This window comes from Phoca vitulina, unplaced genomic scaffold (genome assembly GCF_004348235.1).
Source record: "Phoca vitulina isolate PV1807 unplaced genomic scaffold, GSC_HSeal_1.0 scaffold32, whole genome shotgun sequence".
NCBI lineage: Eukaryota > Metazoa > Chordata > Mammalia > Carnivora > Phocidae > Phoca > Phoca vitulina.
In genome coordinates, this window is record NW_022589735.1 from 5,294,813 (window position 1) to 5,409,573 (window position 114,761).

At 42.2% G+C, this 114,761-nt stretch overlaps 3 protein-coding genes across 3 annotated transcripts in view; all 3 read right to left on the bottom strand.

Annotated features, from left to right (window-relative positions):
* The window catches only part of CATSPER3 (cation channel sperm associated 3), a 34,877-nt gene extending 12,249 nt beyond the window's left edge, over positions 1–22,628 (bottom strand). Inside the window, exons 1-2 of the mRNA XM_032425215.1 lie at positions 22,147–22,628; positions 19,273–19,426 (exon numbers count right to left, since the gene is read on the bottom strand). Coding sequence (XP_032281106.1) covers positions 19,273–19,426; positions 22,147–22,247 — 255 coding nt within the window. The 5' untranslated portion in view covers positions 22,248–22,628. The remainder of the gene's footprint in view (positions 1–19,272; positions 19,427–22,146) is intronic.
* Positions 22,629–27,593: 4,965 nt separating this feature from the next.
* On the bottom strand, positions 27,594–76,896 carry PCBD2 (pterin-4 alpha-carbinolamine dehydratase 2). The gene is made up of 4 exons (XM_032425217.1): positions 76,804–76,896; positions 73,418–73,549; positions 29,775–29,855; positions 27,594–28,526 (listed from the first exon to the last, which is right to left on the bottom strand). Exons 1-4 carry the CDS (start codon positions 76,885–76,887, stop codon positions 28,431–28,433), a joined length of 393 nt encoding a protein of 130 aa, XP_032281108.1. The 5' UTR covers positions 76,888–76,896; the 3' UTR covers positions 27,594–28,430.
* Positions 76,897–81,016: 4,120 nt separating this feature from the next.
* Positions 81,017–95,848, bottom strand: TXNDC15 (thioredoxin domain containing 15). The gene is made up of 5 exons (XM_032425346.1): positions 94,987–95,848; positions 87,356–87,843; positions 85,671–85,834; positions 83,234–83,364; positions 81,017–81,727 (listed from the first exon to the last, which is right to left on the bottom strand). Exons 1-5 carry the CDS (start codon positions 95,051–95,053, stop codon positions 81,531–81,533), a joined length of 1,047 nt encoding a protein of 348 aa, XP_032281237.1. The 5' UTR covers positions 95,054–95,848; the 3' UTR covers positions 81,017–81,530.
* Between the last annotated feature and the right edge of the window lie 18,913 nt (positions 95,849–114,761).

The window sequence follows — 114,761 nt, forward strand, 5'->3', positions numbered from 1 at the left end:
AGGGGGGCGGGGGCAAGGGAGAAGCAGGCTTCCCGCTGAGCAGGGAGCCCTATGCTGGGCTCAATCCCAGGAACCCCAGATCATGACCTGAGCTGGAGGCAGATGCTTAACCAACTGAGCCACCCAGGCACCCCTAAATGGATAAATACCTCTAAAAATAAATAAAACTATGAGATTCATCAATGTTGATATGTGTAAACCTAGTTTATAGTTTTACTATGTAGCAATACCACTCATGAAAATACTGTAATTCATTTATCTAGTTACCCATTGGGTGATATTTGGCTTGTTGGTAATTTTTACTATTACAAACAGCGTAACAGGACAAAAAGGGTGAGTAATTGGTGTACAGTTTATCATATCCACGTGTAAAGCTTCCCTCGGTTACAGACCTAGAAGTGGAATTAGCGAGTTGTAGGATATGAGCACCTTCAACTTCACTGGATAGTGAGATGTGTTTTCTGAAGCTATTGTACCAATTTAATACCACAATGTTTCTACTGCTTTAAGAGCTTACCAACACTTCCCTCTGTTGAACTTCTCCATTTTTGTCAGTCTGATGAATATGTAATGGTATCTTACTTTTTATTTTATTTGTCATTTCTCTAATTAATGAAGCTGGACATCTTTTTATATGTTTAAATTGTAAACTGCCTGTTTCTTATCTTTGGCCAAATTCTCTGCTGGATTTTTTTTCTTATTGGCCTGCACAACAATCAATTTTTCAGATATTTTGAATCCTGATCCTTTACCTGTTATATGTGTTGCAAATACCTTCTCTGATGCTGACTTATGTTTTCACTTTTTCAATGATCTTTTGATGAACAGAAGTTTAAAATCTTAATGGAATCAAATGAACCAAACCATTTTTTCATGACATATATTTTGTATTTTAAGAAACCTTCCCCTCCTGAGATCATACAAGTATTCTGTATTTTCTTCTAAACATTTTGAAGTGTCACTTCCACGTCGGGTCTTTGACCCAGTTGTGTCTGCTGTGAGGCCAAGTTCCAGTGACACGCTTTCTCCATATGCACAACGAAGGGTCCCAGTACTGTTTCCTGCAGAAGGCACCCCTTGGCTACTCGCCCACAGCGCCCCCTGACAGGTACGCTGTCTCAGTATGGACCAGGGTCTGTTTCCCAGCACTCTTCCCTGTTGCACTGGCCTCTCTGTCTACTGCCTCCTCACCCTGCCTTCATTGCGAAAGCTCTACACAAAGTCTGGTTATCTGGTAAGTCTAGCCTTCTCTCCCCTTTTAACTTTCAAAGTCATCTTGTTTGCTTTTACTCTTTCATTTTGTTCTCTTAATTTCAGCATCAGCTTTTGGCAACCCATAAAAAACACTCTGCCTTTATTTCTTATTGGAATTGCATTGATTTTATGGACTAATTTGGGGAGACTGCACCTCTAAGAAACTGAGCCTTTCTATCCATGGTCTGATAGATCTTTCCATTTCTTTGTCTTCTTTAAACAACCTTCATATATTTGAATTGTTTTCTCCTTAAAGATCACACAAATCTGGGGCACCTGGGTGGCTCAGTTGGTTAAGTGTCTGCCTTTAGGGGTGCCTGGGTGGCTCAGTCGTTAAGCATCTGCCTCAGTTCAGGTCATGATCCCGGGGTCCTGGGTTCGAGCCCCGCATCGGGCTCCCTGCTCAGCAGGAAGCCTGCTTCTCCCTCTCCCACTCCCCCTGCTTGTGTTCCCTCTCTCGCTGTCTCTCTCTGTCAAATAAGTAAAATCTTAAAAAAAAAAAAAAAAGTGTCTGCCTTTAGCTTGGGTTATGATCCTGGGGTCCTGGGATCAAGCCCCATGCTGAGCTCCCTGCTTAGCAGGGTACCTGCTTCTCCCTCTGTCCTTCCCCCCTCTTGTGCTCTTGCTCTCTTTTTCTCAGATAAAATTTTTTAAAAATCACACACCTTTTGAGATTTATTAGATTTTATTAAATCTTTTGTCTAAGTACTTTTCATATTTTGTTATTAGAAGTGCTGTTTTATAGCTGATATATTAAATGTAATTAATTTTATTTATTAATCATATATCCAGCAAATTTGCTGGACTTTATAATTATTAGCTTTATTATTTAGTATTAACTTTATTAATTAACAATTTTTTTCCAGATTCTTTTGGGAGTTCTATGCAGAAATGACAGTATTTTTCTAAACCTTGAAAGAGAATACTGCTAAAGTTTCATCACTGTGTGTGAACTTTGATACAAGTTTTACATAGGTACCCTTAATTGGGTTAAAAATAAGTCCTTTCTATTCCTAGTTTGCTAAGCTTTTATCTCTTTTTTTTTAGATTTTTAAAAAATTTATTTATTAGAGAGAGAGCACGAGCGGGGGAAGAGGGAGAGGAAGACACAGACTCCCCACTGAGCAGGGAGCCTGACATGGGGCTCAATCCCAGGACCCTGAGATCATGACCTGAGCCAAAGGCAGATCCTTAACCAACTGAGCCACCCAGGTGCCCCGCTAAGTTTTTATATTGAAGGATATTTATGATAAACTTTTTCTGCTTCTTTTGAAATTATCTTATGGGGTTGTTTTCTCCTTTAATGTTTTAAGCTGGTTAATAAAATATGTAGGTTTTTCTAATACTTGAATTCTTGAAAAAAAAATTTGGCAATGATATATACTCTTTTTCATCCATTTTCTAATTCAGTTTCCTAATGTTCTGTTTGGGATTTTTGTGTTAATGTTCATATAATTGGGTATAATTTTTCTTTCTCATACTATCCTTGTCTAGTTTGGCATGATGGTTTTACTAGCCTCACAAGATGAACTGTCTGTGGGCAGGGCAGATATACTCATTTATCTAATCACTGCAAGCATTTTATATGTTTGGAATTGTATTTCCATGAATGTAAAACCATCTAGTCCAGGTTAGTTTGTGGTTTCAGGGATAAAGTTTTAACTACTAATTCAATGCTTTGTAGCTATTAAAAGAAATATAAAGACATATAAAGATTATTTCAGGTTTTTGCTTTTTTATTGAAAATCAGTTTTATAAATTTTTTCTAGAATATCTTATTTCAGCTAGGTTTTCAAATTCATTGGCATAAAATTATTAGATTACTGATATCTACTGTATCTGTAATTTTCCTTTTAAATCCCTAATATAAGGCACATGGGTGACTCCATCGATCAGGCATCTGCCTTCGGCTCAGGTCATGATCGCGGGGTCCTGGGATCGAGCCCCACATAGGGCTCACTGCACAGCGAGGAGCCTGCTTCTCCCTCTGCCGCTCCCCCCTGCTTATACTCTTGCCTTCTCTCTCTCTCAAATGAATAAATAAAAAATCTTAAACAAAAAAAACCCCTAACATGATTCAGGGCTTCCATTTGTCTTGTCTCATGAACAAAGTTATTTTAAAATTGTTTTCTAAGGTCTAACTTTGGCTTTGTTGATACTTGCCATTGAATCTTTGCTTTCTATTTCATTAATTTTTGCTCTTATCTTTATTATTTCCTTTTTTCTACTTTCCTTTTTTTCTTCTACTTTTCCTTCCTTTTTCCTTCTTTTTGATCTTATTCTGTTGCTCTTTTCCAAAAGGTCAGCTCATTAATTTTTAAAATTGAGGTATAATTCATGTACCATAAAATTCATCATTTTAAAATGGAAAATTCAATGAAAAGGGGGTTAGTTTTGAGTATTCATAACCTTTGTTCTTTATTATGATAAAATATATACATAACATGAAAATTACCATATTTAACCAATTTTATGTGTACAATCAATTCAGTGGAATTAAGTGCATTCACAATATTGTGCAACCATCACCACCATCTGTTTCCAGAACTATTTCATCCTCCCAAGGAGAAGCCCTGTACCAATAAACAGTAATTTCACATTCCCCTCTCCCCCAGCCCCCCAGGAAACTCCATTCTATTTTCTGTCTGAATTTTCCTGTTCTAGGTACTTCGTATAGATGAAACCATACAATGTTTGCCCTTTTATACCTGTTTTATTTCACTTAGCATAATGCATTCAAGGTTTATCCACACTGTAGCATGTATCACAATTTCATTCTTTTTTAAGGCTGAATAATATTCCATTTTATGTATAGACACATTTTCTTTATCCATTCATCAGCCAACGAACATGTGATTTGCTTCCACCTTTTGGCTACTGTGAACAATGGTGCCATGAACACTGGTGTACAAGAATCTGAGTCCCTGTTTCCGATTCTTTTGCGTATATACTTGGAAGTGGAATTGCTGGATCATATGGCAATTCTATGTTTAACTTTTTGAGATGTTTTCTAGAGCAGCTACATGATTTTACATTCACACCAGCAATGCACAAGGGTTCTAACTTCTTCATGTCCACATCACCAACACTTGCTCTTTTCCATTTCACAGTTTCTGATTTTATAACAGCTGTAATAACTAGGGTGTGGAGTTGTATCTTATTATGATTTTGATTTACATTTCCCATTCTAATGACTAGTGATTTTGAACATCTTTTAATGTGCTTATTGGTCATTTGCATATCTTCCTTAGAGAAATGTCTACTCAAGTTCTTTGGATATTTTTAAATTGGGTTGTTTATTTTGTGGTTGATGTTATTACTGTTGAGTTGTGGGAGCTCTTTATATAGTCTGCATGTTAACCGTTTATCAGATTCATGATGTGCAAATATTTTCTCCCTTTCTGTGGCTTATCTATTCACTCTCTTGAGAGTTCCCTGAGACTCACAAATGTTTTTATTTAATGAGGTCTAATTTATCTGTTTTCCCTTTAACAAAAGCATGTGCTTTTGGCATCATACCTAAGCATCTATTGCCAAATTCAAGGTCATGAACATTTACCCCTGTTTCTTCTAAGAATTCTAGCTTTTATATTTAGGACGTTGACCCATTTTGAGTTAAATTTTGAATACGGTGTAAGGTAGGGGACCAAGTTTATTCTTTGCATGTGGATATCAAGTTGTCCTAGAACCATATGATGAAGAGACTATTCCTGCCCCAACTAAATGGTCTTGGCATTCTTGTCGAAAATCAATTAACCATACCTAATTTGGTTTTATCCCTAGAATTTCAATTGTATTCCAAAGGTCTATGTTTATTCTTATGACAGTACCACACTGTTTTGATTACAGTATCTCTGTAGTAAGTTTTGAAGTCAGAAAGTGCAAGTCCTCCAAGTCTGTTCTTCATATGCAATATTGTTTTGGCTACTCAAGGAGCTTTGCACATTCATATGAATTTGAGAATTTATTTTTTAGTTTCTTTTTTTAAAAAAGGTCTTGAAATTTTGATAGGGATTGCATTGAATTTGTAGGTCTCTCTGGGTAGTCTTTGTAACAAGTCTTTGTTTTTTTTTTAAGATTTTATCTACCCATTTGAGAGAGAGAGTATAAGCAGGGGGAGGGGCAGAGGGACAAGCAGACTCCCCACTGAGTGAAAAGCCTGATTCAGGGTCCAATCTCAGGACCCCAATATCATAACTTGAGCCGAAGTCAGTCGCTTAACCAACTGAGCCATCAAGGTACCCCTGTAACAAGTCTTAACAAGTCTTCTAATCCATGAATACAGGATGTCTTTCCATTATTGTTGGTCTTATTTCTTTCATCAATGTTCTGTAGTTTTCAGGACACACATCTCTCATCTCCTTGATGAAATCTAGTCCTAGGTATTTTATTATTTTGGATGCTTTTGTAAGTTGAATTTTCTTAATTTATTTTTCAGATTGTTCATTGTTCATATATAGAAATATGTCTGATTATTGTTGTTGACCTTGTGTCCTACAACTTTGCTCAGTTTAATAGTCCTAATAGGGGTGTGTGTATTCTTTGGGATTCTCTATACATAATATCAAGGCACATGCAAACAAAGATAATCAAAATTTTTCCTTTCCAATTTGAATACATCTTATTACTTTTTCTTAATTGCTTTGGCTAGGACTTCCAGCATAATTTTTAAAAATGGAGAAAGCAGGCATCTTTGTCTTTTTTCTGATCTTATTTAGATTAGAAAGATTTCCAATCTTTCACCCCTGAGTATGATGTTAACTGGATTTTTTCATAAATACCCATTATCAGGTTAAGGAATTTCCCTTCTATTTCTAGTTTGTTAAGTTTTGTTTGGTTTGTTGTTTGTTTGTTTTTAAATCATGAAAGGGTATTGGATTTTGTCAAATTCTTATTCAGTAAGAACTGATGCAAACATGGATTTTCTTTCCTTCATTCTACTGGTGTATTACACTGACTGACTTTCATATGTTGAAGGCATTCCAGGGATAAATCTAGTAATGAATCATGGTGTCATGATCATGGTGTATAATCCTTTAAAGTATGCTGTTGGATTCAGTTTGTTAGTATCTCCATGAGGATTTTTGCATCTGTATTCATACGGAATATCTGTCTATGGTTTTCTTTCCTTGTGATGTCTTTGGCTTTGGTATCAGGGTAATGCTCGACTGATGTAATGAATTCAAAAGTGTTCTATCCTCTTCTATTTTTTGGAAGTTTCAAAAGCATTAGTATTCATTCTTCTTTAAATGCAGGGGAAAGGGAAGCCTGGGTGGCTCAGTCAGTTAAGCATCTGCCTTTGGCTCAGGTCATGATTCCAGGGGTCTGGGATCGAGCCCTGAGTTGGACTCCCTGCTCAGCAGAGAATCTGCTTCTCCCTCTCCCTCTGCCCTTCCTCCTGCCTGTGGTCTCTCTGTCTCTCATAAATAAATAAATAAATAAATGCAGGAGAAAATTAACTAGTGAAGCCCTCTGGTCCTGGGCATTTCTTTGTTGGGAGATTTTTGATTAGCGATTTAACCTCTTTACTTATTATAGGTCTGTTCCAATGTCAGTTTTCTATTTTTTTCTTCAGTCAGTTTTGCAGTTAGTATGTTTCTAGGATTTGTCCATTTCATCTAGGTTGTCTAATTTGTTGGCATCCAATTGTTTATAGTATTCTCCTATAACCCTTTTTATTTCTATTAGTTCAGTAGTAATGTCCCAACTGTCATTTCTATTATTAGTAATTAGAGTCTTCTCTCATTTTCTTTAGTCAATCTAAGTTGTCGATTTTGTCGATCTCTTCAAAAAATGAAATTTTGAATTTGTTAATTTCGTCTCTTCTCTATTATGTTTATCTCACTCTAATCTTTTTTATTTTCTTCTTTCTGCTAGCTTTTGGTTTGGTTTGCTCTTCTTTTTCTAGTTCCTTAAGGTCTAAAGTTAGGTTATTAATGTAAGATCTTTTCTCTTTCCTAATGCAGGCATCTACAGGTATGTATTTCCCTCTGAGCACTGCTTTTGCTGCATCCTGTTTTATTATGTTTAAGTTCAAGTATATTGACATACAATATTATATTAGTTTCAGGTGTACAACAGTGATTTGACATTTATATACATTATGAAATGCTCACCATAGTAAGTGTAGTTACCATTTGTCATCATACAAAGTTATTACAGTATTATTGACTATATTCCTTATGTGTTAGGTTGTGTGTTCATTTTCATTTACCTTAAAGTACTTTCTAATCTCCCTTGTGATTTCTTCTTTGACCTATTGGCTATTTAAGAGTGTTTCCATATATCTGAAAAATTTCCAGTTTTCCTGCTGTTACTCATTTCCAGTTTCATTCCATTGTTGTCAGAAAAATACTTTGTATGATTTAAATGTTTTTAAATTTATTGCATCTTGTTTTATGGCCTAACATATGGTCTATCCTGGAGAATGCTCCATGTACATTTGAGAAAAATCATTGTATTTTCTTGGTGAATTGACCTTTTTGTCAATATATAATGCCCTTGTCTCTCAGTTTTTGCCTTAATATCTATTTTGTCTGATATTCATATAGCCAACCCAGCTCTCTTTTCATTCCTAGTTGCATGGAATATCTTTCTCCATTCTTTTACTTTCAACCTATTTGTATCTTTGGATCTCAAATAAATCTTTTGTAGACAACATATATTTGGATTTTAAAAAAATAACCCATTCTGTCCTAGTTAGAGAGCTCAATTCCTCTACATTAAAGTAATTACTGATAAAGAAGAAATACCTCTGCCATTTTGTGATTTGTTGTATATATGTCACATCTTTTTTGTTCCTTCATTCCTCCATTACAGCTTTCTTTTGTGCTTGATTCTTTTGTAGTATACCACTTGGATTCCTTTCTCATTCTTCTTCTGTATATTTTTTTGTTATTTTCTTGGTGGTTACTCTCATGATTACAATTAAGCTCTTAAACTTGTAACAATCTATTTTTAATTAATACAACCTTAGCTTCAATAGTATATAATAATTCTGTTTCCTTAGAGCTCCATCCCCACCTCTTACATTTTTGTTGTCACAAAATACATTTTTATACATTGTGCACCCATTAACTGTAATTATTGTTTTATGCATTTGTATTTTAAACCATATATATATATGCATATATATATGTGGTTTATATATATAAATATATATATGGTGTGTGTATGTATATGTATTACAGTTACAAACCAAAAATATAATACTGGCCTTTTAAATATTTACCTATGTAGTTTCTTCTGTCAGTGGCTTCAAGTTACTGTCTAGTTTCATTTCCACCTAAAAGACTATCTTCAGCATTTCTTGTAGAGCTTCTAGCAGCAAACTCCCTCAGCTTTTGTGTATCTGGAAATGTCTTAATTTCTCCTTTTTTTTTCCCCAGTACACTCCATGGTGGGCATGGAGCCCAATGTAGGGCTTGAACTCATGACCCTGAGATCAAGACCTGAGCTGAAATCAAGAGTCAGACGCTTAACTGGCTGAGCCACCCAGGCACCCCACTCCTTCATTTTTTGAAAGACAGTTTTGCTGGATATAGAATTTTTGGTCAACAATATTTCTCTCGCAGTACTTGAAATATGTTCTGTCACTTACTTCTGTCTTCCATAGTTTCTGAGGAGAAACCAGCTGCTAATCTTACTAAGAATTCCTTGTATGTGACAAGTTTCTCCTCTCTTGGTGCTTTCAAGATTCTCTTTGTCTTTGGCTTTTGACAGCTCAGTTACGTGTCTCAGTGTAGATCTCTATGTGTTTGTCCTTGGAATTTACAGAGATTCTTGGATGTGTATATCCTTTATCAAATCTGGGAAATTTTTAGCTATTATTTTTTCAAATATTCTTTCTGCCTCTTTCCCTCTCTTTCCTCTCCTTCTGGAACTTCCAATAGGTATATGTTGATATGTTTGATTGTGTCCCACAGGTCTCTTAAACTCTGTTCATTTATCTTCATTCTCTATTCTTTCTGTTCCTCAGATTAAGTCCAATAGATTTGTCTATTTCACTGATTATTTCTTCCACCTGCTCAAATCTGCTCTTGAACCCTCCAGTGAATTTTTCAGTTATTGTACTTTTCAGCTCCAGAATTTGTTTGATTCTGGTTGGTTATAATTTCTATCTCTTTATTGATATTCTCTCATTCTTGACACATTGTTCTCCTGGTTACCTTTAGCTCTTCGCCATGATTTCTTTTAGCTCCCTGAGCATATTTTACACAGTGGACTTACTGAAGTCTTTGTCTAGTAATTCCAATGTCTATGCTTTCTCAGGGACAGTTTCTTTTTTTTTTTTAAGATTATTTATTTTATTAATGCAATATATGTTAAGAAAGAAAAAAAGAAGAAGAAGAATGTAGCAGGAGGGGAAGAATGAAGGGGGGGAAATCGGAGGGGGAGAAGAACCATGAGAGACAATGGACTCTGAAAAACAAACTGAGGGTTCTAGAGGGGAGGGGGTTGGGAGGATGGGTTAGCCTGGTGATGGGTATTGAGGAGGGCATGTTCTGCATGGAGCACTGGGTGTTATGCACAAACAATGAATCATGGAACACTATATCTAAAACTAATGATGTAATGTATGGGGATTAACATAACAATAAAAAAAATTTTAAAAAAAAAGATTATTTATTTTATTTATTTGACAGAGAGAGTGAGCACAAGCAGGTGGAGCAGCAGGCAGAGGGAGAGGGAGAAGCAGGCTTCCTGCTGAGCAAGGAGCCCGATGCGGGGCTCGATCCCAGGACCCTGGGATCACGACCTGAGCTGAAGGCAGTTGCTTAACGACTGAGCCACCCAGGCGCCCCTCAGGGACAGTTTCTATTCAATTCTTCTGTATAAAAGCCATATCTACTTGGTTTTTTTGCATGCTTAAATTTTTAGAACTAGACATTTATTTTTTTTAGAGATTTTATTTATTTGACACAGAGAGCGAGAGAACACAAGCAGGGGGAACAACAGAGGGGGAGGCAGAAGCAGGCTCCCCACCAAGCAGGGAGCCCAATGCAGGGCTCGATCCCAGGACTCTGGGATCATGACCTGAGCCAAAGGCAGATGCTTAACCATCTGAGCCAACCAGGTGCCCCTGAAACTAGACATTTTAAATATTACGATGTAATAACTCTTTTTTAAAAGATTTTATTTATTTGAGAGCGAGAGAACGAGCAGGGGGAGGGGCAGAGGGAGAGAGAGAAGCAGACTCCCTGCTGAGGGGGGAGCCCCACATGGGGCTTGATCCCAGAACCCTAAGATCATGACCTGAGCCAAAGGCAGAAGCCCAACCAACTGAGCCACCCAGGCACTACTACAGTGTAGTAACTCTAAAAATTCAGATTCTTCCCTTTCCTCAGAGTTTGTTGCTTTTTGTGGGTAGCAGTTGTTTGTTTAGTGGCCTGTCTAAACAGTTTTGTTAAAACTGTATTCTTGGGACACCTGGGTGGTTAAGTCAGTTAAGCGTCTGCCTTCGGCGCAGGTCATGATTCCAGGGTCCTGGGATTGAGCCCCGCATCAGGATCCTTGCTCAGCAGGGAACCTGCTTCTCCCTCTGCCTGCCGCTACCCCTGCTTGTGCTCTCTCTCTCTCTCTCTCACAAATAAAATCTTTAAAGTGAATAAAATTAAATCAATCAATCAATCAATCAATCTGTACTCTTTGCAGGGAGCCTGCTGGCTCAGTTGGTAAAGCATGTGACTCTCGATCTCAGGGTTGTGGATTCAAGCCCCACATTGAGTGTAGAGATTACTTAAAAGTAAAATCCTAAAATATTTTTTTAAACTATATTCTTTGTCATGTATGGTCTTCGAAGTGTCTTCCTTTAGCTAGTGCTTAAGGAGAGATCTTCTTAAATGCCTCAAGCAAAAAGAAGAAAAGGAGGAAGGGAGGAAGGAACAAGAGAGAAAGAGAGGAAAGGGGAAGGGAGGGAGGGAGGGAAAGAAAAAAGAAACCCTCGTAGTCTTTGCAGAATGGCTCTGTGTTGGGGGACTCCTCTAATGCTTAGCCAAGTCATTTATAACTCTACCTTAGCCTTCACTCCCTACTTGCACTGAGCCTAAAGATCAGCCAGAGGTGAAAACTTAGGGTCTTCTCAGGTCTCTTCTAAGAGTGTGTCCTGCCCTGGGCATTTATGGCTCTCTAAACTCTCCCATATATATGGGAGCTTGTTAATGCCTTCATTTTCCAAAAACTCTCTCTCCTGGATTTTCTTCTCAGGTTTTCAGCATGTCCTTTGTTTATATCAACTGGTTTGTTGTTGTTGTTGTTTTGCCCCAGATGGCGGTGGGTTATTCATTTGCCGCTCATTGCTTTTGAGAAATGCTCTCTACAGAGTTACCTTTCCGCACTGAGAAAGTTCCAAGTTAGGCAAAACAAAGGTAATAGCCTTGCATCAGTCCTTCAGGTAGCCCTGAAGGTCAAAATAGACAATACAACTCTTTAAGAACAAGGTCTGCAGAAAAAACAAAAAACAAACAAACAAAAAACAAACAAACAAAAAAAACAAGGTCTGCTCTGCTGCTTCTGGACCCAAAGAGACCAGAGTCCTACAATGAGAACTTAGGCTGCCATCTTGAGGGCAATCACCATGCTGAGGAGGGGAGTGGGTCAGGGACAAATTAAAATGTTGCAAAGTTTTCTTATCTTTTAAGTTTACTCTTTCTTGGGACGCCTGGGTGGTGCAGTTGGTTAAGCACCCAACTCTTGGTTTCAGCTCAGGTCATGATCTCAGTCATGAGATGGAGCCCTGTGACAAGCCCCAGGTTGGGCTCCAAGCTCAGCAGGGAGTCTGCTTCGGATTCTCTCTCCTTCTCCCTCTGCCCCTCCCCCCTCCACTCGCTCACACTCGCTCTCTAAAATAAATAATCTTTGGGATGCCTGGGTGGCTCAGTCAGTTAAACATATGCCTTCAGCTCAGGTCATGATCCTGGGGTCCTGGGATCGAGTCCCACATCGGGCTCCCTGCTCAGCGGGGAGCCTGCTTCTCCGTCTGCCCCTCCCCCTGCTTATGCATGCACTCTCTCTCTGACAAATAAATAAATAAAATCTTTTTTAAAAAAAATAAAATAATCTTTTTAAAAAAACAGAAAAAAGTTGGCTTTCTTGATTCACTGTTCAGTCATTTACTATAAACCTTTGACTGTTTTCCAGAGTTCTGACAGTTTTTGCCCCTTTTCCGGTATTTCTATGGACAGATGGACCCTTAGAGCTACCTACTCTTACCATTTTCACTGACATCACTCATCTTTATTTTTGAAGGATGGGTTTTCTGGATGTAGAATTCTTGGCTGACAGTCTTTTCCTTTCAGCACTTTGAATACAATATCCCACTGCCTTCTGGCCACTGTAGTTTCCAGTGATAAATCAGCATTAATTTTATTGAGGATCCTTTGTATGTGATGAATCACTTCTCCACTGGTACTCTCAAATTCTCTTTCAACAGTTTGTTTATGATGTGTCTAGATGAATTTCTGAGTCTATTCTTAGAGTTTGCTGATATTTTTGGATGTGTGGATTAATGTTTTTCATCAAATTTAGGGAATTTTTGGCCATTATTCCTTTGTATTTTTTTTTCTGCCCTTTCTCTTGTCTCCTGGGACACCTTTTTTATTTAATGGTGTTCCACATGTCTCTGCTCACTTTTATTCCTTCATTTTTCTTTCTGTTCCTCACACTGGAGAATCTCAATTGACCTATCTGTTTTTCAATTCCTTCCTCCACTAGCTCAAATCTGCTACTGAATTCCTCTAGTGAATTTTTCATTTCAATTATTGTACTTCTCAACTAAAGAATTTCTATTTTGCTCTTTTTAACAATTTCTCTCTTTATTCATATTCTCTATTTGGTGAGACATTCCTCTCATACTTTCCTTTAGTTCTTTAGATAGAATTATTTTTCTTGAGTCCTTTGAACATATTTACAAGCTCTAATTTAAAAATCTTTGCTTAGTAAGCCTAAGAAAGGGGCTTCCTCAGGGACAGTTTCTGCTGACTGTACTTTTATTTGCTTTTGTAGGGGCCAAACATGCATGTTTCAAGATTTTTTGTTGTTGTTAGAAAGTGGATATTTTAAATTATATAAAATTGGAACCCTGGACATCAGATGATCCCCTCTCCCTAGAATTTTGTTATTGTTGCCATTTTTTTTTAAGGGACTTTCCAGAAGTATTTCTGCAAAGTCTGTATTCTTTGTTATGTGTGGCCAAAGACCCACTCAGCTAACTTAATGGTCTGCTAATGAATGCACAGATATTTCTGTAAATGCCTGGACCCACTAAGTCTCCCAGCCTTTGCCATGAGGTTGAGTGTTGGGGCATACATTTAATAGTCCAGCAGTTTACACCTCTGCCTTAGCCTTCATTTCCTGCTGGCAGAGTCTCAAGACTTTCCAGAGGTGACAGGGTCTTCTCAGGACCTTCCTGATACTTTCATTGAGATCCTCCTGGATCTCAGGTCCAGGACCTTCCTGATACTTTCATTGAGATCCTCCAAAATGGTAATAATTTCTCAGAGTTTCATAGTTAATCAAGGGTTTTCATACATGTTATCCAATGATCTCAGCCATCCTGTGTGCATTAATAACATCACTTTACAAATGTTGAGCTGAACAATTTTGAGATTAAGTAACTTGCCAAAAGCCCCAATTTCTGTAACACTGAAATCTGCATCCCTTCCACAGCACAGAACGTCCCCCAGGCTTGCAAACCAGGGTCCGTATGTTTTGTGACCCACATGGCCTCTGGAGGGCAATCAAAGATTCAGATTCCTCAACTCGGCTCTTCCCCTGACTCCTATCGAGTGCCATACCTACCATGATGTTCTACGGTCCATTACCAAACACTGCAGAATGCTGGGGTAGATGCACTGCCATACCAACAGGTTCACAGAAGTGGTGCCAAATGGACACTGACCCTCACATCACCACCTCCATGACCTCTGACCCCACATTGTGTTGATGCTGACCATTTTTACCACCAAGAAAGAAATTTGTTATTTACTATAAATGAAGATAGAGTACATTTTTAACCACTTTATTATACAGCAAAACATACATAGAGAACCACACAAACAAATATATAGCCTAATGGACTGTTACAAGGCCAACACCCCTGTAACTACCACCTGGGTCAAGAAATACAACTTTGTTCACCAGCTATCCCAAAAGTCCTCCACGTGCACCATCCCAGTTACAACCTCCTCCCTTTCCCCCACATTAACCACTATCCTGATTTTCACAGTAATCACTCTCTTGCATTTCTCTATAGATAGGAACCCATGTATACATCCCTGGAACTAATACTTTAGTCTTGCCCTTTAAGTTTTTTTTTTTTAATTTGATGTCTTTCAAGTCTTCCATTCCTTTTTTCCTTTCAATTTACCTGTTGATGAATCCAGGCAGTTTGACTGGTAGAATTTCCCAGTCTGGCTTTTGCTGACTACACACTCATGGTGCAGCTCAGCATGCTCCCCTGTCCTCTATTTTCCAGAAACAGGTAGTTGGATCCAAAGACTAGATCAGATTCAGGTTTCATCTCTTTGGCAAGATTATAGGTTCTGTTCTTTCATAGCAGGCATATATCTGCTTGCCTCCCCTTTTATGATGGTAGCAGCCACTCATGCTCATTGCCTAGATCCATTTCTTCGCTGGGGGTTGAAAATAGTGATACTCTACTTCTATCATTTCCCTTTTCATTTATTTTTTTTAAGATTTTATTTATTTGACAGAGAGAGACACAACGAGAGAGAGGGAACACAAGCAGGGGGAGCGGGAGAGGGAGAAGCAGGCTTCCCGCTGAGCAGGGAGCCCAATGCGGGGCTCGATCCCAGGACCCTGGGATCATGACCTGAGCCAAAGGCAGACGCTTAACGACTGAGCCACCCAGGCACCCCTCCCTTTTCATTTATTAACTGGGATATTTCTATAGAGTTTCCCTTACTGACTGTATGGTTACTCAGTAATATGGTTCATATAAGGTCAGTAATCCTTGACTCTTTCTCTTAATAGTTTTAAAGATAAAAATTAGTTCCTTATTACCCTTCAAAAGTGACCAGTTAGTTTTGGGTATCATTATAAACTTATGGACTGTTTGAGGCATTCCAATCCATTTTAATTATCATCCTTATTGAAGCCCAAAGTGTCCCATCTTTGGCGCGTAGCAGCCTCTTCAAGTTGTCTCCTGAGTCCTTTTGACATGACCCCAGTAATCTTTGACAGCTTCCTTGCTATGTGTATGACAAGATATTCCTGACTCATCTGGTATGTTTTTTACCTTGACTTATGGTCAATCATTTCTCTAAAAATCCCTAGTTTGTTTTTAGTGAGAAATGGTATTTCAACATCACATGAATTGTGAGCACTATGGCTGCATAATTGCTGAGTGGTCAGTGTTATAGGTCTTTCATGGTTAAGGATAAAATACTTTATTTATCCTGATGCTTCCAACTTAAATGTCAAACTAGAGGGTTTTTACTTAGCTTTGTCTGTATTACCTCTGTTTCTCCTTTCTTCCATGAGTATACTGGTTCTCAAGAACAAAGAGGGTAACAGAACTAAACTGTCCCATATTTGCCCATCTGCTTTATCCCATATTACACACACAACAGTCTCAAAATGGCACTACTAATAGTATCTCCACTAAGTTGACTTCTAAAAATGGTTTAAAATTTTTTTGGCATTAACTCTCCCCACTCTCCTCCATTTTTGAGTTGTACTGTGTCTTCACTGTCAGAGGATAGATTCATTATATGTTGTATTCTCTCCTTGTTAGCCCACAATTATGATTAATTCTACCAATAACTGCATTTAATGCTCATCACTCATCGTAATGTTGATGCATCTCTAGTCATTTTGGTTGGCTGCAACTTATTCTTTACCAAAGGAAGGGCTCAAGGGAACACTATCACCCAAGTGTTTTCATGATTGATGACAGTCTCTCTGTGTGTGTTATACTTGAAAGTCAATTAAAATGGATCTAGAGGGGCGCCTGGGTGGCTCAGTCGGTTAAGCCTCTGCCTTCGGCTCAGGTCATGGTCCCAGGGTCCTGGGATGGAGCCCCGCATTGGGCTCCCTGCTCAGCGGGAAGCCTACTTCTCCCTCTCCCACTCCCCCTGCTTGTGTTCCCTCTCTCGCTGTGTGTCTCTCTGTCAAATAAATAAATAAATAAATAAAATCTTTAAAATAAATAAAATAAAATAAAATGGATCTAGAATTCTTGGTTCACATTTTCTTCCCTGAAGTATCTTAAATGTTTTCCTTTAGCATAAAGCGTTACCATAGCAAAGTCTGCCAATACTTTCCCTTTCCTTAGCAGCCTCTTTGCCCAGATGCTCAGTTTCTTCCACCCCCCTTTCATTTAGAGTCCAATAATTTTACTAGAATGTTTCAGTGATTGTTGTTCTAAATCCATATTCTCAGGTGTGTAACATGTGCTCTTTCAATACTGAATTTCAATTCTTTTATTTCAGGTAACATTTCTGAGATTATAGATTTGTGTTTGTTCCATCCCTTTACTTTGTTGGTGTTTCAAATCAGGGACTCCTATTATCCTTATGTTGGATCTTTTCTTCCTCCCCACCCCCCACTGTCTTTTCTTTTTTAACTTTTTTTCTTTTTACTTTTTTTTTTAATTTTATTTTTAAGTAACCTACACCCAACGTGGGGCTCAAACTCACAACCCCAAGATCAAGAGCCGCATGTTCCACCAACTGAGACAGCCAGGCACCCCTTCCCCCATTCTCAATATTCATTATTTTCTCTTGAATCCTTTTTATTTCTTCACTTATGATTGATTTTTAAAAATCTCTTCCTTGGGCATCTGGGTGACTCAGTCGGTTGAGCATCTGCCTTCAGCTCTGGTCACGATCCCAGGGTCCTGGGATCAAGTCCTACATCAGGCTCCCTGCTCAGCAGGGAATCTGCTTCTCCCTCTGCCCCTCCCCTGGCTTGTGTGCTCTCTCACTCTCTCTCTCTCAAAAAAAATAAAATTAAATAAATAAATAAATAAATTTTTTAAAAAAATTAAAATCTCTTTCATTAATCCAGTATTTCTCTTAAGCTATTACCTGTTGTGTTTATTGCTCTTAGCTGCATCTTCATTTTTGAAATGACTTTTATTTCTAACTCTTTCCTGAGTTTTGTCACTTTGCCTCTGTTCTTTCCTATTTCGTATCATTTTATTAAACATTTACCTTGTTTTGAAATAAGATGCTACAGGGGCGTCTGGGTGGGTCAGTTGTTAAGCGTCTGCCTACGGCTCAGGTCATGATCCCAGCGTCCTGGGATGGAGCCCTGAATCGGCTCCCTACTCAGCAGGAAGCCTGCTTCTCCTTCTCCCACTCCCCCTGCTTGTGTTCCCTCTCTCGCTGTGTCTCTCTCTCTCAAATAAATAAATAAAATCTTTAAAAAAAAAAAAGAAAGATGCTACAGTTTTTATCTGTTTTGTGGACATGTCTTTGTGGTGGGCTTCTACTATCTACAGGGATATTATTCTCCAATTTATTCTCTTTTCTCATTTCATAATAATTCTGTGTGGGATTTTACCTCCATCTCTTTATAATATACTTTTTCCTATGACATTACTTTTCCTGAACTTTTAAAATGTGTGGTTCTAACTTTACGTAACTCCCTCTTCTGTTTTAAAGATGTGCTAGCTTGATTTTTAAGGTTTCTTCGTTCCATTCCCCTCCTCCAATTTTATCTGGACCTTCTCTTTCTTCATCTCTGGGTCTCTACCCTGCTCAATTTTTATTCCACTCCCATTATTTCTTCTAAGTGGATGGGGAGCAGGGGCGGGGAGGGGAGGGGAATGTCCCTGAAGGGAGCTTTGGCTGGTCACTCTTCAGAGTTCACAAGGTCCAGACTGTTCTACACCCTTCAGAAATTACCAGGAACCTCTTGCACTAACCCAGTACTGGATTGAACAACACCCTTCCCAATATCAAATACCGTTCACCGACAGATGAATGGATAAAGAAGATGTGGTATATATATACAATGAAATATTACTCAGCCATTAAAAAGAATGAAATCTTGCCATTTGTAACAATGTAGATGGAACTACATTGAAATAAGTCAGTCAATGAAAGGCAAATACCATATCATTTCACTCACATGTGGAATTTAAGAAACAAAACAGATGAACATAGGGGAAAGGAAGGAAAAATAAAATAAGATAAAAAGAGGGAGGGAGACAAACCATAAGAGACTCTGAACTATAGGAAACAAACTGAGGGTCGCTGAAGGGGAGGTGGGTGGGGGATGGGGTAATAGGGTGACGGGCATTAAGGAGGGCCCTTGAGGTAATGAGCACTGGGTGTTATATGCAACTGATGCATCACTAAATGCTACCTTAAATTAAGTAATTTGAGATTGCTTAAATTCTACCTTATATACTAATAATACAGTATATGCTAATTAAAAAATGCTGTTCTCACATCAGCCCATATTTTCCAATTAGTATTTATTGAACGTCCTCTGCTTCCTCTCCCTCAGAGGCTAATACTGTGCAGTTGTGGCTCATAGTAGGGATACCTTTTTAACTAGTTTTGATTTCAGTCTTGCCCATGGGTTTTGGTTTTGCTCCCAAGTTGCTCCATTTTGTTTTTTTCAAGATTGATTTATTTATTTTTAGAGCGAGAGAAAGAGCGCACGCACGCGGGGGAAGGAAAGAGGGAGAGAATCCCAAGCAGATTCCCTGCTGAGTGCGGAGCCTGACACGGGGCTCAACCTCACAACCCTGAGGTCATGACCTGAGCCAAAACCGAGAGCTGAATGCTTAACTGGACTGAGCCACCCAGGTGTGCTCCAGGTTGTTTTTCTTTTTTTTTTTAGGAGGAAATTCGGAGAGATTAAAAAACCATGTCACCACTGCTACTATTGCTCCCATCTTTCCAGATTTTAGAGTCTATTTTTGAAGTCCTTAGAGCTTTTCTATGGGAAATTTTCTTGAACAAAATGCCTTAAAAATCTTATAACATTTTCACAAATAAAAAGGATGAAACAGAAGAAACTTTACCCATTTTGTCTGCTTACCTCAAAAAGTCTGAACAAGTTGTATTTTGTATTATAATCAGTCCACAAGACCACAAAAAAGGCATTCAATGAGACGATGCTAATCATAATCATCTTAAAAAGACGACTCATTATGACTCTCTTCACAAATGCCTGACACTGAGAATCTCTCCTCCTGTCAAAAAGTTGAATAAGAGGTATGATTATCTTACAACAGAACTAGATCCCAAACATTACATACTTTTTGTAGAGATGAGGTTCTGCTTTCTCCCCTCTGTGAATATAAATTTAAATATACTTTTAAATTGCAACACAGAGGCGCCTGGGTGGCTCAGATGGTTAAGCGTCTGCCTTCGGCTCAGGTCATGATCCCAGGGTCCTGGGATCGAGTCCCACATCCGAGCTCCCTGCTCAGTGCACCAGCCTGCTTCTCCCTCTCCCTCTGCCATTCTCTCCGCTTGTGCTCTCTGGCTCTGTCTATCTCTCTGTCAAATAAATAAATAAAAACTTTAAAAATAAATTTATAATAAAATAAATTAAAATTAAAATAAATTAAAATTAAAAATTAATAAAAATTTAAAAATAAACAATAAAAAAAAATAATAAATAAATAAATAATTGCAACACAATGCAGGACACCTGGCTAGCTCAGTCAGTAGAACAAGCGATTCTGAGTTTGAGCCCCACATTGGGTGTAGAGATTACTTAAATAAATGTGTGGCTTTTTTAATTGCAACACAATGCTGACTGAATGACGACTAAAATATGTATGATGAGGGGCGCCTGGGTGGCTCAGTCGTTAAGCATCTGCCTTCGGCTCAGGTCATGACCCCAGGGTCCCAGGATCAAGCCCCGCATCAGGCTCCCTGCTCCGAGGGAAGCCTGCTTCTCCCTCTCCCACTCCCCGTGCTTGTGTTCCCTCTCTCGCTGTGTCTCTCTCTGTCAAATAAATAAATAAAATCTTGAAAATAAATAAATAAATAAATCATAATAAAAAATAAATAAAATATGTATGATGACCCCTGAGTTGATCTGTCCCCACTCAGTTACTTAGTTCCTTCTTTTAGACCTCTGGGGGGAAAAAAAATGATTACTAGTCCTTCTCAAGCAAAACAAAGCATTATCTTCATTTACTCCTTCAATAAATTTTTACTGAGTGATTACTAATGCCAGGCAAGAGAGCAGACAGCAGACACTGTGGACATAAGGAGAACAAAACTAAATATTGTCAGTCTAGTAGGAAAAACTGGTAATAATCAAATCATCACCCATACAAGTGTTCACAAATCAATGATAAAAAAACAAACTGGACACCCTAAGAAAAAATGGGCAAACACACAGTCAATTCATGAAATAAGTTCAAATGGTAATGAACCTCCCCAAAATGTTCAGTAGCACAACTAACAGGGCAGGGGGGATGCAAATTAGGGACAGCCATTATTTTTGTTTACAAAATTAGCAAAGATTTAAATGTAATAGTATCTAATGCTGGCAACAGTGTGGTGTGATGAGGCAGTCTCATAAACTGCCAGGGGGCGTGTAAATCGTCCAACTCCTCTGAAAAGCCTTAGAACTACTTTTAACCTCCAATCCAAGGAACCTACCCCAAGAGAATGCAATCTGGAATGAAGTGGCTCTGGCCAAACATGTTCATCCCAGCATTACTTACAGTAGCAAGAACTTGGAAACAGTTTAATTTAAAAGTCTAACAAGAAAGACTGGTTAAGTACATGATGGCATATCCATCTCATGGAATATTATATAGATACTAAAATATGCCTGTGCATTTTTCATGGCTTAAAAAAATGTTTATGATCCACTGGATAGCAAAACACAAAAACAAGACAAGATATAAAATTCTCTACTCGGTATTATTTCAACTGTGCAAAAACAGGTAGAAAAAACTGAGCAAGACACCTGCCAAAATGTTGAGTGTCTGCCTATGGATGGTAAGCTTACAGTAATTCTTTTTTTTTTTTTTTTTTTAAAGATTTTTTTATTTATTTATTTGAGAGAGAGAGAATGAGAGAGCAAGCACATGAGAGGAGGGAGGGTCAGAGGGAGAAGCAGACTCCCTGCCGAGCAGGGAGCCCGATGCGGGACTCGATCCAGGGACTCCAGGATCATGACCTGAGCCGAAGGCAGTCGCTTAACCAACTGAGCCACCCAGGCGCCCACAGTAATTCTTTTTATATTATATTTATATATGCTTATTTTATATTATATTATATTTATCTATGCTTTCCAATTTTTCTCAAAAAGTCTGTATTATTTTTTCCCATTATATGTAACAAATGAACACACTCTCCTAACAGTAAATACAGAATGTATGTACTTTCATAATCTATAAAAACAAGATGTATAATTTTCATTGTCTGTTTTGAGATCAGGTCTATTACCTCCAAAAAACCTTCAAATTTTCTAACACAGCAGTTAATAAAAGCAAAGTAAAAAGGACAAAAAGATAAAAGGACTAAACAGAGTCAAATTCAGTGTATGGGTCAAGTAAGAGCATGACCGAATGCTGACTTAACTAGCCAGTCGTGATATTAAAGCCAAAGAAACAAAATGTTTGTCTGAGCCTTCACGAACCTCACCAGTTGAGAGAAGGCAGACCGTCAAGGGCATGCACCTCGCTTTGGGCAGCCAAATATCCCCAAGCTGCCATTTGCACATTTTTTAACAAGCAATAGAAATAAAGAACATTTGGGGTACCTGGGTGGCTCAGTTAAGCATCTACCTTCGGATCAGGTCATGATCCCAGGCTCTTGGGATCAAGTCCCGCACCGGGCTCCCTGTTCTGCAGGGAGCCTCTTTCTCCCTCTGCCTCTGCCTCTCTCTCTGTGTCTCTCATGAATAAATTTAAAAAAAAAAAAAGAAAGAAAGAATATTTACTGAAATTTCCCGAATCTCGCACAGAATGCCACTGATGGATTATCCAAGAGCGAGCTAGAAGTGACTCTTCTATTGTTCTGGTAATGAAACTGTTGAGACATTTTCCAAATTCTCAATTTTTATTCCTTGCTTTGATCATCCAACAGAAAATCTCTGCTTAGGGATTTCCTTGGCATCTAGATTCCAAGAGGCCACAGAGCAGGGCCCACAAAAGGAACTCTTGCTTTATGATGTCGTTCTTGGGCATTCTAATATATTACTAGCCTGCAGGCCCCCAGAGTCAAATACTCCCTAGCTGATCTATGCTGAGATCCTGTCTTCCCAGGGAGACTAAGCACCTCAGTTCAGTGAAAGGGATACAAGTACACAGGAACTGTGAAACTCCAGGCTAAATCTGAGAGATACCAGAGCTAGAGCAGACAAAAGCCCTTCCTTTCTCTGGGGGCACCTGGGTGGCTCAGTTGGTTAGGCATCTGCCTTCGGCTCAGGTAATGATCTCCGGGTCCTGGGATCAAGCCCCACATTGGGCTTCCTGCTTAGTAAGGAGTCTATTTCTCTCTCTCTCCCTCTCTGCCCCTCCCCACTGCTCATTCTCTCTCTCTCTCAGATAAAAAATAAAATCTTAAAAAAAAAGAAGTATCCACATCTGATAGACAAAATCCCTTAATAATGTGTTAAGACTAAGTTAAGGGTCATATAAGAGGGAAAAGCAAAGTTCTCTGGGGTTCTAAGAGCCAAGAGCATACATCCAGGGCACAGGACTGGAAACATCAGGACGGACAGAAAAGATTTTGATGGGTTGGGGCTAGAACACAAGAAAAAGGAGGAACACAGAAGGTCAGCCATGCCCAGCACTAGCTTACGGGGGGGCCTGTAACATGCATATACGACCCTCCTAAAGCACAGGGGATGAGCCTGTGGGGCTGAGATATTTTAAGTACAAGAGCCATAGGGTTTTTGCTCTATTCAATTCTTGGGATTGATATATTCTCCTTGCTTTCCTTTCCTAATCCCTTTGGCTTCCAAGGCAAATCTAGACAGAGGGATCTGGGTAGCCCTCTGTTGTACTAAACCTTTAGTGGTTAAACTGGTCACATTCCTGGGAACATAAATTCTTGAGCCATAAGAAAAGCAAGTAATCACTGCAATAGTTCTGTAGTCCCAGGCATTCTAAAACAAATGTATATGACTGTTCCTGGTAGGAAAACACTCTTGTAGGCAACCAATACACTGAACTGGGAAATAACATCTTATTTACTCAATTTCTGCATTTAAAATCATCAACAGTGAAGTGCTAAGAATCACTTCAACTCATGTCCCCAAGATTCAAACTTTAGCCTCATCTTCCCACTCTACATTCTCTTCCTCGGGGATCAGCTCCTCCTATACCTCCTACTGCCTCCTTTGGTCATATGGCCCCTAATGCATTCTGGGCTCATGCCCAATATCCCCACAGTGGCCACCTGGAGCAGCTGCTGGGAGAAAGCCTGAATTAGTTCTCCACCTGAATCTGTTTCCACCTGCCCCAATACATCAATGTGTCTACTCAAGTTGGGGGACATAGAAGGCCCTTGGTAGCTGTATGCTGTAGGAATATACAAATGAACGGCATCAGGGATCCTTACGCTCGCTCAAACAGCTGAGCATGGTGGAAGTCCATCTCCAGGAACCCCAATGGTATACTTCCATGCCTTCCCTCTTGAAGCATCAAAGCACACTTTGGGGGAGAAATGGAGAGGAGATTAAGGATGTGAAGAATTCTTTCACGATGCTTGGAGGGGTGAGGAAAGATGGCCAGCTGGAAGCAGCAGAGAGAAGTCCAGTTGTTGTTAGAATGCCCCATCAGCACAGCCAAGCACAGCTGAATGTGGTTTCTGAAGTCACTGATGAACACATCTAGTCTGGGAATGGAACTCCAGCTGGTGGGCACAATCAGACGTGACAAGCTTCTCCAGGGCCTACTGAAATCATCCATATTTTCTCACGGGCAGGTGGGCATGACAGGCACCCTGGGATAAGAAGCCAAAGGGGCACCTCCTCGGCCCTTTTGGCAGCAACTCACACTGTGCCCAACGTGGGCGCCACCCCCCCAACCACACACAGCTGGGGACGTAAGCAGTCAGCAGGCATGGCAGCTTGGTGACTCAAGTCTTCTGGCCAAGAGTCACTCCTTTACCTGTCCCAAGAACTGGCACTGAAAAAAAAGCTCACATATTATAGCCAAACCCTCTTACAGCTCTTGGTGTTTTGCAGGAAATTCCACAAAATTGAAAGTTAGAGTTCAACCAGTCTATTTTTGAACACTGGATGAGAGAGCATGTAGACTGCTCCGTACTTACACTAGTCCTGCAGGACATTAATGGGAGTCAGGTTTGGGTCCAAACACAATATACACGCTGCTTTCTGTCTAGAGCAAAAACATAAAGAACCATGCTCGTTCTGTTTATCCAAAGATTTCCTAACTCCTACCAATGCCAGAAAGTAACCATTATTTTCACAACGTTAACTTCAATTTAGAAAAGGGAACTGTCAAACGTGCCGGCACCTGGTTTGTTACCTATGGAGGTCATCCAAAGGGTCACCGTTCATGTCTATGGAACTCCTCTCTACTCCAGAGATCATTTGGAAAGAAAATGGGAGGGAAACCAAAGCTTAGTACATCAGAAAAGCCACTGCCATCGCACAAAGATTTGGAATAGAAGGGAACCTGGGAGCCTCCAACGTTGACTGTGCCTTTTGAGGCTGAAATGGCAGTTACTTGAACAGTCTGGAGATTCATTCTGTTGGAATTTACCCTGGTGAGTACTTCCACAGCCTTCTACTGTGGGCTCTCTGCAGTCAAGCCTGTGAGTTCCAGCAGATGCAACAACCCCTAACAAGGACCTGATGTCAAACCCTCATGTAACTGCTAAATTAGCAGATGCATTCTCGGGTCTTCACCACTGCAATAAGCCAAATCCTGCTCTCTCCGCTGTGCTAATATGTGGTATATATGTTACCAGCCAACAAGCTGAGCCTCTCACGCTTACATTCAAAATAAGGGGAAAGGTTTCAGGGTACAGTGAAACAAGTTAAATGACACCAAAGGGAACAAACAAATCCAGAAGGTGGGATACGCCACAGGACACCTGATCCCATTTTTACAGTAAGTCAATGACATGGGGAAAGGGGAGGGGGGGGCAGGGAGGAGAAGGGGAGCTTGCTCACTCTAGATTAAAAGAATAAAGAGACCAGATGTGATGGGTGGACTTCATGTGGATCCTGATTAAAACAAAATTACTGTCCAAGGGCCTGCCTGACCTTCAGGGAAATCTGATTTTGCCTGGGTGTTAGGTGATACCAAGGAATCACGGTTTATTTTGTTAGGTGAAATAATAGCATTATGGTTTATACAAGAAAACGACCATATTTTCTAGAGATATTTACTGAAGGATGTAGGGGTAAAAGGACATGCTGTCTGGGATTTTAAATTTTAAAGCTTTTAAATGCTTTAGCAAAGAAAAGAGAAATGGAGAATTATATGAAGTAACTGATGTAAAATCTTGATAATTGTTAAATCTGAGTGCATAAGGGTTCAATGTACTATTCACTTTATTTTTAGATATGCTTAAATTTGTTCATGTTCAAAAATTCATGTGAGGGGCGCCTGGGTGGCTCAGCTGGTTAAGCGGCTGCCTTCGGCTCAGGTCATGATCTCAGGGTCCTAGGATCGAGTCCCACATCGGGCTCCCTCCTCAGCGGGGAGCCTGCTTCTCCCTCTTCCTCTGGCCCTCCTCATAGCTCATGCTCGTGCTCTCTCTCTCTAATAAGTAAATAAAATCTTTAAAAAATTAAATCAAAAAATCAAAAAATAAAAATTCATGTGAAAAAATTGAAGCACTGAGCTAAAAATCTCTGGTAATAAAATGTCTAAAAGTTCCCAAATCTATAATATAGGAAAGAGTTATAAAAACACAATGCAGGGGCGCCTGGCTGGCTCAGATGGCTAAGCGTCTGCCTTCAGCTCAGGTCATGATCCTGGGGTCCTGGGATCGAGCCCTGCATCGGGCTCCCTGCTCGGCGGGGAGTCTGCTTCTCCCCCTCCCTGTGCTTCTCCCCCTGCTCATTCTCTCTCTCTCTCTCTGTCTCTATCTCTGTGTCTCGAATGAATAAATAAAAAAATCTTAAAAAAAAACACAATGCAGGGCGCCTGGCTGGCTCAGGTGGAAGAACATGCAACTCTTGATCTCAGGGTTTTGAGTTTGAGCCCCAGGTTCGGTGTGGAGATTACTTAAAAAATAAAATCTTTAAAAAAAAAGGGGGGGGGTTTTGCCTTTTCCTCCAAAAAAATTTCTAAGAAGTACCAATTCTGCATCTCCCAGCAGCCACAGAATCTGGGCGGCTCTTGTCTCTCTTCATACGGAGGGTGTACTTCATATCCACAGGGCAAACTGGCAGTACCGGTCTCTCCCCAGCCGACAGATCCAGCCAAGAACTGGCTTCAGAGAGCTCAGCCTCCTTGTCCTGTTTCCATATGGTTTTTCTGATTGGGGCCAGGGTTGGGTGGGGAGGGAAAGTTTGCTTGTTGTAACATACAGATTTTTCTGGTCTCTGAAACGAGGTGGGTTACAAAGATGAGCCCTGTTAAATCCTGCCACCATAATGCTTCAAGGGATTAACACACCTTCCTTGGACAGATATATATTTATATATATTCTTTAAATCTATATTCTAATCTTATTAATAAGTACATTCCATGGGGCGCCTGGGTGGCTCAGTTAGTTAAGCATCTGCCTCCGGCTCAGGTCATGATCTCAGGGTCCTGGGATCCAGCCCCGCTTCAGGCTCCCTGCTGGGCAGGGATCTGCCTCTCCCTCTCCCTCTGCCCCTCCCCCTGCTCATGCCCTCCCTCTCTCTCTCTCTGTCTCAAATAAATAAATAAAATCTTTAAAAAATTAAATTAAGCTCTCAAATAAATAAATCTTTTTAAAAGTAAAATAAGTTAAAAAAAAATACATTCCTGGGGCGCCTGGTGGCTCAGTCATTGGGCGTCTGCCTTTGGCTCGGGTCATGATCCCAGGGTCCTGGGATCGAGCCCTACATCGGGCTCTCTGCTTGGTGGGAAGCCTGCTTCTCCCTCTCCCACTCCCCCTGCTTGTGTTCCCTCTCTCGCTGTGTCTCTCTCTGTCAAATAAATAAATAAAATCTTAAAAAAAAAAATACATTCCTGAGGCGCCTGGGGGACTCAGTGGGCTGAGTGTCTGACTCTTGGTTCCGGCTCAGATCATGATCTCATGGTCGTGCGATCGAGCCCCACATCAGGCTCTGCACTCAGTGCAGAGTCTGCTTCAGATTCTGTCTCCCTCTCCCTCTCTAAAATAAATAAATAAAATCTTTAAAAAATAATAATAAGTACATTCCTGAGTTCCTTCAAAGAACACTGGTATTGTAATTTTTAAGTAATAGATTACTTTATATTCCATTTTACCCCTATCGGTGACACACAGAATAAATAGAGCTCATTATGGGATAAAAACTCAGTAGCTTCTAACTTAGTGGCTACAGACCCTCAGTTCAGGAGTCACAAACTGCAAATGATTTTAAAGAATGACCCTTAATTCCTCCTTAACGCAGAAAGTCAAATAATTATCTGGCAAGTTGGTCACTGTGACAGTGAAACCTTATATTGCCCTAAGGTGCCAGAGGCCATTGTTAAGACACTTGTCCTCTCCTTCAATCCCTCTCTGAAGAGGATAAAACAAGACAGCTTACCCATTTTCGGTGACTTTTGCCATCTAACTACTTAGCTAAAATAGCAGCTACAATCCAAATCAACTTCAGCATCGTAAGAATTATTATAGATGGTTAAAACCATTTACCTACAGAGTTCACCATTCTTCTTCTACCTTCTAATTATTCTCCAACACAATGCATTGATTGGTAAAGTCACCATCATCACTTGAATTTCTGGGTTATAAAATGTGTGCATACTCCCCCATCCCAATTTCTGGGCTTTAAGAATGCTATTTCTCTCTTTGAATATCATTAATATAATTCCCTGAGTTGGTTTACTTTATGTAAAAAAAAAATACAGGAAGAATTTTTTTCATTAGAAATAATGAAAAATCCTCAGGCTCAAGTTTAAATCATTTTGTAATTAAGCACTAATTGTACAAAAGACTGTTCAAAAGGGGAGCTTAAATTGACAACTGAATTTGTTCATGTGAACTGCCTTCCACATACATGATGGCAAGATGTGCATCGGGTTTGACGTGCATCGGGTTTGACATCCATTTTGGAAGCAATCACACAGAAGCAGCTGCTTTTTCAATAAACTTGGCCAGTTTCACATCTCTCTTGGTCAGTCCACCACAGTCGTGTGACGTTAGGGTTATCTGCACCTAAGAAACACAGAAGCGGTTTTTCAAACCTGGAGCTGCAATTCATGGTTCTCATCTTGGGTGGTTTGGAAATCAATCTATTATTCAACATTCACATTTCAGAATTGGGGAGATTAAATGATTTACAAAATACTACATTATGAATAAGCACAGCATTTCCAAAACTGAATAAACTCCGGGGGCACAGTCTGCTTCGGGCTGGGCCCAGCAGCCGCCCAGGGATAAAAAGGTCCTCTCATGTGAAGGGCAATTCAGCTGCCAGAATCTGAAATCTTTTCTCTCAAAAAAAAAAAAAAAAAAGAGAGCCCAAGAGAGACTAAGGTTCCATTTTAACTCCCATTACTTTAATTACACGACTATTTTCAGGCCACTGAGAAAGACCAAGCTATCAAATGTAGTATCTTAGCAACTACGTTCAGAAAAGCCCATTTCCAAATTAGAGAAGTGGGACAGGGGTGGGGTGGGGTGGAGGAACAGACTGTGGCTTCTTGAAAAATCAATTAAAAAGTACAAGCAAAATTATGAACAAAGAGAGGCAAGTAGGAAGGAAAAGTTTATCATGGTACCTGCATATTCTGAATTATTCCAATAAATCACAAGTACATCAAGAAATGTTCTCTTTTTTCAAAGAGAATTTTTAAAAAGAAAACAGAACCACATAGAAATCTAGATGATATTTCAAATGGCATGACCATAAAGGCAAGGACATTTGGGATGGAGCGGGGAGACCATGATTCTTCTTACTGAGCCCCCTTAAAAACTACTTAAAATCTTTTTAGCCTGCCCTTTGTCTTAAGAAGGCCAGTTCCCACTTAGAATGTAGAATTTAATAAACAGTTATTTTTAAAGCACAGTTCTTGAGCATAATTATTTCAGTAAGTTAAATAAGGCCATCTCTCTCTTATTTGCTACCATTACTTTCAAAAATTTATCTTAGGAGGGTATAAAATTTATCTGCATGGCTCATTTTCAAGTTTAATTCAGGAGCTTAATTTGGCCCAACTAGCTCATATTAGTTTCAGTAGAAGACAAGCATGAAAATAAAGAATTTGGTCACTGCTGTCTTGAGCGGATTGGAAAATTTGTTACTAATTTGCAGTAATACCCAGGAATCCTCAGTGAAAGAATAAGAGAATGCTTTCCTAAGCACAATGACACTTGACACATCCCTGCATAGGATAACAAGGAAGAATGGAGTTTCTTAAACTCCATAGCTAAGGTGATCCCCAAATAAGGCAATTTAGTTACCTTGTTGTACACATTGAACCATTCCGGGTGATGATTCATCTTCTCTGCTTGCAGGGCGACTCGGGACATAAAGCCAAATGCCTGCATAAGATGAAGCTGAAACTGATTAGTGGCATTGCCATCTACTCTGGACCTGGGGGGCGGGGGGGGGGGGGGGGGGGGAGAGAGAGACCAGAACAATCCAGCCAGATAAAGACAAGGCTAGGATCCTTAGGGAAACCTGGAGAAATCAAATATGAAAAGGATTGCTCTCCACAGAGCTGGGGTAACAGTGTAGCAGGACCGTGACCTGCTGCTCAATGGTGAAAAACAATCAGGCTCAAATAAACAAACCAGGAAATTGGTCTCACCCAGTGACCTGTCTGGACTGTTTAATTGTCCTCAGGACAAGACTCGCCAAAATAGCACAGGAGTAATTTCCCTCCAACCAAGTGCCCTGGATCTCACTACCTGGCCCCAAATCTTAGGGGCTACTTTTCTTGCATCACCACCCCTTTTGTGTTTGGTCGCTGGGTTGCTAACTAAGTCATCAATCCCAAGACTATGGAAAAATATCTTACTGAACAACTTCCCCATCCTAGCTCCCAGACAGGACAGGAGGGGATAAAAGACTTTTTTGACATCTAGAGTGAAACAGGGACGTCTGGGTTGCCTGCTCTGGGTCTCCTTGCTATTGCCCAGCAATGCCACGTGGAACAGAAAGCGCTCCTCCCCCAGGCAGGGGGTGGCGGACTCAGGCACACGCGTAAGTGCGGACCTGTAGGGCTCAGTCTTCATTCCATAGGGAAAGTGCAAACCTAATTTTGCTAAGCAGAGGCAAACTTATCCTGAGAGGATGAAAAGCTTTTTTTCTTTTGCTTGCTTTCCAATTTTTATGAAGGTAATTGCAAACAATAGGAGGGTCTGTCTCTAATGTGTCCAGAAGACAGAAATACTTGGTAAGACTCTAAGGTAATGGTACATTAACTACAAATTTACAGTGGAATTCACAGGCCAGTACCCACTGTAGCCATATAAATAAATATTTAACTTCATTACCCCCATCCAGAAAAACCAATGTGATGGTAGTTGAGCTATGTTTTTTGGATCACCAAATTAGAGCACATTTCCAAGTTAAGAGTGAGAAGTAGGGAAGATGCCATTTTAAACCATTCTATGTTATTCATAATGGTTTTTATGTCAGAATGATTTTATTCAGGATAAAAACTCCCATTTTGGTCTTTAATTAAAGGCCTGAAGGTTTTTCCCTGTCAGGAAAAGGAGGAACATTCAAGCAAAATCCATTTAACCATGTATGGAATTATCAGTGGAAAACAATATTCACTCTCCCCTTCCTCTTCTCATCTCATAATCTGATTCTCTAGATTGTGTCAAATGTGAAATTCAGAGTTAAACTGCATTAAATGATGTATAATGAGAATTTTTTAGTCTATTTTGCCTATAATGCCTTATTCTTGTTTAGCTTCAAGACTACCAAAAAAGTTAATCACAATCCCTGAGAAATAGTAATACAGTCATTAAGGGCATAGGCTTTTGAGCCAGGGAGGCCTGAATTCAAATTCCCAACGTACAACCTGTCATGCGAGCCTCAGTTCTCTGATCAGTAAGCTGAGGATAATAATAAAAAGTTCATGTAGTCATCCTAATAAAAAATGAGATAGGGATATAAAAGCACTTAGCACAGCACTTGGCACTGGGTAAGAGATCAGTAATGGCCGATACAACGACCACATACTGCTCTGGCGAGACTGCATATGATAACCCTCACAGAATGTAAGATAGGTGAAAAGCCCTCCCACAGCCTTAAGAATCTAAGATCCCAGTAGCTGTCTCCCAGAAGAATGGTGCTTTCCTATTCCGCATGCCATAAACAGAGACTCAAACCCACACACCAGACAAACAGATCACATACTGCAGGGTAACACCCTGATGCACACTGCCTAGGGAAAACACAATAATGACAAGATATTAGGTGGGCAAAGTCAGTCCCTACCCAAGTTCTTAAGCCCTGTGGCCACAATTTCTTTGAACTATGCTATCCTAAAGGTCCAAAGTGATGCTTAGCATCCCTTACTATTTCCCAAGAACCGAGTGGATCAAGGGGATGATTTGAACACAGTCAGAAGTACTCCTCAAATCTTTGATTACCAGCATGCTATCAGCATGGTAGGAAAATCTACTCCATCACAGATACGGCTTAAAAGAAAACACCCCTTGGGGTGCCTGGGTGGCTCAGTCGATTAAGCATCCAACTCTTGATCTCAGCTCAGGTCTCAATCTCTCAGTCCTGAGTTCAAGCCCTGCAATGGGCTCCACACTGGGCATGGAGCCTACATAGAGAGAGAGAGAACACCCACATTCTAAGAGTTACATTGATCAAAGAAAAACCTTGGGGCACCTGGATGACTCAGTCAGTTAAACATCTGCCTTCTGCTCAGGTCATGATCCCAGGGTCCTGGGATCAAGCCCCACATGGGCTCTCTGCTCTCTGCTCTTGAGCCTGCCTCTCCTCTCCCTCTGCCTCCCACTCTGCCTACTTGGGTACTCACTCTCTCTCTCTCAAATAAATAAAATCTTAAAAAAAAAAAAAACCTGCTAAGATATCTATATACAGTGTAAAAAGAAAAACAAAGGACACTTCCAAAGATCCTCCAAATTTATGTATTCCTTAGCTTTACATATTTCCCTTCAACTGTCACCTAATATTTGCATTTAATAAAATATCATAAGCTTGATAAACCATTTACACAGGATCTACTCCTAATTCTTCCCAAGGGAAGGAACACTTGCTCCTGCTCTGGGAGCAAGGAGACAATTTCATAATCCTTCTTCCATATAACAGAACCAAATAATCCCCAAAATATTTATTTTTAAATCTGCAAATTAAAAACATTCACAACAGTACACATTCAAATTAAAGTAAAAGGATTTCTGCAAGAAAGTGAAATGAGTGGATAGGAGAGGAAAAAAAGCAAAACCTCAAAAGGGAAGTTTGATTATCTGGCATTCATAAAGAAGGAATATGACTGAACAGCAAAACGGGCAGATGGTGAAAAGCATCTGTCCCTTCTTTCTAAGATTTCTTTTTTACAGCCCTAGCTAGTTTTTCCCAGGATGCCAGTTGGAACCTACAGGCTTTGAGCTAGGTAAGAGTCCAGGCTTTCTAAAACTATTCCATCAATGAAAACTGCAAAGAGTGTGAGGCAGAATGCACACCACTAACAATACAGTGAGAAGCTGAGAGGACAGGACTAAAAAAATGGACAAAATGAAGTAGAAGTCAGCAAGAATTTGTAACAATTAGAAAATAAGTACATATCACTTCTCGGCCTTTTGGCTAAGATCAAGTGTAGAAAATAAGTAGAACACAAAGGAGATCTAACAGATAACTTTTGTGAATAAGACAACAACAAACAAACAAACACAGAAAGAAATGAGAGATGTAATTCAAAAAATTTTTCCAGAAATAAAATATTTAAATTTATAGATTCAAAGAATTCAACCATTTCTAGACATCCTAATGAAGTTAATGAATTTGAAGATTAAAAAATCCTTTGGCATCTAGCCAAAAAGATCAATTCACCTATAAGGATGAAAATAATCTGGCTGACTTCAAACTTCCACATACCAGCCCTGAACAAAAGAAGTCAGAGGAGCAATGCCTATAAAGACTTTAGGAAATCAAAATGCAAAGAATTTTATACCCAGCTAAACTGTTGTTCAAAATTAATACAAGAGACCTAATTTTTAAAAGACATTAACTCAGGGAATAACTCCCCTTCACCCTTTCTAAGGAAACTTTTATTAAAGGATGAAATACAAGTAACTAGAGACGGATGGAGAAACAATATAAAAGTTATCAGCAGTGAGCAACTAATTCACTCACGTCTAGGAATAAATTTAAAACAATTGTGGGGATTGTAGTCACAGAATGGAATGTCAATGTTATAAACTATTAAAAGATGTGGAAGAAATGGGGAAGGTAGATTAAAGTTTAAAAATTCTAAAAGCTGCAAGATCAGAAGCATATTTCAAAGTATAAAACTAAGCACTAGAAACAAAAAATAAAATGTAACAAAACTGCCTGGTGTAGGGAAAGTAAGAGAAAGTAGAAGTTTAATTTTGATATTGCTTAGTGGGGAGACCACTATCTAAGGAAATGCTATCTAAAGAAACAGAGGATTAAGTTTGCTATGTAAAATTATAGGTATAACAGTATCCACAAGAAGAACAAAAATAATAACAGAAACACTCACAATTAGGTTCAAGGAAAGCACAAGTAAAATAAAGCAAACAAAACACAATCCAGGGCACCTGGGTGGTTCAGTCAGTTAAGCATCTGCCTTCAGCTCAGGTCATGAACCCAGCGTCCTGGGATGGAGTCCCGCATCGGGGGTCCCTGCTCAGCGGGGAGTCTGCCTCTCCCTCTGCCCCTACACCTCCCCCTGCTCGTGTCCTCTCTCTCTCTCTCTCTAAGTGAATAAATTTTAAAAATCTTAAAAAAAAAAAATAAAACACAATCCATATCATAATTTAAATTAAGGGAGGAAAAAAAGTATATTGGTTCTGTCATGTTTTACAAGACCAAACATCTTTCCAATCAATAAATGTAAAGAGCCATAATCCAACTGATTAAAAGAAGAGAAAACTTGGGGTGCCTGGCTGGCCCAGTTGGTAGAGCATGCAACTCTTGATCTCAGGGTTGTGAGTTTGAGCCCCATGTTGGGTGTGGAGATTACTTAAATAAATAAAACTTTAAAGAAAAGAAAAAAAAAGAAGAGGAAGCTTTAATGGATCACAAAGCAAAACTCAACTCAAGTTGGAAATAAAAGGACACAGGCAAATGTAAAAAAAAAAAATTTTTTTTTAACTTATAAAAGTACATCCATAATGAAGATTGAATAATTTTGAGTACCTATACTACAAGTAACACAGCATCAAAATCAATGAGGCAGAAATGACAGGAAATACAAGACAAATAGAAACATCCATAGTGGAAACTTTAATTTCCATTTCTTAACCCATGGCACAGTAACCAAACAAAATCAAGGATATAGACTACTTAAATATATCATTGAAAAGGTAGATCCAATTAATATACTTTAAACTCTAAACAATGAGAATATATCTTTTAAAGTGTCTACTCAACATTCACAGAAACTGAACACATATTGGCCCACAAAGAAAATCTCAATCAATTCCAAAAAGTAGAAATAGTGCTGACAACATTCTTGGTTAAAATTAAAAACAAAACGAGAAGGCAAAAGTAGCAAAAATAAAGTACTACCTGGAAATGTTTTTAAATCCTTCTTTTAAAGTCTTGATTCACAGAAGAAATCAAAACCGAAACTGAATAGAAATTAATCATGTATGTACTATATACAGGACACATGTAAAGCAATAATCAGAATAAACACTCTTAAATACTTAAATTAAGAAAGTGAAAGAAGGGGCACCTGGGTGGCTCAGTCGTTAAGCATCTGCCTTCGGCTCAGGTCATGGTCCCAGGGTCCTGGGATCGAGCCCCGCATCGGGCTCCCTGCTCGGCGGGAAGCCTGCTTCTCCCTCTCCCACTCCCCCTGCTTGTGTTCCCTCTCTCACTGTGTCTCCCTCTGTCAAATAAATAAATAAAATCTTAAAAAAAAAAAAAAAGAACGTGAAAGAAAATAAGTAAATAAAAATAAACTTAGGGAGGAGAACAAGAATGAATATAAAGAGAACAGCAGATATAAATGAACAGGAAAGAAAAAAATGGCAGAACTGATAAATCCAAAAGCTGAAACAATTATGTAATAGAAAATTGGTTACTTCATCTAAAGACAAACAAAAGACAGGGAGAAAAGGTACAGATAAACAAAACAGGAAATGAGAATAGTGAAGTAACTACAGATAAAGGAAATTTCAAAACATAAAAACAAATTTTAAATAAATGCAAGTATTTATATAAATAAATTTCAAAACATAGGTAAAATAGTTCTCTAATAAAAATTATCCAAAAAATTTATCAAAACTGACCCCAGAAGAGAAAAACATATAAAAAGGACTGACACCAAAAAGTAACAGTTCCTAGTCATTTCACAGAGAAATTCTACAAAACCTTGAAGGCAGAGTTAACTCTAATACTAATTAAACTGCTCCAGAGCACAGAAAAAGAGGGACATTTCCAAATTATTTAAACTACTAACACTCTCCAAAAAAAATAAATAAATAAATAAACTACTAACACTCTCCAAGTTCCCACAAAGATAGCATGTAACAATGAAAGTATAGGTTGATTTCATATTAAGTGAAATCTTAATAAACAAAACCTACCAATACACTAAAAGAGCAAAGCACCATGAGCAAATGGGATTCATTTTAAGAATGCAAGGAATGTTCAATATAAGGAATATATTGATATAACTCACCATATCAATAAATCAAGAGAAAAATCATATAATGACTTCCATAAATTCTGAAAAGATATTTGATAAATTCAGTATCTCTTATGTATTAAAACTCTTAATAAAATAAGAATATATGGGCCTCTCTTTTTTGTGGTTATCAACTGTTTTCTTTATTTATAACAAGTAATGAGTACAAAAAATGCTTTATATTTGGAGGGTAAAATAGGAGCATGTAACCACAGCGTCAAAATATACATACCCAAATTGGCCACATGGATAATCATCACTGTTTGTTCATAAAAGCAGCAGTTAGGAAGAACCCAAGTTGGACCCCTCTTTAAATAGAATATATTCTCAGTCCAAAAGGTAATATTATTCTTAAAAGGGAAACACTAGACGATTCCCATTAAAGTCAAGAATAACCCTCCCCCCCAAAAAAAGCCTTTTATACAAACAATAACTAATTAGAAAATATATTGGAAGAAAAGATTCCCTCTAAAGTGGCACCAAAAATTAACTAGTAAACTTGGCAAGAAATATATGAATTCTATAGGCAGAAGACTTGAAACCACTATGAAATAATGGGTAGATCTTACTACATTAAAATTTTTCTCTCTATGGCAATAAAAACCAACAAATAAAACTAAAAGACAAACAACAAGCTGGATTTGCAGTACATATTTCCTTGGCATATAAAGAACTCCTACAAATTAATAAGAAAAAGATCAACCACCCAATTTTTTTAAATGGGCAAAGGACATAATAGGTAACAAATGGAAGCAAATGGTTCTTAAACACTAAAACTGCTAAGACTCATACACGGTAAGAGAAGCACAAATTAATACTAACTTTTATATCAACTATATCTCAGTAAAGCTGCAGGGAGTGGGAAACTAAGTTAAACCTATCAGTTTGGTAAAGATCAAAAAGTCTGATAATACTCTGTTGATGAGGATGCAGGAGAAAAGGCACTCACACACTGCTGGTGAACATTACCTGATACATCATCACTCTGGAAGAGAATTTGACAATATCCATCAAAATTAAAAATGCCTGTGCCAGGGGCACCTGGGTGGCTCAGTTGGATAAGCGTCTGCCTTCGGCTCAGGTCATGATCTCAGGGTCCTGGGATGGAGCACTGTGTTGGGCTCCCTGCTCGGTGGGGAGTCTGCTTCTCCCTCTGCCCCTCCCTGGCTCATGCTCTCTCTCTCTCTCTCTCTCTCTGAAATAAAGAAATAGACTCTTTAAAAAAAAATGTCTGTGCCTTTCAGCTAAATAATCTCACTTCTAGGAATTAGTCCTGCAAGCACATTTATGCATAAATTACAAGACTGGTCATTGCAGGGGCACCAGGGTGGCACAGTCGGTTGAGCCTCTGACTCTTGGTTTTGGCTCTGGTAGTGATCTCGAAGTCATGAGGTCGAGCCCCATCTGGGGTTCCACACTCAGCACAGAGTCTACCTGGGATTCTCTGCCTCTCCCTCTCCCTCTGCTCCTCCCCCTGGCTCTCTCTCATGGTCTCCCTCTAAAATTAAAAAATCGTTAGAAAAATGGTCAATGCAGCACAACCTGTAAAAGCCACAGATCTGAAAAAGCCAAAGGTCCATCAGTAGGGAACTGATCAAATACAGGATGGTCCATTTACACACAGGAATACTATGTAGCCATTAAGAAGAATGAAGAAACTATCTGCTGACATGGAAAAACCTCCAAGATACATTACTAAATGAAAAACAAATGCATAACAATAGTCTGTGAATTGTACAAAAGGAGAGGAAACTACATGCGTTAATATCTCTGCAACCACGCATAAGAGATTGGTAACCGTGAATGACAGTGGGTGGAGAGGGGAAACTGGGTGGTTGGGAATCAGGGACCACAAAAGACTTACTATACTCTTTGGTGCCTCTGAATCTGTGCCACATAAATACCTGTTCTACTTTTAAAAATTAGTTTGGGGAAAAAAATGAAGATGCCATGCAAATGAAGATTTCACTCTAAAGGGAGCTGAGATACTACAATGTATATAACCTGGTTCATATTAAAATATTTTGGCTCATGTTAACTTCTTAACATATGCCTACCTGTTTAGGTGGGTTTTTAGTGCCAATTTACAGCATAGTTTGTCTATGAGCCATGTTCTGTTGAGCCACGGCCATTTCAAACAAACATATGGCCAACAAATAACATATAATGGCTGATAATAGTTTCAGCCTTTCCTCTATTGCAAATTACAAACATTTTATGAACAAGTCAATGAATGCATGATGAAGTATGACTTTTTAAGTCACTCTGCCATGTTAAGGAATGTAAGCATTACAATCATGGTAAATGGGGTCAATGAAGTTTGTCATTTGGAAATCTCCAAACCATCAGCAATTAAAAGATTTTTCCATGAACCCCAAATCAAGTATTCCTAGGGAACTTTAATTTTTCTTAAAGTTCCTTTTGTTTCATTTTATTCCATGAAAATATGAAAGACTATCAGATGCACGAAACCAAAACAAAACCCTGTATCAATCTGTGAAATGTTTAACAGCACCCTGAATTTAAAATGCAGCTTCAGTCCAAATACCATGTATGATTTATTAAAGTTCTAAGACTTAACTTCTAGCACATATTTACAATACGAATCTTTCATTACTCAGAGCAATTCTCTTTGATATAAGTTCTTTAAATCTGCTGCCTTTTATATTTTGATTATAGACTATTTTAATTATGCACTAAAAAAGAACATATCTCCCACTAAGAAAATGAGCACCAGCGACTCCAAAGTAATTTCCCCAGTACAATCTCCATTAAGCCTCTAAATACTTCCTTTACTAATTCAATGAATTAGAACTCTATTGTTTATGAATCACCTTTATGTTTGTAGGCCTATAACTCTTCTTTTATAAAACACAATTGCTATGGAAGGAAATGATATTTACGTCTGATTAGAAATGAAAACACTATTACATAAATCAGTTTGGGCATTTCTTCACGTCTTGAAACATGATCGGCAATTTAGTCTAATTGGTGATCAAGGAAACTATCTTGTGATCAATTAAAGTAATTACCAGATTCCGGCAATACAACCTACCTTAATTTCAGCTAGAGCCTGCACTTCTTCAACTTCAATTAAAAATAATGAAAATTATTAAGCAAAATGCACGGCAAGATCATTGCCAAGCACGCACATGTCATAGGACAGGACCTTCCCGTGGTGTTGGTGACTGATCAATCACACAAACACCGCTTGGTGCACCAAGGAAAGGCATTCTTTGCCCCAGAATATTACACGACTCACCATGACTCTCCCGTGGAAAACATGGTTAACTGTTCTAGCCACCACACAGGGAACACTGGATACTAATTTGCCGGCAACAGAGGAATACTCTCGACTAGCCACATGAGAACTGTGAGGAACAGACCCAACCAAAGATGTATTTGATCAGTGCTTTTTTTCTCCAAAGTGTCACACGTGTTTTGAGCACACTGGTCAACTGCAGAAACGTTAGGGTCAGAGACAGAGATTGAAATATCCTAGCGCTGCTATTCACTAGCTATCTGATCTCAGAGAGATCACAACATTTGAAATGATCCTGAGTTTCCTATTATGTAAAAATGTAAAAATGGGGTATGTGCCAGGCATTCCGTCGGGAGCTCAGTTAATGCTAGTGGTTATTATCATCACCAACACTTTAATTCTATTTAATGCCTGAGGCCTGGAGAGGAAGAATTCCTCTCCAAACCTAGCAGAAGAACCATTCAAGACCAAAGAAATTCACCCTAGCAAGGACAAGAAAATCAGAAACATACTTAAAACTGTTTCTCTACGTGGGTATCCTCACAGAAAGATTTCCAGTGGAAATGGCAACTGAACGGTGAGCATCTAAGCCAAGCAGGTGACTCACGTGTCCCTGAAGAGCCAGACTAAAGACCTTACCTGAGGATCACCCCCTAGGCAGTCCAGTATGTGTGTCTGGGGACAGGCCACTCATCTACCTGCCTTCTACTTGATCCACTGCAGAGTGCAACATCCCCAATAACTCAGGCCAAGAATATCCGGCTCTGATCTTAAAACTGGCTTCCCCAAGGCACTTGAGACAATGCCCACAAGGAACTAAGCAAGCAGCTGGTCCTACTCTGCCCTAGGCTAAATTAGCGCCCCTTCAGCTGGACGTAGTAAGTACACTACCTGTGAGGTAGCATGCTCACTTCGACACATTGCCTTCAAAAGCTGTGCTCACAGGACCATAACATTCCAGAGCCTTACAAAAAAGAAGTTCTTAAGTCACCATTTTTAGCAATTACCGTAATATCCCAAACAGCCATATGGAAAAATAAGATAGCTTTTAGCTAATTACATGGTACTACCTTCAACATATACTGCTAAATGAAGCAAGGGGCAAAATGGATTCCTTTTGCAGAACGAGGATTTATAACTACATTAGTAAATTCCTCCTGAATTCCCAGGAAGACTACTCTTTGACAGAGGTCTACTAGTATCCACTCTCCTCCAGGCAGCAGAGTTGAACCAACATCAACACCTCTGCCCACAATTTTACCTAAGAGCCCATCATTTCTGTTCCATGGTTAGGAAAAGTCCTATAACGAGACAGATATCACATATCTGATGTGTGCCCAAGAAGCACTGTGGATGGTCACAAGCTGAGAATAACTTCTCCCTGAAAAGACATGACTCATTTCCGAATTCCTCCGCACGTGAGTTTAAATTACATTTCCCCATATCATCAGCAGCTACTATGGGGCATACCAACAGCTCCGTCTGATGAGCTCCTTCTAACATTTCTCACGATCCTTCAGTTTTGCTCTCTTGGATTCAGCATGTTTCACCAGTTTCCTCCCCATCGTTTCCCTCTAAAGCTGAGTGAAACACGGGTTTCAGCATCATCCCAACAGGAATCCACCAGGGAAGCCATTTACTCGGAGTTCCCTAACGTCAAGTAGCTTCTGATGCCTCCCTGTTCCCTGCGGCTGTTCATGACCGCCAGTCAGCTGCTTGGGAAACATCCCGTTGGTGGTTGTCTTTCCCAATCAGCTGATAATCCCCGTTTGTTAGCTTTCAGGAGTCTCCGGAGGTGAGAGGTATGGCAAAGACTCCCAAAGTTTTTTGTTTTGCTTTAGCAAGTTAGAACTTATGAATTAAATTCTTAAAGAATGAGAATTTATGAAAGGCAAAGGAATTAGAATAGCTAAAACAGTTTTTGAAAAGAACAAAGTTGGAGGATTCATGGTACCTGATTTAAATCTTACTGTACGGGCATAGTAATCAAAACAGTGTGGTATTATCAAAAGAAGAGATACATAGATCAGTGGAACAGAATGGTCTAGAAACAGTCCCACACATATATGACCAACTAATATTTGACAACAGTACAAAGACAATTAAATGGAGAAAGGACATCTTTTAACAAATGATGCTGGAGCAATTGGGCATCCATATGCAAAATATATACATACACACATATACCTTTAACTACACATCTTACTATGTATAAAAATTAACTCAAAATGGTCATAGACCTAACTGTAAAACCTTAAATTGTAAAATTCCTAGGAGAAAATATATGCTCTAAAAAAATAAAGTCTGTTAAAAGAACACAGAAAAAAAAAAGGAATGAGAATTTATGCTCCTTGGCATTGTCATCATTATAGAATTTATAAAAATTCACATTTATATAGAAAAATACCCTTAGGCTTCAACTTTATGCATCCAAACCACTAAAATATATGGAATATCTGGCCAAATACATTTTTAGAAATCAAATAATAGGCAAAATGGCAGTCTAACTCCCGACCTTTTCTTCTTTATAATCAGCTGGCTCCTTTTAAGAGATGCAACTACTAGTATTTACACTGTGATTCCAGTATATATCTGACATGAAATTATTCTGCCCTATTATCGTACCTAAGTTTAAAAAGACAGAGAGAAGGCAGAAAAGCTTCTGCTCCAATTGGAGTATTTTAAATTAAACTGCAAGGCAAGATGCTCCAACAATAACCAAAAGGGTTGAAGGAAGAGAACAAGGGCTCAGAGCAGAAAGAACACCCACTCCCCAAGCATGGGGTGGGGAGAGAGGGGACTCAAAAAAAATACTCTAAAGAAACAAAGCAATACGTAATTTGGCCTAACTGTACAAAAAATACATTTTCTATTTTCTACAAGCAGTACACATTTTGTAAAACAGAGTCTCATCTCACTTCGCATCACAAAATATCTGAATGTAAAAAAGGTCTGTCACAACAGCAACAAATTCATAGTCTTTACTTATTTCTAAATGGGATCAATCCTCCTTTTAAGAGATTTTCAGTAGAGTTTTGGCAACATTTGCCAATATTTTCTGTGAGAAAAATACATCACCCAAAAATATTCCAGCCCGATCAGACATCCTGATAATTCAGCAGAGGACCTCCAGTGATAGACGGCTGCAATGCATCACTGCAAGCCAACAGCCTGCCAGACCCCCTTCTCAGAAAACAGTGCCAATGCAGAAGCAGCCCGCTGAGGAAAGAGACCATCTCTTAAGTCATCTGTATTTATTTGTTTCAAAGTGCACCCATAGGTTGTGAACTTGGAAAGGTCCCTGAACCTGTCAGAGTCTTCAGACACTGAGCTAAAGCAAACCACAAATATATTCAGAATTTATCCTCAACCTGTTATGAAGAGGCTTAAGGAGAGACCTTTCTACGTTTAACAGATTGAAACTAGGGACTTTTTCCTTTCTGTGTTTTAAACCCTATTACTAAAGAATTAAAGAAAAATCTCCGGGCTGGAGACACACAGAGAGTAAAACAGACTTAGCACTTACCCTGCTTTTGGTATCAAAAGACTCAGAAGGTCTGGTGGATGGTGTCATCTCATCCTGAAAGGTTCTAATCCCAGCTCTATCTCATTCTATGGCCTTGAGCAAATCCTAAACCTCGCTCACCTCGCCTAGTCCCTGGAAATCAGAGGCTCTACTACTTAACTTCACTGTGCGAGGAGATCTCACGAAAACACGCAGAGCCCTTTGCACAGAAAACACGCTACTGTAGAACACTGATAAAGGCCCCAATCTGCTAGAATCCTACACAAAGTAATTTTATGCCATTTTTTTAATCTAGAAAATTTGCTCCATATCGCCAAAGAAACTTAGTTACATCCTGGACACAAATGAAAAAATTTAAGTGTCTGTGATAAAAACTCACGAGTAAGGCAAATAATTCAGGAAACAGTGATGAACAGAAGAAACATTTCAAAGAACAAATGCTTACTTAGGTCAATTCTTTCTGCCATACTCCTATATAAATTACCTTAGCTTCAGCTGTTGATCAAGTTGGGTTTTTTGGGTTTGGGGTTTCTTTGTTGTTGTTTTTTTTTAATCATTCATAATATCCTGAGAGGGGGAAAAAAAAAAAAAACGGTTTGTTTTCCTGGATGCATCTAAAGGGGCAAGTTTATTTTCCCTCTTGAGAGCAGGCTCCCACTCGGTTCCAGCACAGAGCTGCGACCTTCTCTGTGCACGGGAGGGCTAAGGGCTTACAGGGAGCACACAGCGAAGCTCCATCTCTGTACCGAGCCCTGCGCAGCTCGCCTGCAATCCCCACCAGAGGAAAAGAATGCAACTGGCTCTAAAACACCCCGGGACAAAGAAAACAGATAGATACTGATGGAGTGGGAGTGCTCTGCCATCAGATGCAATTCCTAAAGAGAAATTCTTCCCTTTTGTTTTTAAAAGTTTATTATTTCATACCTTATGCAAATCATACTTTATATATTAGGCAATAATATTTTAGAAATACTCAAGTCAAATTAAAGGCTTCGATAGTCTTGCCAAAAGCACTGTGATTTTCCTATAAAAAAATTATTCCAATTTGTTGATCTTACATAGGATGAAACATACTGTAACAATCTTCATAATTTATGTCCTGTTGGGACACAATGATTTAAAGTAACATAATACAGAGCCGCATCATGGCTAATCTAAACCACCTGACCAGATAAACACCAGCTTCCCTTCTCTCTTCAGCAAGGGCATTTCTGTTTATTGTCATATCATTTCCTCATTCTAGGAACATGCAGAATAAATGCAGCCAACCTGCATTTCAGTGGGAGGCTGAGCTGGCCTTTCCCACGTCGGGAGGCTTGTGCGCACACAGGTACCAGTACAATGTCAAGGGCTTACAAGACAGAAAACAACCCAGGAATTCCACCCTCAAAATCATTTACAGCGAAGCAAATATGGATTCATCCAGTACAATCTGGACCAGGTGTGGTGTTATAAACCACAATCTTTGGGTTTTTATGTGTTTTTTTTAATGTCACTGAAGAGGTAATTCTTTCAAACAAATTATGGGGCTTACTATGAGCCAAATTTTTAAAAATGCTTCAATCATGCCTCTCGCTATGTTCACAGGCACTCATGATCTGATTAACTAAACTGAAACTGCCCAAATGAACCAATGTCTTTTTGGGGTGAGGAATCTTGGTGGAAGAGAAAGACAAAGAACCCCCACGGCACTGACCATGTCCATTTCTGGTGCAAATTTCAGATTGTGAGGTTTCTCCAGGGTCCAAATCTCTTCAACCCTTCTCACATATGCAAACCTTACTGGGCAGAGTGAGGTTTTCAGGGGGACTTAAGGGAAGGGTTTAGAGTTTCAGTCGTGAAAGAAAAAGTGCAGGAACACATGTGCATTCGGCAGATAACAATTCACTGAAAATATTTTAAAACAAAACAAAACGCCTGTCTGACCAAATTTTTATAAACTTGGTTGGGGAAGAGGAAAACAAACAATTGTTTAAGGATGGTTTCAAATACTGCTCTCTGCTATTACTGAAAATTTTCAAAGCTTCTCATGCTCCACTGGAAACAGCTCTGCTTCACAAGCTGTTCTTGTCAGTCCTGCCAAAGAAATGGTCTGATACACTTTATTGCAAGTTTATCAATTTGCTTACCCAGGCAAATATATATAATTATCTCTGCCTATCAAGACCGAGGTACAATAGGATTCCTCCACTGAAAGCAGGGAGATGATTAAAATACAACGGGATGAGATGGGTTAGCAGACATGAGGCACGTGCATTCCCTACCCCAGCTCCACTGCAACATCCTAACCCAGTCCCACCAGTCCCAGAATGCTCAGAACCTGAGCCAACCTGACCAGCAACGTTTTTCACGGAGATGAATCCCCACATGGGGATCGGGAATGGGGGATTGGACACAGCAAGGAGATACATTTGTGTCACAACCCGGAGCCCTCTGATCTGTGAAATTAAATGGAAAATATACTTTGTGAAATCAAACAGAAAGTATCCTTTTTCAGACAACAGACATTCAGTAACTTGGGTTTGAATTTAACACTGCATATTTGTAAAAATTTAAGATGACAGATGATAAACCTGCAATATCACTAGTGACATTATAAGTTAGCGCTATCAACAGTGGGTTCTGGTAAAAAGTGGGTCTTTTGCCCAAAAGCACTCACACCTCGGACTAAAAGCCCACTTGCTTATTCTTGTTTTCATTATGTTTGCACTGTATGTACATCTCCCCACACTTCCCAAACCACTTCAAAATCAGCTCATGTTGCTCTGAAGTCATGAGGATTTAGGTCACTATGGGTTTCCCCAGCCTCATGCACAGATAGGGTTCTCTGATGACGCAGAGCCTTGTCGATGAACAATAATGTGACTGTCCCCAAGCCCTGACTTCTCACAATCCTGTACCTTCATTTTTTTATTAATCTGTATACCACAGAGTTATCCAAGCAATGACATTTTTAGATCTCTACCCTAAGGAAACTCTCACATCTGTATGCAAGGAGACACAAGGATGCTTGCTATAGAACTGACAGTAATAATGAGCAGTGCCAAGAATCTAAATGTCCGGGCGCCTGGGTGGCTCAGTCGGTTAAGCGACTGCCTTCGGCTCAGGTCACGATCCCAGGGTCCTGGGATCGAGTCCCATATCGGGCTCCCTGCTCAGCAGGAAGCCTGCTTCTCCCTCTCCCACTCCCCCTGCTTGTGTTCCCTCTCTCGCTGTCTCTCTCTCTGTCAAATAAATAAAATCTTTAAAAAAAAAAAAAAAAAAACAAAAAAGAATCTAAATGTCCATCAATAGGGGAATGGATAAACTTGGTTAATTTATTCACAATTTTATTTGATTTTCAGAGGAATAGAAGATTTAAAAACAATCTACTAGGGATGTCTGGGTGGCTCCGTCGTTTAAGCATCTGCCCTCGGCTCAGGTCGTGATCCCGGGGTCCTGGGATCAAGTCCTGAATCTGGCTCCCTGCTCAGCGGGGAGCCTGCTTCTCCCTCTGCCCGCCGCTTCCCCTGCTTGTGCTCTCTCGCTCTCTGACAAATAAATAAATAAAATCTTTTTTAAAAATTAAAATAAATAAAATAAAATAAAAACAATCTACTATATGAGAAGCAGTGCAATGGATGGAAAGAGTATTTGTCTAGGAATCTAAAACCTGGGCTCTGTCCCCAAACCTTGAGCAAGCTACATGAGCTGGCTGGGTTAAGACTCATTTGGGCGCCGGAGGTGATGTGAATCAGCCACATAGCACAGGGCCTTCACACAAACAGCAATGCTGGATTCAAAAGAATAGCAGCTAATAATTACAGCAGGTTGATCGTTCCTATTCTACAGAGGAGAGTACTGAGGCTCCAAGAGGGTGAGTCACATGCCCAGAGTCACACATCTCACAAAAGGTGAGGCTGGCATTCAAATCCAAGTACATCCAACTCCAAAGCCTTCATGTGTATGTTTAGGACAAATCCCTGAGGTCAGGTTATACTTTTCCCATTTCTCTCCTCTACCTAAAAGCTAATTATAGCAAAAATAAGCTTCCTGCACTTTTTATTTTCAAAGTTTAACTACAAGAGAAAAATTAAACATAACAAAAACTTTAGAAAAAGGAAAAACTATTATAAATTTTTTTCCTGTGCCCCTTCCCCCTCAACTGTCATGATACTGTGTACCCTGAACCTCCTCATAACATTCAAACAACCTACTCATTTTTCAGTTACTTCCATTGTCTTCTTTACTTGTTTTTAGAAGCCAAACAATCTCAGAAAGAATGGGTAATCTCTTTGAGAAACTATTTCAGGCACATGGTTCAAGCATGTAGGAGAGAGACATAGATACCAAATAGGTTTTTTTAAGCCAGGCCTTCTGAACATTAAGACTCTTTGAATTCTCTACCAATATATTATGGAGTTTTAGGGGCAAAACTAGAAGAGCAACTGTATAATTTGAGGTCTATGGAATGAATGAGAAGTCTTTCTTTAAATCCTTTTTTCAACACCCAGTGACAACATTAGATAACATGATAAAGTCCTCTTTAGCTGAGCACCTATTAAAGTAACCAATTAGCTCAGGTACTGTGCCGACACCATGACAACTGAACCTGTAAAAACAAACACTCCACCCACCAAACCGGAAACGACAGGGACGATGTCACCAAGTCCTCCAACATGCAAGGAGTGTGCACTGTGGAAAGATCCCCAGAACTTCTCTGGGACCCAAGTTCTTATCCTCAAATATTTCTTCCAGCCACACACGTGCCTGGGGCGTGCCACCCAGCCTCCCGCCTCAGCTCCCCTATTAGTTCAGGAGAGGACCACTCACTGATGGGCTGTGGGAAGGCGGAGGCGTCAGCATGCGTAACTGCTGTCACGTATTTCTGTCTTCAGTGCTTAGAGAAAAGAGTACAGATCTCAAATGATCTGCGTCTTAGGCTTTCAAAATTATGATAGACCATCATAATGACGTCAAAGTCTCCATTACTCTCTGGGTCAGCCTAATCTTGCTCACACACCAAGGGTAAACTTGGGGCACATGCCTGCCCTGGTGTTCGGAGATGTATTCTTCATTGAAACCTTGAGAATTATAAGCAGTTACAAATCCAAATACAAAAAAATATGCTGAGCTGTGAATATGGAGAGTGGGCAAGAGGTGAGAAGTAAATTCGGGGTGGTTCTGAAAGACATGTACCATCCAGAGAGCCATGTTTCACGAGACCAACAGGGTTACCTGGCCCAGATCCCCAAGGCTCAGAAAAGCGTGCCTTGCAATTTTTAGTTTGATTTCATTTTCTTTACAAAAGAGATGTTCTGCTTTAACTTTAAATCCTTCTGAGCCCATGCAGAATGTTATGGAAAAGTGCCTGAATCGTCCTGTGATACAGAAAGTCCAGAAACTGAGAAGGGAAACGTGTGCTTGAGGTACAAGCCTAGCACTCCCACCTTGGATACTTACTCCTCCCTCCCATCCTTGGCTTCCCCACCAAGGATGGCAGGGTTCCTCCCACTGGGTGATGTGACAACCAGAATACAAAGGTAAGTGCTATGTTCCCTGATGATTAAAAAAAAAAAAAAAGATTCTTCTCAGAGCAAAGAACTGGAGTCTCCTAAGCCAGCAATCATACTATTTAAGAAGTGAGGGTTTGTTTTTTCATGTTACTTAGGGAAGAATCTAGAGTTCTTTGTCTGGCATAAATGACCTACGTGGGACCTCAGAAGTGTTTTTACAATATCTAGTAAAGCTTTAAGGTAGTTAAGTATCCAATTTATCTTTCAGTTTCATATATTGGGAGAGTAGACCCCAAGTCACAATTATCTGCCCCATCCTTTCCAGAAAGAGCACCTGTGAACGTTCTTATGTGTTTCATCTATTGCCTTCCTTAGATGCAGTGAAGGTTTTGGACCTGGAGATCTACACGTGGTGGATGCGGCACAGGATTTTAGCAGTCTCTGCTTTTTGGCACAGACTGAGGTGAGACACTCCGCATTACTCTTTCTCCTGACTGCCTCAGATTTCAGCGAAAACTCCCCTCAAAGATGATGAAGATTCCTATGACTCAGCAGATGACCCACACACATTACATGGGCATAATGGGTTATGGATATAAAGTTCTAAAAATTCCACAATCTCAGAAAAAAAAAATTGAATAGAAGAAAATCAATGACTGTATTAACATAAGCTTATAATAAAGTTAGAAATCCTGTCTGGCCACTGTCTGTATGTACACCACTTTCTAAGAAGGCAGGGCAATAGTGACCAATGACAGAGAAGGTTCTAGGTTGGTGTTTTCTCTTGAAATTCAATACTATTCAGCACTTTCTTTAAATATATGTCCTTTAAACAGTAAATATGGTCAGGTATATTTCAAATATGGTGGTTTTTTAAAGACTAAAAACACTTTAAGAATGGATTTAACTTGAGACACCTGGGAGGCTCAGTCAGTTGCGCGTCTGACTCTTTTTTTTTTTAAGATTTTTTTATTTATTCATTAGACAGAAAGAGAGAGAGAGAGAGCACAAGCAGGGGGAGCAGCAGACAGAGGTAGAGGGAGAAGCATACTCCCCCCAGAGCAGGGAGCCTGACGCGGGGCTCGATCCCAGAACCCCGGGATCACGACGCGAACTGAAGACAGACGCCCAACTGACCAAGCCACCCAGGTGCCCCTGCGTGGCCGACTCTTGATTTCGGCTCAGGTCATGATCTCAGGGCTGTGAGATCGAGCCCCGCATTGGGCTCCGCACTGGGCATCGAGCCTCCTTAAGATTCTCCCTCTCTCTCCCTCTTCCCTCCCCACTCCCTCTATTAAAAAAAAAAAAAAAAAAAAAAAATGGATTTAACTTAAGAAAAATCTGCTCACAACTGACAATAGAGATAAAGGTTACATTAATATAACTAGTATTTACGTTCCCTTTAAGTAAAGCCATTGTCTTTTACAAGTATAGATAGGCCCTACTTCATTGGAAAGCTTAAAAAATTAGAGGTAAACAGATTTTTTTCTGATGCAGCACCTTTCTGTTGCCACTTGTAAGTTTATGAGTAATGAGTAAGTTTGGTTCCATCAAAGCAAATGGGAAATGGTTTGGGTTTTAATGCGATAATTTAAAACCTGTTAATAAATTCCTTTAATAGCATTCTAAATATACATATTAAAAGTAATTAAACTTTCTAAACCTAATGCTTGAATTTCAGACAGCATTCAAGCATTCCTAACTTCACAACCTGCTAACTAACTCTATGCCTTCCCCTTGCCCAGCACCACCTCAGCACCAGCCCCCCAGCCTCTACTAGCACAAAATTAAGTCAGAGGTTCATTTCCATTAGCCAAACGCCAATCCAAACTCCAGCGCCGTGCTCCCCAACTGCCCCACCCAACACACAAAACCACCACGTGACCGTCTCTGCTCCAAAGGGCGGGAGCTTTGCAAAAGGGTGATGCCACTCAACCGGGAAAATCAGCGGTAAAACTTACGGCGCCACTGAGAGCCACATCATATTACAGAGGCAAAGCGGTTAGTCAGTGAAAAAGCTACCTCAGGGTATCTCTGCTGCCACTTCTCAGTGAGAAAATCTCTTCTAAGAGCTACTCAAAGCATCATGAGAGGGGAGGCTCACAGAGCCACAGCTGGGTTCCCGTCTGGTACCCAAGGTCGGTGGCGATCGGGCGAGAGCCTGAGATATGCGTGACGATAAATACTGCAAGGCAGCAACATGGTAGGCGCGGAGGCTACAGAACTGCAGACCAAGGAGCAGAAGCTCGAGCCCCCACGCTCAACAAAGCTAAAACGTTTCCTCGTGTGAGAAACAGAACCACCACTAACAATTTTCGGAAATAATGTTCGAGTCTTGGCTCAATTGGATAATTTTGTTCTGCACCAAAGACAATTCCATTCAAATTCCCAAAGTATACGGGCAGATCTGTACTAATTTCAAGACATAGTTTCCTTCCAAGCCCAAAGAAATGAAAGGCAGAAACCAGCAAAAGAAAAAAAAATAATAATAACATATATAAGATGGTTTGCCATTTTATGAAAAACAAATGAAGAATTACAGTCACATCACACTGATAAACTGAGAGGCTGCCAGTGGTTTTCAGGGCAGATGTAACATTTTAACAAATGTGATTGTTTGTGAACAAAATAATTCTGATCAAAAACTTAATTGCAGCCAAAGTGAGCCCTGGGCTGTGTCACCATAATCCATTCTGACAGGAAGCAGTGAGTGGAGATTCCTACTGTGAACGGAGCATATGTGAAAGGTCAGCTCTGGCCTGGAACTTCAAAACCGTTAACGTGTAAAACAGTGTGCATTAGAGCCCGGAACGGCTAACCACTGGATTAGCGGATGTCCGCTGTGTGGGTCTGATGTGCTTTTGGCAGGTAATGGTTAATTTGTAAATAGGCAACGTATTGTAACTTTCTTCTGTGCCTCTTCCCAACACTGGTCAGCAGAGCCCATTCTTAATTACAGACCCAGGGTATTAAATATTAGATATATGACATGGGCTCGTTGTAATGAAGTTTTGTATTTTGAAAGTTAAACTTAGTTTTTTAATAATTTGGTGAAGGAAAAGTTGCATGTAGCTAAAAAAAAAAATGTCTGCTGATATAATGAACAAAAAAAATGTTTCATGTAAAATCTATTTGTTCATCCAATAGCAACTACATTGTAACAGCCAAAATTTGCCAAGTGAGGATTTCATTACTAGAAATCTAAACTTTACTCATATACTATCATCTGAAAAAACAATTATACAATGCTGTTTTGCATGGCTTAAAACAAAATTCTAAATAGAAATGCAGTTCGTACCACAGTTTTCATTTCTCAACATGAGATGTTACTTATGAAAGAACCAAGCTAAACATGCCTTATAAGCCAATGCATACCAAAGTAATTTATACATATTCTGAGCTATAAAGTTGGCCCATTTGACTTTAAATTAGCCATTTCTCCCATATCTAAACCACTTACAGTAACACAGCATTAATGAGTGATAAAAGCTGCACTGTGCGCTTCAATTCAGTGATTATTTTAGGATTTAACTCATTTCTGAGTTGAGGAAAAATACTTATCTTTGAAAATAAAGTCTTCTAAAATAAGCTTTATTTCTGTTCAAAATCAGCCTTCTAAGTTGTGTCTTTGGTGGCTGGACAGATGCAGCTGCTGGGCCCTCTGTAAGCTAAATCCAGGGATCTTAAAAGAGGCTCCATGGCAAGGTGGCCGCATGGCCAGCACTCTCATGATTCCTATCTCCTTCAGAACATCAACTGACACATTTAAAAAAAAACACACACATGCTTCTAAAGGCAATGGAAGATGGCGGGGGGTGGGGGGGGACTAATTGTGGCCAGCAGAATTTCTCCTGCTTCTACTTTCCATACAGGATCTGAAGCCTTTAACGTATCAGGAAGATTCGGCATCTCCTAAACATTCTGCCCCTGAAAGTCCTGGATATTCGCATACACCAATCTGCTGCTCTGTCCCCAGCACCCCCTGGATTCTAGGCCTGCGACGCTGTCCCTGCCCACCCACCCCCAGGAGCTTACGGTGTGGCGGGGGAGGACAGAAAGGCCAAGCGTGAAGACCTGATAAGGAAAGGAGGTAGAGCAGTAAGCAACGAGAAAGGCTGTGTGAGAGACTGGTGCTGGGCACACCCCTCTTCTGTCTTCACCCCTCTTTTCCAAGGACATCTGAGTAGACACTGCACTGGCAATCCAGATTCACAAGGGGGGCGCCCAAGTCACCCCAGGAGCTGAATTTATCATAGGTATACACATACGAAAGAGACGTCATGATTCACCAAAAAAATATTTTACAAGGCTCCAAACTGGTCATTACGGTATTTTTTTTATACTGTTAAGTGACTAATTACACCAGGTAACACACTGAATGTATAATTTTACCCTCACTCAGAATCATTTCTTCTACTCACCACAACCTTTTCAGCCCAATTATTCTTGGCTCCCCTTCCTCTTCGTCGGTGAGGCTTAGGCTCAAAGAAGCTTACAAAGGTCCCCCCAGAAAGATGATCAACAAAGCAGAAATGCCTCCACACTGAGTTCCAACCTAACATGGGCAGGCCCACCCAGGGTTATGAACCCCATGCTGAGGTCCTGCATGCTGCTCTACCCACAGGGTCAACACTTAGGATTCTCTCTCTCTCCCAGGACCAAGATGACTGCTCAGAAATGTTGCTTATTTCTTAATTGGCTTGTATTTGTTTACATATTAAAATACTAAATGTCCGGGGGTGCCTGGGTGGCTCAGTCGTTAAGCGTCTGCCTTCGGCTCAGGTCATGATCCCAGGGTCCTGGGATCGAGCCCCACATCGGGCTCCCTGCTCCGCGGGAAGCCTGCTTCTCCCTCTCCCACTCCCCCTGCTTGTGTTCCCTCTCTCTCTGTCAAATAAATAAATAAAATTAAAAAAAAAAAAAAATACTAAATGTCCAGAAAACTGAACTTCTACTTTAATTCAGTTCTGGAGGGATGCCTGGGTGGTTCAGTCGGTTAAGCGTCTGCCTTCGGCTCAGGTCATGATCCCAGGGTCCTGGGATCGAGTCCCGCGTCGGGTTCCCTGCTCAGTGGGGAGCCTGCTTCTCCCTCTGCCTGCCGCTCCCCCTGCTTGTGCTCTCTCTCTCTCTGACAAATAAATAAATCTTTAAAAATAATAATAATAATAATAATAATAATTCAGCCCCGGACTGTGAGTTAGTTTTCACAAATACAAAGAAATATGTTACCAGTTTCTTTTTAAGGACCCACGTTCAAATGGGAGGACACCGAAGAAATTAATCATTCAATTCGTATTTGTAGGAGCAGATTCTCTGTAACTTGTAAATTATTTTGATTTACAGTGAATCATTATTGTATCCATAAATGCTGGAAAGTTGGTGAACAACATGATATAATGACACCCCCAAATAATTTTAGAACTGCAGGTGCACAAATCATAACATGTGGGAGATGACTCAGAGGATAATGGGGACTAAAACAGTTTAGGAAGGGTCACAGGAAGGAGGGAAAGGGGTGAGGGCACACACCCCAATTTTCCAAGACGTCTGTAAAACCAAACTACTCATTTATAGGCAGACACAGTGGAGCAGTCAGGCATGGGCAGCAGAGTCAACAGCTACGCTCAAACAAGCGAAGGCAAAATGCTCCATAATTTACAACAACCCAATCACAATGCTCATTCTTTTGAGGTTAAATGCTACTGACATAAGCTACACCTGAATCCAATCAATGCAGAGACGTTGAGAAGATTCACACGAAAGGACTAAATTTGTCACAAATGGGTTGGTTTCCGATCTTAATGTAGCCAAGTTGCTTTACTCTGACCTCCATTGAACAAATCAACTTAATGGGCACTAGGAGTGCTATAAAACTTAACAATGGAGTGATTTTTAACTTTTAAAATATAGTTATGAAGCAAAATGTTGGATAGCTTCTACAATACTGGAAATCAAATTAAATCTAGATGTTTTTTAACAGTCTTGACAGATATAATCCTAGTTACCATGTAAATTTATGGTAAGCTGCTGTGATATTAGCCACAGGTGCTACTTTTAATATATGAGCCGCATCTGGCTGGGAATAGAATTTCTCAGAGGACTGAAAATGACCTCACTATCAGACAATGGAAGGGAAAAAAACAAGACCACTGTGGCATATAAAAAGCTGAAGATGTGGTCCACAACTAAATATTTCACATAAAATTCATTTTAACTCTGCAGTTATAGGTTAAAGGATATTATGCTTTCAATATTTAAGAGGCGTAGATATATTTCAGCCAAATAACCAAAAGATTAAGAATGTAAGACAGTTATGAATGCCCTGGCTACATACATAATGCTGGTTTTCCAACCTTTGATCAGTGTCAGAAAAATGATGCACCAAGACTTGAAAAGAAAATTTTTTCATGGTTCCCGAGAACACAACATGATTAGACACCACCAAGCATACTAAACCAAGATATAACAATTACTGATCTCTATGCGGCAGCAACTCTCCGGCGCCTGGCCAACATCACTGGGTGTGTTTTTAAACTTCTTTGGAGTCATTCATCATGCCCAAGAAAACACTCTCATCAAGTGAAATTTTTGAAAAATCCATTCTGAGTTTAAAACCTGCCAATATCACCTATAGACAAATACAGGGAGAAAACACAAGTTTCTCTTATCTATCCAACTCGAAAATTAAAAGACGAATATGTATAAAACATGGAATTGTTTCCTTTTAAGAAACCCTTCCTGAACCATTTGAAAGCCACCATTTGCCAGAGAACTGGCAAGTGTGGAAATGTGATAAAGGATTTACAAAGATTTAATTTCCTATGAAATAACTCTTCCTGAATTAAACAAGCCTTCTTTATCTGAAAATAATCGCTAAAAGAGGAATATTTCTATGAAAATATTCCCTACATCATTGCACTAAGCTGTGAGAATGGTAGCTACAAAGCCCTATAACATAACATTTTCCTTCTGACCTTCTCAAGTAACTTGAAAGGGCTTGATTTTTTAGCTTCAGGAGATCAATTCAATCTACGTGATGATTTCTATTTTCTTTTTTTTTTTAACAAGTAACTGGATCTAAGCCTGATCTGCAAGGGCATCGAGACCCTGAGTATCTTTAACAAGAACCCGGTATGACTCCCTGATGTTTTTGTGACCGACTGGCAGCAGGAATATGGATCATTTAGGAAAGGTAGGCTCACAAAGCCTCATCTGTGAGATGGTTAGTTACTGCAGAAAGGTACTGGTTGAACTAAATATGGCCTTTCTGTGCAATGGAATATTATATAAATATCCCACCATTAAAACTCATGAAATAAAATATTTTACTGACAAAGAAAAATGTTCACTATACATGAAGGGAAAAAAGCAAGTGAGCAAAATACATCTACGACATGACCCCAAATATATATGCATACACACATATCTATATACTCACAAAATACAGAATAACGCATACTGCTTTTTAAGCAGGCAGAAGGATTACAGGTACATTTTGCTTCTTTGTACTTTTTTTGCTTTCCAAATTATAAAACACACTATGCCATCAGAAAAAAATGTTGTATTTTACTAACAAGCTAAACATACCACACGAATGTAACAGGGAGCCATCGTTCCCAGAAGAGTGAGAGAGGCCTGGCTGATGTCTGTGGGGTACACAAGTCATGCATACATGTTAAACCCTTCAAGTGAAACCTTGCAGTTTTAAATAAATAGGAAGATGGAAGCAACTTGTTCTCCAGCTTACATAGCAGAAACCCACTTTAAGACATTCAGAATTACAATGGCCCGCTCTTCTACACATCTGTATCCACAGCTATACGGTCAGGGGCTCAGAAAGCTGGCGTCTCTCAGTGCAGGACAAGCTTATGCTCTCTACACAGAGTTCTAATTTGCCAGCAAAGTTTGCTAATTAGCTGCTCTCTGCAGACCTTCTATCTGGAAGTGACTTCCGTCTCCAGGTACAAGCTGACTTCCAATCTGTAGTCGACTTAGGGCCAATAAGTGAATGATCAAGTATTATAAATGAATGCTATCAGGCAAAGGCATGGGGAACCATAGAGCAATTTATAGGCCAAAATCCAAACCGTACCTGGCTTCTCTTTTCTTCAAAATATACAAAGAACATGTAGCCTCCTTTAGGCCCTCCAAAATAGACATTTTATCCTAAACAAAGAAACAGATTCAACTTTGAACTCAACAGCAGAGTTGGTCATTCAAAGGTCTAAGACATTCCGAAACAGAAAGGCAATCCACATCCTGAATTATTCCACAAACCTTCAAAATACAGATTCGGGTTAGACAAGAACTTTGGCCTTAGGGCAGGAAGCCTGGCCTGGGAGGGAGACAGCTGCCTCCTTCCTCTGAGCAGGGTCCTTAACTTCCCTGTTTCCACCATGACCAAACTGGGTTACAACACCTAACCCTGTAAGAAGCTTCAATGAAACAAGCTACATTAAAAGAAAAAAAGAAAGGAAGAAACAAGCTACATTATCTTCCAAGTCCCTAACAGAGAGCCACTGTCACCTACTAGATGCTCAAACACTCCTTAGTTTATAAAAATTTTTGTGACTCTCCAAACATTAAGAGTTACCTACATAGAGGGGTGCCTGGGTGGTTCCGTCATGATCTCAGGGTCCTCGAGCCCCGCCTCCACACTCAGTGGGGGAGTCTGCTTTTTCCTCTCTTTCTGCCCCTCCCCCTGCTCATGCTCTCTCTCTCTCAAGTAAATAAATAAAATCTTTTAAAAAAAAAAGCTATCTATATACAGAATGACCTTAAAGCAGCATTTTTCATTTAATCAAAATTTGTAAAAATAATTCCTGAAAAATGTACCCAAACAAATTTATAAATTTTTCTACCTAGAGCACCAGGAAGTTATTATTTTTTTAAGAAGTCAGCCAAGAGTGCTAGACCAGTGGACAGAGAAAAAGAAAAAAGAAAAAAAAGAGGATCTGGGATTAAAAGGATTGTCTTGAAACAGAAATGAGTGCCTAATCAATATTAGTAAACAGGCCTATGGCAGTCTCCCAGCATGACACTTTGTGGAAGCTTGGAAGAATCTGCCATGGGCTCTCAGGACATCGAAATTCACAAAAGACAAAAGCTGTGCGTGGCTGAAGCTGTGGAGCCAAAATTCCAAGCGCTAACCTCAGTCTCTCATTATTGGAGGCAATTTACTACAGATGCCCATTTGTGGGCATGCCCATCTATAAGTGGCCCATTTCCTTCTCCGATACTTCAAAACTGCAAGCTGAACAAAGACACAATCAATGCTGTTCTTCTGGGAAGTGCACCATGGCATTCCAGATCATCCCACCGTATACAACTACTTAGCTGCCGAAAACACCAGTCACCATTAGGAATCATCTGTGTCCAAGAGTAAGGAAATGAGAGAGGGGAAAAGTCCCTGGTGAGAAAGGATTTTCGGTGATAACCTGTAGGAGACAAAGAGATGAAAAATACAACTCCCTGGGGCTAAGGGCACTGGCTAGGATCACCTATGGTGAAGCCAATCAAGGGACCTCGTGTATTCAAAATACATGTAGGTCTATCTAAATTAAAACAAACAAATACACAAACAAAACACCTCAGTAACAGTGGGCGGAGTACTGTGAGAGCACAGTGGACTCTCTGCCCTCAAAGGGCTCGTATCTTAGGTGGGGAGAGACAAAGGGGGGTCGCTACATCTCCCTGCTGCACGATCTAATCTGAATTTAGTCACATCCTAATTCTGCCACCGGTTCATTGTTAATATGGGCAAACCACTTCACCCCTAGGCCTTGGTGGCCTCATCCCTTCTAGCTCTGATGGGCATCAATTCAACATCAAAAAAAGGCTGAAAGGACACCACAAACAAGATAACCCAGGGGCTAAATTCAAAATGGAAGAACAGACTAGTGTCTGTGGCTACAAAGGTCTGTGTAAGGCGCATGAGCTCCACGTCCTGTCCAGGCTGGCCCCCACCACCAGATCATCCAAGCCATCCTCGCCATGGTCATTGGTGATATGCACAGTGCTAAAGCAGTGGTCATCCTTTGGTATTACTTGGACTCTTGGCAGAACTGATTCCTCTCTCCCTTTTAAAACACCATCTTCAGGATTCTGTGATACGACACGGGCCTGTCTTCCTATTTCACTGTTAAGTCTTCTCCAGTCTTCTGCTAGCTCCTGCTCTTCCTTCCAACCCCTAACTGGACTGAATCCCGAGCTCTCTTCTCTCCTCACATCACACTTTCTGCCTGAATGGTCTCTTCTATTACCTTGGCTTTTCTCCACACATACCTAAGACTCCCCAGTTACCCACAACCCAGACCTCTACTCTAAGTCCCTAACTCAGACATAAAACTATCTTCTTGAAGTTGACACTTGGATGTCTCCCAGCAACTCACACTTAACGATGTTCAAACCAGAAATCTTGATGCCAGCACCCCCATCATGTTCCCCTCCCCTACTTCCCCAGCTTAATAAATGCCACTCTGACCACCCAGTGCCTCTGGAAGTCATTTTTAACACCCCCTTCTCTTCTTCCTCATCACCCATCACCACTCCCCCCTAGTCAGAGAATCTTAGGTGTTCCCTTTATAAAAGTAATGTGTGGCACCACTGGTCCCTGCTCCAAAGCACAGCTCCACCTCCTCCAGCTCTGTGCTTGCCCTCGGCCGCTGCCCGGGTCCATAATCCCCTGCTGGGTCCACCCGGATGAACGCACAAGCTCCTTCCAGCTCTCCCTCTATGGCCTTTGCTCCTCTCCCCCTTCCACTCCATCCTCTAAGTCCTCTAATTGGCCTTGTTAAGAAAAGGCATCAGTCCTTCACCCGCCCCCACCTACTTCCGCTGTATAATCCTTCCCCCTCCACCCCTTTGAAAGTCTCACGACAGCCCTCCATTTCCCATACCTCGCACTCTCCCCTCTAATCGTCTTTCCGCCATCTTTGCTTGCCACTGTCATGGTGTCTGTGCACGTCCTCACAGATGCTTTCAAGGGTGTCGGCAATGCCAAAAAGAGAGGCACACGCCACTTTCTTACTAGACTGTGCTCCAAAGTCATTGTCACGTTTCTGACTGTGAAGATGAAGCATAGTTATGTTTGTGAATTTGAGGTCACGGATAACCACGTCAATCAGAAAATTGTGAACTTCAGGGGCAGGTCAAATCAGTGAGGAGTGATCAGCCCTAGATCCGATGTGCAACTCAAAGATCTAGAAAAACGGCTGAATAGGGGCTCCTGAGTGACTCAGTCAATTAAGCCTCCAACTCTTGATCTCAGCTCAGGTCTGGATCTCAGGGCCCTGAGTTCAAGCCCAGTGCTAGGATCCACGCTGGGTGTGGAGCCTGCTTTAAAAAAAAAAAAAAAAAGAAAGAAAAGAAAAAGGCTGAATAACCTACCTTCCTCCTTTTGATTTCATTGTACTGACAACTTCAGCTGGCATCATGGACCACCGAGAATCAAGAACTAAACACAGGAGGGAAAATCCTGGGATTCTTTTCCCAGGAATGTAATACATATGTGCAAATAAAATGCCTCAAGGGACAAAGGGGGGGGGGCAGTGTAAGAAAGTGCATCAGCTTCTCAGTTCCTTAGAGAGAACTTCCATGATGGCTCTCCTCAAACTGAATTAGGTCTTAACCATTATTCTTTCTTCTAACACTCTTTTCTACTGGAGAGGCAGCATCCATTCCGGCAAATGGTTGGGGACTGCCTGAGGTCAAATTCCAACTCCACTGCTTACTAGCTGTGGAGCTTTGGGCAAGTCACTTAATCTAAACCTCAGTTTCCAATCTGTAAAATGAGGAAAATAGTCTCTACTTCACAGGGTTTTGTGAAGATTAAGTGAATAAATACATATAACATCCTTACAAAATAGTGCCTGGCCCAAGGTTTAAGTGTTCATTAGGCATTAGCTACTAGGATTTTCTTTCATGGCACTTACCATAATTTGCAATTATATAGTCATTGCTTTGTTTATGCTCTCTCTCCATTCCTGTATCTAGTGAGCTCCATGAAAATGGGGACAACATCGGGGCACCTGGGTGGCTCAGTCGTTAAGCGTCTGCCTTCGGCTCAGGTCATGATCCCAGGGTCCTGGGATCGAGCCCCGCATCAGGCTCCCTGCTCAGCCGGGAGCCTGCTTCTCCCTCTCCCACTCCCCCTGCTTGTGTTCCATCTCTAGCTGTCTCTGTGTGTCAAATAAATAAATAAAATCTTTAAAAAAAAAAAAAGAAAATGGGGACAATATCTACTTTGCTCATCACTGCACCCCCAGGGTCTAGCATAGTGCCTAGCCTAAGTGCACAGTAATAGCTTATTAGTGCTGAGTGCGTAAGCGTCAGGAAAAACTTTCTGGAAGTGGGTGAGATGTGGACATATTGACAAAAGATAGGTGGGATGGAACAAAGAAGGTGAAGAACGGCTTAAATAAAGGTAGAAAAGAAATGAACCAAGATGCTGGGAGTCTTGGCTTCAGCTCCAGCATGGCCACTGTTTCGTGCTCCCTCTATCTGAACCTCAGTTTCCCCACTTCTTCAGTGAGGGGGATGACTAAGTGACCTCTTAGTTCTACTCTCTAACAGACTAAAGAGGCCTCTGGCAGAGAACTAATGAGAGGTAGGGTTAAGGGCCAGCCTGTGGGCAGCTCTGAAAACCTCTGAGAAGGGGCGCCTGGGTGGCTCAGTCAGTATCTGACTCTTGGTTTCAGCTCAGGTCACGATCTCAGGGTCGTGAGATCGAGCCCCGAGTCAGGCTCTGCGCTCAGCAGGGAGTCTGCTTTGGATTCTCTCTCCCTCTGCCCATCACCGCACCCCCCCCCCCCCCCCATGCACACCCTGGCAAGCTCTCTCTCTCTCTCCCTCTCTCTGTCTCTCTGAAATAAATAAATCTTAAAAAAAGAAAAGAAAACCTCTGGGATGACGATGTCTTGTAAGATAAAATAGGAAGGAAATGAGATTTTCTGAGCAGAGACCAACTTGGTCACAACAAAGCAGCACGGAGACCAATGCATGCAGGGAGGTGAAAGGCTGTAAGAAAGCTTGTACAGGAACTCAAGGGGGAGACAAGGTGAACCCACACTAGAGCACAGTCTTGGGGAAAGACACTGAGGTTTTAGTAACTGATAACCAAGGTAATTCTTCAGTTTTAGGTCTAAGTGCTCAAGAGAATGGTGGTACTGCTGAGAGAAACAAGCAAGTTGGAGGAAAAAAAGATGTTTGTTTTCAGCTACTCTAAACTTGAGACGCTAAACCCAGGAGAGAGAGCCCCACAAGGACCCACCTTTCCAATCTTTAGTCCATCTCACTGAACCACACTTAGGGCCCTCATTTCCCCAACACATTACAAATAAATAAGATGTGCCCCGCCCCCCCAACCCGTTCTTGACCTATGTCCTTCCTTAGCTCCTTCACTCAAACAACCTATCAGACTTTTATTTGTTACCTATTGACCACCTTTCTCCAATTCCCTCTTCCCCCACCATCTCTGGTAACCACAAGTCTGATCTCTTTTAAGTCCTTTTGTTTTTCAGATTCCACATGTAAGTGAGATCATACAGTATTTGTCTTTCTTTGACTTATTTCACTTAGCATAACGTCCTCAAACGGTAGGATTTCCTCATTTTTTATGACTGAGTAATATTGCACTGTAATATATACCACATACATAACACATCTTCTTTTTTTTATGTTTTTTAATTCCAGTATAGTAAACATATGGTGCTATGTCAGCTTCAGATTTACAATACAGTGATTCAACAATTCTAGGGGCACCTGGGTGGCTCAGTCGGTTAAGTGACTGACTCTTGGTTTCAGCTCAGGTCATGATCTCAGGGTCGTGAGATGGAGCCCTGCGTCAGGCTCCACACTCGGCAAGGAGTCTGCTCAAGAGTCTCTCCCTCTGCCCCTCCCCCTGCTCGTGTGCATGCTCTCTCTCTCTCCCTCTCTAAAATAAAGAAATAAAATATTTTTAAAAAATTTTCTATACATCACTCAGTGTTCATCACAGTAAGTGTACTCTTAATCCCCTTCACCTATTTCACCCATCCCCCACCCCTCTGGTAACCATCTGTTTGTTCTCTAGAGTTAAGAGTCTGTTTTTCAGTTTGTCTTTCTCTTTTTTCCTTTGTTCATTTGTTTTGTTTCTTAAATTCCACATATGAGTGAAATCATGGTATTTGTCTTTCTCCGACTGACTTATTTCACTTAGTGTTATACTCCCTAGTGCCATCCATGTTGTTGCAAATGGCAAGATTATGGCTGAATAAGATCCCATTGTGTGTGTGTATATATATATATATTTTAATTTTATTTTATTATGTTATGTTAGACACCATACATCATTAGTTTTTGATGTAGTCAACACCCAGTGCTCCATGCAGTATGTGCCTTCCTTAATAGAACAATATTTTTTAAATATATATTTGTACTACATCTTCTTTATCCGTTCATCTATCAGTGGAACTCAGGCTGCTTCCATAACGTGGCTATTTTAAATAATACTGCAATAAACATAAGGGTGCAGATATCCTTTCTTTTTTTTTTTTTTTAAGATTTTATTTATTTGACAGAGAGAGAGAGAGACAGCGAGAGAGGGAATACAAGCAGGGGGAGTGGGAGAGGGAGAAGCAGGCTTCCCGCCAAGCAAGGAGCCCAACGTGGGACTCGATCCCAGGACCCTGAGATCATGTCCTGAGCTGAACGCAGACGCTTAACAACTGAGCCACCCAGGAGCCCTGTTGTTGTTTTCTAAGTAAGCTCTACACCCAATGTAGGGCTTCAACTCACAACCCTGAGATCAAGAGTCACATGCTCTACCAACTGAGCCAGCCAGGTGCCCCTAATGTTGTTGGTCTTTTGATAGGGATTGCATTAAATCTATAGGTTGCTTTGTGTAGTATGGACATTTTAACAATACTTGTTCTCCTGACCCATGGGCATGGAATATCTTTCCATTCGTTGGTGTCATCTTCAATTTCTTTCATCAGTGTTTTATAGTTTATAGAATATGGGTCTTTTACCTCCTTGACTAAGTTTATTCCTAGATATTTTATTATTTTGGGTGTAAATGCACATGGGATTGTTTTCTTAATCTTTCTGTTGCTTCATTATAGTGTACAGAAATGCAACAGATTTCTGTATGTACACTGATTTTGTATCCTATGACCTTACTAAGTTCATTTATCAGTTCTAGTAGTTTTTTGGTAGAATCTTCAGGGTTTCCTATATATAATATAGGCCACAATTTCTATACCTATTCACTCATCAATCGACACTTAGGTTGCTTCCATGTCTTAGTTACTGTAAAAAATGGTGCTTGAATATAGGAGTGCAGATACCTTTTTGAATTACTGTTTTCATTTCCTTTGGATATATTCCCACAATATATATGTCACTGGAACATATGGTAGTTTTATTTTTAATTATTTGAGGATCCTCCATACTGTTTTCTAAGGTGGCTACACCAACCTGTCAGACATTTAAGAACCAACTCAAAACCCCCCTTCTCCAGGCAGCCATGCTAGAGTACACCTTCAGTTTACTAGTACTTCACATTTTAGTGCCTCATCAACATGAAAATTTTAAAAATCAACTATCTTGTACAATTGAGATGTACCACCTCCCCAACAAAACTGGCTGGCTCAGTCAGTAAAGCATGTGACTCTTGATCTCAGGGTTGTGAGTTCGATCCCCACGTTGAGTATAGAGATTACTTAAAAATAAAATCTGGGGCACCTGAGTGGCACAGTCGGTTGAATGTCTGACTCTTGGTTTCAGCTCAGGTTGTGATCTCAGCGTCATGAGACTGAGCCCCGCATCAGGGTCTGCGCTGAGTGCAGAGTCTACTTAAGACTCTCTCTCCCTTTCCCTCTGCCCCTCCCCCGTGTTCTCTCTCTCTAAAATAAATAAGTAAATCTTTCAAAAATTAATAAAATAAAATCTTTTAAAAAAACAAAAAACAAAAAACTGGAAGGTCTTCTGGGCAGAAATGGAATCATGTACTTTTTTTACATTGTTCTCCTTCCATGCTCAGAGTGGAGCTAGTCCCTCAGTGGTGGCCAACTCAAAGACCTCGCTACGTTCACTGATCCCACCAGAGGTAGGCTCTGTGGCTCTCAGTGTGAGCCCAGCCCTGACTGGATCTGCTCCAGGTGCCTGGTATGTGTCCACAGCCAGGGCTGCAATGATGAGGACAGGGCATTTGAAATCAGTTTGATGAATGATATGGTAGAAGGCCACAATCCTGCCTTGCTGGTTGAGAGCACAGAAGCAAACAGATTCATTAGTGGCGTTGGCTGTTTTGATAGGACTGATTTTAACGATACAATTAAATGAACCCTGATTGCTCAAGAGTGATACCCAGGTTACTCTTGAACAAGTACAGCTTTGTTTGTTTTAGCTCGTGAATAGTGCCTTTCTCAGGGAAGTGTTGTCAAACCCATTTAAGGTGGAAAGTAATCCAACAGGTAGTCCTTGGAAAAAAGATATCTCCTAGAAAAAAATAAACGTAAAAACAAAAACAACTTTCTGTGTCACAGTAGGATCTAAACATGTTGCTGTAGGAATCGGAGATGTGAGTGTGACACCCACTGTGACATGACCCAGTGTGACCACAAGCAATCCCACAGTCTCGGTCTGGTTCAGGGTCCTTCTGTGAAATGCAGTGAATTAGTTAAAACAGCCCATTCCAGCCTGGATCAGAAGGGCAATATGATGGTAAATTATCTGCAAAATGGGGGAGACGATGTACCATTCTGTTTTGTTTGCAAGGATATAGGGCAAAGAGCAGAACACAAAGAGCTCCAAGCCATGGAAGAAGCCCCTCCTCTACCTGTCCACACTGGGGGGCTGAATCCCTCCTGGGGGCAGAGGGCACGTGGTCACCCCCCCACAGAAACAGTAGTGCACCACTCTATTTGCTGCTAGGGAGAGATGACCAGCTGCTGAGGCCGCTCCTTCACGTACCCAAGATCCGTATTTTGAAAGAGCTGAATGTAAGTTTCTATGTCACAGCCCTAATGCTCCAAAACTCTGACAAAACTCTTGCTTTGCAAACCTGCACAGTTTTCAATGGCTGCAAAGCAAAGGGCTGGGACGCTCAAGAAAAACAGAACAGAAAAGAGCAAGCTCAAAATACACTGAAGTTATTATCTGAGGTCTCCTTTAAATTATTTTCTGTAATTACTGAGCCGGCAGTCCATTGTTATTAATTCATATTCAGCCTATTTAAGCGGTCCCAGCGATGCAGGCGGAAAACAAATGCCTCGGTAATTTCCTAACTTTTGAGTGTTATTTTCTTGTCAGTTAAATTTAAAGCAATCCATTTCTGACCACATTATACCAAGTTAATCTCATCTAAAGTGCTTCACAAACCCTAACGGCTACGCTAAGGTTTTGTACTAATGAAAGCAATTTACATAAATGAAATTTATGTCAATGCATTTCATGAAAAATTTTTTATTTTATAATAACTATAGTACTTATATGATAACATCTGTTGATATTCACAGTCTAAACCTGGCAAAGATTTAAACCCACAACATTTTCCATGCATCATGTACATTATCTGTGAAAAGCAATAAAAAAAGCAATGAATGCATTAATCATACCAATATCATCTGCAATGCATAAATCTGAAATACCTTTCACGTCAGCTCAAACTGCTTTTTATTTTTTACACACCTGATTTTACGCCATCTGTAAAAGGGCAAGACAAAGACTGCCGAGGAAATTATATTTCTTGGCTGTTTGACTTTCACAAAATACTCAGGCTACGTTCTGTAAACAGAAGATTTACTATACGACTAAGAAAAAGCGATGCAGTTAAAAGTCCATTTTTATGAAAGGCCGGGGTAACGGCCACAGCGTTTTCACACTGCACCATGGCGTCGTATTTGCATTTTTGACACCTGTTTTACATTTCCTCTTGTCTGTCCATTCCATGTATTTTCACAAATACACATCAGGTCTAAACCCATTTTATGAGATAAACAGCAGAAGCAAGAGGCCAAATGATACCATTTTAGTCTCTAGTTTCCCTACCCTGAAGGACACCAACACCGCTGTCCCAGCCACCGCCTGACAGCACGAGCATCATCTGCCCACGGCTCCCTGGAGCCCCAGGAAAAACTGCAAAGCGAACACCAGCATGAATACACCACACAAATACTTTTTTAAAAAGATTTTATTATTTATTTGAGAGAGAGAGAGAGAAAGAGTTAGAGAGCACAAGCAGGGGGAGTGGCAGGCAGAGAAGCAGGCCCCCCGCTGAGCAGGGAGCCCGATGCGGGGCTCGATCCCAGGACCCTGGGATCATGACCTGAGCCAAAGGCAGACGCTTAACCGACTGAGCCTCCCAGGCGCCCCACCACACAGATATTTTAATTAGCCCCTCAAATGTTTGCTCCGATGTGTTGCTCTCCATTCCAGTGACAACAAAGGACGCTTCTGAGGTTTCGAGTCAGCAGCAGCTACAGAGCCCATCAGCGGGCACAAGTGAGGCTGAAGCCACCATGTGTGATAAGCATACAGGTTTTCACTTGACCTGACAGGAGCCTATACGGTAACAGCAAAGGACACTTTCTAAGCTACATGATGAATCAGCCTTGGGAACATCCTCCTGGGAGTGTTCCCCTACCTTCGACAGAGTACGTTTCCACTTTCAAGAGCGCTCAGATGTGACATTTCTATTATTGCATTACTGACTCATAACTCTGACGTGCACCGAGTTTTGGCTTACAACAAGGAACAACGAAACCCGACTTAATTCTTTCACAACGAGAACTGTTGAGAGCCGTCTCCCACTGAGGACTGTTAAGATTTTCGTTAACAGTTGTCTTTCTTCTGGTATCATCAAGCTTTTGACTTCACTAAGTGTTTCAAAATGTTAACCATAAGCCTATTATCAAAGTCCTCAATAAAACATTTTTATAAAGTCAGTCAGCAACAGTAACTTTCAACAGCCCTACAGCAGGAGCTCCGGGACACAGGCAGGGAAATACTTCACAAAGCCCGAAGTCACACACGGTGCTACCGCCGCTGGACGCACGAGACGGGGCTCCTCGGCACCAGCACCCTCACGGCCCCGGCCGCTCGGAGGGCAGCAGTTACAGCAGCCCCGACGTGATGAACAAGAGGCCGGACAAACGAACCTCGGGCCTGGCCTGCAAGCTCTACCCGTGATCCGCTATGCAGCTGCAAAGGGCCATTCTTGCAGGTCAAAACGGGCCGTGGGCCAGTTCGTATGATTCACCCTTAGAAAATCGAATGCCTTGAGGGCCGGTCCGCCGGAGACGGCCCAGACACGGTAGAGGAGCTCCTCTGGGAAAGCAGGGAATCCCAGGTCTTTCTCACAAAGCTGCGTCCCTTTCTCCTGAGTCAGAAGTGTTCTCCATTACCAACTGGAAACTCCTTGTATCCTCCTCCTGGAATTCTTCATTCACCCAAAAGATACCAAACCAGGTGTGGTGTCCCGCCGCGGCTGCCGACCTATTCCTGATGCTCACTTCTCTCCACGCTGAACAGGGAGGCTCCAGCATCCCCAAGGGAGAGGATGGGGGAGCCCTCCCCCGGGGCTGTGGCTCCTGCCCGGGAGGGCTCCACCTGCTGGCATCTGGAATAGCTGTTTCCTGGGTTCCAAAGCTTCACCTTCTGCACCTCCTTCCAAACCGTCAAACCGCATCAGATTTTGCAAGCTTCCCACCTGACTCCACAAATGACAATACCTAACAAAATTTACCTTTATGGGACATTCCCACCCGACGTCTTGTTCTTTTGACGCAGGCGCCCTGCAGTTGCCAAATACCTAAGTATCCGTTTGTCACTGAGAGACCTCTCCCTCCCTAAGTCCACATGAAAAGAAGAAAAGCAAAACTCCTTACAAACGCCAAGCCCACCCTGTGTGAGTCCAAGCGCTCTGAGCATAGATACTTGCAACTTCAAGTCCTGGCAGCACGATGCTCTGACGGCTCAAGGAGGCTTGCCATGCCCGTCACACTGCCCTGCAACCCGCAACACGCTGTGGCTCAGCGCAGTCCTCCCCCAGGGAGATTCAGTGGCTCCCGGCCAAAGAAACCTCTGGCCCTGGCAGCCACCAACACCGTTAGAACTCCCTGGGAATTCTGCTCTTATAGTCTCTAAATATTTGCACCCATCTGAGCTATCAAATGAATGTGGACTATTTGGAACTAACCATATCCTAGAATAAAACCACTAAGAAAAAAAAGAAGTTGCAATGTATTCTGCTGGCTACTTATTATTATAGTAAAACCTAGAATAACCCAAAGCTTTGAGAAATAGGTTTTTCACCCAAGGTCATAAAAAAAATTTTTTTTTTCCTTTTTAAGATTTTATTTGAGAAAGACTTTGGAAAAAAAAGAGAGAGAGAGAAGGAGGAGGGGTAATGGGAGAGGGATAAGCAGGCTCCCCACTGAGCAGGGAGCCCGCCTCAGGGGTCAATCCCAAGACCCTGAGATCATGACCTGAGCCGAAGGCAGACGCTTAATCCACTGAGCCGCCCAAGCACCCACTAAAAATGTTTCTAAAAGGTACGGTTCAGGGGCGCCTGGGTGTCTCAGTCGTTAAGAGTCTGCCTTCAGCCCAGGTCATGATTCCAGGGTCCTGGGATCGAGCCCCACATCGGGCTCCCTGCTCAGCGGGAAGCCTGCTTCTCCCTCTCCCACTCCCCCTGCTTGTGTTCCCTCTCTCACTGTGTCTCTCTCTGTCAAATAAATAAATAAAATCTTAAAAAAAAAAAAAGATACAGTTCATTTTCTATAGTAATAAGAGAAACGAATTCTAAAGCAAACTTGTGACACCATTCCACACACTCTACATTAGCAAACCATTTAAAAACTGTTAACACCCAACAAGTGTGACCTTCCTCCTGAAGATTTATTGTAAGTAAAAAGACTATGTAGAGAACTGAAAAATGTTCATAACCTATTAAGAAGATAAAAAAGAATATAATTTTTACCTCTATGTTCAGCTGAGACTTTTTAAAATATACGCTACCATCCAGTGTGGGCTGAACTCTGCTAAGGGAGACAGTGGCTCCCTCCAGATTCCGGAGCGGAGGCCAGGAGGGGTGCTGCCACCGCCGGGAGCACATGGGGCACAGGGGTGGTGCCTGGCTGGCTCAGTCAGTTAAGTGTCTGCCTTCGGCTCAGGTCATGATCCCAGGGTCCTGGGATCGAGCCCCACATCGGGCTCTGTGCTTAGCTGGGAACCTGCTTCTCCCTCTCCCACTCCCCCTGCTTGTGTTCCCTCTCTCGCTGTGTCTCTGTCAAATAAATAAAAAATAAAATCTTTAAAAAAAAAAAAAAAATCCCCAGTGACACTGAAAACTGCCCAGAAACTGACCATAATCCCCTAATTAGTGGATTGTCTTGGCCTCCAAGAGGACTATTCCACTCTTTTTCCAATCTTCCCAGATCTCCAACATTCCTCCCTCCCACTCCTGCTCATTCTCAATTGATAACCTCACTAAAAAAATAGAAATCATCAAAGAGAATTACCTGTACTTCCCAAGAGCAGGGTAGCAAGCAACGTTCATCTACATTTATACATTCTGCCTTCTTTCCTCAGACAGTGGACACACCAGGTGCCCTGCGCCCCGACCTGCCCATTCCATCTTGTGCCTCTTGCCAACCAGGCCTGTACTCTCACAATCATCCCCCTGACAATCCTCAACCCAGTATCTCCAGCCTGAGTTCCGACCTCACATACCCAAGTGCTGACCTGATAACACCACCTGGGTGACTAACAAGTGTCTCATACTTGCCACGTCCGAAACAGGATTCTCAACTCCCTACCCTGCCCCATCTTCCTTAACTCAGGAAATGACACCAACAGTACTGCCCTTGACCCTCTAGCTCAAACCAAAACCTTGGGATCATCCTTGACTCTCCGCTTCCCCCATACCCAATCTAACAGAAAGCCTTGTTTGCTCTCTCTTCGAAATATATGAGGAATCCTACATTTCTCTCCACTCCGCTGCTAGCTCCATAATCCCCCATCATCTCTTACCTAGCCTGCCACAACGGCATCCTAGCTAGTGGGCCTGGTTCTGCTCTGGCCCTCCTACTGTCTAGTCACAGCACATCAGCCAGGACAGTCTTTCTAGAACATAACCAAATCATGGCACGTCTGTTCTTGAAAGCCCCGCAGCTTTGTACCCAGAATAAAATCTAAACTCCTCACCAGATGGACAAGGCTCCAGGGCTCTGGGCTCTCCCTCTCCTCAGCCCCATCTCCTATCAGTCTCTCCTTCCTGCTCACTCCAGAACACTGGCCTCCTGGCTCTTCCTCAGTCAGATCAAGATCATTCCTGCTTCAGAAATTCTGTACCTGCTTTTCTCTCCTTCGGGAATGCTCTCCCTTTGGGTCTTCACATGCTGAGCTCCTTCGCATGATTCAGGCCTCGGATGTGCCGTCCCTAAAGAGGGCCTGCGAGACCACCCCATCTTAAACAGCCTCCATTCCAATATCCCACTTTTCTGCGTCACACTTATCTCTACCTGAAGTTACACTATTTACTCATTTGCTTCTTGTCTGTCTTCTCCACTAGAACGGAGCTACCTGAGCTTAAAATTGTGCCCAGCACAGTGAAGATGCTTAATAAATATTTGTTGAGTTAATAAATACTACTTTTACAATAAAAGTCAAGCTGATTTTTAAAAGTGTAACTGCATGAACAATTGCTACATTGTGAATAAACTCTATCTGTGGAGAAAGACTAGAAAAGAATAAACGCCAGATGAAAGAAGTTGCAATGAGAATTTTTCTTAATTTACAACATCCTATTCTAGCATTTCCTGTTATTGTTTTACAATAAAAACCAGGATCTTTTCTGTCCTAAATAAAAGGTTAGTGAGGATCTATCAGTGCAAGAGGGTCACGACTCTACGGTTGTGCAAAAGAGAAAGGTAACTCTGACAACTGGGAGCACGCACACCGAGGCCCTGGGGTTACACACGAACATCAACAGCAGACAAGTCCACTCCGTGAGCAGGATGGATTCAAACAAAAACAAGACCAAGCTGCAAGATTATGTGAACACAGACAAAACATGAACACTGTCCACACCACAAAGTACCGAACATCCCCCTCTCCCAGCTAATGAGCGAGTGTTGCTTCTTTGCCAATTTCAGCTTTGGCCCCACTTTAGTCTACCCTCCCTACTGGTAAGATTGATTAAAATACTGAATCACAGACCTGCCCATTTTCTGACAGCATCCAATCCAGACCAAACCATCTTTCCAACACCTCCCTGAGACGCCCCACAGTTCCCTGGGATGTGCAGCCTCCCTCGCTGCAACAAGCAATTCAGCCCCAACCTGCTCCACTAAATCCAGGTGTGTTCCTGGTGATGCTGGGTGGGTGGGCACTGACAGGTGTTACAACATCAGATGCAATTACAGGCCACTGTACATGCAGAAGTCCTAAGAGACCCAGCTGGAAAACTGACCCCAGGATATAATCTCAGGGCTGCTTCTCTGAATACATTCCCTGACATTGGCTGATTTTCTTGTCATCTGCCTCTTTCTCCTAAAAGCTGAGTGAAGGAAATAGAAAAAAAAAAAAGCCAAATTAATAAAATGTCCCAATGCATAATATTACAATTAATCATGGATGCCCTGCACAGCTTCCCTTCCCTCCCACTTCTGAAAGTCACCCCAAGCACAGGGTTAGCGTGGGCTGGATGACTGACTCTTGGGCAGGGCCTGAGGCAACACTACTCAAGTACTTTAAGCCACATGTTCAAGCCCAATAAATTAGCCCAGGCTTAAAGAAGTCAGGCTGTACACATGTAAGAATTTTAATAAGCCTGGAAAATGCTACCTAGAGCTTATGCACGAGCTTACTGTACCAATGGGATTCCGGGCCACCAGCCACGGAGTGCTAAGCCCCTGACAAGAGCTGTCGAGCACATGGGGCAGCAGGGACAGGGAGTCGGCTTGGTCTAGGTCTCCTCAGAAGCTGGAGACTCAAAGCAGAAGGCTGGCAGCCAGACGGATGGAGAGCAGAATAGGGCAGGCAGCTCAGTGGAGCCAACGGCATTTACTAGGAAAACATGTCGAAGGTTTGTTTGGTGGAAATCTGGTCCTCACACACCCTTCCAGAAACTAGCAAACACCGTAATCAATGTCTGCCTTTATCAAATGCCTGTTTGTACCCAGAACTGTGTTAGGTACAATAGAGAGTTATTTAAGCAAACATGGTCTCTGCCTTCTAGATGCTGACACCTAATATAAATAAAAACAATAAATCTGTCCAGAGGATTACCAAACTCACTGAACAAACATGAAATAGTCAAAAGCACTGACCTTATATAAATGCAGTGGGGTAAGAGCTGAAGGGTAAGTCATGGGAGATGACTCTCTAAACAGGGCGGGGCCCTAATGGACCAGTTACCTTGTTAAGGCTGAGTCTTGGCGGGGGTGGAGGGAGGGGAGCTTTTAAGAAAAGCTACAAGGGCAGGCTCTTGGGCTGGGGGAAAACGAGCTAATCAAAGAAGAGGCTGAAGCTTGGGGCTTGATTTAAAGACTGAAATACATGTACGGGGAGAAAGAAAACTTGACAAGCGTCCAAGAAAAGTAGGGGAAATCAGTTGAGCAGGTGTATGTTTCTCAACTGCTTTTACTCAGGCCCTCTTCTGATACACATAAAAAACTCATACGCCCTTTTAATGTTATTTAAAATTTGAAAGGAAACTAAATATCCTAACCCACACCAAACCAGGGGGTTCAGAATCTGATTTTCCAAATGACAAAACCCACTCCCTTCCCCTACAGCTGAGACTCACCCGGCTGGATGGGAGCATCTGTCAACAAGGACAGAGCAGCGGTCACTGACTTCTTAAGGGTCCACATGGGACCAGACAACCAGCAGGATTAAAGAGCTGCAGCTTAAGGTGACACAGACAGACCATGGCACTGGCAAGAATATGTCATAATTACCTGATTAAAATTTTTGAAGGAAAACTCTTTGTAGAGGGCGTCTCTCTCATGTGATTCCGACCATCCTGCTGCTTTCAGGTCAGGGATAACTTGGTTCCTCTCCTCTGCTGTCAAATGGCGAGCATCTGCTGCCTGCGGAAAGGACACATGTAATATCTGAAAGGTAGACGTTCCATTAAACTCAAACGCATAGCCCTTTACCTTACGGACAGATGCAGAAAAATACCTTAAGGGCAACAATCTGTGACCATTTTGGGTTCCTCTGTTCTCAAAAAAGAGACAAAAATAAGGCTAGCTCCATACAAAAGAAGCTGCTTCCATGCCACGGCGTCTCACACGCCTTCCTGCTGCCTCACACTTCACAGCTCTGTCTCTGGGTGATCACAGACACACCCATCAGCCATCAGCCATTACTGCTGGTCATCTTACCAATGACCGTATTGCCAACCAATACCTCCGACCTTACCTACTTGCAGGGCTACTGAAGGCTCAGGTGAGAGAGGGACTGTCACCCAGAAAGACAAAACATATTATAAGGGCTCCTCATCAAACGGCAACTGGGAGCTGAGCTGGATCTTCCACCATGAAACCACAACTCATTCCCACTTCAGAAATCCTGAAACCCTTTATCACTGACATTGATGTAAGTAAGAGAACAGAGTAAGTAAAATTATTTTAAGACAATTTATTCTGGGGCGCCTGGCTGGCTCAGTGGGTTAAGCATCTGCCTTCAGCTCAGGTCTTGATCTCAGGGTCCTGGGATCGAGCCCCACGTGGGGCTCCCTGCTCAGTGGGGAGTCTGCTTCTCCCTCTCCATCTGCCTCTCCCCGCACCTCTGCTGGTGCGTGCACGCTCTCTAATAAATAAATAAAATTTTTTCTTTTAAAGATTTTCTTTGTCAGAGAGAGAGAGACAGCGCGCACAAGCAGGGGGAGCGGCAGGCAGAGGGAGAAGCAAGCTTCCCACTGAGCAGAGAGCCTGATGTGGGACTCGATCCCAGGACCCTGGGATCATGACCTGAGCTGAGGGCGGCTGCTTAACCGACTGAGCCACCCAGGTGTCTCTAAATAAATAAAATCTTAAAAAAAAAAAAAAAGCAACAAAAAAACAACTTATTCTAAGAGGAAAAAAGGTTGCTTATGAACCAGTTTTCTTGTTTCTCTTCCTTGCTAGGTCAGCCACCCTTCCCCCCAACTAACACAAGAAAAAAATGAAAAAAAAAAAACCTCTTAATTAAATAAAAACATTTGAAGACCTGTTATCAAAACCGCTTAAACTATTAAGACTCAAAACACCTATTCGTTACTTTTACAGTGACCCACTATAAGAAATAATCTAAAATTCTTTTTTTTTTTTTAAAGATTTTATTTATTTGACAGAGAGAGACACAGCGAGAGAGAGAACACAAGCAGGGGGAGTGGGAGAGGGAGAAGCAGGCTCCCCGCCGAGCAGGGATGCGGGGCTCGATCCCAGGACCCTGGGATCATGACCCGAGCCGAAGGCAGACGCTTAACGACTCAGCCACCCGGGTGCCCCCTAAAATTCTCATTAGCCACTTAAATATGCTAAGTCAACTCAGAAAAGTATGGAAAAGAAATTAAATTATCTGTGTCCACTCTGAGTAGCTGCCAAGAAAACTCTTAGCCATGCTGTGGGCAATGCAGCAGTCACCTGGAGTGAGTGGAACATGCCCGCTGAGTTGTTTTCCTCCATATTCTCCGCCATGCACATCCCCAGTGAGGGCAATGGTGTGCTCACCACAGGTGTCTGCCCAAGAACAGGGACCGTGTCCAGGACTGTGAAATGGAACCACTTCACTTACCTAACACAAATGGTCCCCTTGGAGACACACCTTCTGCAGAACCCTTTATAATGCGCTTAATTTTTTTTCTGCGGGAGATGGGGACAGGGAGAGGTAAAAGCATAGGATTTGGAAAGAACAAACTTGATCCAAGGCCTCACTTGGTTACTTTCAGCTGTGGAGATGCTGAACAAATCACTTAGCTTCTCTCAATACCAGTATCCTCATGTCTATGGTGGGGGTATCACCACATCTACCTATGGAGACTTTTTTTTTTTTTTAAAGATTTTATTTATTTATTTGACAAAGAGAGACACAGCGAGAGAGGGAACACAAGCAGGGGGAGTGGGAGAGGGAGAAGCAGGCTTCCCGCTGAGCAGGGAGCCCGATGCGGGGCTCGATCCCAGGACCCTGGGATCATGACCTGAGCCGAAGGCAGACGCTTAACGACTGAGCCACCCAGGCGCCCTGAGACTTCTTTTTTTTTTTTTAAGATTTTATTTATTTGAGAGAGAGAAAGAGAGCAGAAGCAGGGGGAGTGGGAGAGCTCGGAGAGGGAGAAGCAGACTGCCTGCTGAGCAGGGAGCCCAAGGACCCTGGGATCATCACCTGAGCGGAAGGCAGACACTTACCTGACTGAGCCACTCAGGCGCCCTGAGATTTTTTTGAAAGAGTTAAGTTAAAGAGATCTTGAATGTGAAGGCACCGGCAGAGAGCCTGGCACGTGGCAGCCACTCAAATCATGTCTGTTTATTCATTCCTCTGAACCCCGTAGTATTACTCAAACACCAGCACCTTGGGCACAGGTACACCTAGGGACACGCTTAGGTGACAGTAAGCACTCAACTCGTGTTCTCACCTTAATGGCCACGTGCTCACCTTCCTCCATCACCGACCTATTTTAAATGTACCCTATTAAAGACTTTCAAACTTTCAAAACAAGCAACTTAAGATGAAATGGGAAGTTTAATGCAACATTTCCCCACTAGGTGGTGCTGCGTGCTAAAACTTTCCCTCAACTTAATTTATCCCACTATATTAATTTCTAAGGCCAGAAAACTGACGGAACGCCCCGCGGAAGAGGGAAGAAGTATAGATTTGTCACTCCCAAAAAAGATAATTTATTAATAATTCCTCCAAAAACATCCCAGCAAAACAAGTGAGTTAACTCAGCGCTGAGCCAGCGGGTTTCCGGTGAGTGCGCCGTGCGGGAGCCGGTCCCTGCCCTCGGCGAGCGCAGACTAGCGGCACAGCGCCTTTAGTCACTTCAAGGGACCCTTAGCATCAGAGAGCTTTACAGCTACTTTTCGTGCTTTCTTTAAACAAAACTCGTCCTCGGTTTTTTTTCCGGCGGGCAGTCTCGTAGACACGACAGGATGTGTAAGCCAGGAAAAACCGATGGTGCTGCGGGCCCCTTGTCTCCGGCCAGGCGTCGGGCAGGTGCCCGGCGCCCGAACGCGGCTCCCCAAGGTCCGAGGCCGGAGGCCGGGCCCGCTTCGGGGCCGTCCCGGGTCCTTCCCCCCAGCCCCCCAGCAGGCGCCGCGGGGCCTCGCCCTCCTCCCGCACCGCGGGCCCCGGCACTCACCGTGGCCGAGAAGCTCGGGCCCCGGCCCCGCAGCGTCGCCAACAGGAGCCGCGGCGCCCCCCGCGCCCCTAGCGCCGCCGCCATGGCCGCCGACCGAGGGCTGCCCGGCGCGCTGCCTGCCCGCCGCCCGCAGGCGTCCACCGGGCCGGCCGGGAGCCGGGAGTGGTGCGGGCGGCCCCCACTCGCGGGCCAAGCGGTCCTGCAGCCGCCCGCGCAGCCCGCCCCGGAAGGTCCCGGGAGTTTCAGGGCCGCCGACCGCGCTGGCAGCAGGCGGGCGGCCGCCGCAGGACCCCGCAGGACCCCGCAGGACCCCGCGCGCCCCCGCAGGCCCCCGCGCTCCCAGCTCCGGCTCCGCGGCCGTTGCGTCGTGTCGGCCCCGGGGCCGCTTTCCCGGCAGTGCCGGGTGATGGGCTGGCCGGCGAGCGCGCTCAGGCGTGACCCCCGGCTCGGCTTTTTGGTGTCCGGGCCCCGGCTCCCGCACACTCGCGGACAGTCGGTGCCGGGCTCCCTCCTGGGCGATGGGGCCAAGAGCCCGAGCCGCCGGGAGGACTTCGCGGGCGGGGACGGGAGGAGATGGGCTCCGGGTGGGTGCTTGTGGGACCACTCCCGTCCCTGCTCGCGGAGGACAGAGAACCATAGGGGTTCGGACCGGGGCTTGTAAGGCAGGGAGCCGTGGGTGCCGATGGAAGCTCTGCTGGGCCCGCCTAGCTGCTGAGGCCTTGGGCACGCTGGTTCATCTGTGCTGGCCCAGACAGGACAGTCTGGAAACCCGGCTCTTCATGCTCTCTCTAAAGAGTAGCGCACGATGCGCGCTCCGGGGATGGATGTAGGCAGATACACAGGAATTTTTTTTTTTTTTTTTTTTTTCTGGAGAAGAGGGATAGTCTTTTATGGATGTATTTACTAATATTTTATTCTTCCTCTTTTTTCTTGCCTTTTTTTTGAGATGTAGTGTCACATACCGAAAAATTCACCCTTTAAAGCGTACAGTTTACTGGTTTTTAGTATATTCACTTGTACCTTTTTTTACTAGTTTAAACAAATTAATATAACCAATTTTTCATAGGGTTTATCCACATACCCGAGAATTTTTTTTTAATATGAGAGTCCATTTAAGTTCAAATTAGCAGTTGCTAGCAGTTAATTTCATTTCCCATATGGAGTTGGGGAAAAAAAGCTTTTTTTGCCTTCAGATATGCTAAAATTGAGACATGGCTCAATATACATCCTCAGCGTTTGCCCACTTGACAAAAACTCAAAGGAGGACTCTCGCAGCAGACCCTGATCAAATGTCACTGATCTCAAAGGCATCCATCTAAGACATTCTTGTTTCCTTTGCCTGATGCCTCAAGTGGGCAGAGACTGGAGATGGAATTTCCAGGGGCGCCTGGGTGGCTCAGTCGTTAAGTGTCTGCCTCGGCTCAGGCCATGATCCCAGGGTCCTGGGATCGAGCCCCACATCGGGCTCCCTCTCCCACTCCCCCTGCTTGTGTTGCCTCTCGCGCTGTGTCTATGTCAAATAATAAATTATAATAAAAAAATAAAAAGTTTCCAGTACTTAATCAGGTGTATACAATCATGAAGAATACTCTGCAAACTTGATTAAAGCGAGAACTGCAAAATGGTCGGTGTGAGGTAACAAGAGACTCCTCGTCTTCCTTCCCGAAATCCACTGCAGGAAACCGGCATCCCAGCTGTAGTTAGGAAAAGCAGCAGCAGTAGCATGCTAGTAGGGCCCAGGGGAAGCGATGTTCACCAGTAGGGGCTGTGGATACTTTGCCTTCACATGTAGGTCTCCAGTTAGTAGGATTTAAGTTCCTTAGCAAAGATTTATTGAGCAAGTCGTCTACGGTGGACACTCTTGGGAAAGGGAGGCTCCTGCTCACAGTCTTTTAAGCCCTGCTTGCTCATGTAAGAATGGGACTTGGGCCTAGAACACCTCTTACGGTCGTTATAAAGAGCCCATACAGTCTGTTCCAGTCTTATCTTGTGTGGGAATATCCTTCCCTGATCCAGACTCAGTATGTACTCCTGTATTCTGCTTAAGCACGGAAGTCAAAAAGCCCTGGGGCATACCCCCCGCACCTTCAGTATTACAGACTCCACGGGGGGACGGGACCTGTGCTAAGACACTAGAGGGGCACTCTGGCCATTGGCTGCTGGGGAGGATCCACTAGCCATGGGGGACCAATGCACACTCCTGGAGCTGATCTTGCTGTCTCTTCTGTGAGTACAAATGCTGTTCCATTCAGTGCATGACTGTTTTGTTTTCCTTGGCAACTGATACTAAGCAGGAGTGGGCAGAAGTGTTTGGACTTCTGTCCCTGATGACTGGCACTCTGATGATCTTTGCTGTCTTCCACTGAGCTGAATCCCCGCCCTCCCCATCCCTGGCACTGGTACCAGTGCATAGACACTGGTTCTGCAGTACAGACACCATGCTTGGCTTGGGGTGGTTTTAGCTGCTCTTGGACCTTCCTGCCTGCCTCCTACTTCCCGTTCCCTCAGCACCAGTGCTTTCCAACTGATCCTCTCTACACTTAAACCTCCCCTCTAGGGAACTGCCCTGCTCCACTTTCCCTCCAAGGGAACCCCAGGTAGCTTGTCTCAGCTAAGTATTAGAAGCAAAGCCATGGATCTGTTGGCCGTCCTAGGAGCCTTTCCTCATCCTCCACACTAGAGTAGGGACCCATGACATATCAAAGGCATGAATATGCCTGTATCTTTGATAAGATAACTTCTCATCTGGGAGTGTGCCCCCCCAGGAAATGAGACTATATACAACAATAAATTAAAAAAAAAAAAAAGTAATGCTGAACCTACTCAAAGACCTATTATGTAGTCATGGTTAGGAAATCTGTCGGCAACAGTGAAATATTTATCATTTGTTAAGCAAAACAAAACAAAAAAAAATTAAGGTGCTAAATGATACCTGTTAGGACTCTAACTATGGGAAAGAAAGGGGAAAAACGAGAGGGAAATGCATTATGATTGTCTCTCACCTCATGGCACAGAGGCTCCTCCAATCAGCATGCTTAGGATGGAACCTGGGTCCCACCACTGGAAACTGCATGACCCAGAGCAAGTTATTTGGGGCCTCGTTTATTACCCTTCTCTAAAACAAGGATATTTAATACTAGTGTCAATCTCAGAGCTACTGTACCAATAAATAAAACGGAAGGTAAAGAACTTAAAATAGTACCTGGAACACACACAGTTATACTCAAGTGTTATTGTTATAAAAGATGGAATCACTGTAAGTTTTTCTTCTATTTTAAGTACACACACACATATATGTAAAGGTTCAAATCCTAGCTTCATCAACGTACTGTGTGCGTAACCTGGGCAAGTTACTTAAGCTCTCTCCATGCCTCAGTTTGCTCATTTGTAAAGTGAAAATAGTAATAGTCCCATTCTGAACCAGCATCCCTTCCTGTCAGTGACCACCCCAGCCAGAGCTGTCCACAACATAAAGTTGTAAACTCCTGCCCAACATAACATTCTGAGAGGGTGACTCAACTAAGGTTCTATTTCCATAGAATTTAAGGTGCATTATGAAATGAACTACTCTATCTGAAATACTGGAAACAATCACTTTATATTAAAGGTTACTTCTCATTATGTGGTCAGATGTCTTATATCTGAGTTTAAGGGATCTTTTAGAAACAGCTTTTTAAAAAGTTGGTATAAAGGGGCGCCTGGGTGGCTCAGTCGTTAAGTGTCTACCTTGGGCTCAGGTCATGGTCCCAGGGCCCTGGGATCGAGCCCCACATCGGGCTCCCTGCTCAGCGGGGAGCCTGCTTCTCCCTCTCCCACTCCCCTTGCTTGTGTTCCCTCTCTCGCTGTGTCTCTCCTCTGTCAAATAAATAAATAAAATCTTAAAAAAAAAAAAAGTTGGTATAAATTACATGTTGTCTCTTTTCTACCTGTGTCCTAAACTAGACTAGAATCAACTTGTGGGCAAGAACAGTGTTACATATTTCTTTTGGCTCTCACTGAAACTAGCACAGTGCTTAGAACATTTTAAGGTTGAATCAGTGCATGCTGGTTAGGTAATTGTGACTAAAGTTTGAGTTATGCTTTAGCCTAGAACTGATAATAAATAAGCTCTAGTTTGATGATAATATTTACTTCTCCTAACATCTGCCCTATCCAGAAATGACTTAAACCACTTCAAATTCCTCCGGTGAAATTAAAGATCACAAACACCAAAGTACTTGACTCTTTTATTTTCCCATCAGTTACTCAGAAGGTCACACTTGCCAATTCTAGTTCTTCTTCCACAACAGAACACTTTCCTACTTACAGGCTCTGAGAGAAAAACTGCAAATGAACAGAAACCAACCTTCTTAAACATATATAAGGAATCAAGACTTTTCTAAAACCATAATGTGAAAAGTCCTACTTCTTCCTTCTATGAAGCCAACTGTCACTCTATCCACTATTCCACCTGAACACGCTCCCATTTGAAACTGGATCACTCCCTTAAAATATTGGATTAGTAAAAACAAGAATGGTGAGTTCTATTGAATATTTTTGCATTTGCTTTTTGTGGTACTAATTAAAACACCAATTTATAATTTTTTAACACATTCAACAGTTCAACAAATGCATGATTCTTTTAATCTGACTGAAGCTGTAAGTCTACACTTGACTGGAGAACATGTAAGAAAGTGCAGCATTAATTTCTGAAATTCCTCATTCCGACTTCTCCTTTCAGTCCATCACTATTCCGCATGTTCCTGCTCTTGTCCTGGAATTAGCCACCGAATACTCTCAGTTCGAATGGTAGCATACATAATAAAACTAATCAAAAAGAATAAGGAAAATACAAGCAGCCAGTCCACACTTTTTATCAGAGTGCTGGGAAGAGGGCCTATTTGGTCAGCTTGAGTTACCACCACATTTTTCTTGGCTTCTATACCTGAAAGAGAAATCAGCTGTTTCAAATCAGATAAAAAACACATCCGCTAAAGATCTTTCTGAAGTATTCTGCATGGTATGCAAAAAGATATGCAGTCTTAAAATAAACACCACACTAGTATATCTGGGATGGGTTTCACTTGCCTGTTAGTGTAATTTGTAACTTGCCTTTCTCCCACCACATCAAAGGAACAGGAACCCATTCAGCTGTTCAGAGCCTAAACACTAGAATTTCTGTGAATTCCTCAGAAGGGTCTTCGGGCATGGTTAAGAGTTGTCTTTTGTTCTCTTTGAGACCAAAATTCAACAAGTAACTGGTAAAGCTACTCTCAGGAGTCTACAGAATGTTTTCACAGGTGAAGGAACGCTAAATTCAAAATGCTTTTAAATAATTTACTGAAAAAATTGTTAGAACTAACCACCACTGAGATCAGAGATTACCAAAGATGCTGTGACTCCTCAATTTCTTTTAGGTTCTAAGTTTTCTTAGAGTGTTGAGCAAAATGGCTCCCTCTCTCCATATCAACCTGATTGACAATCAGGGCTCTGGTACTGTAAGACTTGAATAGCTAACTATCTGGTAACAACCCTTTCATTCCTATGAGGTAACTCAGCTCTTTGTTCTTTACTGTGAGATATAAGTAATTAGATGCAACTTAATATATGTGGAAGGTATGTTATAGCTTATTTTTATTTCCAGTGAATATACTTCAGGAAGAAGTGGGGTGCTCATAATTAAGGCATTAAAGCTTTTGTGGAGCAAACTTTTCCAAAGAAGAAAATTTCTTCAATATTCAGTGTTCAAACTTTTACAGAATAAAAAATAAGGCCACATGTTTTGGCAAATATTAAGGAATTAAAATAGCACCTGCATATGAATGAATAAATGGCACAGCACACAGCAACAAAAAGAAGACACAACCCTATGCACCAACACAGGTGACTCCCACAAACACAATGGTGACTGAAATAAGCCAGACACAGGGGAATCCATTAGGTATGTCTCCATTAATAGAAAGTTCAAAACAGGGAACACTAGTCCATGGTGTTAGGAGTCAAGGTGGTGGTTACCCTTGCAGGCAGGAGCAACAGTGCTGAGGGGATGGGCTGGTAACGTTCTCTCTGGGTCGGAGTGCTGGTTACCCAAGGCATTCATTGTGTGAAAATTAATCACTCAGAACACCAATATAATGCACACATTTGTGTAACTATTACACTTTAGTGAAAAATGTATATAAAAAGTTATCTACAGGTGTATGGTATGTGAATTATAGAATAATAAAGCTGGTTTTTTAAAGGTATCGATAATCATTAAAATTACCTATTCATGTTAAACTTGCCACTGACTGAGAGACTTTTAACAGAACCACAGTAGTTCACTAGAAAAGACGGTTTACATCTGAAAGCCAGTCTTGACTCCTTCACTTAAGGAGAGCAGACAGAAACCCACAGAAGGCATATACCTCCAGCAATAAAATCCTTTCTACGGCATATGATTTCTACATACCTGTCTGGTTAAAAATGAAGACTTTCAGTGTTTCCAATGTTCGGTCTGTATGATTAAATCTAGCCATTGGTTTAGCTCCTTGAAATAATAAGATGTTAGGAACAGCTACAGTGCCGAACCTGGTAGAAAGGCTATGACAGAAAGCAGTCAGTCAGACAACCTGAACTAACAGTGGGTTTCCTCACACAGTTACCATATCAGAATGGATGGCAATAAATGAGAAAGCATCATTTTCCTGTGACCTACAGAGGTTTCTAATATTCAAACTATATGCTTATAGCTATTTCTGACCTTTTTCCTTATGGGTTGAGATTGGGGGCATTCCTGTTCTGCTGAGTTGCTTTCTATTACAACAAGGAACTACCCCGACACAGTTATTCCACTTTTTTTTTTTTTATTTGAGAGAGCGAGAATGAGAGAGGGAGAGAGAGAGAGTACATGAGAGGGGGGAGGGTCAGAGGGAGAAGCAGGCTCCCCGCTGAGCAGGGAGCCCCATGCGGGACTCAATCCCGGGACCACAGGATCATGACCTGAGCCGAAGGCAGTCGCCCAACCAACTGAGCCACCCAGGCGCCCCTCCACTTTTTTTTAAAGTAAACTCTACCCCCAACGTGGGGCCGGAACTCACCACTGCAAGATCAAGGGTCGCATGCTCTACCGACTGAGCCAGCCAGGCATCCCCTAGTTATTCCGCTATTTAAGTTGCAAACTGCCAAAAGAGATCAGACCAGAAAATTCTAATTCATGGACAAAACACACTGTGTCAATTTACTTGACAGAAGAAATTTCAAACTCTCCAGAATGCCCATCTCCATCCCTCATACAAGATTCAGTTTAGGTTAAGCAATTAGTTTGGTAAGTCGGCACATGAGGATCTACGGTCTAGCAGACACACCAGGAAGTTCACAACTGGGGCAGGAGGTAACACGATCTGAGAGGGACTGGTTCACCTTTACATAATACAGAGTCATGCTATAAGCTCTGGAGTCAAAACATACGGGTTCAAGCCTCAGGTCTGTCACTGAACCAGCTGTGTGAGCTTCGGGCGGACTATTTAACCTCTTTAAGCCTCAGTTTCCCTGTGAGTAAAATGATAGTACTGGATAATCAGGATTTTTGTCTTTTGTAAACATGCTGCCACTTAGGGGCGCCTGGGTGGCTCAGTCGTTAAGCGTCTGCCTTCGGCTCAGGTCATGATCCCAGGGTCCTGGGATCGAGCCCCGCATCGGGCTCCCTGCTCAGTGGGAAGCCTGCTTCTCCCTCTCCCACTCCCCCTCCTTGTGTTCCTGCTGTCGCTATATCTCTCTCTCTGTCAAATAAATAAATAAAATCTTAAAAAAAAAAAAGCATGCCACTTAAATATGAACATATGAGGCAAACACATGTCGCAGGCCATATAACAAGAACAAGTATCCTCCACTCTCCACAGTTAAGGCACCAGAGCAGGCACTGAGACGGATGCATGGAGAAGACTGACCAAAGCAGATGATAAAAGCCTGCAGGGAATGGAAGCCCAAACCCAGAGTACTAAGCTGGTGCTGGGAGCCAGCCCTGCCGGCTTGGGGGCAGGGGAAGGCCCAGTCAAAGTCTGACACTAACCTAGACTGTCCTTCCCATCAGTCTGCTCCCTTGGGCCAGTCCATGTAGATATTTCCCTGAAGCCCTTGTGAGAATTACTAATTTGCTGCGATTTCTTTCTCCCTAAACAAGTTTAGGTAAACATTGGCAGTTACATTACCCACACTGAAGATGAGTGGCGTGCAAAGTTTTACTCAAAATTTTTACTCGAGGGGCGCCTGGGTGGCTCAGTGGGTTAAGCGTTCAACTCTTGGTTTCGGCTGAGGTTGTAATCTCAGGTTGGGGGGATCAAGCCCCACATCGGGCTTGGCGCTCAGCGGGGAGTCTGCTTCTCTCCCTCTCTCTCTCCCCCTCTCCCTGCTCACTTGGTCCCTCCCTCCCTCTCTCTCTCAAATAAATAAATACATCTTTAAAAAATTTTTTTTTTACTCAAAAAAGTTTTACTCAACTTCACTTTTACCAATTTGACCATCTTCCAGACTCTCGAAACTGATTCACACACAACCTCCTGTGCCCGGCTAAAGGGCACGTGACGTAGGGGAGGAGGGTCACGCTTTATAACCCAGACACAGTCACAGCACTGGGGAAATACAGAACATGTGAACAAAGCTCTTTATAACGTAGCAGTCCACTCTGCAGAGAACAGTCCCTCCTCTCCAGCGGCCTCCAGAAAGTGAGGTCTCAGCTCCCTGAGGAGTGTGACCACCCTCACCACTCACCCTTGTCTATCCCTCCCGCTAGTCCAGCTTCCATGGTCATACCTATCTCCCTCAGCTTCGAACTTAACTGACGACAACCTCCAAATAACTGCAAGCATTATCCAGAAGGATGACACGTAAGCTCTACTCAGGGAACGTACCTGCTGTGCTGAGATGCATCCAGTGCCAAAAAATGAAGAGCTGGAAATGCCCGGGGCAGAGAATTAAAATGAGGGGCCAAACTGGCAGAAAATCGGCACCACGGGGTGTAAAACAGGACTAGTGTGCAGTCACTACCATTTGGGTTTAGAAAATCCATAAGGTCCTGTGGTAAAAGAAACAAGTGTTAAAGTCAGCAGGAAATGTTCATGTACATTCTTCTCGAAGGATGCCCAAGAAACTGGAAACACAGCTGCCTCCAAGAAGAGGAGGCAGGAACACAGACAGGAGAGAGACTATAGGGTATCCCCTTAAGAACCTTTTGGGTTTTGAACCATAGGAATGCATGAATCAGCAGAAAAGTATTATCAAATAACAAATCATAAACTTTCCCATAAACTTTCTTGATAGTACTACAGAGCAATTTTAGTATTTTTCATAATGCATTAATTCAAATATTAAGTACCCACAAGGCACAGGCCATCGTCCCGACCTCTGACCTGTGCCTCTCACACACTAATGGCATTATTAAAGCACTGAGATCTCAGGCCCCAATCATCAACTCAGCAGATCCAAATCTGTAAGCAGCTGAATCAATGTATTCGGCCAAAGGCTAGTTCAGTTCAAGGGTGCACCATCCGTGCCACCACCCTAACTCAGGCTGCTGAAACTGCTCTCTCCTGGCCAAGTGTGTGACCTCCAGAGCTGAGGTACAGTGTTCACCAGGCACTGAGGGGAGGGGGTGAGGCCAGCGCTGACCCCTGCACATGGAGGGGCTACGGATGCTCAATGTACCACATACCGTCATTTAAAATAAGCAGTCACGGTGTGCAGAGCTAGGATTTCTTCTCGTAGTACATAAGCAGCCTGAACTCATCCTGCTACCTGGCTTAACAATCCCACAGAAACAGTCAGTCATTATCTCAGTGTTCTCTTCAGAATTATCATTTATCCAATGGACTGGAAAAGCATGGCTGGGTTGGGGACAACTGTCTCAGCTCTCACTCCAGAGAAAACACTGGAGTCAAGCTCTTTGAAGGAAAGAAATTTTTCATTAATATAAAATGCTTCCCAGGGGTATCACCACTCTAAACAATGCTAAATCACAATCTTAGTAATTCAGATATTTTTAACTTGCCTCTGTAATAAATACCTCATTTGGAAGAAGAAAAATGCTAAGATTCTGAGGCCAAGTGCCCATCTGTCCACTGGGATTTTTTTTTTTAAGATTTATTTATTTACTTGAGACAGAGGGCATGAGTGGGGGGAGGGGCAGAGGGAGAGAATCTCCAGCAGACACCGTGCTGAGCGCAGAGCCCGACGTGGGGCTCCATCTCACGACCCTGAGATCATGGCCTGAGCCGAAACCAAGAGTCCCACGGAACCTACGGAGCCCCCCAGGCGGCCCTGTCCCCCGGGATTTTCACCATGAGGCTTGGTGCAGAGAGGACCCCGAGGGGGACCAGGCTCAAGCCGCCTAAAAAGCATAATCGATACTGGTTCTATCGCCTCCTCTCCCTACAAACATCATAGAGAGCCAAGTCGGTTTTCAGTGATGCAGCCATTAGATGCTGTCCCACTTGGAAAAGGACAAAGATTCTGACCCTCCATTTGAAAGCTGGCAGAGTATTAAATCGTGAAATCAATATGCGGAAACAGAGCAAAGCACTAAACCATTCTTTCTTACCTGTGACATATTTAAAATTTTCAGAGTGAAGTTTTCTAGTCCCGTCACATTTCTCTCCTCGCAGTTCACCTTGGGGGACTTCAGACTCTCCGTGTTATTGGCGTCCTCGGGTGGCGCCGGGTCGGATTCGGCCACTTCCGGCTCTGAGTAATACTCGTCCTCTCTGTCCTGGAAGCTGGCCCCCCCGCCGTCCAGAGAAAAGAGGTGCTCTCGGAGACTGCACCGCGAGTCCTCCTCCCCTCGGGCCCCGCAGGTGCCGCCGCTGGGCTCGGGGCTCAGCTTGTCCTCGGTCTCGCCGGGGATCACGGACAGCAGCACCACGTGGTCGCCATCGGCGTCCAGCCCCAGCACAGCGCCGGCCTCTCCCGCGGGCTTGTCGTGGCCCGCGGGGCCGCGCGAGGGCTCCTCCTCGCTCGCGGACACAGCTCCCGCCTGCAGAGCGTGAGCACGCTGCTCCTCCGACTGCAAGTGACCGCTCTCCTCTGCAACTAAAACATGCCAGCATGTTCACGCTCCTAAGTCCCTTCCAAGTACATGAACCCAAAAAGGAATTACAGTTCCCCTACAGAGGAAAAAGGTACCCTTCCCATGAAGCTATCAGAGGGCCACCCACCATTCTCCAGATCATGAAGGAGGTCACCAGGAGGTACCAGATTAATGAATGTCAAATACAATGTGGACCAATCTGTATCTTCATGTGATACCTGCTTTCTTGCCATGTGGATTATAAGCAAAAACATTCCAGTGCAGACATCCAATGAGGAAAACAACACAAACACCTTAACAATTTCATTTGTTTGATGAGAATATCCAACAAAATAATGATGCTTTTATAGAAGATTCTACTATAGCAAAGCATCCTTGCACACATTATAACAGCCCTGTGAGCCCAGCAGGACAAAGGTTACCAATCCCTCTTAACGGAGGACCAAGCTGAGGCACAGAGAGGCAGTGGAATGCCCAACAGCACACAAGCTAGTAAGCAGCAGAGCCAGGTCTCTGAGTGAAGTCTTCTGGCTGCTACTCAGATCGGGCCTTACCCTCCCCATGATACCTCGGGGGTTGCTGTGCCTCCTGGCCTGAGAACACTGCCCCACCCATACAGCATATCCAGCCTGAGGTGGCCTCTCCTGCCTGCAGCCCTTGGGAGTGCCAGGAGGTGCACCCCACAGGGCCGGGGCAGCAGCAGGGCAAAGGAGGACGTTCCTCCCACTCTGGAGCCACTAGATAGGGCTTGGGCAAAATGCTCTGAGAAGGGAAGACTCTGGGGAAGTCTCATACATCCAGGGAGGAATCTCCACTCACCTCTGTAACAGTGACTCCTGCCTCCAACTCCCATTAACTCAACCAGAGCAGCCAGACTCAGTGCCAGGCACTGACCAGGGAGAACCAAGGAGCCCAGCTATACTCAGACAAGCTCGCCATGTGGCTGGAAAACCCTCAGCCATGCCAACAGCATGTCACCGAAGTGTGAAAAACCAACTGGCTTTCAAGTTGGGGAGGGGTCTGGGAGCTTCCTAAGGTATGCACCTTTGTATAAGGTCTCAAAGAATATCCCCAAAGAGATGCACAGATTCATTCAGCAATTCAAAAACCTTCTCTGAGAATTCTGCTTCTGGGTAAGCTGGAGTAAGAGGGACCAGATTTACCCTCCCTAGTGAAACAACCCAAAAACGGCCAAAAATGTGAACCAGTTTCAGGAGACTAGTTAGCAGGCAACGAAGGATAGGGATCCCTGAGAAACAGGAAGAGAAATAAACAGGAGGGCCCTACAAGTGCTCCAGCTTACCACCTGAGGGAATGCTTCCCCGGGGGCTCAGGGAGGCGGAAGGAAGCAGGCAGAGTCCAGCACTCCTCAAGTTGAGGAGACGGTACTAAGGGTACAGAGAGACCAAGAAAGCTAGAGTCTGAGGGACAGAATAGTACAGATGGGCAAGCTGCAGTGAGAGGACTCCAGAGACCTGCCGAGTAACCCCCATCGAGTACACTGGTCAGCATTTACATGTGAGTAAGTTCCCAAAGCTAGGCAAAGAACCGCCCAAAAGGATCAGAGACAACAGTACCCAACCCTCACACAGAGCTGGGAAGCGTACCTGTTCCCACCCGCTAGACTGGAAAACCTCACAATTCACAGAGCACTGGGGAGAGTACACAAAAGTAGTGGGGCAAAATTAATCCTACAGTAAATACAGCTCTGCTCTCGTCTAGCAAACCTTAAAAGCCAGGATCAAACCATGCTCAGCTAACTTAACTGTACCCTAGAACAAACTCATGAATATTTAGAGGAATACTAAAATATCCAGCACTCAACAAGGTCGAATTTATGTCTGGCATCCAATCAAAAGTTACCAGGCATGCAAAAAAGCAGGAAAATATGATCAATAATGAGAACAGTAATTAACCAATTAAAACTGACCCACAACTTGCAGATGTCAGAACTAGGAGATAAGGATATTAAAACAGTAATTATAATTCCATTACATATGTTCAGAAAGTTAAGCAGATAAAGGGACATAAGATATAAAAGACCTGCATCAAAATGCAAATCAAAACCACACAGATCTCACCTCACACCTGTCAGATTAGCTATTATCAAAAAGACAACGAGTGCTGGTGAGGACGTGGAAAGAAAAGGAAACCCTTGTGCACTCTTGGAAGGAATGTAAATTACTACAGCTATTGTGGAAAACAGTATGGAGGTTCCTCAAAAAATTAAAACTGTAATTACCATATGATCCAGCAATTCCATTTCTGGGTGGAACAAAAACACTAATTTGAAAAAATATATGCACCCCATGTTCACTGCAGCCTTATTTACAAAAGCCATGGAAGCAACCTAAGCGTCTACCAAAGGATGAATGGAAAAGAACATAGAATCACACAATATTATTATTATTCAGTCACAAAAAGAGGAAACCTTGCTATTAGCAACAACATGGATGGACCATTACGCTACATGCGATAAATCTCAGAAAGACAAATACCATATGCTCTCACTTACATGTGGAATCTTTAAAAATAAATAAATAAATAAATAGCTTATAGATGCAGAGAACAGACCGATGGTTGCCAGAGGTGATGGTGGGGGGAGGGGATGAAATGGGTGAAATGGTCAGAAAGTACAAATTTCCAGTTACAAAATAATTCATGGGAATGTAAGGTACTGCATGGTGACTCTAGTTAATAATACTGCCTTGCATATTTGAAAGTTGCTGAGAGTAAACTAAAAGTTCTCATCATGAGAAAAAAGATTTAACTAGGTATGGTCTCAGATGTTAACTAGACTTACTATGGTGATCATTTTGCAATTATACACAAAGATTAAATCATTATGTTGTACACCTGCAACTAACATAATGTTTATGTCAATTATAATATAATTTTTTATAATTTTTTTTAAAAGACCCAAATTGTACTCTGGCAACAAAAACTACAACGTCTGAAATGAAAACTGCACTGGGTGGGATTAACAGCAAATTAGGCATTGCAGAAGAAAAGACTAGTGAATTTGAAAGCATAGCAACAGAACCTATCCAAAATCAAACATACAATGAAAACAAGAATCCAAAGAAACGAAGAGAATCAGTGAGCTATGGGACAGTTTCAAGTGGCCTAACATACAGATCATGAGAATACCCAGAAGGGGGGGGGGGTGTGTGTGGACAGAAAAAGTATTTGAATTAATAATAACCAAAAACTGCACAAACTTGATAAAAATCATAAATGCACAGATCTAAGAAGTTCAGCAAACCCCAAGCTCAATGAACTACACCAAGATATTATCATAATCAAATTGCTCAAAACCAGTGACAAAGACAAAAATCTTAAAAGCAGCCAGAGAAAAAAGACATGCTACGTACAGAGGAAGAAAGATAAAGATGACAGCAGATTCCTTGTTGGGAACAATGCAAGCAAGATGAGTAGCAACATTAAAGTACTTGAAAGGAAAAAACTATAAACCTAAAATTCTATACCCAGGAAAATATCTTTCAAAAATGAAGGGAAGGAGTGCCTGCGTGGCTCAGACGGTTAAGCGTCTGCCTTCGGCTCAGGTTATGACCTCAGTGTCCTGGGATCGTCATGTCTCACATCAGACTCCCTGCTCAGCAGGGAGTCGGCTTCTCCCTCTCCCTCTACCCCTACCCCCTGGCTCATGCTCTCTCTGTCTCCCTCTCAAATAAATAAAATCTTTTTTAAAAAAGAAAAAAAGAAGGGAAAATAAATACCTTTTCAGAAATATTAAAAGCTAAAAGAATTCATCACCAACAAACACCCAGAACAAGAATTTTAAAGGAACTCCTTCAGGCCGAAGAAAAATGATACCGGATGGAAATATGGATCAACACAGAAGAATGGAGAGCACAAGAAACAGTAAGTACACTGATAAATATACACAATCTTTCTGAAAGTGTAGCTATGAAAGGGACAAGAAAGCCAGGGTAGGTGATAAGGGGCCAAAGGAGGTTTCTGTTTCGGCTTTTAGGACAGAGGAGAAGTTTAAGGATATATCAAGTTGATGGGAACGTGGGCGAGAAGGGCACGAGAACAACAGAGGTTAGACAGGGCAGCCAGAGGCTACACGTCTGGAGAACAAAGGATGCCGAGTATGGGGGCCAACCCTCCTCCCAAATGCCCCAGCTCCACAGACATCTGCTCTCTCGGAATCTAACCAACATCTTAGCTCTCACAAGTACATAGAAAATGCCAAGATCCCGAAAGAACCTCAGGAGAAAAAAAATCAGGGCAGAAATGAGAACCTGGCTCTCTCTGATCACCCTCATAAAAATGGATAGATGTCCCCTGCAAAAAATCAAAAGGGAGTCTGAGTGAAGCACAGAGCTGGTATTTTCAGTTCAGGAGGCTTATTTTTCCCTCCTGTGAAAGAGTTAAGTAGACAGTACACAGTAGGAACCAAAACATTCTTATGCCCTCAGGTACCAGTGTTTTCACTCAAGTATTGGGAAGAGAGGAAACTGTGAAGTATCCCACACCAAGACAGAAATGACGTACTGTGTGAGAGTCGCTGAACCCTTGCAGCGTCACGTGCCTTTTAAGAGACTGCTTCTTAACCTCAACACGCTGACTACAGTGTGAGCCACGCAAAAACGACAATCACTGCATCACTGGCAGCAAGGAAGATATCTGGAGATCGCTGCCAGGGAGCCCTGGCCTAGGTCAGATCCTTCACACCCTTCCAGTTTTGCTCAGAAGGTTCTCTACCAGCCGCAGGTTTTTCACAATGGCTTCTGTGGCAGCGATTCCAGGCCCCACATGGTGTGGCCGCTGTCCACACTCTGAACGAGTTCCACCAGACATCGCGGTCCCTGAACACTCGCGATCTCCTCCACCTACCTCAGTGTTGTCCTGAGGGCTGTTTCTCTGCCAGGAAAGCCCTCCACTGGCTCCCTTCCTGGCTAATCTGACTCAACGTTCAGATCTTACCCTAAACTTCACCTCTGTAAGGTGAACTTCACCCTGCCTGACCCTCAGACCAGAGGGGTCTCCCATAACAGCATGCAGTAATACCCTGGGACTCTCCCTGAAGCATTTTCCACTGTTGGAATTTACTTAATTATTTGTAGTCATTTAATGCCTGTCCTCCCCAGCAGATAGGACGGTGGGCCTGTTTCTCTATCTGGCTCACCACTGTACCTCAAGTGCCCAGCAGAGCATATGACGTGTGATGGGCGCTAAGCAAAAATCTGCTAGTTGACTGCCTAGTGAAGACAGGCATGGGGGTGCTGAAGCCAGGAGGGGGTTCCTGTGCCTTGACACCTGGATAGCACTGCTACGTCCAGTTGCGCATCTGCCAGTGGGGTCCACTACAGACCAAAAAGCCTTGGATTTTCAGCCACCCTAAAAAGGACCCAGGTGGTGAAAGTCCCTCTGTCCTCACCCCATCACGGCCTCGCCATGATGACCAATGGCCCACCGATGGCTGGTGTTATCCTCAGGTCTGCGTGCACATGGCCCAGACTGCTAGGGGGGCTCCCATCACACTGACTACAACAATAAGTCAGTGCCCTGAATCAACAAGATTCTGCCTGGAAACAGCACACTCAACATGGGCAATGTGAGGAAAGATGCGTAAAGGGGCCCCCGACACGTGTGCTGGATGTCAGAGAAACCAAAAGCAATGGTAAGGAACTTCAGGGCCAGTAACGGCCGAGAGCGAGCCAGTTACCACTCAAAGACCTTAAGAGTTCAGAAGCAGCAACAGTCACAGAACCTTGGAACAGTGTGCTCACGCTTCTAGAAGCTGTGACTGGAAGGACAAAGCCAACCCAGGATAACCCCTAAGGGAGGAAGCTGAGAGGATCAATATCCTGACCTCACGCTCCCTTCATTCCAACCCACAGGAAGCCAGAAGGCAAGACGGCCAGTCGTCACGCCATACAGGACAGCCACTCGGGGCACAGCGCAGGGTAGACAAGGCTAGAGAACGATCTGGGGAACAAACAAAAGCTATCCAGCACATGCTGGCCCCTCTCTGAAGCTGGTGGTTAAGCGTAGTGACAGAAATGTAGTACAGAGGTTTGACCGTGAAGTAGGCAGGCATGAGCTTGAATCATGGCTCCTCAACTTCTGGCTGTTGGAGACCTTGGCAGAACACTTACTGACACTGAGTCTCGGTTTACTCATCTGTAAAACGGGAACCAGAGCAACAGCTACTTCATAAACATTTGAAGATTAAATAAGATGATGCTCATAAAGCACAAAGCACAGGACCTGGCACATAACCAGTCCTCTCATCAACGATAATTGTGTTACTATTCTTCCCCCTTCCTCCTGCTCAGCCACCCAGCTGCCCTGCCTCCTTCCAGGACACCTCACGCAAAGCAAAGACCTGCCTGCCCCTGTAGTGAATGACAAGCAAGGCCGAAAGGTCTAGACTTTAACAAACTGTGAGGAGTGGGGTGACGCAGCACTGAGGATAAGGCCCCACTCCTGGCCCGAGCCCTGCGTCCAGGGTGGCTGCCTCCCCGCCTGAGGATGCCCCAAGAGCATGCCACGGCAAGCGGCGGGTTACCCGGGGAGTCTCGTCAGTTTTCTCATCTGTCCTTCGTGCAGGCAACCTGAGCAAGAGCGGCCTTCTTTAAAAAGTGACCCATCGAGGTGCCAAATAAAGCGTGGGCTCTGCAGGCAGAAAGACAGGCTCTGCCATGACCCGAAGGGCAAACTCAGGCTCTCTGAGCTCCGCGCCTCCACCTGTAACGTGGAGATAGTCTTGCAGCCTCTCTCCTACGGTGGGTGCGAGGGCTAACTGAGATAGGGCACAGTTCCTGCCTCCGCGTAAGGGCACCGGAAATGTCGGCTATTCGTGATGATTTTTATCATTCATAATAAAGGGTATGCCTCAGTAGGCGCTAAGACACTGTCACTCCCGCCGGACTGACGCCTGCTGCGGGGGCCTGGACGGGCTCCCCGCCACCGCGGACCACCACTCGGGGCCACCCAGGCGGAAAGAGGTCGGGACGACGCGCGGCCGGTGCCAGGAAGAGCCGAGGGGCGCGCCGCGGGCCCCCGCGCAGGTGAAAGCGCCGCCCGAGCGCACCCCCACCGCGCCCTGCCATTTCTCTCGCCGCCGCCTGCCGCCCCGGGCCACGGCCCCAGCCCCAGCCCGCACTCACCCTCCAGGCCGCGGGCGGGAGGCCCCAGCACCCACAGCAGGACCTGCCACCAGCCGAGGAGCCGCATGGCGCGGGGCTAGAAGCGGCCTGGACCACCACCCAGGCCGCAGGGCAACCGGCGCACGGCGACGCGCGTCGCGCTCCCGGCCTCCCGGAGGCCTGGGGGGGAGGGGAGCCGCGAGCGCGATCCCGTGCCGCCATCTTGGCAGCTGGCAGCGGCCGCGGGCGCCATCTTGGAATCGGGCGGCCTGCCTCTGGCCTTTGGCTTCCGGTCCTTGGGATTCGCGGCCGTTCAGGAGCCGAGAGCCAGACACTTGGGGTCGCTTCGAACTTTCCTGACCGCCAACCCCTTGACGGAGTTCCAAGAGGCCAGCGGCCCTCTTTCTTCGCGCGCCAGCCGGTCTGGCTGCTGGCAGCACCCACTGCGCCTGTGTGGCGCTTCATTCCGGGGCCCAAACGGCCCGGAAGCCTCCTCCTTCAAGCGCCCCGAATCTCCTGCCTTACCCCTGTCCCCCTACCTACGGTTGCCAGGTGAAATACAGGGTGCCCAGTTAAATCTGCATTTCACAGAAACCACGAATAGTTTTTTTTCCACTCCAAGAAACAGACGAATTTTCCAACGTAACTTTGTCCCGTAATTGTATTTGCTGCGTCTGGTCACCCTAACCCTACCTCCTGTGCACTCAGGGCGGGCAGTTTTGGGATGGTGGTTGGTGGATTTGCAGGGCAATCTCCCGCTCCCTGATCCACCGCCCAAGACCCGGGCCTGGAGGAGGCTGGGCCACCGCCCGCGAACAGCTCGGGAAGGACCTGGAAGCAGGAAGGCCTGGATGCGGAGGGGAGGTGTGCGGCAGGGCGGGGCTCTGCATTCCGGAGCTGGGCGGGGGCGGGGGAGGGCGGAGGAGGGACCTAAGAGACAATGCTCGGAGGTGGAAAGAAGCACTCAGGTCTGCAGTTAAGGGGAAGGGCCTCCTAAAATCAATAAAGCGAGTTTCGAGCGGGGGCCCGGGCTACATCAGTGCAGACAGTGCTGCTGTCAAACTTTAAGAGGTTGGAAACACAGAAATAGATTTCAAACATCTTTACATCAAACCATTGGTAGTTACAGCAACGTAAAGAGGAACCTAGGCTTTTTTTGGCCATGTGGTGAATCCCAAATCCAACATTTATAGGAGTGTATGGTCGGTCAGCAAATTATGTTAACTTCTCTTAAGTTGTTTCTTTTTTTTTTTTTCTTTTTGAGAGAGAGAGAGCAGGAGAGCAGGATGTGAGGCAGAGGGAGAAGCAGGCTCCCCGCTGAGGAGGGCCCCCCCCCCCCCCTTGAGGTTCGATTCAGATCCTGGGACTCCAGGATCATGACCTGAGCCAAAGGCAGACTCTTAACCGACTGAGCCACCCAGGCGCCCCAAGTTCAGTTTCTTCATCTGTAAAGCGGGATGAATTTATACAGAGTTATGTGGATTAAATGAGATGTAAAGTGATGAGCACAGTGCATAATGCACAGTAAGCACATCAGAGTGTTAGCCATTATTATTTGGATCATACAATTCTAGTGGAGTAACCATAGTCCCCTGGTGCCCATCAAAGACTGTTAAACCAGAAAGATGTATCATCAATCTGACCTCATTGATTATTCTTCTCTTCTAAATAAGCCGCCAGGGTTTTGCTATGGTAAGTTCTCAAGTGCCCGTGGGTCCAGGAGACAATGAACAACATGGAGGAAACAGCCCACATTTCTAGAGCGGATCACTACAATCATCATTTGGCTGAACTACCTCCCTTGCCCCCTACCCAGTAATAGCAAACCTTTCCTTTTTTTTTTCTTTCTTTCTTTCCTTTTTTCTTTTTTTAAGATTTTTTTTTTTTTTTTATTGATTGATTTGACAGAGAGAGACATAGCGAGAGAGGGAACACAAGCAGGGGGAGTGGGAGAGGAAGAAGCAGGCTCTCGGCCAAGCAGGGAGCCCGATGTGGGGCTCGATCCCAGGACCCTGGGATCATGACCTGAGCCGAAGGCAGACGCTTAACGACTGAGCCACCCAGGCACCCCTCCTTTTTTTTTTTAAGTAAAACTCACCACCCCGAAATTGAGCAGCATGCTCTACCAACTGAGCAAGCCAGGCGCCCCAAACCTTATCTTCTTTAACTTATTCTCTCCCACACCCTTCATACCTAATTTGAAGGTGCATAAAAGCCAAAAGGACAGAGGATTAAGGGGGTTTAGGATTTATAAAAAGGAGAGTGATTTGATTTGTCCGGACACTCCGAAGTGGATTCCCTTCTTACTACTTCCATTTTATTAAGTCCTTTCCTCGCTGTGTTTGTGCTTTGGCTGTTTGTTTGGACAAATACTCTCGCAGATGTTAGAATTGTTGTCTTTCCTTAAATACTGTGTATACACTCTCAAATGACAACTCAGGAAATGCTGTCAACAGGACAGAATGCACATTTGACTGTCTCACCACCAGGTGGCACCTGCACTTATTTTCAGCAAGAAAATTGCCTTCAGGTTTGTCTTGAAACTTCTATTTTACTTTCGTTTCTGAGGGAAAAACGTTGATATCATCTTCTTCTTTTGGCTGAAATGAACTCTGTGTACCAACACCATTCGACCTGGGATTGTTCATTTGTATGAATGATAATAATTTGATAATAATTGGAACTGTTATGCATAACTACACATCTGCTTGGCAGGTGTTTAGTTTGTCCCTCTTGATCGGTTTGCCTAATTTGTTTTTAATCTGATGAATCATGAGAGCTTTTCTTTCATGGTGTTTCTCTGTCTCTCTCTCTCATGAAAAAAATGCGTATTTACATTCCTTTAGATCACTGTAGCTAAGTATATTTTCCAAAGACTGCCACAATCATATCCCTCCTCCCACATGCTGTTCTACAAAGTAATTTTGCCCCTGCCCCATCAATAGGTAGAATCAAATTCCCCTTCCCTTGAATCTGGGTGGGCCTGTGATTCACAAGCAACCAACAGAATGTAATACTGCATGAAGCCATCCTGTATAACTTCTGAGGCTACACAGCCTTACCTTTCTGCGCTGGAAGATTTTCCCTGGAGCTCTGAGCCACAAAGTAAGTAGTTGGACTGTCTAAAGCTGCCATGTTCTGAGGAAGTTCAAAGCAGCTTGCTGAGAGAACCCCAGACACTACCTGAAGAGAAGTGCCCACCATCACTCACTGATCCAGTCCCACTCTGTTTGGCCTTCGACTATCACTGGACTACTCCTGCCTGAGAGACCACAGCCACAAACGCCCTGACCCACGAATACAGAGACTTAAAAATTATTGTTATTATAAGTCATTAAGTTTAGGGTAATTTTATTTTAGAATAGATGACTGGATCATTTTATTTTGTAATTTAATAACTTTTAATCTGAAGAGACTGTGAATTAATTTAATAAATCAGTACTTTGGGCATATATCCATATACTTATTCTGCCAAGTTTCTTTCTCATCTTTATGATTTTAATGTTATATTTTGATGGACTTAAGTTGACCCACTGCACTCATTATTATTTAATCAATACTGAATATTCTGTGCAGTTATAACAGACTGATTAAACTGAGCTCCTTCAATAATTCAGTATCCTCCCAAGAGAGAGTTCCGTCCTCACAGGGCAGATCAGAGTAATGTACAGTAGTTAAGAAAACCGTAACAAAAATCCACAGGCTCTTTCCCAACTTTACCTACTCAGGGCATGTATCCTAAATTTCATTCCTAATTGAAATCATGCTTTCGTTTGATATATATGAGGTGCTACCTCGTATACTCATAAGTATGAACCTCAATCATAATAGGAGAGCTCTGCATTTCTAATCTGAGTAATAAGCCCTTGGCATTTATGTTTTCACTCAGATGGTTTTCTCCCAAAGATATCATTCCAATTTGACTTACGAGAAAACTAAAGCTCAGAAAAAAAAAATGGTTTGGTATCACAGAGGGAGTTTCTGACAGAGCTAAGGCTAGAATACCAATCTGAATTCAAGACATTTTATACTCTGGTATACAATCAGTAACTCATTTCAAATGCTAGCACACTGTTAATCAATACTTCTGTAATGGCTCTTGTAAATAAATACGAGATTTAAATAAATTGATTATATTCAACTAATGAGAAGGCTCCTGTTGGGAGAGGTTGAAGATCTAGGAGAGAGGAAAAATTCTGAGAAGGAAATAGAGAAGGGGATCTGGAGAGGGATAAACCTGAAACAGTAAGAGGAATACTGCCTCCTTTGTAATAGGAGGAAAGGGTGAAGGCAGATAAGCTATTTTCTCTGTCAGGAAGGTGGTAGGCTGAGAGAGAGCCTGTGGTGGTATCTAAGTATCTTAAGAGCAGAGAATGGAAATCTGAAATAACCTAAATGAGGAGTGCCATGAGATACAAAAGAACTTCCTGGTAGCATTGGGGATCAAGCTGTGGTTGGAAAGCAAGAATTTATAGTGGCAAATGGCACAGGTGTTTTTCTCCATTTAGCATTTAGCAGCCCAGGAGTAAATGGTAGCCAAAATTAGCCCAGAGTTAGTGTTTTGCCACGACTGAGTGATGTATAGACCAGGGGCAAGTTAACCAAAGATGATGATAGTTGCTAATATCTTTATGAGCCTAGTTGAGTCTTGTTTTTACCGGTTTTTTAAATTTTTATTGTTTTTTTTAATTCCAGTATAGTTAATTTACAGTGTTCTATTAGTTTCAGGTGTACAGTACAGTAATTCATGAGCAAAGTTGAGTCTTAACATTATCTTGAAATGGAACTTTCATGAGTTGGCCATTCCTTAGGTAGAAGAGTACTTCATACAACCTCGTAATTATTTATAATCAGTGTATTAGTTATCTATTGCTACATAACAAATTACATAAAACTGGGTTCTTAAAACAGTAATAATCATTTATTATCTCACACCATTTATATGGGTTAGCAAACCGGGCATTGCAATATCCCTGGCTTAGTTGGGTAGCGGTGGCTGAGAATCTCTCATGAGGTTACATTCAGTAGCATGGCTAGTGCTACAGTCATTTGAATACTTGACTGGGAATGGAAGATAAGCTTCCCAGATGGCAAGTTGATGGTGACTGATGGCAGGAGGGCTCAGTTCTTAACCACATGGGTCTCTCTATAGGACTGTTTGTATGTTCTCATGACATGACAGATGGCTTTCCTCAGACCAAGTGACATAAGAGAGCAGCCCTAAAGCTGCAATGTCTTTTATGTCCTAGCCTCAGAAATCACACACCATCGTTTCTGCAATACCCCATTAGTTACACATGTCACCACGTATAATGTAGGAGTAGACTATACAAGGACATAAATACCAGGAGGTGAGGATCATTAGGAGCCATATTGGAGGCTGGCTTACCACAAGTGAGTAATAGTACATGGATTCCTATAGTATTAACACTAAAGATGTTATAAATAATACTGTGTTAATAAAAACTTTTAAAAAAATAACTGAAAAAAATGCTGTGTTATAAATAATATGAAAGTAACATAAAAAATACCTATCCTAGCCATCACCTAATGGTCAATTACCTACTTATCTAATATGTTCCTCCTTCTCTTTTCAATTCATTGAATCTGATTTTGAGAAGTACTTGACCTTACAACAGATTTGTGAAGTTCTATTTAGGAAATACCAAATCCTCAAGCAATAAAGAAATCCTTAAATTGTGATTCACCTTACTATGTTTGATAGTGTATCCTAAGTAGTATTTGGAGAAACTAATTGACTAATCCTGCCTTCATAATATTAAAACTGGCATCAAAATGATTACTATAAAAAGAAAGGCCAATAGGCCATATATATTTTGTCTTATTCATTTATTTATTTATTTAAAGATTTATTTATTTATTTGACAGAGAGAGACACAGCGAGAGAGGGAACACAAGCAGGGGGAGTGAGAGAGGGAAAAGAGGCTTCCCGCAGAGCAAGGAGCCCGACGCGGGGCTCGATCCCAGGACCCTGGGATCATGACCTGAGTTGAAGGCAGACACTTAACAACTGAGCCACCCAGGCGCCCCTCTATCTTTTGTTTTAAAAGCAGCCCATGCAGGGGCGCCTGGGTGACTCAGTCAGTTGAGTGACCAACTCTTGGTTTTGGCTTAGGTCATGATCTCAGCTGGGATCAAGCTCCACGTCAGGCTCTGTGTTCACTGTGGAGTCTACTGGAGATTATCTCCCTCTGCTCTTCCCCTGCTCATACTCTCTCTCTCTAACATAAAAATAAGGGGTGCCTGGGTGGCTCCGTTAAGAATCTGCCTTTGGCTCAGGTCATGATTCCAGGGTCCTGGGATCGAGCCCCGCATCGGGCTCCCTGCTCAGTGGAGAGCCTGCTTCTCCCTCTCCAGCAACCTCTGCTTCTGTTCCCTCTCTCACTGTCTCTGTCAAATAAATAAAAAATAAAAATGAAAAAAATAAAATAAAAATAAATAAAATCTTTAAAAAAAAGCAGCCCATGCAAATTAATAAAAATAAAAAACAAGAAATAAAATTAAATAAATAAAAAGAGCACAGGCTATTCTTTTTTTTTTTTTTTTTTAAGTAATCTCTACACCCAGTGTGGGGCTCAAACTCACAACCTGGGGATCAAGAGTAGCATGCTTTACCAACTGAGCCAGCCAGGCACCCCTGCAACTCTTGAGAAGAAAGATAAAATCATTTAAGGTTTGGCAATACCTTTATAGCCAAGCCTCCCAAGTAAAAATAACTGTGCAACTGATGTTCCTCTTCTTTCTCTGCTCTATCCCCAATCCAGATAACCTTCAAATAATTTGAAGTTGACAGGAATATCTTGTGATATTGTTGTTTGGTGTTCTGCTGATACAGATACCCATATGCCCAAAGGAATGGGCAAATTTTGCAAATCAAAATATTCAGCATCTAGGGGCTCCTGGGTGGCTCAGTTGGTTAAGTGTCTGCCTTTGGCTTAGGTGGTGATCTCAGGGTCTTAGGATCGAGCCCATGTGCCACCGCCCCACCCCCTGATCAGTGGGTAGTCTGCTTCTCCCTCTCCCTCTGCCCCTACCCCCCATGCTCTCTCTCTCTCAAGTAAATAAATAAAATCTTTTTTAAAAATTCAGCATCTACCATTTTATTAAGAACTTTGCACGTTAAAAGATGTTTTTGGATGTATAAAAACAAAATTAAAATTATTATACTAAAATATGCCAAGTGCTGGGGTGCCTTGCTGGCTCAGTTGGAGGAGCATGAGACTCTCGATCTCAGGGTTGTGAGTTTGAGCCCATATTGGGCATAGAGTTTAATTTAAAAATTTTAAAAAACAGATTAAATAAACAAATAAATAATAAAATAGGCCAAATTCTGGATTAAGTATTTTAGTTTAGTTAGATATCCCATCTAATTCATGTAATATTCCTGGCATAGATATTATACACGTTTTTTGAATGAAGAAAATAAGAGTAAATAATTTGCCTAAGGTCCCACATTAAATGGCAGAGCTTGAATTTGAACCCCAAGCCAGACGCTGTCAGTCTGTCAAATTGCCCAGATGCATTACTCTCATTTACTTCTCATGACAGCCTCATTTCTGAGGCTTGGAAAGATGAAGCAACAACTTGACAGAGGTCGGACAGCAGTGAGGGATTGTGCAGGTCCCTCTCTAAATCCCACATGTCTTGCTACAAACATAGAAAAATAGCATGTATTATAAACACCAAATTAAGAAGAGGAACCAAACAGACAACTGAAATAGGCAGTGAGTGCCCTGGACACTTGACCAGGACCCAAGAGAACTATAGGAAATCAGGGTTCAAACATGTCACAAAGGCTGAATCAACAATATCTAGCTTCATGCAAGCACAACGTAACAAAAATACTACTTTGTCAAATGCCAAGAAAAGAACCAATCTTGATCCAAATGCTTCTGCTCTCATTGGAAAGCTGCAAAGCTGCTGTGGGCTGCCTAGGCAAGGGCAAGGAGGAGAGAGAAAAAAGCTTAGAGGATTCTTTATCAGGCAGGAAAGTGGTTACACGTAAGACGGCTGTGTGCAGAAGGACTGTAATTTGAAAAGGAATACGTTTGGCAATATCTCACATTTGTGAAGTCCGCTCAAAGGGATACCCTGGAATCAGAAGTTTACTAGGGACAAATCTCAGGCCGGCTATAGCACTTCAAAATAGTGCTTTTTTGTGTCCTTTGCTTTCTTTATCCCATCTTTCTTTAAATATTCTTTGTTGCCAAAAAAAAAAAAAAAAAATTAACATAATAGAGTCATTGTAAGGATTCTTTCAAGCAGCTAGATATTTTGTAAAATAGCAATTCCAGAAAATGAAGCAAATTCTCCTAAAACCCATACACCCTAAAATTCAAGGCAGAGCACAGGTCTTCCCTCAAGTGCCTTGCTAAATCAAAAGAGCTTTTGGTGAGTCTGGGACATCCTGTCACACCAAAACACGAGGAAGCTGACAAAGAACACTAGGGTTATGTCAAAATGAATGAGGAGCCAAACTGGCTTCCACCAGCCAAAGATGGAACAGTTTGAGCATGAAATTGAATAATTTCAATAGATAGAGATACATCACATATGTTAAAATTGAGTAATTTCAATAGAGAGAGATATATCACATACATTAAAAAAATTTTAACTAATTAATTACCTTTGAAAGATGCTAGAGAACCAACGCATTCTGAAAACTGGTAGGAAATGGAAAGAATCGGGCATTTATGTGCCTTTCCTGCACAAAGTTTGTAGCAGGGTCACTGATTATTTGATGAAGGAAAGCTTTTCTGTATAGAAATATATGAGCTAATTGATAAAGAAACAAGAGAATTAAAAATTGCCATTTTGCAGCCCTTAATGAAGTAATGAAGCTAGACTAAGATCAGCAACTAATGTGTAGGTTAATGTGATGGTTAATTTTATGTGTCACCTTGACTGGACTAAAGGATGCCCAGAGAGCTAGTAAACATTATTTCTGGGCATGTCTGTAAGGGTGTTTCTGGAAGAGATTAGCATGGGAATCAGCAGACAGAGTAAAGAAGATTGCCCTCACCAAAGCAAGTGGGCATCATCCAATCTGTTGAGGGTCTTAATAAAACAAAAATGTGTAGGTAGGGCAAGTCTGCTTTTTTGCTCGAGGTAGGACATCCATCTTCTCTTGCCCTCAGACTTTGGTGCTTTTAGTTCTCAGACCTTCAGACTTGAACTGGGACTTAAATCATTGGCCCTCCAATTCTTGGGCCTTTCAACTGGGACTTATATCATCTGCTCCCCTAGTTCTCAGGCTTTTGGACTCAGACTGAATTATATCACCAACTTTCCTGGTTCTCTGGCTTGCAGATGGCAGATCATGGGATTTCTAGGCCTCCTTAATCTCATGAGCCATTCCTATAATAAATCTATCTATCTATCTATCTATCTATCTATCTATCTATCTATCTATCATCTATCTTTCTATTGGTGCTATTTCTCTGGAGAACCTTGACCAATACAGCTACCACAACCATTCATTAAGTGAAAAGCTGAAGAGGAATTTTAAAATGGATGAATCAGGCAAAGAACACCTGAACTCAGACCAACTTTAATACCACAGTAAGAGACAACTAGTTATTATGGGCAAATTAATATGATGCAATAGGAAATACAAAACACCACCTAAACTGACCAAAACATCAAAATGGAATCTCATCACACCTCTAGACCTCCAGTTTACAGAAAATATGGAGGTTAAAGAATTTAAAATAATACCATGTGGATACAATCAACAACAACCAAAAGTTAGGGGAAAATGACCTCGCTTCAACAAATAAATTACAAGGGGGAAAAAAGAGAAGTGGAATCCATAAGAGTTTAAGAGACATATCAATTGAATGCAATTGGGGGCCTTGTTTTGATGTTGATCCAAACATTTATGTGGGGGCACCTGGGTGGCTCAGTTGGTTAAGTATCTGCCTTTAGCTCAGGTCATGATCCCAGGGTCCTGGGATCGAGCCCCGCATCTGGCTCCCTGCTCCGTGAGGAGCCTGCTTCTCCCTCTCCCTTTACCCCTGCCCCCCTTATGTGCTTTCTCTGTGTCTCTCTCTCAAATAAATTAATAAAATCTTTTTAAAAGATTTATGTGACAAAAATTCTTAAGGAAATATTAGCAAACCAAATCCAGCAATATATAAAGGGAATTACACACCATGACCAACTGGGGTTTATCTCAGAAATGCAAGACTAGTTTAACATTCAAAAATCTATTAATGTAATACACCATATTTGTAGAACAAAGTAGAATAAACCATTTATAGGATAATGGAGAATAAATCATATGATCAATAAATGCAGAAAAAGCATTTTACAAAATCCAATGCCCATTCATTTTTTTTAATTCTCAAAAAACTAAGAACAAAAGGGAACTTCCTCAATCTGAAAAGGCCATATGTTTTATGTTCCATAAACATACAGCTGACATCATACTTAATGATGAAGACTGAATGTTTTCCCCCCAACATCAGGAACAAGGCAATAATGTCCATTCAGACTATTTCTGTTTAGTAAATAATTAATACTAAATAAATAAGATTTAGTAAATAATTTACTAGTAAATAGTAAATATTGAAGGTTCTAGCCAGTGCAGCCAGCAATAAAAAGAAATTCGAGGTGTATAGTTTAGAAGAAAAGAACAACTGTCTTTTTTCAAAGATAATGTGATCTCATATGCAAAAAATCCTATGGAAGCTACCCAAAAAACTACCAGAACTAAGTGAGTTTAGCAAGGTTACAAGATCAATATACAAAAATGGACTGTATTTCTATATACTAGCAACAAACAATACTAAAGTGAAATAAAGAAAGCAATACCATCTACAATATTGTCAAAAACAATAACATAGGGCGCCTGGTTGGCTCAGTCAGTTGAGCGTCATGATCTCCAAGTCCTGGGATCAAGCCCCGAGTAGAGCTCCCTGCTCAGTGGGGAGTCTGCTTCTTCCTCTCCCTCCGCCCCTTCCTCCTGCTTGTGCTCACTCTCTCTCTCTCAAATAAATATTTTTAAAAAACACAATAACAGGGGTGCCCTGGTGGCTCAGATGGTTAGGTGTCTGCCTTCAGCTGGGGTCATGATCCCAGGGTCCTGGGATGGAGCCCCACATCTGGATCCCTGCTCTGCTGGGAGCCTGCTTCTCCCTCTGCCTCTGCCTCCCTCCCTCTCTCTCTCTCTCTGTCTCTCATGAATAAATAAAATCTTAAAAAAAAAAACAATAACATAGCCAGGAATAAATTCAACAAAAGTATTTTAAGTTCTGTAGACTGAAAACTATAAAACAGCTGAGAGAAATCAAGGAAAACAAATATACCATGTTCCTGGGTTAAAATATTGTTATGATTGCACATCTCTCCTAATTGATCTACAGATACAGGGGTGCCCGGGTAGCTCAGTCGGTTAAGCAGAGGAAGAGAGAATCTGAAGCAGACTCCAACTGAGTGCAGGGTTCACCGAGGGACTCGATCCACTACCCCAAGATCACGACATGAGCTGAAAACAGAGTCAAACACTTAACCAACTGTGCCATCCAGGCGCTCCTCGGTTTGGATTTCTTTAGTTTTATAGTAAGTTTTCAAATCAAGTAGTGTTAAGTCTTCTTACTTTTTCTCTTCTTTTTTTCTAAGTAAGCTCTACACCCAACATGGGGCTTGAACTCAGGACCCTGAGATCAAAAATCACATGTTCTACCAACTGAGCCAGCCAAGTTGTTTTTCTTATTTCGTTTTTCTTCCTCAAAATTGTTTTGTATATTTTGGCTTTCATGTTTCCACATAGATCTTAGGATAAGTTTGTCAATTTCTATAAATCCCTATGATTTTGTTAGGGATTAAATTTTATCTATAGATCATTTTTTAAAAATATTTTATTTATTTATTTGAGAGACAGACGGAGAGAGAGAAAGCAAGCGGGGGGGGGGGGGGCAGAGGGAGAGGGTGAGGCAGAGTATCTGAAGCAGACTCTGCCGCCCAGTGTGGAGCCCAATGTGAGGCTCAATCTCACAACTCTAAGATCATGACCTGAGCTGAAACCAAGTTGGACACTGAATCAACTGAGCCACTCAGGTGCCCTGGGTCTTTAATTTTTAATTATTAAAACTTGATGATGGTCACACTGAGGGTCTGTATACTCCCTTTTTACTAAATTTTGTATATATTTGAAATTTCCAAAATAAAAATTTTTACACAAAATTTTTACAATGACTTTTTTTTTTGGTGTTTTTGTGATGGTCCTACAGTTGGTTATCCCAAAACATCATAATCAGTTTCAGTCATCAGCCATTCTGTACCTGGCTTACTGAGGATGCATAACACTTTGTAGTTCTTGTTTATGTGAGAGAGGGAGCACAACAACCATATAAGTAGCTCCCAACATTATATAAAAGCCAACATCATCACAAGTTTATAAACAGTTTTTTTTTTTTTAAGATTTATTCATTCATTTATTATTTTGAGAGATAGAGCGCGGGCCTGGGGGGACAGATGAAGAGGGAGAGAGAATTTTTTTTTTTTTTAAGATTTTATTTATTTATTTGACAGAGAGGGTGAGAGAGCACAAGCACGGGGAACGTTAGAGGGAGAGGGAGAAGCAGGCTCCCCGCCGAGCAGGGAGCCCGATGCGGGGCTTGATCCCAGGATGTTGGGATCGTGACCTGAGCCGAAGGCTGACACTTAACCATCTGAGCCACCCAGGCACCCCCCCCCCCTTTGTTTTAAAGATTTTATTTATTTGACAGAGAGGGCTCAAGCAGGGTGAGCTGCAGGTAGAGTGAGAGGGAGAAGCAGGCTCCCCGCTGAGCAGGGAGCCCAATGCAGCACTTGATCCCAGGACCCTGGGATCATGACCTGAGCTGAAGGCAGACGCTTAACCCACTGAGCCACCCAGGTGCCCCGGAGAGAGAGATTCTTAAGCAGGTTCCATGCCCAGCACAGAGCCCAATGGAGGGCTCGATCTCACAACCCACGATCATGACCTGAGCCGAAATCAAGAGTCCAACGTTTAACCGACTGAGCCAGGCACCCCTAAGATTTTATTTTTTAAAGTAATCCCTACTCCCAATATGGGGCTGAAACGCATGACCCCAAGATCAAGAGTCACATGCTCTACAGACTGAGTCAGCCAGACACCCCTTCAGTTTTCTTTTGGTGAAATTCATCTAGAAACTAGCCTGAAGCTTAGGACTAGGCAAATGGGCTGTAATTTCACTGGCTCTGTACTAAAGTCAATTAGCTAACGTGAGAGATAAAGCATGTTCAAATATCAGTTTGGAGTGAATAAAAATCGGCATCACATGGTTTAATTAAGTTCTACAGGGGCGCCTGGGTGACTCAATCGTTATGCGTCTGCCTTAGGTCTTAGGTCATGATCCCAGGGTCCTGGGATCGAGCCCCGCATCGGGCTCCCTGCTCAGCGGGAAGCCTGCTTCTCCCTCTCCCACTTCCCCTGCTTCTGTTCCTGCTCTTGCTATCTCTATGTCAAATAAATAAATAAAATCTTTTAAAAAATAATTAAGTTCTACAAATTAAGGCATATGTTTTCTACTATGAGTTCCTTGAGGGTAGGGACTTCTGTCTTGTTCAGTATGTGAGCTACCACACTGTAGAGCAGATGCTCAATAGTTACTGAGATTTATTTAATTTATTAAACCAGTTGAAAGCCTCAGAAAATCACTAATAAAAATTTTGTTTTACTTAAAATATTAACAAATTCTTTATGTTCTAGTTCTCACAACTGTTAGAATGGCTATTATCAGAAAGATAAGAAATAACAAGTGTTGGTGAAGATGTGGAGAAAAGGGAACCCTTGTGCACTGTTGGTGAGTATGTAAATTGGTGCAGACACTATGGAAAATAGTACAGGGGTTCCTCAAAAAATTAAAATTAGAACCATTATATGATCCAAAAATTCTACTTCTGGGTAATTATCAAAAGAAAATGACACTAATACAGAAAGATATATGCACCCCCATGTTCACTGCATTATTTATAAAAGTAAAAATATGGAAGTAACCCAAGTGTCCATCAGTGGATGAACAGATTAAGAAAATGTGGTGTGTGTGTGTGTGTGTGTGTGTGTGTGTGTGTGTGTGTGTGTTTTATTCAGTCATAAAAAATCTTGCCATTTGTGACAAGATGGATGGACCTTGGGGGTGACATGAAACAAGTCAGATAGGGGAATACAAATACTGTATCATTTCACTTCCATATGGAATCTAAAACAAAAAACCAAAACAAACCCACAGATACAGAGACTAGATTGTTGGTTGCCAGAGGCAGGCAGGAGGTGGGCAAAATGGGTGAAAAAGACCACCTACAAAATAAATAAATCATAGGCATGTAATGTACAACATGACCACTATAGTTAATACTATATTGCATATTTGAAACTTGCTAAGAGAGATCTTAAAAGTTCTCACCACACGGGGCACCTGGGTGGCTCAGTTGGTTAAGCGTCTGCCTTCAACTCAGGTCATGATGCCAGAACCCCGGGATTAAGCCCCGTGTTGGGCTCCCTGCTCAGCAGGGAGTCTGCTTCTCCCTTTGCCGCTCCCCCTGCTTGTTGTGCTCTCTCTCTCTCTGTCAGATAAATAAAATCTTAAAAAAAAGTTTTCACCACAAGAAAAATCGTGCAACTATGTATGGTGACAGATGTTAACTAAACTTATTGTAGAGATCATTTTGCAATATATACAAATATTAAATCATGTTGTGCACCTGAAACTAATATAATGTATGTCAATTATACCTCAATTCAAAAAGAAAAGAAAGGGGCGCCTGGGTGGCTCAGTCGTTAAGCGCCTGCCTTCGGCTCAGGTCATGATCCCAGGGTCCTGGGATTGAGCCCCGCATCAGGCTCCCTGCTCCGCGGGAAGCCTGCTTCTCCCTCTCCCACTCCCTCTGCTTGTGTTCCCTCTCTCACTGTGTCTCTCTCTGTCAAATAAATAAATAAAATCTTTAAAAAAAAAAAAAAGAAAGAAAAAAAGTAGTTCCTTTTTGCCTTGTACCCTCCATCAGCTATAAAACCAGTATTTACTTTCATCCACAAAGGGGTAGATCTTGGGCTATTCTAGAAAAAACAACCCTTTGATGTAGGCAGGGACCATCTTAACCATCATACTTGGCTTGGATATGCTCCATCTAACCACCTCCCCCACCATGCACACACTCACATGTTCCCTAGTCAATACTATGTCACCACTCATTATTATTATCATTTTTTTAAGATTTTAGTTTTAAGTAATCTCTACACCCAGCATGGGATTTGAACTTGCAAGCCTGAGATCAAGAGTTGCATGATCCACTGCCTGAGCCAACCAGGCGCCGCCCCCCCCCCACTCATTATCTTTGATTTCTCTTTTCCCCTCAATACTGACATCAGGTTTTATTAACTACGTGTCTCAGATCACAATCTCTCCCCTCTCTCTTCCCCACTGCCCAATCCTAATCTTAGTATCTCACCCAAATGAGACTTTACCACTGTGCCTGCCTCTAATCTCTCCTCCTCCAAGCCAACCTAAACTACAAATATAAGTCATTCCCTTACTTAAAACCTTCCAATGGCTCACCATTGTTCCTCAAAATAGAAACTCTTTAAATTGATTTTCTGGGCCCTTCTATAATTAGGTCCATTTCATCTCCCCTTCTCAACCCTTGTTCACCACGACCACTCACCCTACAATTATTCATTGTTGAAGAATATCATGCTCTCCAGGCTTTTGTGTGTTTTCTTCCTTCTGTCTCCAATACTCTCCCCTCTTCCACATATCAATCCGTCTCATCTTTCAGTGCTTAGCTTAAATGTCATTTCATTTTGCGTATTTTTATAGCCTCCTCCCCCATTTACTCCAGAAATAGCATTAATTATACTGTATAATTGTCTGTTTACTTGGCTGAACCTTTCATTAGACTACAAACCAGTCGTCTAGTGCACTCATAACAGTGTTTGGCCCAAAGACGGCACTCAAATCTTTAAGTTGTTCAAAAAAAATATGACACCTAGTAATGATTTAAATTAGCTTCAAAAACAACAGCTTGGTTTCAGGTAATCTGTAGGATTTTGCTTCTTCATTCTACTCCAAGTTTGGCCCACAACTACCTACAGGGATGTGGTAAAGATTGCCACTAAAATCCATTCTCTCCTTCCATAACTGATCGTGGCTGCCCAAGAATAAACTAGACTTCCCAGTGCCAGAAGAACCATGAGAGACAATGGACTCTGAAAAACAAACTGAGGGTTCTAGAGGGGAGGGGGTTGGGAGGATGGGTTAGCCTGGTGATGGGTATTGAGGAGGGCACGTTCTGCATGGAGCACTGGGTGTTATGCACAAACAATGAATCATGGAACACTATATATAAAACTAATGATGTAATGTATGGGGATTAACATAACAATAAAAAAATTTAAATTAAAAATAGACTTCCCAGTGCCTCTTGCAGCCATAGGCAATCATGTGACCAACCTTTAGTCAAAGAAATGTGAGAAGTGACACAACTTACTTAAAGGGCCTGGACTTCCAAAGCCCCTTCCTTTAGGCCAACTAAAATAAAAACGGAGTAATCTTGGAAACCATGTTTTGAACATGGCAAAAGTCACTTGGAGACCAAGTCTTTGAAAGACTACACAAGACATTTATGTGGTGAGAAATAGGCTACCTTTATCAGAGCCATTGCATTTCGGGGCCTCTGTTACAACTATCATTACTGTATGGGCGCTTGGCTGGCTCAGTGGGAAGAACATGCAACTCCTGATCTCGGGGTTGTGAGTTCAAGCCCTAGGATGGGTACAGAGCTTGCTTAAAAAAAACATCTTTAGGGGGCACCTGGGTGGCTCAGTTGGTTAAGCGACTGCTTCGGCTCAGGTCATGATCCTGGGTCCCAGGATCGAGTCCCGCATCAGGCTCCCTGCTCGGCAGGGAGTCTGCTTCTCCCTCTGACCCTCCCTCCTCTCATGCTCTCTCTATCTCATTCTCTCTCTCAAATAAATAAATAAAATCTTAAAAAAAAAAAAAATCTTTAGGGGCGCCTGGGTGGCTCAGTCATTAAGCGTTTGCCTTTGGCTCAGGTCATGATCCTGGGGTCCTGGGATCGAGCCCCGCATTGAGCTCCCTGCTCGGCGGGAAGCCTGCTTCTCCCTCCTCCACTCCCCCTGCTTGTGTTCCCTCTCTCGCTGTCTCTGTCAAATAAATAAATAAAATCTTTAAAAAAAAAAAAACTTTAAAAAAGTAAATAAAATAAAATCTTAAAAAAAAAAAACCTTATCATTACTGTAAACCCTGACACACAAAATAGAGATAGGTAGATGAAATGGGAAACTTCAGATATTCAGAAATACATTAGCCTAATGAAGATTAAAATTTCCAGTATCAAAAACAGTATTATTATGAACCAAGGGTCATGTAAACATAGAAACTAGGATTTTCCAAAACTAATTAAAAATATTTTCCTTGATGAGACTGATGGGTTATTTGAGGCAAATTAACAAAATTAGCAAGTAAAATCAATACAAAAACGACAATGAGAAAGACTTGTGTCTGTTGTGAGGGCTAGCCCAAGGATAAAGGGACAGCTAATAGACATTATATCACATACCAACTTCTTAGCGGTCACTAACTACTACCAGGCAGCTCAAAGACAAAATGGGCAGATTGTACACAAAAACATGCCTAGTTCATATGACAATAAACACCTAACAAAAAGGACTAACGATTTTAAGAGTAATGAAAAAGATAAATTAGTAGGGCACCTGGGTGGCTCAGTTGGTTAAGTGACTGCCTTCAGCTCAGGTCATGATCCCAGGGACCTGGGATCGAGTCCCGCTTCAGGCTTCTTGCTCCTCGGGGATCCAGCTGCTCCCTCTCCTTCTGCCTGCCGCTCCCCCTGCTTGTGCTGTCAAATAAATAAAATCTTAAAAAAAGAAAGTAAAAGACAAATTCGAGAAAAAAGTCTAACTTTTTCTGTCACTCTCCTTGTTAAGAAGCTACTTCAGAGCCCCTAGGTTCTCAGAAGAGCTACTGGCATGAAGACATAATGAATATATTAGTTTTCCAAAGCAACATTTATTTATCTCAGGCCAGTACAAAAATCCCTACTACTAGAGAGAGATTACAGGCAGATCTGTTTAAAATACCATTTAAAAAATTTTCCAATGGTGAGTAGAAGATCGTGGTTAAGAGGCCCAGCTGACTACTTACTGGGTGTATAATTCTGGGTGAATTATTTAACTTCCATGGGATTCAAGTTTTCTTACCAGTAACCGGGGTGTTCCAATTCCTTTGACACCATTCAATAAAACTGCAGTGATTTAATGAAAGCATGTAAAGTGTTTATTATTTATGCCAAGTACTATACTAAAACCATTATCACTGTACCCTGTTATACTTCCACTCCAATGGGGGTTTTGTGCTTTGATTTTTAGAAAGGATTTAAGTTTGGCATTAATTTTGAAGCAACTAGAAGTTCCTTTAAGGGTGACTTTTTACAATGCTATCATCAAAAAGGCCACGTTGTATTCTGCTTGCCAACAGTTTACCCCACTTCACCTCTGTCTCTTCACCTCTACTACTCTAATGCCCTTACAGAAATCAGGTATTAAAATTCCCATGTACTTCACGAGATACTTGTGACGCACATCTTGAAACAGGACTGACTGGTATTAATGATGAAATCCTTATAAACTCAGAACAAAGAAATTTGGGTGCTAAGAAAGGAAAAGGTATGGTGGCAGCAGACCTACTTTCATTCTAGTAGGACATTCTTAGCAAAAGTGTAATATTCTATGCATTTGTTCCAAAATTCATGCTTCTATGTTGTTATAAAACTATCAAATGCCAATTGATTTACATCTTCCCAAAGGTTGTTTGTGATTCTCACACACCACTGGAGACTAATGGGATCAAAACCACAAGTGTTAATTATATTCAAGGCATAAATTCTAGGTGGTAAATGGAGACTGCCTTCTCTTCAACCTACAAATCTTCAGTTGGCTGGCTTTTCAACCAACAGGACACTGATTTGCTCTCTGACAACCGCCAGAGAATGAGAATTTTGGCAAGTATAATTACAATGAACAAATACGTTTTTACTATAAAACTCGATTAAAAAAGACCTACAGAAAATGTGGTATAAACATTGTGAATAACTAAGTAATCCTTCGAGCCACAGTGAATGATCCAGTACTATGATGGTGTAGATCTCTTCCCAGATTAGGAACAGTACACCTAACCAATGGCACATTCTCATGTAGAAGTCCAAGTACTTCCAACAATTTGAGGAAAAGTACACATAAAAATGCTTTTAAGTATAATTTGAAGAGGGGCACCTGGGTGGCTCAGTCGTTAAGCGTCTGCCTTCGGCTCAGGTCATGATCCCAGGATCCTGAGATCGAGCCCCACATCGGGCTCCCTGCTCGGCGGGAAGCCTGCTTCTCCTTCTCCCACTCCCCCTGCTTGTGTTCCCTCTCTCACTCTGTCAAAAAATAAATAAAATCTTAAAAAAAAAGAAGTATAATTTGAAGAATATTTAAAACAATTCAAAAGCAAAAAAAAAAAAAGCCATTCATTCATTCAGGTTTTGAAATTCAACTTCAAATTTCATTTGTTTCCTACTCCAATTTATCCTTCTAAATGAGGAGTCAGCAAACTTTCCCATAAAGGAATAATTAGTAAATAATTTATGTCTTGCTGGTCTTATGTCAAAACTTCTCAGCTCTGCCATTGTATTACAAAAGCAGCCATAGATGGGGCACCTGGGTGGCTCAGTTGTTAAGCATCTGCCTTCAGCTC

Excerpts from the sequence above, each read along its gene's own strand:
- PCBD2 (XM_032425217.1), bottom strand. The coding sequence starts at position 76,887 with ATGGCGGCGGCGCTAGGGGCGCGGGGGGCGCCGCGGCTCCTGTTGGCG. Across the intron at positions 29,856-73,417 it reads CCTTCAAAAATTTTAATCAG|GCATTTGGCTTTATGTCCCG; the intron begins GTAATTATGACA and ends CATCTTATGCAG. Across the intron at positions 28,527-29,774 it reads GGTTCAATGTGTACAACAAG|GTGCAGATAACCCTAACGTC; the intron begins GTAACTAAATTG and ends TGTGTTTCTTAG.
- TXNDC15 (XM_032425346.1), bottom strand. The coding sequence starts at position 95,053 with ATGCGGCTCCTCGGCTGGTGGCAGGTCCTGCTGTGGGTGCTGGGGCCT. Across the intron at positions 85,835-87,355 it reads AAATTTTAAATATGTCACAG|GACCTTATGGATTTTCTAAA; the intron begins GTAAGAAAGAAT and ends CTTTTACCACAG. Across the intron at positions 83,365-85,670 it reads GATGCATCTCAGCACAGCAG|CCTTTCTACCAGGTTCGGCA; the intron begins GTACGTTCCCTG and ends TTTCTGTCATAG.